Raw genomic sequence first — 127,471 nt, 5'->3', positions numbered from 1 at the left:
CCCAATGCACACTAGGGGGCTCTAGTAATGTCAATGCAAAGTTACCTGTAAAAGATTCTCTTTAGTTTGGAACAAAACTCTTTCTCCTGTGCTGGTTTGTTATGATGTTGGCTGTTCAGTTCTTTCTAGGTGTGTGTGGGATGCAAGGGTCTGAGTTAGAGCTGCTAGGCCTAAATCTGATCTCTTGTACAATGATCTAACTCCACTGACAGGATTTCAAGTCAAGCCCCGCTTGGAAACGTAGTGGGGAGGTTTATGAGTGAGAGCCAAACTCAGACTTTGAGAGACAGATGCAGTTACAGGAGAGACCGAAAACGGCAAAATTCAGAGAGCAAGTGATAATTGCAGAGCTCTCTGATGTCAAACATGGACAGGAGGGGTTCAGGGAGGGAGAAAGATCAGGGCACACAGGGGCGCTTTGTCATCTCCATCCATGGTCTCTGCAGTCCCAAGTCACCACAGCCCAGCTAGTGCCAGGCCCACATGTTTGTGGGCATCCTAGCAGAAGCACATTAACGGGAGGGCAGAGAACCAAAATCTGTGGAAAGTTTTTAAACTGTGGGGGGGGGGTCACTTTGAACTAGCTGCTGAAGGAAATGGAGTGGTGGGGGAGCTGTTTGGAGATGAGGCTTCTCTGCATGTGAGGAAGAGATGGGCAGCAGCATCCTGCCCACGGCAGGGGCTGGAGAGCCAGGTATGTGGGGTGCAGGCCCCACTGCTGCAGCCGCCAGCGTGGGGGTGGGGAATCGAGGCTGGATGAAGAGCTGAACATTTATTGCCAGGAAATTCAGTAACCCATCCACCCCAAAAACCTAGCAACTTGTTTTTGTAGGACCTGCATTATTTAGTGCTATGCTGCCAAGTCCAGCCCTGCTCCTAGCACAGTGCTGATGTGATGGACAGGCCTGGCCCACAGAGCAGCACAGCACAGAAACAGCACCAACTTTCATGAGACCTTAAAACAGAGCAATGCTCGTCAAGTTAGGAGAGACCAAATACTGCCAAAAGAGGTTTCATTTCCAGGTGTCTTGTGGGATGGGGGGAGGAGGACCCACAAAAGGAACACAGGCTACACCAAACACTTGTGGCCACAAATACACAGCAGTGCATGGACCATATTGCCCTTCCTGAGTGGCTCAGCCCCAGCGCCAGCCTGTAACTACACCAGAGAAATCCCCCATGGACCAGTCTGCCCAGCTCAGGTCCTGGCCCCTCAGTGTGGTTGAGACGTGCATCTCACAGAAGGCAGGGTGATTGGCCCAAAGGGCTGTCATTGCCACATGGGCCCCAACCCATGTCATGGCACCTGGCTGCCCAGCACAGCTCTCCCCTGCCCATATGGTGCTCACTTCACAGCTGTATCATTATATCACAGCTCCTGTGTCTGCTGGCAGCACCAGCAGCGAGCGAAGGGTGAACATGAATTACTGCAGGCCCCCCTGCCTGCGTTTATATAACTCAGCACGATTAATCCTCACGCTGCAGAGGTCACACAACCCACAAGGTGAAAGCACCAGAGTGCCAGCATGGCTTGTGCCCCCCTGTGCTCCAGAGAAAGCTGACTACCTGCAGGTCCCACAGTCCAGACTTCTTCCTCCCTATCAGCTAATGCCTTCTAATCCACTCTGCCTCTCTGGCTGCTGCAGTAATGGAGCTGTAGCCTGTTTCTCTCCTGAGACGAGCAGCTGGATGTGTCCACAGTGGAGTCTTAACTGATTGAGATGGGCCCCAGGAAGCCAAACTCCATTAGTGCCAGAGAGCGGCTCAAAGGGATGCTTGGGACTCTCTAATCTGATTGGCTCCGAGCCTGGAGTATCCAGTGGCAAGTTCGCTGAGTGCCATTTAATTAGGTAGGAGGCTAATGCAATGCTGTTCTGTAGGGGCAGGAATTCTTCTGTGGATGAGGTGTCCTGGGCTTGGTGGGCCTGTTTCCATGCTCAACTCAGTGTCCTGGTGTGGGACTGCAGAGCCACACCATGGGAGGTGCCATAAAACTGAGGTCCTAATCTTTGCGGTTGTGAAAGGCCCTATGGTACCATACATGAGACACATGGTATTAGCACCTAGCCAAATTCCCTGCGGTCTCCCTAACTGCCCACTGCAGTATCCACTGGGCATTGGCTTCCTCTTCACTTCCTGTCCTAAGCTGCTGCATGGCAGCTATGTTTCAACCCAGAAAAGGCCAGGTCTTAGCAGTAGGGAGCTTATCCCTGCATAGAGACTGAGTATCTTGTGATGAAGAGTGCCCTTTTATCAGGCCTGGAGCCTTTGTGTCAGCACACCAGAGCGGTGCTGGACTCAGGGCCATTTCACAGAACCTCATGCCTGTCAGCAGCAGCCTGAACTCCCCCCACACCCCCCCCGACCCCCACCAACATGCCACAGCCCTACCCTGGAGGGACCGGCCTAGGAGTGAGAGGAGAGGGAAATTCCTGTGGCCCATTCAGCCCTTGGCCTCTCATGGAGCTACCAACAGGAGGGCTAAGGAGGGCCCATCTTGGTGGTTTTTGTGATGTCAAAACTATGCTACAACCCACTGGACTCATTCCATGGAATTGGATAGTGGTAGGCAAGCAGGCTGAGACAGAGGGCTCACTAGCTGCCCAAGTCAGCCATTTGTGACCTGTGCACTATTACATGTCACAGACAGGCTAGGACCAAACCCCAGATCCCTTGAAGTCTGGGGATATTTAGCTCCAGAACTGGCCTTTGCAGCTGGCTAGGCTCCCACTCCCAGCACTCCTGAGCCCTGGCTGTGTTGAGGCCTGAGAACAGGATGAGGTGCAAAGGGTTCATTCTCACTGCATCAGGTACCACCCCCACCCGCCTTACCCCAGCCACAGCCCCATGGTGGCGGTTCAGCCATTGGGCACCAGGTGCTGAGGGAGCAGGCCGGCTTCAAGCTTCCCGTGAAAGCCATGAATGCCAGCAGCACATTCCCAGCGCTGCAGCCTTGAGCAATATTCATGACTTTGCTACTAACGAGGCCCTGTAACCGTAGAGGCCACATTTTCCAGCCATTTAGCTCTGGACAATGACACAGGATTTGTTTTGTCACCATCTGGCTGCTAGGAGGCAGCAGTGCCCACTTCGAGGGTGCACATCACCAGAGCAAACCCAGGCTGGAGCCCTCCTTATGGTGCCCTGTACTAGAAGGCAGGAGGCTCAACGCCTGGCTAGCGTGTGAAAGGAGGGGCCTAGGATTTCACTGCACTGGGCTCCAGCTCCTGCCCTAAACTTCAGTGTCCCAGCCCCATACCTGCCCCGTGCTGGAATGTAGGGCCCCTACACTTACCCCCACACAAAGTCAGGTCCCAGGATCCATCCTTGTCTGCTCCATGCTGAAATGTGTTTGAGGCCTTGTAACAGGATTCCTACTCACCACTAGCATGCCTGCTCATGGCTACATCTGGGAAAGTAGTTCTTGGGGCACTGGGTGCCCACTTCTGCTCTCTGCAATAGCCTATCCTACTAACATGTTCCTCTGGCCAAGCCCTTCCTGGGGTTCCGGCAGGACCAGTAGCTAGCAGTGGAACCCGGGCCTGCCTGCTACACCGGATTGTAGCCTAGGGGCCCGATAACCAGCAATCCAGGTCTGTTCAGTCCCTGTCCCTTGGCTCATTCCTACCCAGCCTCTCTCTCTCTCCCCCCTTGCCTGTTTATGGGTTTACGAGAAGAGTTATACTACTCCCTGACTATTTCACCCCCTTCTAGCCTCTTGCTAGACTCTTACTCCAGAGCAGGATCACAGGGCTTACTCGCTCCCTAGACTTCCTGCTTGTCCCTAACAAGCTCCCTCATTCCAGAGAGTGATGGCAGACTCCTTCCCCTAACAGCCCCTTCCAGCTTTATAGCACTGCCCTCACCTTTCCACAGCTGGGCTTCATTTGTAATTAACCCAGGTCCTCCTCCTTGCTGGAGATGCCAGGTAACCTGTCTGGCTTCTGGGGCCCTTGTTGCCCTATCAGGGCTGCTGTGGGGTGCACATCCCTTCATAGGCCTGAAGCCACATTCAGTGCCAGTGAATGCTGTCACACAGTATGCACTATGGCCCGTAGCAAACCACACTGACACTCATGGACAGCGCCAGTGTGCAGTGGCCACGCCAGTGCAGTCCCCATAGCTCTGCAGAAGTCTTAGAGCCCCAGCCAGACTTTGCTTAATGGCTGGTTAATTTAGGTTCATTAATTCCCCATGGGGCATGCGGCTTACACTAGTAACTATTCTGTTCCTATTCAAAGACATCCCTCCTCACCCCCACCCACTGGCAGTCCAGCGCCGCCTCTGGCCCCAAAAGAGCAGGCTGGGAGGGAGTCATGACTGCAGCTGACATGCACTGACATTCATTCTACCGACAGCCCCTGCTGTTCCTATGAAGCCCAATCTGAGCAAGGGGAGTGAGTCTGGCCTTTCTACACTGTCCCCAGCACATCACCGGCCGATGAATCCGATGCATCTGATGAAGTGAGCTGTAGCTCACGAAAGCTCATGCTCAGATAAATTGGTTAGTCTCTAAGGTGCCACAAGTCCTCCTTTTCTTTTTGCGAATACAGACTAACACGGCTGTTACTCTGAAACCTGTCACCAGCCATGTGTTGCTAAAGTCTCCCTCAGGGACTGGATCCTGCCCTGCATTATGGTGTTAGACAGCCAATTGTTCCTGATACAGCCAAATTAAACAGGTTCTCACCAGGCCCCTGAGAGGGATAAGTCTGGCCTTGTCTCTGCTGAATTTCAGGTTTCTGCCCTGAACCACTGAGGTGCTACAGCTGTGAAAGGTTAGAGGTCACACGTTTAACAAAGTAGGAGCAACAGTGTATTTTTCCCCAGACCCTTTGGAAAATGGCTCTTCTGCTTTTGCTCAAACTTTCCACATCAGTTCGCCCTCAGCATGCAGAGGTGAAATCCTGAGGAAGATGAAAAGAGCCCGTTGGAATGGGACTGCTCAGGTGACCTTCCTGCCTGGTGATGCTATGTGTCCAACACAGAACAATAGTAATCAATGGAGACTGGCCCCAGGACAGTGCAGGATCGGGCCTCCTTGTTCCTTTAATCTCACAACATTTAAAGAAAAGGAGGACTTGTGGCATCTTAGAGACTAACAAAGTACTCCTTTTCTTTTTGCGGATACAGACTAACACGGCTGCCACTCTGAAACAACATTTAAAGCCTCCCTTCTAGAGGCTTCAGCCCAGGAAAGCTCTTAAGCACATGTTTAACTTTAAGCATTGCAGTCAATGGGACTCTCTCACAACAGCTGAAGGTAAGTATGTACTTAAGTCATTCCAATTCAAGGCAAAGGCTTTGTTCTGCAGCAGGTCTCCTCTTTGGTCCTCAGTTTGAGATGCACAACATGAGCCATGTGGGGAGCAAGCAGCTGCCTGGGGTGCTTCTGATTTCCCACCCACAAGCATAGAGTCCTGCAGTCCAGCTGGGGAGAAACAGGCTCAGTCTCTATCCTTTATCTCATCCATTTATAGTATCCTTTATATCATTAAGAGTAGCAGGTATTGATATACAATGCATTTGTCACCTTATTGTGCTTCCTATGAAAATGTGTGTACATAGTACAGATACCAGAGATAATTCAACACTTTATACACTTGAAGGCATTCAGAGATCGGTAACAGAAAAATGGCACAATATCAAGGCCTAAATGCTACTGGATGGGTATCTACACTGATATGCCGCATACAGATATATATATATATATGTACACACACATATATATATAGTAATATATATTATATATTATATATAAGAAATATAAAATGAGGATGATATAGTAAAATCAGACAAATAAAAAGTGATAAGTTTCAAAGGGTGAGCATCAAGGTCAAATCCAAATCCAAGCCCCATCTTTAAAAGCTTTAGAGCGTGAGAGTGAAAATAAGAAAGAAAGAAAAGGAATGAAACTGCACAAAGGAGCCAAAAGACAATGTATGGACGTGGCTGACCCGTTTGTCTTTGGGCGAGTGCTAGATACAAAGGCCTGACCCTGGTTCCTAATTTTGGTCAGGAAGTAAAATAATAATAATCATAAAGTAAAAAAAGATTAGAAAAATAATAAAAATGACATTGCAAAAGCTCTTAAAGCTAAGTAGCACTTCATCCCTGCAGAGCTGTCATTTGGTGGAGGGCACAGGGTGGATGCAAGAATTCTGGGGCTGGCCCTGACAGTGGAACAAAAGGATGGAGGCAGCCCAGGCAAGGTCTGGCTCTTGAGTCCCTGGCCTGGCTGCGGAGGGGGTTGGGTTTGTTACACACAAGTCTGGATAAATTCAAGGAGGTTAAGTCCATTAATGGCTATTAGCCAGGATGGGTAAGGAATGGTGTCCCTAGCCTCTGTTTGTCAGAGGGTGGAGATGGATGGCAGGAGAGAGATCACTAGATCATTACCTGTTAGGTTCACTTCCTCTGGGGCACCTGGCATTGGCCACTGTCAGAAGACAGGATACTGGGCTGGATGGACCTTTGGTCTGACCCAGTATGGACATTCTTATGTTCTTAAGTCAAACTGACCTCACAGCTCCTCTCCTCTATGTACCAGATTCCCATGGAGGGGCCATGACTGGGCTGGCTCTGCCCACACAGTAGCAGAGACTCTGGGACACAAAGGGCCAAGGGTGGCTGTGAACGACAGGCATGGCTGAAAAACCGAGCTCAGGGCCTGCCATTTTCAGAAGCTGCCGGTGATTTGGGAATTTCATCTGGAGAGGTTGTGGGGAGGGGGAGTGTCTGTGGGTCATTTCTGAAGGGTGGGTGTCTGTGAGTCCCCAGAGGGTTCTGCTTGGTGGAGGGCTTGGCTCAGCTGACCATGGCAGAGCTGAGAGCACAAGCAGGGTCGTGTGGACAGGATCTGTCCTGCTGGAAGCCTCCTTCCGTGGGAAGTTAGCTCAGCCCATGGGCACCAGCTTCCCCAGCCAGCTCTGAGCCACAGGCTTCCCTGGTGTCAGGCTTTTTCTGAGGATGCCTGGCTTCTGGGTGACTCCATGGCAGATGGGAATGCAAAGCCCAATATTTCCTGGGACAGCACCTGCCTGGAGGACATGTGACCAGCCTGGGAAAGCTGGATAGGTGCCTTTTAGGGAGGCATGGCTCCCCCCCCGAAACCCTGTGTCGGACTATCCATAGTGCAGCTCTGGAGTGTAGGCTGTCCCGGGCAGGCTCCCCTTCCTGGCTGATCCCACCTGCATGGGAAATGGCAGCACGATGAGTGTGAGCTTTATCCATCAGTATTTTCTTCGCCTGTTATGCTGACCCTAGTGCTCCTCATAGCACATCCATCCCCAGCTGCCTGGCTTGGCAAGCTTATCTGGCAAGGACTGTGCAATAGCAGGGGCTTATGGGCCTGAGGGGGATTCTTCCCTTTATGTGCCCCATTAGCTATGAGGCTTCTGCCTTAGGGGAAAAGGAGGCTGAGGCCTCTTAGGGTTTTTGGAAAGTCCTCCTTGACCCTGCAGCATGGCTACTGTACGGGCCTCATTCCCCTCTCCCACCCCAAGTTACAGTCTTTGGCACTGTCCACACAGAGGGGCCTCTCTGGATGCCTCTGGATTGTGTAGGTTCCAGATATCAGAGTTTGGGCAGGAGACTTCTCTGGGGGTGCGGCATGTGGAGGAGGGTGGTGGTGAAGGGAGGAAGAACGCTGTGCTAGCTCACAGATGGGGCTATCATTACCCCAGCTCAGTCCACACAGCATCAACCGCTGTCATGTTGGAGGGGACAGGAGCAGGGGAGACCTGGGGGCATCTGCCCTCGAGCTGAACCAACAGCCAGGAAAGGCTCCCAGGCACCATCATGCTCAGAGACTCAGTGCTAGGGGCAGGGGACTAAGTTCAGAGCAAGACTGTGGCTGCTGAATTGGCTGCGGTGCACATGGGACACACAGCGGAAGCTTCTGGGATCCAGCTCTCACCATCAGCCTCTCCCATCCACACTGGAGGTGAAATGCTGAAAGAGGGGCCCAGCAAACATGCTGCCATAGCAGTGGGGGCCCTGGCTCAGAGGACAGGCATCGGGAGCTCCCACCTTTGTGGAGGTGATGCTTCAGTACTAACAGATTCCCCTGCTCTGTGGAGAGCTGGCTCGAGCTGAGTGCAGGGACCAGGCCTCCTCGTGCTCGCTCATAACCCTCCCCCCACCAAGGCTCTCTCCAGTGTGATGCGTGGATGTGGGATAGACATGGAAACCAGTTAAATGGACAGGAATGTGGAACATGGGAGAGGGGTTACTTCCCCCAACGTGACTGCAGCTGAAGGGCTGATTCTTCTGGGCTCCTTTCCCTTTTTGGTTAGAAACAAATTGAGGAGCCAAGGAGGAGCGGGCCAGGTCCTGTGGCCCGGCCCGGTCCATGTGTAGCTTCTACACAGGCTGCAGAGTCAGTACTCTGTGTGTGTGTGGGGGTACGAGGGGGGGGCTGGGACCGGAATGTCCAAGAGTCTCTAAACTATGGGGGGGTGAGGGAGCAGCTGGCGCTGAGTCTGTATCCAGGGTCAGAAACCAACCCAACCGCCTGCCACCTGGCCCTAAACCTGAGGCCATCACTCTTGTTAATGTCCCACTGTGGCGAGGAGCAAGGGCCCCTAGGTGTGTCCCCTCCACGGATGCCCCCCAGGGACAGGGGCCGCTCTCCGGAGGGCTTTGGTAGTGTACGTTGTACATCCAGACGTCAGTTAGCAGGTGAAGTCCTCAAATGTGCCCCGGGCCGGGTGGTGAGGTAGGATGTTGGCTGCATACGTCATCCCGGCTGGGTGGCCCCTTAGGCTCTCGCAGGGATTCTGGGGGCAAGGGAGATGAGGGAAGGAGAGTTAAGTGTGGATGGTCCCGAGCACAGGGAGAAGAGCAGATGTTACAGCGACAGCATCATGCAATGCCTTGATAGAGGCAAGAGTCCAGCCCTCTAGTAATCACAGAGACCAGAGGCTCTGGCAGCATTTGGGGAGCCCAGCAGCTCAGGGGATGCCCCAGAAACACTTAGTGCCCTTGCCCAGGGAGCTCTACAGCACAGGAGATCTCCATATACCTGGCTGAGTGATGCCACCTCCCATGAACAAAGACCCTGTTTAGAGATGGGCTGCAAGATTTGTGGCTCTTCTGTAATGAGTGAACCAGCTCCCTAGGCCCAATGCCCCTGAGTTTGGGGGATCTGTGCATCTGGGTCCGAACTTTCTGGCTTGGGGTCATGGCCCCAAGAGAACCACAGTTGTCAGCTATCTTCAGCAAGCCAGTCGGCACTGAACTCCGGTGCCTAAATACCATGGTGACTAGCACACTAGCAAGACCTGGGCGGTTTTCTATCCTCTTCCTCTCCAAAGGCTGCCAGCTACCACTCCAGGCAGTCCCAGAGGACAGGGGTACTGGGCACTGGAGCATGAGGCCCCAAGCTGGGCATGCTCAGTGCCCTGCTGTTGATCCCAGCCATGTCCTTTCACTGCAGGTTGCTCCCCAGCAATCCCCACAGCACAAAGGTCATTCCCACAAGCCACTTTCTGAGCAGCCTATAGGCTTTGGGGGTTCCTAACTTTGGCCTTCAAGGCAGGCGGTCCTCTCTTAGCCCTCCTTGCTAGTTCAGAGGTGAAGGAGCAGGAAGAGACCAGGACAACAAGGGTGCTAAAGGGAAGGACTGAGATGCATGCCCTATGTATGAGGACCTTGCACAGCGCTTGGCTACCCTACAGCAGGCGCTGGCCAGTGATATGGATCTGCCTGTCTCACAAGCACTCAGCAATCTCCTATAGAACCCCCAGCCCCAGCGGGCTCGCTGAGCAGCTTGGGGGGCACTGCAGGGCAGCGTGCTGCCGCTCCCCCAACATAGGGGTCAGTGGAGATGTCGGGGAGTCTAACTGAGCTGTGGCCCACGCCACGAAGAGAAGGGCAGGTTCAGGCACTTACATGGCGTTTCACATCATCCATGCTCAGGGTGACGCCCTTGTCTGTGTTGTTCCTTTTGTGATTCTTTTGGCACTTGGCGCGGCGACACAGCTTGTACTTTATGACCTGAAAGTGAAAGCAGCTCCTTGGTGGGATGGCCCCCTCATGGTGACCCAAAGCACCCTGCGCGCTGAGGAGCTGGGGGCACATCAGGGGCACCAGTTAAGAGGTAAGTCACATGATGAGGGACTAGTGGAAACAGCACAGGCCGGATCCTGCTCCCAGCCATAGCAAGGTAAATCCAGAGTGACTCCCCATTCTGGACTGGCTGCAGGGTAGCTGAGATCAGAAACTCACCCACAACATATGAAGAGGCTCACAGTTCCCATGGGCAGCAGGGATTTGGGTCCCAGGGGATTGGCAGGAGGTGTGCGAGGCTGGCACCATGCTGAGTGGGAAGGGACTGGGAGGGCAGAGGGGGGCTGGTGGGCGAGACCAGGCAGGGAACAGGCAGTGAAGTGACATGCAGAGGTGAATGTGAGGAAGGAGCTGTGGGGGAAGCAGTGTGACGAGGGTTGACCTTAGGGGAGCATCTTGGTGCATCATGGGGGATGGTTCTCAACCTTCACAGCAGAGTGGGGTTCCTGGTGATCCCTCCTTCACTCACCTCATAGGCATAATCGAACAGCTCCAGCACGGTCAGGATGCTGGCCCCAATGAACAGCCCCATCTGCCCACCAATGTCGCCTGGAGACAAGAGGGTTGAGAGCAGTCAGGGCGGGCTGGCTGAGAGTGGGTGGCCCCTCAGCCACTCAGGGGCTCAGTTATATAGTGTAGGACAGAACAGCTGAGGAATGGAGACAAGACAGAGGGAGGGAGGGAGGGAAAGGAGAAGGCAGCAGCTGCATCTGCCATAGCAGCTCATCCACTTGTAGTGACAGGTTTCAGAGTAGCAGCCGTGTTAGTCTGTATCCGCAAAAAGAAAAGGAGTACTTGTGGCACCTTAGTGGCTCAATAAATGCTCAAATAAATTTGTTAGTCTCTAAGGTGCCACAAGTACTCCTTTTCCTTTCACTTGTAGCGAGAGGCTGGATCTCTCCCCCCGGAGTTCACTCTAGTGGTCTCTGATGAGCCTGTGACACGGACACCCCCTGCCCCTCGGCAAACCAAAACCGGAGGCATCTGGGGATCCTTGGTCCTGACTCCAGGCTGCAGTTTGGTGAGCTCTGATCTGCTGGGCTGGTGAACCTACGAGCTCAGTGACCCTCCACATGGGCTAAGGGCATGGGTTCTGCACCCTCTGCTCACTGGAAGTAGGGGAGCAAGTCCTTCCGCTCTGCGATGAATGGACTCACCAGTGGCCAGGGCTCTGCGCTCCAATGTGAGATTCACTAGGAAGACCCAGGGATGAGGCCAAGGAGCCATGGAGCTCGCAGCCATGCCAGGATTTCCCCAAAGCACCAGGGTTCTGGGGTACAGGTTTTGGCTCTGTGTCCCCAATAAACACCCCTCTGTATGGAGCCAGCAAAGCCCCCGGCCCTTGCGGATGGCTACTCCGAGAGGCCAAATACTCACAGCTCCCATTGATTCTCAGCCCCTCTAGGAATTGAGCCCTGACTCTTCTTGGCCTCTCAAGAAGGTGCTGGGACTGGCTGTCAGGCTCTAGGGCTCTGCATAGGTATGCAGAGCTGCTCCACTGACTCATACCAGCAGCTAGACCAAGTGGGATCTGCTCCATCTTTGGAGTACCGAGGCCCAAGAGCTTCTCTAACGCAAGGAAGAGCTGGGGCAGGGAGGTTCTGGAGGAGAAAGCCTCGGAAGAGCCAAGTCAGGAGGGATAAGGTGTGTGTGTGTCTGTATGTGGGGGGTAGTTTTGGACAGTGATCTGCCTCATGGAATGGGGCCCCCACCTACTTCCAGGGGTATTTCCATTCCCCAGTCAGCCCTGAGGCAACGTAGACCTTTCTAAGCTACGCTCATTGGCTCACCTGCCTGCCATATAACCGTATAAACCAATCTCTCATTGGCTCACCTCTCTGCCCTGAGCTTGGTAAGCTTCTCTCATTGGTTCACCCACCTGCCCTACGAGGGCCTGTCAATTGGGACCTCACACCAGTGCACTTGCACCCAGGGATCCTATATAATTTCTCCACTTCATGAGCCCTACTCCCTCAGCCGGCTAGAGACCAAACCACAATGGCTCTGCACTGAGATGACATCTGCTCATTAAATGGATCCATTACTATTTTCCAGTTGGTTTATTCAAAAAGCCCTTAAACATCTGCACTTGGGTCTGCAGGAAGGAGTCTGCTGCAGAGAAAACAGATCAGGACGGGAACTTTGGGGAAGGACAGGTACAGATAATGCTACTTCCCGCTCACTGAAATCTGGTTCACCTGCCAGACACGGACCACACAGTTCCCCATCTGCCTGGGGTGGGATGGGAGGCAAATCGCTGAGCTGAGCCAGCAGCCATGGTCTAGGTTCAGAGGTGAGGTGTGCAAGGGGGCGAGTTCCGTGCTGAAGGTGGGCACACAGCCATCTGAGCTGGGGGCGATCACGCTCCCCGTCATCCCATACGATGTTCTGGGCCAGGTACATCAGATTTACCCCAGTGCCACTCACAGCAGGCTCTGTCCCCAAGGGGGCAGCAGGAGAAGCAGTAGCCTTGTGTAAGAACAGCTCCCACCAACCCCACACTGAGCCTCATCCTGGTCCCACAGAAGCCAGTGGGAGTTTTGCCATTCACAGCAGTGGGATCAGGACTCAGCTACTGCACTCAAATGTGCAGCGTCTCTCAGCCTCCCGCAGCACACATCACCATGTGCCTGGCCTTAGAGCCATGGAATTACCATCTGCCCCACCTCTCCCCTGCACTCAGCACCAAAGGCCCTGCTCTCCCAGGGGACTCCACAGCTCATGCCCACTGGGCTGCCGCAGAGCCAGGGTCTCTGACTGCCCTCCCTGCTTCAGCTTACCTCCAGCATCACCGGTAGGTGGAAGGGAGAGCCACAGCTCACTGGAGGCGACAGGAGGCATCTGGGGCTTAGTGTAGGGGGAGTCATTGGAGCTGAATGGACCCCTACCACAAGCACTCAGCTAGCGCTGCTCAGCAGTGACCACAAGGCCTGGCTCCCTACCTGCCCCTGAGTATGGAGGGGAAACATGGCTCACCCAGCAAGCCAGCCACCTCGTAGGCCTTCTTCTGCTCAATTGTCTCATAGTTCAGGGCTTCAAAGAAGATATCCAGCACTAGGAAGTTCTCCCTGCAAGAGAGGAAGGGAGTGTCACTGGATGGGGCTGGCTCTGTGTGACAGCCTGGAGTCTCTGAAGCACATCCAGCATGGACGAAACCAGCAGGAAGCCATGAGACCAGGGAAAGGAGGCTAGGCATTAAGAACCGGCACCTGGCGTCCCATAGATCTGGAGACTGGACAGGTGCCTCGGGGGCCAATGGGGAATGAAACTCGTGTGGCACTGGCAATATGTGCAGTGTCCTGGCTCCATCGGCTCTGCCCCCAGGGCTGTGGTGCAAGCCTCCTCCCCAGTTACCCAATGTACTGCTCCGACTTGTTGTGTTTCTTGGCCAGGTACTTGGCTGAGGCCTTGCTGGGGATTTTCACCATGGACAACTCCTTGCCAAAGCGGGTGACGTTGCAGGGCATCTCACAGACGCAGTAATCGTTGTCCTTCTCCAGCAGGAAATCTGGGGTGAGGAGGGAGGTGAGCGGAAAGGAGGGGAATGGAGAGAGAGAACAAAATAAAACAATAGCAACTCATACTCTAAAGGGGCCTCTCGACATTCCTCAAACTTCAAAACTGCCCTGGAAAGTGCCCCTCAAGCCACTGAACAGGAGAAGAAAGAGGGGGACAATTTCCGGAAGATTTCTAGGACCCTCTCCTCCCAGTTCCCACTTGTAAGCCATTCCCCTGCCCTAGCTAAGGCTCTCGGGAGGTCAATGGCAACAAAACAAACACAAGGCACTACCAGAGCCAAATCAAAGAAGGAGAAAGAAAATCACCATCTGAAAACGATGCAAATAGAAACAAATGAAGGGGGCAGGGCAATCAGTGCAGGGATCAGAGGGAGGGACAGGGGAAGAGAGAGGTGAGAAATATGGCACCCGCAGTCACGTTACAGAAGAGTCTTTGGAGTCTAAAGGATGAATGTAAAGGGGGGACACGATCTGCTGCAGCCAAGTCACCATCACTGCCAGCCATTGGCAAGGCCCCGTGGCCAAGTCTGATGTGGCAGTAGGGTCCTTAACAGGTGTGCAATAGGAGTGTAAACCACAGTATCAGAGTGTGGGTCTTTCTCCTTTAGTGGGTGGTCCACATATGAGAATAAGGGTCTACTGCAGCTGCCAGCTAATGGAGCTACTCCCTAAGTTCAAGCAGTAAAAGCTTGTGCTTTTAGCAGTGAATGGCCAGCGTTCAACCCTGAAGACAGCTGCTAGTGATGGTCACAGGAGCACAGGTACTATCAGGGTGAAGATCATGGAGGTGTCTCAAACATAGCCAGAGTCATCTTCATCCTTTAGGGCTTAAAAACCTGGTTGCACCCTGGAGAGATTGCTCCATCCATGCATAGAGAGCCTGACGGGACCATGACTCTAAGCTCCTGTAGTAACAGGTGTGGTGCTGGACCCCAGAGGCAGAAGAAAACGCACGCCTCGATGGACTGAAGGGCCTGATTCAGAGATGGATAGAGTCCCTTCATGCCACACCCCTTCCTGATGTCTAGGGGACCTGCATGGGGTTGCTGGCCTCCCCATTAGAAACTGGAATGAGGTATGAGTTACGGTAGGGATGGGGACCTTCCTTCACACACCCCACTGCTGCTGGGTGCTCTCCTTGCCCCTTGATATGCGTGGCACAGCAAGAACCCTGTCCTCCTGGAATGGAGCAGGCCCAAATGCTCCGCTTTGGGCCAGTGGCCAAACCTTCAAAAGGGAGAGGGGGCAAGGCAGTCTCACCTAAGGCTGGGTCCGCGCACTCCTTGTACTGCTCGGGGGTGCAATAGGGGGCATCACCTGCAGGGAGACAGAAGAGCAAAGTTTCAGTTGAACCTCTGTGCTGGGGCTGGATTTAAGGTGAAGAGGTTGATCCAGTGGGTGTGTGTGGGGGAGTGGGTGGATGACACCAGACTATACGGGCCATTGGTCTGATCCAGCCAAGGAGGGGGAGATACTGGACTACACGGGCCATTGATCTGATCCAGCCGAGGAGGGGGAGATACTGGACTACACAGGTCATTGGTCTGATTTGATATGGGGGTGGCTGTGGAGGGAGGATAGTGAGCTAGATGAGCCATTGGTCTGGTCCAGCATGGGTGTGGAGGAGAGGGATACAGGAACAGCGAGACAAGCAATCTTATCCTGTGTGGCAGCCTGCATAGTTATTTTGCTGCTCCTTGAATCTGTGTGTTGTTTCCTAGCCTGCGCTCATCCCCTGCCCCCGTGGACCAGAAGACCTCCCAGCAATCTCAAAACCCTCCCTGTACCATCAGGATCCTGAGCATACAGACAGTCTTGACTTTAACACCTCACCTCGACTGTGTACAGAATCCCCACCCCAGGTTAAGCAATCAGCCAGAATAATGTAGGGTCTGTGATTCCGTATGTTAATTTCCAAGGATCTGTGGAACACACCTTACTTGCTATGGCCTGTTTGCAAGTGACTAGTCCCACCAGTGCTAAAGCCCTTGGAATAAAGGGCTGTTTCCATGAGAGGGGAAGTGGTTCCCAGCTGTGGGGGAACAAAGTAGAAGGTTCAATCCGCAGCCCCCGGGGGGACTGCTGCCTGGTCTCCCCACCTGCCTGCAGCAGCACATGCCTGCCTCGGGGTTTATGCTGCCTTATTTATTTCCTTCAAGCCAGCCTTGGATCTTAGACAAATACTGGGCCTACCCCAATCTTGGTACTGCAGTAGCTGCCATTCAAATGCTGATCAGCACTGTCTGGTCTGATCTTCAGAGATGGGCTTAGTGAGGGGTCTGTGGGCAGCATGCTCCAGAGCCAGCACCCTCCATGGAGACCTCCAAACCCACTGGGGAGGTACCTTCAGGGGCACTCTGGGGACACAGCATTACCTGCTTGCACACCCCAGAGTAAGTTTAACCCCCAACTCCACTGCCAGAGCCCATGTGTCTGCCCGAGCAAGCGCATCTCCCATGGTATTCTGGCTCCCGCACTGCCTGGATGTTTCTTGATAGGCTGAGAATTGAGAGGAATTTGAGGGATTAAATTGAAATCCAGCCTGGAGCCACAGAGCTGTGCTGGAAGTGCCAGAATAGCTGGGATTTAGGGGAGGGGGCTGCAGCAGACTCAGGCCAGAGCTGCATTAACTGCAAAGGCTGTGCTCTTGAGAGCAGTGGGTCTCAGCTCATGCACTGTAAGGTGCTGTTCACCTTCAGGTATTGTTTGCCCCAAAGCAGGACATGGAACAAGACAGAGCAGTGTCCTGTTGAGGCAGGAATTCTGGAGCAAGGGGAGAGGGAGGGGGGCACTGGACTAGATGGGTCACCGGTCGGCTCTGGTACAAGAAGCAAGATAATGGACTAGATCTACTAGCAGTGTGGGCAGAGGGATACCTGTTGAAATGAACCATTGGGCTGATCCACGGCAACAATGAAGTGGAGGGTTACCGGGCTAAGTGGCCCATTGGTCAGATCTGGGGCAGGGAGGCAGTGTCGGGGATACTAGGCTAGGTGGGTCCATTGGTTTGATCTGGGGTGGCAGGGAGGCACTGGGGGGATACTGGGCTAGATGGGTTTCTGATCTAGGGTGGCAGGGAGATGCTCTGAGCTGCACAGGGAGCGTCCTACCCGGGGCTGGTTTGGGCCTGTCCCTGTCCCCATTTGGGCTCACCTCGCATGTGCACCATGCGGCAGTTGCAGTTCTCCACCAGGTAGCGGGTCTCACAGTCAATGCGACAGGCCGCGATGCTGTAGGTGTCGTAGAACTCAGAGTCTCTGGTTATGGATTGGCAGTTACCCCAGGGCGGGGGAAGGTAGATCAGCTGGGGCAGAGCAGGGAAGAATGAGAACAGGAGCCCCACCCCTTCTCTCCCCAGGGAATGCTCCCAGAAGGCTCTTGTTGAGCACCAAGGTGGACCAGGCACTGATCAGGCCACCATAGGAGCAAGCTGAGAATCTCAGAGTATCGATTAACTAGGCCCACAAGCCCCTGTGTCAGGCTCACTTTCCCCATTCTACTGATTTTAAAATGTCTAATTTTAGTAGCTGCTGTTTAACATCCTCCTGAGATATCAGTGGAATGGAAAGAATGTTATCATCTGATATGATTATTTCATGTTTTTTCCCCAAATACAGAAGAGAAACATTAATTGAACGCTTCTGTCTTTTCTGAATTATTATTGATAATTCTACCATTTTCCATCTAATAACGGACCAATACCATTGTTAGGATTCTTTTTGTTCCTAATATATTTAAAAAACTCCTTATTTTCCTTAACTCTGCTGGCCACCATTTTCTCCTTGTGTCCCTTTGCTTTCCTTATCAATTTTCTACAATTTCTAGCATCTGATTTATATTAATATCAACTGCCCCTTTGTTATATATTATTTTTAATTTTTTCATAGCTGGCTTTGCTTCCCCTCTAAACCAGGTCTTTTTTTAACAATACAGCCTTCTTCCTTGAGTGTGGGATGGTGGCTTTTGGGAGATCTAGTGGAAGTGCTGTTAAACAATTCCCAATTATCCTTCATGCTTTTCTGATTAAATTCTTCCTCCTACCTGATTTGGCTCATGATTGTTTGTTATAATTGTCAAGAAGTGCAGTGACATAAGAACGGCCATACTGGGTCAGACCTATGGTCCATCTGGCCCAGAATCGTGTCTTCTGACAGTGGCCAATGCCAGAAGCTTTAGAGGGAACAAGGCATTAATCCGGTGATGCATCCCCTGTCATTCAGTCCCAGCATCTGGCAGTCAGAGGCTTAGGGACACAAAGCATGGGGTTGCGTCCCTGACCGTCCTGGATAATTGTCATTGATGGACCTATCCTCCAGGAACTTATCTAATTCTTTTTTGAACCCAGTTATAGTTTTGATCTTCACAACATCCCATGGCAGCGAGTTCCACAGGCTGACTGTGTGTTGTGTGAAGAAATACTTCCGTTTGTTTGTTATAAACCTGCTGCCTATTAATTTCATTGGGTGACCCCTGGTTCACGTGTTATGTGAAAGGGTAAATAACACTTCCTTATTCACTTTCTCCACACCATTCAGGATTTTATAGACCTCTATCAGATCCCCACCTTAACCCTTCAGGCTCCTGGAATGCTGCATCCATCCCTTCCCCCCGCTTAGTATTTCTTCTCTGTCTGTGTCAGGCAGAGGCAGCTCAGGGGCTGCCAGCACAGAGTGCCCAGCCCAGTGCTCTCCCTGCCCCTCACCCGCTGCTCCTGGCAGGACACAAAGGTTTGGAATCCAGGTGCCACCCCAAAGCCCAGCTGGTCAATTAAGGGAGGTTCATCCTGGCTGTGAATCTGCACTTTGATCCCAGCTTCAAACGAGAGCTCATCTGCAACAAAGAGAAAAGTGGGAGCTGAGTATCTGAGAGGGTTGGAGAACCCAGGCATCCTGGGTGAGAACTCTCTGGAGCCCATTTCATATCCGCAGGATACACCTATTCTGCTCTCCTCCAGGGCATATGTTAACCTAGCTTCAGAGAGGTTGTCCTGTCTTTAATGGAGCTTGGTGTGGAATTAACCCTGTCCCTGCCAGTGTGAAGAGCCCTTTCAGGCCTGGACAAGTACAGAGCCATGGGACAGTCTCAGAGGGCACCAGAAGTTCCAAGGATGAGAGGCCAACTCCACACAGCTGGCATCTTGTTGCCATCTACATCTGTGCAATGCAGGCATGTGACACACACAGTGGTGTGAGTGAGGGAGAGATCTCATTTGGTCACATCTCACAGTCGCTTTGCACGGGTGAGATTGGTGCCACCAGGCCCAGGTCAGGGTGAGCCAGGCCCAGAGCCAGGCCCTCTCTTATACCCCTGCACATGTGAACAAAGTCAGGATTCCCCTTTTAATGCTGGATATACCCTGAGCTAGCTCCACTGGCTTCAGTGGGGCTATTCCTGATTTACACCAGTGTGAGAGTAGAACTGGGCCATTCTTGGTGCCTTTCACACAGGGACCTCAAACTGCCTTGGAAACATTAATGAACAGGTTTCAGAGTAGCAGCCATGTTAGTCTGTATCTGCAAAAACAAAAGGAGGACTTGTGGCACCTTAGAGACTAACAAATTTATTTGAGCATAAGCTTTCACGAGCTACAGCTCACTTCATCAGATGCATCCCATTTTATAGATGGGGAAACATCGCAGAGAGGGGGAGTGACTCAATCAAGATGATAGAGGTGAGAACAGAACCCAGGCGTCCTGACTCCCAGTCTCCTGCTATAGGCTCTAGAAACTCTGCCTCTCAGAGCTGGGAACACAACCCAGGAGTTCTGACATGGGTCTAACACAGATGGCAGAGGTGGGTTTCTGTCCGGGCAAGTCCCTCCTGCCCAGCTGCCTGTGTAACTGTTCTGGAAGAAAGAAAAGGAGTATTTGTGGCACCTTAGAGACTAACAAATTTATTTGTTCTGGAAGGATGCTGAGAAGGTGTGAAGGGGTGAATGGTCTGGGGCTGTTCTCAGACATACTCTCTTCTCCACCCAGCTTTGCAGTGTGTGTGTTTGTGTGTGTGTCTATCACCTACATGACAATCTCTCCAGTGTCTGTCCTGAGGAAGAATTCTGTGCCCCTTCCCTCTCCACTGTATAACCCCTCCCATAGTCCACAGCCCCATCCCTGCTCTACAGGCTCCTCCCTTCCCCCCCTGCTCACTGTACCATACAGTGCAATGTTGTTTCAGGCTCAGTGGGGGTAGGGACTGGGGCTCCTCGGGTTTATTGCATGTGCCACCCTCCCACCCACATGCCTTCCTTCCTTCTGTCTGCTTTCCCTCCCTCCCAGCCCCTCTGTTCCCACTCTCTTCTTCCCCACCACCCTCCCGCTCCATGGTTCTGGGAGAGCAGCAGGGAAGTGGGTGGAACTATTTATAGACAAGTGCTACTTAATTTAAACTGGCAGGCAGTTGCCATAGCTAATAATTGAGGTAAGAAAAAAGGAGGAGAAAAATAGATTGACAGCAAGAAAAATGGGAGGACCTGAGAAGATGGTAGTCTCGGGGTAGGGTCATGGGGGTTGGGGCTACTGGAGACAGGGCATGGCAAGGGCCCAGCTTCAGGGAGACAACGCATGGGCCTTTATGGGGCTATGGCTGCCTCCTGGGAACCGGCTGCAAGCAAGTGACTGCGCATGTCCCTTCTCCAGGCCTGTCTGACCCTCCTCCCCAGATGTTATTATTGCTGGTGGTGCTCAGAGGCTTCGGATGGACACTGCTGTGTCAAGCTGGGCGCCCCAAACCAGGCCAGGCCCCCCATGCACTGTGAACAACAAGCCATGAAGAGCTGCCATGGAAATACAGCTTGTGCAGGAGACAGAGACGGGGAGGCGTGAGCAGAGTGAGGTCTGGCCGAGAGGCACGAGGTTGAATGAGCAGGTATCAAGGGAGTGGAGATGGCCCACCATTGGACTGGGGCAAAGTGCTCTGGGTGTAGAAGCAGAGGTGCCCATCTGCGCATGGGGAAGGGAGGGATTTGCAGACACAGCTGCTCCAGCTAGTGCAGCTGCTGCTGGAGGACAAGGATACAGGTCCTGTTACCTGAATCCCCCCAGACAGGCAGGTACTCGTCTTGCTGAATGTCCAGCATGATCTCCAGACCATTGCCGGTTCCGCCCTTCATGGTGATGCGCCGGGGCTTCCCATCCTGTCCGGAATTGAATGTGTAGCACTTGCCGTAGCGTGTGAAGACCTGAGGGGGACAGAGATGGGAGGGCACAGTTAGACACAGAGCTGGCGGGCTGATGCTAGACCATACCATCAGGCTGGGTGCTAAGTCAGCTCTGCGGGGACCAAACACATTGACTTGTGCCCAGCCAGTCAGTGCATCAGGGAGTGACAAAGACAGGGTGTCACTGATTGGAGCTCAACACCCCCACCTCCGGCATGTTCACTTCCCATTGTAAGGTTACCAACTGGGGACACCCCCCACCATGCATCCTCACCTCCCATCACAAGGTCACCAACTGGGGACACTGCCCCACCCCCATGCATACTCAGAGCTCAAGTATGAAACTGCAGAAAAACCTGAGAGTCTCTGGATTAAGTTTAGAAGCGTGAGCAACAAGGGTGATGTCATGGTGGGAGTCTGCTATAGACCACTGGACCAGGGGGATGAGGTGGACGAGGCTTTCTTCCGGCAACTCGCAGAAGCTACTAGATCTCACGCCCTGGTTCTCCTGGGTGACTTCAATCATCCTGATATCTGCTGGGAGAGCAATACAGCGGTGCATAGACAATCCAGGAAGTTTTTGGAAAGCGTAGGGGACAATTTCCTGGTGCAAGTGCTGGAGGAACCAACTAGGGGTGGAGCTCTTCTTGAGCTGCTGCTCACAAACCGGGAAGAATTAGTAGGGGAAGCAAAAGTGGATGGGAACTGGGGAGGCAGTGACCATGAGATGGTCGAGTTCAGGATCCTGACACAAGGAAGAAAGGAAAGCAGCAGAATACGGACCCTGGACTTCAGAAAAGCAGACTTTGACTCCCTCAGGGAACTGATGGGCAAGATCCCCTAGGAGAATAACATGAGGGGGAAAGGAGTCCAGGAGAGCTGGCTGTATTTTAAAGAATTCTTATTGAGGTTACAGGGACAAACCATCCCGATGTGTAGAAAGAATAGTAAATATGGCAGGCGACCAGCTTGGCTTAACAGTGAAATCCTTGCTGACCTTGAACACAAAAAAGAGGCTTACAAGAAGTGGAAGATTGGACAAATGACCAGGGATGAGTATATAAATATTGCTCGGGCATGTAGGAATGAAATCAGGAAGGCTAAATCACACCTGGAGTTGCAGCTAGCAAGGGATGTTAAGAGTAACAAGAAGGGTTTCTTCAGGTATGGTGGCAATAAGAAGAAAGCCAAAGAAAGTGTGGGCCCCTTACTGAATGAGGGAGGCAACCTAGTGACAGAGGATGTGGAAAAAGCTAATGTACTTAATGCTTTTTTTGCCTCTGTCTTCATGAACAAGGTAAGCTCCCAGACAACTGCACTGGGCAGCACAGCATGGGGAGGAGGTGGCCAGCCCTCTGTGGAGAAAGAAGTGGTTCGGGACTATTTAGAAAAACTGGACGTGCACAAGTCCATGGGGCCGGATGCATTGCATCCGAAAGTGCTAAAGGAATTGGCGGATGTGATTGCAGAGCCATTGGCCATTATCTTTGAAAACTCATGGCGATCAGGGGAAGTCCCGGAAGACTGGAAAAAGGCTAATGTAGTGCCAATCTTTAAAAAAGAGAAGAAGGAGGATCCTGGGAACTACAGGCCGGTCAGCCTCACCTCAGTCCCTGGAAAAATCATGGAGCATGTCCTCAAGGAATCAATTCTGAAGCACTTAGACGAGAGTAAAGTGATCAGGAACAGTCATCATGGATTTACCAAGGGAAAGTCATGCCTGACTAATCTAATTGCCTTCTATGATGAGATTACTGGTTCTGTGGATGAAGGGAAAGCAGTGGACGTGTTATTCCTCGACTTTAGCAAAGCTTTTGACATGGTCTCCCACAGTATTCTTGTCAGCAAGTTAAAGAAGTATGGGCTGGATGGATGCACTACAAGGTGGGTAGAAAGTTGGCTAGATTGTCGGGCTCAACGGGTAGTGATCAATGGCTCCATGTCTAGTTGGCAGCCGGTATCTAGCGGAGTGCCCCAAGGGTCGGTCCTGGGGCTGGTTTTGTTCAATATCTTCATTAATGATCTGGAGGATGGTGTGGATTGCACTCTCAGCAAGTTTGCGGATGACACTAAACTGGGAGGAGTGGTAGATACGCTGGAGGGAAGGGATAGGATACAGAGGGACCTAGACAAATTGAAGGATTGGGCCAAAAGAAATCTGATGAGATTCAACAAGGACAAGTGCAGAGTCCTGCACTTAGGACGGAAGAATCCAACGCACCGCTACAGACTAGGGACCGAATGGCTAGGCAGCAGTTCTGCAGAGAAGGACCTAGGGGTGACAGTGGACGAGAAGCTGGATATGAGTCAACAGTGTGCCCTTGTTGCCAAGAAGGCCAATGGCATTTTGGGGTGTGTAAGTAGGGGCATTGCCAGCAGATCAAGGGACGTGATTGTTCCCCTCTATTCGACACTGGTGAGGCCTTATCTGGAGTACTGTGTCCAGTTTTGGGCCCCACGCTACAAGAAGGATGTGGAGAAATTGAAGAGAGTCCAGCGAAGGGCAACAAAAATGATTAGGGGTCTGGAACACATGACTTATGAGGAGAGGCTTAGGGAACTGGGATTGTTTAGTCTACGGAAGAGAAGAATGAGGGGGGGATTTGATAGCTGCTTTTAACAACCTGAAAGGTGGATCCAAAGAGGATGGATCTAGACTATTCTCAGTGATAGCAGATGACAGTACAAGGAGTAATGGTCTCAAGTTGCAGTGGGTGAGATTTAGGTTGGATATTAGGAAAAACTTTTTCACTAGGAGGGTGGTGAAACACTGGAATGTGTTACCTAAGGAGGTGGTGGAATCCCCTTCCTTAGAAGTTTTTAAGGTCAGGCTTGACAAAGCCCTGGCTGGAGTGATTTAGTTGGGATTGGTCCTGCTCTGGCCAGGGGGTTGGACTAGATGGCCTCCAGAGGTCCCTTCCAACTCTGTTGTTCTATGATTCTATGATTTATCCCTCATTGCAGGGTCACCAGTTGGGGATATTCCCCCCCGTCACAGAGTCACCAACCTACCCCTCACATACCCCGCCACTGCAGGGTCACCAATCAGGTATGCCTCCTGGATACTCATCCCATATCATGGGGTCACTGATTAGGGACTCCCCCACCCCCACTGCAGGGGCACCATTCAGGGTCTGTTGTAATAACTGGGGCCTGATAATCCTACCCCAATTGTGAGCTCAACTGTGGGAAAGTTATAAACTTGTCCCATCGCTGCTATCCAACATTAATGGGAAAAGGTGCAAAAGGAGACAACAAACTGGACTAGTGCAAACCAAAAGGTCAACTGAGATTGCCCCAGGATTGTGTTAAAAACACATGTGCTAAACAAGAGATGTGTGGGACTAGAAATCAATGGACAAAAATTGGTGTGTCAGAAATTAGGTTTAACTGGTGAACACAGTAATGAGGGGATGGGCTATTCCACTCATTATTCCCTTTTGGGGGTCCTTAAAAAACCTTTGTGGGGAATATCAAGCTGGCTGTCTGGCTGCAAGATGGGTGGACTGCAAGAGGGACCTTTACCATTATGGCTACCATCTTCACCCTCTCCTAGGACCTCAGCATTGACCGTGACACTCTTTGGCCTTTGCCATCCTGACCCGACGATGTCCTGACCAGAGAGGGGGACCCAGATGGCAGCGCCACCTCCACTCACTCTGGCTAACTCTCCACCACCACCTGGGCTGTGAGACTTTGGTTCCTGCTGGCACCCTTTCCCCATGTCTGCTTGTTTCGTCAAAGCAGGGAAAGTCCATAACTCAGAACTGGACAGCAGACCCAGCCCTTTCTTTCCCACCAAGGATTGTCCGACAAAATAGAGAGATTCTAACCAATCTCTCTCTCTGAGAAAGGGACTGGATAGGTTCTGATTATGTTTGTTCTGCATAACCACTCAGTTGTGATTCCAAAATACTTGTATCTTGTTCTGATACCTTTTCTCTTGTGAACCCTGATAAATAAATTTCCAAATTTTGGCATGAATTTTCCAGTGTGTTTGGCCATGGGACTAAGCAGGTCGAGGTCTCTACACTCAAAATCCTGGAAGCAGTGACGCGGGGTGGTCTCCAGGCTAAACTGTCTCGCTCGGCCCCTGAGCCCTATTAACTTCAGTGAGAATTCAGTGCCTCTCAGTATCAGGCCTTTGTGGGTCAGCTTTTGTCCCAGTCACTTCAGCATCACAGACAGCTCCCACCCCAAACAGCATCTGAGCTCACATCACTGTCCAGGGCATTCCCTGGGGACCCTGCCCCCAAGGGGGGCTCCTGTGCCCCTCTGCTCCCTCCTCAGTATGCATTTGGCATAACCCCTATTTATCTCCCCAGGGCTCCTCTCCTCCTCCCACCACGATTGCATTCATCTCTTCCTCAGCAACTGGGCACTCCCCATCTCCCTTCATGTCACGTCCCAGGTGGGACTCTTTCACTTCTGGGACTCAGGGCTTTCTTCCTCCACCAGCCCTGTCCCCAGGAAGCAGAGACAAAGCCAGTACCATTCTTCAGCTAATGTCACCAGGATCTTCCAGAAAGGGCAGCAGAGGTCCCATCAAAACAGAGATGGGGAGCAAGAGGAGTGGCAATGTGTTGAGATCAATTCAAAGCTAAGGGGCTTCCAAGGAAGGGAGTTAATCAGGCATGGACAAGACCTGTGAGACCCCACAGTGGTGCAGGACAGGCGCTGCTAGGGCTTTCTCCAGCCTTTGTTTCCAACGTGCCAAGTGATGGGGCTCCTCCATGGGAGACTGTAGCTGTGACCGGGGTGTCCCCTAGGGGCCAGCTATGATCACTCAATTAGGGCGAACTGCAAAGAATAGGGGCAGACAATCCCCATAAAGCTGGTCGATATTCCAATACTTAGATTTACCAAGCAAGCTTCTTTATTACCTTATTGGTTACTCAAAAGTCCAAACAACACAGTTCCCTTAAAGTGATCCAGACTCAGGCCTCCATCCAGGTACCTAAGTCAAATATGATGAAGATTCCTGGAAATCTTATTTCATCATATAAAAGAAAAGGTTCTACCAATCCCAAAGGATTGGACACATTACCTCCCAGGTTATTGAATAGTCCAGATCTTACCCAAATACATGCTACAGTCAATTATTATTAACTAAACTAAAATTTATTAAAAAACAACAGAGAGAGGGAGTATCGTTAAAAGATCAGTATACACACAGATATGCGTTCAGTTCTTAAGATTCAGATTCATAGCAGAGATGGTGAGCTTTGTAGTTGCAAAGAGTTCTTTCAGAAATAGTTCATAGGTTATAGTCCAATATCATTGCAGGGTGTTCCAGTTTAGGACTGGGATCTCAGTCCTTATGGCCTAAGCTTCCCCTGAATGACGCCTCAAGCAGATCTGAAATGACAGAATCAGGACCCAAGGATCTTTTATACAATTTCATGTCCTCTTTGACAAGTTGGGAGTTTCTCCAGGAACAAAAAGTAATTAGGATGACTTTGAAGGAGGTCCATCACCGGTACTTAGCTATAGAATTAACATAAGACAATTTGCTTGTTCTTCCACCATTCACAGATTATTTGCTATACAATTCAAAGAGAGATGAATACAGAGATATCTCTTGTTTACAATTCATTTAAGTGCTAGGATGTTCTTTGATCTCTGAATTATCAGAATACAGCATAGACAGGGACTGCTGATCACACTGTCCACCCTACTCATACCTATGTAAATACAAACAAACACAAACATTATCCCTCCACATGTCCTTTGAGGGTTTTTATTTTGCAGGATGTTTAACTCTTTCTAGCCATGTGTCACAGGAGCCCTCCCTGATATTGCCCTCCCCCACTAGCCCAACAACCCCTCTCTGCCAATCTCTATCTTGCTATGCAGCCCATGTCCATTTGCCCTCCCCCCAACCCCATAGGGAAGGTCCTCCATGTCTCAGGATGGGACGCGGGGTGGGGGCTCAGCTCTGCCAGTCATAGAATTCAAGGATGGGAAAAGCCCCAGGGATCCAGCCGCATTAGACTCTAAGGACAAATCCACTGAAACCTGCTCAAACCCAGGCACTGCAGGCAGGACCCCTGTCCAGAGGTGACATGCCCCAGCCAGCTCTCAGTTACATTTGGCTTGTTAATGTTTCCTTTGCAGACTCTTGGCTAATGGCCCCATTAGAGGCGTAGGCAGGTAATGAATATAAGGAGGAACAGAGGGAATGAGACTGAGGCTGTCTCTCCAGTGGCTTTTATGGAAGGAATGAAAAGTGGTTTGCAAACATTTAGGAGCCTCACCACCCTCCCTTCCTTCACAGAGCAGGGCACACCTCTCCCCATGGCTCAGAGGGGAAACAGGCCCAGGGAAGGCAGGGGACATGAATGCATCCGATGAAGTGAGCTGTAGTTCACGAAAGCTTATGCTCAAATAAATTTGTTAGTCTCTAAGGTGCCACAAGTACTCCTTTTCTTTTTACAGAAAAGGAAGCAGAGCAGGGAATAGAATCATGGCTCCTAACCCATAGCCCCATCCAGAACTGGACCCCAGACCCCTATGCTCTACCCATTAGACCCCAAACCCCTCCAAGCGGAGGGGATAGAACCAGGGGTCTGGGCTCCCAGTACCTCATGCTCTAACCACTATTCCCCACTCCCTGCCATCAATGCTGGACCGCTACACCAGCCTGCCCTTTCAGTGCTGGATCCCATGCTGCATGAGTTGTTCTGAAGCTGTGAGGCTTTCCTTTGTTCTTCGCTGATATTCCTGAACTTCCTGGTGTTCATGGGCAACGAGAGCAGTTAGCAGATGCAGTTAGATGACTAGGTAAGCAGCAGGGCCAGTGAGGCCAGGAAAGCCAGCCCCCAGCGCAGGCATGACAAGATGTACCACAGCCCATGATGGAACTTGGTCTGGTCCAAGAAGACATGGGAAAGTCCTGCAGGGAGCCTCAGTCCCTGACAGCTGGATGCATGCTATGTCCACCCCAGCCTGGTTCCCATACCCCCTGGGAGCCCCTCAGGGAAAGGAGGGAATGTGAAAGAGGCAGGAAGGCGGAGAGGAACAAGAGGCAATCTTTTGGGTTGGGAAAGTCCAAACCTGAAGCAGGATCTCCCCTCCTTTCCTCTCTTATGCCTGGCTTTGCCTTTCCAGCATCCTTTTTTCTGTGTTCCTTCCGCACTTGCTCTCTGCGGACGGCTCACTGCTTTCCTCCCAGGCAAAGTGCAGAAGGAGCCCCTGGAGCATGGGGTCTGGAGGCAGCTGTGTCTCCAGGTAACCCTGCTGTCATGCCACATCTGCTACTCCAGAGCAAGCCCCTGTCTCCCTTTCTCTGGGAGAGGCAGACACTTGGGATCCTGCCTGCAGCCTCCTTGGGCAGGAGCTTCCACCGTGCTGGCTCCCAGGTTCGGGGTGCCACAGGCAGCAGAGATGAATCATAGCAAGTGACTGCACCTCTCCTAGGTTCCCTACATCCACCTGGGAAGGCAGAGAGGGAAGGAGGGACTGGCGCGGTTTCTTGCCTCTGACCTGGGTGAATGTGTGCGCGGGGGAGGAAAGATGATGTATCAGAGAGAGAGAGAGAAGCACACATGCACACAGACTCTGTATGATAGTGATACAGAGATAGACGGGGGAGGAGGGGGTGGAGACAAGACCGAACAAAACCCTGCCCTGAGCAGAGCAGACTTGCTGCTTACTTACTCCAGGGCTGCATCTGTGCCCTAAACAAAGCCAAGCAGCGACAGGGATCAGTGCACAGTAAGTGCAAGAGGCCCGGAGACAGGGCTCCCTGCCCTCTGCCCCACATCAATCTTCAGGAGATGCCCAACTTTCCCGTAGCTTGAGTGCCCCTCACCTCCAGCCTCCTGGTGCCATGGTTGTCAGCGCTATGCCCCAGCATCAGGCCTATCCTGTTCATGAAGTGAGGTTTCAGCTGGCTCGCAGAGGCTCATAGGGAAGGGGGTTTGATGCACGGATGTCACAGACGGGGGTCCAGCTCGTAGTAGTCCAGACAATGAAGGACAAAGGCTGCGCTCGCCACGGTGACAATGCCCTTGGGAAGATAGAAATGGCTTAGTCAATCGCTGCCTTGCCAGAGCTCTGCTGAACCATCTCTGCTCTCAGATTTCTTCCCAGCCTCTGTGAACAGCCCCAAGAGCTCTTCATATCTCCTGGCTTGGTGGTGGTGGGGCTGGCTTTTGGGACAGTGCTACCACCTGGTGATCACAGAGGGTACATGCAGTTTCTGCAGTCCAAAGATCCAGAGAGATGCTGAGGGCCCAATTGGTAGGCGAAGGACGGTTCTGTGCATACAACAGAACCAACCCTATTCCCTGTGAAGCTCCATTTGACCAGGACTTGTTCCCACAGTCTGGGAGTTGTATGCAGGATTTCTACAGATGCAGTGGCCAGGCAAGGCTCTCTGGGAGCCCAGCATGCAGCCAGAAACTCCAGGGAGAAAGGAGGGATCCTGTCTGCAGCCTCCTTGGGCAGCAAATTCCTGCTTGCTGGCTCCAGGGTGCCTCATGAAGGAGGGATCATCATAGGAAGCTTAGCCTTCAGTCTCAGATGTGAGTCCCACAAATGCAAAGTAACACACACTGGCGGGGAGATTTGAACTCCTCAGGAAACCCAGGGCTCTAAAAAGGATCTGGGTATTGCTGAGGGCAACTCTGCTGAGACCTCTGCTCAGCGCATAGTTGGAGCCAGGAAAGCTCTAATCCCTGATTCCAAATCCCCACTTCAATCCAGCACCCCTGCTCTAACCCCTGCTCCTCCAACACCCTCACCTCAATCCAGGCCCCTACTCTAATCCCTGCTCCTCCAACACCCTCACCTCAATCCAGGCCCCTGCTCTAATCCCTGCTCCACCAACACCCTCACCTCAATCCAGCACCCCTGCTCTAATCCCTGCTCCCAGATGCTCCAACACCCCCACCTTAATCCAGCACCTCTGCTCTAATCCCTGCTCCTCCAACACCCTCACCTCAATCCAGGCCCCTGCTCTAATCCCTGCTCCTCCAACACCCTCACCTCAATCCAGGCCCCTGCTCTAACCCCTGCTCCTCCAACACCCTCACCTCAAACCAGGCCCCTGCTCTAATCCCTGCTCCTCCAACACCCTCACCTCAATCCAGGCCCCTGCTCTAATCCCTACTCCTCCAACACCCTCACCTCAATCCAGGCCCCTGCTCTAATCCCTGCTCCTCCAACACCCTCACCTCAATCCAGGCCCCTGCTCTAATCCCTGCTCCTCCAACACCCTCACCTCAATCCAGGCCCCTCCTCTAATCCCTGCTCCTCCAACACCCTCACCTCAATCCAGGCCCCTACTCTAATCCCTGCTCCTCCAACACCCTCACCTCAATCCAGGCCCCTGCTCTAATCCCTGCTCCTCCAACACCCTCACCTCAATCCAGCACCCCTGCTCTAATCCCTGCTCCCAGATGCTCCAACACCCCCACCTTAATCCAGCACCTCTGCTCTAATCCCTGCTCCTCCAACACCCTCACCTCAATCCAGGTCCCTGCTCTAATCCCTGCTCCTCCAACACCCTCACCTCAATCCAGGCCCCTGCTCTAACCCCTGCTCCTCCAACACCCTCACCTCAATCCAGGCCCCTGCTCTAATCCCTGCTCCTCCAACACCCTCACCTCAACCCAGGCCCCTGCTCTAATCCCTACTCCTCCAACACCCTCACCTCAATCCAGGTCCCTGCTCTAATCCCTGCTCCTCCAACACCCTCACCTCAATCCAGGTCCCTGCTCTAATCCCTGCTCCTCCAACACCCTCACCTCAATCCAGGCCCCTGCTCTAACCCCTGCTCCTCCAAGACCCTCACCTCAATCCAGGCCCCTGCTCTAATCCCTGCTCCTCCAACACCCTCATCTCAATGCAGGCCCCTGCTCTAATCCCTGCTCCTCCAACACCCTCACCTCAATCCAGCACCTCTGCTCTAACCCCTGCTCCTCCAACACCCTCACCTCAATCCAGGTCCCTGCTCTAATCCCTGCTCCTCCAACACCCTCACCTCAATCCAGGCCCCTGCTCTAACCCCTGCTCCTCCAACACCCTCACCTCAATTCAGGCCCCTGCTCTAATCCCTGCTCCTCCAACACCCTCACCTCAATCCAGGTCCCTGCTCTAATCCCTGCTCCTCCAACACCCTCACCTCAATCCAGGTCCCTGCTCTAATCCCTGCTCCTCCAACACCCTCACCTCAATCCAGGCCCCTGCTCTAACCCCTGCTCCCAGATGCTCCAACACCCTCACCTCAATCCAGGCCCCTGCTCTAATCCCTGCTCCCAGATGCCAGACTCTCCAGCACCCCCAGCACATGCCATATCCCCAACTGGCACTCGCAGCCAAACTCCCCCTGCATTCCCTGGGATAACACCAGTCCCAAGTCCCTGCTTTCCTGGTACCCAGCTCCAAAAGGGGCCACAAGGCCAATGCTTCATAGGATCACGCTAACAGAGACGGAACACACAGGATGTTCTAGCGCCATCTGGTGAATTCCCACCATAACTTGCATCAAGTCACAGATGCCCCTAAAACGTGTCAGTGCAGAGTGCCCCCTAGCTTCCAGGCTTCGTCGCCCACCAAGGATTGCGGGGCAAAGCTGTCCTCAAAACTACCCCTCCCTTGTCCTCTTTGTCTCTGCCTGAACTCCTGGTGAGCGTATCAGTGTCTGCCTCGCCCGGCCACGTCCGACCTTGCCCAGGAGGCTGAGCTATCGACCAGCCATCTCAAGTATCTGCTTGGCCCATGGAAGGGGAGCATTCGGGCACATGCAGCATGGCTAAATGGGAAGCAGTTTGTGAGCGGTGAACAGGGAGGCAAAGGCATTTAAAAAACTATTCCAGATGGCAAGGAGCAGGTTCATAGCCAGGACAGAGACATGTAGGGCCCTGGGAACAAAAAAGAAACCTCCACGCATGAGTAAATCCAAACCAAAGTCAAGCAGCTTGCCTCAGTGGCAATGGCTCTGGGTGCTGAGACCCCATGTCTCTGCTCACTGTCCCCACAACACCCGCCGCGCCCAGAATTTGCCTGGCTTTGAGAGGCAAAGATTTCACTGTTTAAAAACAAGAACAACAAAAATGTTTCTAGCCTTTCTGGTTGGAAAGGAATCAATGCAGCGACACCTGCCAGAGCCTGCAAAGAGAACAGCAGCACTGAGAGGCGTGAGCGATCCCATTCAGCGCAATAGGTGGTTAACTCTGAAACTTAATGATGTCTGCTGAAATGGCAGCATGGTTAACAATTTAATTGCTGGTAGATTTAGTAGCAGCATTTAGCGAATGTGGTAATCCCACAATTCCAAACTGCCCCACCCCAGTCTCCCTATGCCAAACTCCGCAGCTGCCCCCTCCTTGGATCCCAAGACCTCTGGCCTCCCTATCCCAACAACATCTGTGATGCAGTTACATACAGTCAGTTCATGGGGAGAAGGGTGAAATTAACAGACACATAAATCCCGAAGGGACTGTGCGGAGCCTGTTGTTCAGGGCAGGGGCGGGGCGTGTTGCCTGGGGTCTGGGAGGGTAGGGACTGCTGCACTGAGTGTGACATTTATGTCCCTACAATTCTGAATCTCCTGTCTTTCCCAGAGAAGCCAGGAATCTGTGGTAGGATTTCGGACCCAGGAACCGCCCAGTACATGGAGCCTTGGCTGCATCCCATAGCCTGACCAAGAAGTTGATTGTGGTTGTTTGCAGGGATAGAATCTCAGGACCTTCTTCTTTAAAAGCACACACCTGGGCACCCGAGCTAAAGGAAACTCTCCATTCACTGTTATTAATATAGGGACTATGACACACAGCTGAGCTGCTCTGATTCCAGCCAGCAGAGGGCAGTGGGGTGCAGAGACACACACACACTCTGATTTTCTCCAGGACTGAGTCCCAGTTTCCCAGTCCCCCTGTGGGTGGGGCCATCTTAGCGCACCCCAGAGCTGGATGCCCATGAGACCCAGAGGCTGCTGCAAAGACAGAGCTTCCATATGCTGAAATATCCAACTGTCCCCGACTGAGCAAATGAGAAAGTGCCTCTCATCCACCCCACTGACTGTGTTTGGACACAGCCTAGCCTGTTACTGCTGATTGTATCTGCTCTGGCATAAGAACACGCTGAAGGAGCCCAGCCCCTGCGCTGCAGCCATAGGAGGAAGCCTGACTCCAGTGGGAGCCTGAGGGGCTGAGACGCCGTATCCCCAATGGACGGCCTATAGAAAGGTGGGAGGAGGGAGATGTTTCCCCATGGCACTCCTATAGAGAGATGACAGGAGATAGCCCTGTAGGCACTACCTCCACAGAGAGACGGGCAGGGGATGGCTTCCAGTCCCCGCCAGCCTGGTGGGATGGGGCCCAGGAATCCCTGAGGAAAGGCTCTGGGTATCTTCTGATACCAGTTGGTCCCTCTGAACTTCTGCCTTTGGAAATCGTAAGTGTTGTGATTTTCAGGCCATAGGCTCCCCACTTCTACAGGGCCCCCTACAAGATGCTCCTTGCCAGCCACCCCTGGGACATCAACAGCCCTGCTCGTATAGGGCCCTGGACCCAACACCCAGCCACCACTGCGGCATTAACAGCCCTGCTCCTATAGAGCCCCGGACCCAGCGCTCCCTGCCTGCTACCTCTGGGGCATCAACACTGGGGCATTCCACAGGGATGCCTCCCTGCCAGCTGACACCAGGCAGCTGATAAAGAGAAATAACATTTCAGTCATCGAACTCGCTCCAGTCAGACAGCTGACAATCGCTCCCTGCCTTCACTTCTCCTGCATCCCTCCCCCACCTCTCCAACCCATTTACTGTTAGTTCAGGTCATGATTTCTGCCTGTTACACATGGAGCATTTTAATTGCAGCAAGCAGTTTGCCTGCCACGTGGGGAGCCTGCGGGCCCAGCTGGCACGAGTCACAGCACCAAGGGAGTGGCATGAGACATATGAAGGGCCAACCTGAGCCAGGGCCCCTGGCTGCCAGAATTTAGAACTAGATGCTCATCTTAGCAGCTAGTACATCTGTCTTAGCAGACCCCACACTCTGGGGCAGACAGTCCCTCCTCCGCACCAGACCTGATGGAATGAGGCCTCAGTCCCCAATGAGGGAGCTACAGCAAAGGCACATGGGCTCCGATAGAGGTAGGGGAAAGAGCAAAACTGCTGTAACAGTCCGCTCTGCTGCAGGGAGCCATTTATGGGGCCACAACTGCACTGAGGACCAGGTCTCCTCGTGGTGCATGAGCTCCTTAATGGTGGAAATTAAGCAAAGAGCAAGTCTTGGGGGGAGGGATAGCTCAGTGGTTTGAGCATTGGCCTGCTAAACCCAGGGTTGTGAGTTCAATCCTTGAGGGGGCCATTTAGGGATCTGGGGCAAAAATTGGGGATTGGCCCTGCTTTGAGCAGCAGGTTGGACTAGATGACCTCCTGAGGTCCCTTCCAACCCTGATATTCTATGATTCTATGATATTTGAGCCCCATAAACATAATTCTGCAAACACCACTCAGCCAGATCCTTGTGTCTGTTCAGGTTCCCCAGGTGGCAAGGTTCCTGCCAAAGCTCAATGCCACTGCCTTGCCCCAGAATGGCATGGTCTATGCCCATGATAACAGGTGCCCAGTGCTGTTTATCAACACATGGATCCTGTCATACTGGCACAGCTGAGAGACAAACAGGCTAGCCAGGACAGGCCCAAGGACAGAGACCTGCTGGCAGGGTAGCTGCCCCTTGGCTCCCTGCTGGGTTTGTCCTTCCCCACATTACTGAAGGGGCCAAAAGCTCCTGGCAGGAGTGGGGCTTACTCACCACAGAGAAGTCCTCTGGCCCACACTCAGCCCCTTGGTAGCTGCAGCTCAGCAGCATGTCCTCCAGCTGATGGCAGGTGCGGTTGTAGAAGTTGTACATGTTCAGGGGCTGCTCAAAGGCCTCAGGGCTGAGCTGGGCCAGGGGGAAGCCCAGCTCCACCATGCTCTCATACGCCACCAGGGGCTTCACCAGGGGCGCAATGTAGAGCCAGTCCTCCTGGCTGAGCTGCGAAATCCGCAGGAGGTTGATATTGCAGAAGGTGATGGCTGGAAAGGTCATCTTGGGGCTATTCTGCTCATCCAGCTGCGTGACATGGTGGTACTCCAGGTAGTAGATGATGCGGTCAGCCACTTGGTAGAGGAACATGGAGAGGGAGAGCAGGAAGGCCAGTGCCCAGAACATCTGCCGTGCCCTGAAGCCGTCCTCCATGAAGATGTGGCTGGCTCCATGCAGCGTGCAGCTGCTGGCAAAAGCCACAATGTCAGTGGCCGTCCTCTCCTCCTCCTCTTCATCCTCCTCCTGACCATAAAGGATCTCGTCCACGCTGTCATCTCCTCGCCCCATAGCCCCGCTGTCTCCATGCCTCTCTTCGCTGGAGGAGAAGGAGATGGTGCAGAATATCTGGATGGGCATCCTGCAGGAGGGGGGGTCCTGCCCCTCCCCACCCCTCCTTGTTCCGTTGCTGGCCAGGGGGTCCTCAAAGGCTTTGGTCTAACCCTCTTGAGGGACAAAGGAAGAAAGATATGAGAGCAGGAGAGAGAGATAGGGAGGACAGAGGGAAAGGAAAGTTGAATGAAAAAGCAGGGAGGAGAGGGGGAGAGAGAGAGGAAATTAGAGTGACCAGATGGAGACAGGGGGTGGCAAAGGGAGAAGTGGAGACACAGAGAGAAAAAGGGAAGAGAGAAGAGCCTGGAGGAGAGAAAGGGACAAATGAGATATTGTCGGAGAAGCGAGAGAGAAGGGGATGGGAGGAAGATGAGTGAGCGGGAGTTCTGCAGGGCTCCCACCCAGCCCCGAGAGGAAACTGGTCCGGATTGTGGCTGGCAGGGCAAAGAAGAAAAGTGTTGCTGGCTCCAAAAGCTTCGCTGCTCAATTTGCTAACAAGTTGGGAGCTCCCGATCCCCTGAGCTCTGAGCCGAGTTGCAGCACTCCTGTGTGGCTGCCAGCTCCGGACGATTGCATGCGGGTGTGTGAGCACGGAGTCCTACAGCCCAGTGCTGCAATCAGCCCGGCCAGCAGAGACTGGGCCTGCTGAATAATTGATCAGCGTTCCTTGTCCTCGAGCCGGTGGAAGAGGTGATGAGGGCCGGGGGGAGGGACACAGTCCAGCCTGGCAGCCCCTGAGAGTCCGATGCATCCAGGCCCCATCTTCCCAGTGGCAGGTTGTTTCCCGAACCCACCATGTCTCAGCCTGTTCTAACACCTCACAACTGTTTATCAAAAAGCGTCCAGAGCCAGAGAGAATACGGGACCCACCGAGCCCAGAACACAATGTCTGGAGTTCACACTACAGAGAATACGGGACCCAGAGAGCCCAAACCACAGTGTGTGGGATTCATACCACAGAGAATCCTCTGGCCATAAACCAATCAAGTTGGTGCCTTGTGCTGGGAAGCTGGATTTCTGCTGCCCTTGCAGGACACAAAGCATCTCAACCATGCCCTGGACCTTCCCTGTACACAGGGGCTTCCCAAATCTGCTACAGTCTCAGGGTATGGGGCACACCCCACCCAAAAGCAGGAAGAAAGTGATGCTAGGTGAGCAGAGGGGGCAGCTGCCATGAGTCTTGGAGGGCAATTTTAAGGTGGATCCTAAAATGAATGGGGAAGAAAGTGCAGGGACCGAGGTGCTTGTGCTGTAAGGGGGTGGCAGCAGGACCTGGAGAGCCGGCACCAGGGAAGCTGCAATAGCCCAGCTGAGAAAGAAGCTCCTTTTATTCTGATCTGCAGCCTACCTCATGGCAGTGCCTCCTCCCATGCAGAGCCTTGCCTGTGGTTTGCCTTCCCTGCACTCAGACCATTAGAAGAGGAGTCTGATGTGGCCACAGAGTAATTTCCAGCCTGTTTCTTGCACCGCAGTCGCGGCTGCCTAACCCAAGAGGGATGGGAAATGTCTAAACAGGCAGCAACTTGCAGGCCTGAGAGAGCAGGCCGGGAAACTGGCCGTTTGGGTGATGTTAACTCAGCATGAAGTGGACACAGCTCATCCCTCTGGCTTCACTGCTCATGGGCTGCCTCCCCTCCTTAGCATCTGGGTAAGAGGGTCAAGTCCTCAGCATACCCACTCAACACACCCACTGGGAGGCCTGCACCCAGAAACCCAGTCCTGCTTTCTACTCCAGCCCCATGGCAAGGGGGAGAATGGTGATGAAAGCCTTGGGTCTGGTATAACCTGAACACACATCTGGTCAGTGCTGCCATTCTCTGAGCTCGGCCAAAGAGAGGGCTCATCTACAAACAGGGATTCAGCCAAGGGGAGTGTGGGGGCTGCACCCTCAAGCACTGTCTATGAAAAGAGAGATCTCCTTCTGTGCCTCACTTTCCCCAACTGTGACACTTAGAACATTAAGGCAGGAGTCGGGGGAGCTGAGCTCTAGCTCAGCTCTTCCATGGACTAGCCTAGGGCCAGATTCTCAAGAGAGCGTGGCATTCAGCATCTCCCCTGTTCTCAGTGGTGGGTATGGGGATTCCCCATTATTCCCAGTGATGCATGTGGAGGGGATCCCCCCTTGTCCCCAGTTTACCCTGAGCAGCTTGCACCATTGCTGGAGCCAGTTCAGCAGCCACTGCTCATGGGGAGGCCCTACCTGGGGATGACCGAACCAGGCGCTGGCAGTGCTAGAGGTGGGTCAGCAGGGGGGAGATAGAGGGGATCCAGAATGGCTTGGCATGGTCCTCAGAGTGCAGCCTGGGGAGACCTCTGGCTCTGAAGTCCCACCCCTTCTCTTTTCTGCTACAGCAATCTCCTGAGACATCCACTATACACTTGACAACCTGCCTCATTGAGGGGGAAGAAAAGAAACAAATGGGAAACTCTTGCAATTAATTCCACCATGACTGCATTTTCTCTGAGTAGCTCTGAGCCAGGTTCCAGTTTGCCCCACTCATAAGGACAGGATTCCTGCCCTCAAAGCATAGCTGCCAAGGCCAAGGGGCAGAGATGGGAAAGGAGGTACTAGTAACCCATTTCCTTTCCTTACCAGCCTGGGATTGTGACCTGGGGGGTGAGGTGGGGTGGGGGGCACATGTTGGGGGGGAGAAAGAATGGCTCAGTGGTCACAGCCCTAGCCTAGAACTCAGAAAACCCAAGTTCAATTCCTAACTCTGCCACAGATTCTCTGTGCCCCACTCCCCGAGCTGTACCATAGCCATGCCCTGCCTCCCCAGGGAGCATGAGAATAGATCTGTTACAGGCGGTGCAGCACTTGGACACCACAGTAATTGGGGCTCAGTACCCACCAGAGATAAGGGCTTTACCATGCCAAAGGTAGGTGTCCTCTCAGGGTGGAACATGTTCTTTATCTAGCAGCCATGCCTTGCCCAAAGCACTGGGCTCATCACACTGAGACACTGATGCCATAGCAGGACAGAACCTTAAAGGCCTGTTGGAGGAGAGGTGCTGCAGAGGATGGAACAATCCAACACCTGCAAACAGGGCAGGGGTAAAGATTTAATGCCTTTTCTTGTAAATAATTGAAAGGAGGACTCCCTTAAGAGGGCTGGAAGAGCCAAAGCTGTAATGAAAGCACTCCATCATCAGTGGGAGCCATTAACCAGACTTTCTACTCAGCTTAAACAACTCACAGCGATTTACTGCTTGCTTGGGCAGCACTGGATTTACTGCCCACACACCCCTTGTGCGCACTGAGTGGAGGGGAGGGAGGGAGTGGGGGAGAGAGAACAGGTTCACCTGGTCCTGCAGGGAACCTGGCCCACGCAGTTCCCAGTCCTATGCCTTTCAAGCACTGGGCATGATCCCAGCCCAATGTGCCAAATTCTCCTCTGGCATATGCCACCCCCACCCCACTGATTCCACTGGGCACTGCACAGGGGTGAGTGACCTTCTTCTGCTAGCCCCAACAGGCCCAGCTCACCCCTAGGGTAACTTCACTGATGACTTTGCCCCAGTGAGCCATGTCCCCCAGACTCTGCATATAGCTTCCACTATCTACTAAAAGCGGCTTTCAGCCCAGGCCTTGCTGCAGCTGGGGCCAGAGGCAGGTTTCATGGCCCTCCCCCCACACTCCTTGCTTTATTCTTTGACCCTTCTCCATCCCCTTGCCCTCCCTTTGCTCACTTAGCACGTAGGCTCAGGTTACCCCAGACAAGAGGAGTGCTGACACCCAAGCCCAGCAGGAAGGCAAGTGCTTGCAGCACTAAGGTGACCCTTGAAACCTTAGCCAGGCTTTATGGCAGAAATATTCTGAAGGCAGGTTCCAGCAATTAAAAAGCTCTTAGCACTAACGAGCCAGGCAGGGCAGCAGGGCAGGACCTGTGCCCCCTTGCCTAATTAGTGTCCCCATCCCAGGTGGGGTGGGAGCAATGTCAGCTCCTGCATTAACCTTGGCACAATTTGTCAGCTGGGAGATGACACTTCAAGGCGTCTGTCTCTTGGATGAATCCTGACAAAGCTAGGTCCAGAGCATGTCCATTGCAGCTCCTCATTGGATGTATCTATACTGAGTTTAAATGCCCTTGGCTGGCCTGCGCCAGCTGACTCAGGCTCATGGGGCTACAAAGGTGTAATACAGGCATTCGGACTGGGCTGGAGCCCGGGCTCTGGGACCCAAGCCAGAACATCCACATGGCAATAGTAGAGTCCAGCAGCCCACATCAGCTGACATGGGCCAGCTGTGCATTTTACTGAAGTGTAAAAAGAGTACTTGTGGCACCTTAGAGACTAACAAATTTATTTGAGCATAAGCTTTCGTGAGCTACAGCTCACTTCATCGGATACATTCAGTGGACAATACAGTGGGGAGATTTATATACATAGAGAACATGAAACAATGGGTGTTGCCATACACACATGGGGAAATAGTTTTACTTTGAGTAATGACCCATCCACTCCCAGTCTCTATTCAAGCCTAAGTTAATTGTATCCAGTTTGCAAATTAATTCCAATTCAGCAGTCTCTTGCTGGAGTCTGTTTTTGAAGTTTTTTTGTTGAAGAATAGCAACTTTTAGGTCTGTAATCGAGTGACCAGAGAGATTCAAGTGTTCTCCCACTGGTTTTTGAACGTTATAATTCTTGACGTCTGATTTGTGTCCATTTATTCTTTTACGTAGAGACTGTCCAGTTTGACCAATGTACATGGCAGAGGGGCATTGCTGGCACATGATGGCATATATCACGTTGGTAGATGTGCAGGTGAACGAGCCTCTGATAGTGTGGCCGATGTGATTAGGCCCTATGATGGTGTCCCCTGAATAGATATGTGGGCACAGTTGGCAACGGGCTTTGTTGCAAGGATAGGTTCCTGGGTTAGTGGTTCTGTTGTGTGGTATGTGGTTGCTGGTGAGTATTTGCTTCAGGTTGGGGGGCTGTCTGTAGGCAAGAACTGGCCAGTCTCCCAAGATCTGTGAGAGTGATGGGTTGTCCTTCAGGATAGATTGTAGATCCTTGATGATGCGTTGGAGAGGTTTTAGTTGGGGGCTGAAGGTGATGGCTAGTGGCGTTCTGTTATTTTCTTTGTTGGGCCTGTCCTGTAGTAGGTGACTTCTGGGTACTCTTCTGGCTCTGTTAATCTGTTTCTTCACTTCAGCAGGTGGGTACTGTAGTTGTAAGAATGCTTGATAGAGTTCTTGTAGGTGTTGAGAGGTTGGAGCAAATGAGGTTGTATCGTACAGCTTGGCTGTAGACAATGGATCGTGTGGTGTGGTCTGGATGAAAGCTGGAGGCATGTAGGTAGGAATAGCGGTCAGCGGGTTTCCCGTATAGGGTGGTGTTTATGTGACCATTGCTTATTAGCACTGTAGTGTCCAGGAAGTGGATCTCTTGTGTGGACTGGTCCAGGCTGAGGTTGATGGTGGGATGGAAATTGTTGAAATCATGGTGGAATTCCTCAAGGGCTTCTTTTCCATGGGTCCAGATGATGAAGATGTCATCAATGTAGCACAAGTAGAGTAGGGGTGTTAGGGGACGAGAGCTGAGGAAGCGTTGTTCTAAGTCAGCCATAAAAATGTTGGCATACTGTGGGGCCATGCGGGTACCCATGACAGTGCTGCTGATTTGAAGGTATACATTGTCCCCAAACATGAAATAGTTATGGGTGAGGACAAAGTCAAAGTTCAGCCACCAGGTTTGCCGTGAGATTATCGGGGATACTGTTCCTGACAGCTTGTAGTCCATCTTTGTGTGGAATGTTGATGTAGAGGGCTTCTACATACTTTGTGAGGCCTGGCTCTGTGGGGTACTGAGCACCCTTGACTCCCATGCAGAAGGCAAAGGAAGGCTCTGGCTGCCACGCAGGATTGGGCCCTCAGTGAGGGGCTCTGTCTTGAACTAACCACTCTTTCAGCTATGTGTCTGCTAGGAACTAAATGATGCCAGGCTGCCACCCACATCCACACACTGGGCTGCAGCCCAGATCTAAGGACCCATGAATCCTTGTCTTGAATCACACGCCCCAGACCAGTTCTCTGAGAATACCATTATCTACTATGTGCTGCGCTGCACTATTTCTGTCTGCATGTTCTGGGCACGTGCACAACGTGGTGCAGCAGATATTTCCTGGGGCCTGGGTAGCAAGAGTCGCATGGCCTGCAGGGGAGGGTGTTGCTGCAAACCCTAGTCTGTGTTCCATGAGCCTTGGGCTGCATGTGCGACTGAGTTCCTAATTTAAGCTGCAGAAGGCTGGATCTCTGAACTCCTTCCAGCTCTTCCCTTATCAGGAGTTATTTTTACCCTTTTTCAGGTAAGGTATTTTTTGTAAGTGGGAGGGGAGGCATGTGGGAGGTGTTAAAAATAGACATGGAAGCAGAACCAGTGCAGACCTTGGGTGCCGCCCCAGCCAAGTGCCTGAGTCTGCGCTTCTGGAGCCACTTCCATTCCAGGCGCAGATCACTGAGCCAGTGCCCTGTGGGAGGGGGCGGAGGAGGCAAAGCATGGGAATCACTGAGCCAGCCCCCTGCCAGTCACTTGGGGTCAGGAAAGACGCAGGACAGCTCCGTACAAGGGCAGCTGCTGCCTTAGGAATGCACAGAGCGGATGCTGGTTCTGATTGGCTCCAGGAGCTGATGGGACAGGAGAGAAGCAGCAAAGTGTGGGAACCAGAGGAGGCTTTTGTACCTCAACTTCAGCTTGAAAAGGCTGAATCCCTGCCTTTATCAACAGACTTCTCAGAGCCTTGGGTGAGTCCTGGGGGGATGAGAAGCCTGGGGGCTTTCTTAGAGGCCCCAGGTGGATGGGAGAAGCCTGGGACCAAGAGTCCGCAGGGAGGGCGGCAGATGGAAGGGGCCTGGAGTCCCCTGGGTGGGTGGGAGGAACCTGGGGGCCTGGAGTCCCCAGGATGGAAGGAAGCCTGGATCCAGGGCTGAAGTAGCCTCAGGTGAAGAGCTCCAATGACCTGCACACACTTCCAGTTGCTTGTCACTGAGCAGCCAGCAAGGAACTGGATCGAGCTCATGATTCAGCCACCAGGGAATCTCCATGGCATCTCCTCAACCCAGCCACTATCTGACCCAAGGAGGGAGATAGTCCAGTGGTTGCAGCACAAGTCTGGGGCTCAGGAGATCTGGGTCTAATTACTTGCTTTGCTACCAGCTTCCTGGGCAAGTACCTTAGTCTCTCTGTGCCTCAGTTCCTCCTGCATATGTGACTGAGGTGAGTAAAGAATTGCAAAGACTTCTGTTATTAGGGGACATAGAGGCCCCAAACCTAGAAAGAGAATCTTGGTCCCTTCTCCTGTCCATGTCAGGCCTGAATCTCTGCTCCGCCCCTCCTCAAGCTAGCTGGGATTTCAGTCACAATGTCTCCCTCCAGGACTTGGAGTGGCTCTGGTCATGTGGCCTGCTTTGTCTTCTTTGCCAGCACAATGAAGATCAAGAGACACTGAGAACTGTTCCTGGCCCCAGCTCTGACATCATGACCCTGTTCCTATCATGACACCAGCTGCTGGGTTCCACCCCTCCTGCGGCTGAGAGCATCAGTAACATGAGCTAATAAGATGCTTCTCTTTCCCCTTCGGGTTGGAATATGGGGAGGTAACAGCCAGCAGCTGCTCAATTCATGCCCAGCCTTGCTGGGAGACTGAAGAGGAAACAAGCCCTCAAGGAGTGAGTGGTGGGAGAGACTGGGGGGAGAGCAGGGCTCTGGAGCCACCCAGACCCAATACACTCTGCTCTGTGCAGAACAGGCCGGGCACTGGGGCACCAAACCAGCTATGTTTGCTGAGGGAAACCTCCCCAGTGCTATGGTGCTTGACCTGTTCCTTATCTGCCACACTTGTCCAGGGGCGCCCCCAGACATTTTCTCCATGGTACGCAGCTTCAATCCCTGCTGGAGCTGCTGGCCCCACTGCCTCGTCTGCTGAGTCCATGGCACACTCAGCCCCCACCTTGAAGCCTGCCCCCTCCATGTGCAATGTTATCCCCCTTCCCGAGAGGAGACACAGGCTGCTGGGAAGGGGGAGAAGCCAGGCAGGTTCCCAGGTGGGGGGTCCTGGTGCAGGACCTGGCCCCATGCCAGTAGCAAGGAGGAGCTGTGCTGGCCACCCCACTGCCCAGTATGCCCACTTAGTTTTGGCCCTGTGGCCCCTCTGATGTGATGGAGGACCACAAGCCAAACCTGAGAAGCGCTTCAACCTTTCCCCACGTGCTCAGGGAGCACACCACCACTCACTCAAGTTTGGGAAACTGAGGCACAAGGGCAGTCAGTGATTTGCCCATGGTTACACAGAGAGTCAGCAGCTGATCTGGAACGAGGACCCAAGAGTGCTGGCTCCCAGGCCCCTGTTTTAATCATTAGACCCCACTGTCCTCCCAAGGTTGGGAAGAGAACAGAGGAGTCCTGGCTCCCAGACTTTTGCTTCCCCACTAGACCCATTGCCTTCCCCATTAGGCACCTCCATGATGTGCTCTGAGCTATCTCTGCGATTGTGATGAGCTGCTCCATGCTCAGGGGATGTGCTACCTGCCTTCCCCCACTCTGCCTCCTGAGGTTGGGCCTCTGGAGCTCTTACACCCACTGCTGTAAAAGGGCGTGGACATGCTCCGGGTCCGTGAGCTGTAGGGCAGATCCCCCTCACCCTGTTACTACAAAGGGTGACTAATAGAAGGCTCTTCCTCTTGCTCTGTCCTGCAGCTCAGGGCGAGACCGTGGTCTCATGCATCAAGATGTACAGGGTTCTGGCTAGAAGCCACAAAGGGCTAGTGGATGAGGCCTTCCTCCGCTGCCACTCCCCTAGAACTCTGATCCCAGCCACCTCCTTCCTGGAGTCTGAGAGACAGGGGTCCGCAGGGCTGGTGGGAAGTGCAGAGAAAGCAGGCAGAGCTGACAGCCGCAATGGCACATTTCACAGCCTCTCATGCTTTAATTGCCGGAGAGATCGAAGCCTGGATGGAGATATCACAGTGATAAACCAATCCTCAAGAAGGCGGGTAGAAAACAACACGGCGAGCGCCACCGTACCCCAATCCTTCAAGCAGCAATCACATACCAGAGAATCACCTTTCAGAGCCAGACCAATTCATTTAATAACCAGTATCAAATACTCCCCTCCTCCCTTTGGTAGCATCACCAAGATCCAGTGACTAGAGCAAGGGACTGGAAGCCAGCACTCCTGGGTTCTCTCTGAAGCTCAGGAAGGAAGAGATGTCTAGTGGTTGGAGATGGGGACTGGGAGCCATGTCCAGTGGTTAATGCACTTCCTGGCCTTTTGAGAGCTGCTGATTAATAATATTCACCTTCTTCCTGACATGGCAGCTTTAGCGAGGATGAGGGAAGGGGAAAACAGAGGCTCCCTGGATTCTCCTTCAGGTGGGGGCTGATGGGAGAAGCGTTGTTTCCTGCCCAGAATAAGCAGTAATGGGGTATGAGGGTCTGAGTTTGCTCCCAGTGTAATCGGTTGTGTGGAGCAGCTCGTCTCTCTCATCCCCCCCAGGAGCTGGAATCGATCAGGATTCAAGTGAACAGCTGTCCAGAGTAATCAGGAGTGGAATCCAGGGAATGAATATCTCATGGGGCAGCATGATGACACCAGGAGTCCATGGAGTCCTGCCTTCTCAGGGGGTCTCTGCCACACCACCCTGGGCTCTAGCAGAGAACAGCGTGGAGTGTGCATTAGAAGGACAGCCTTAGGGTGCAGGGAAGGGGAAGAGGCACAGTTCAGAACACACCAGGCTCCACTAATCCCTAGACTGAGACAGCTCCCCCATCCTGAGACCTCCTGATCTGACCCTAACCCCAGGTGCTGGGGAGACACTGGTTATATTCCAGCACTGGCAATTACGTTTGCCCTGCGTAGACTCCCCAACATCAGTGCTAGGCAGATCTGAGATTCTCTTTCATGTCTCATCCTAACACTGCTGTGAGGCTGCGAAACAGCCAATGTGCTCCAAACCAGAGTGCAACAGTTGCAACAGTATGCAACAGTTCCTGACTGTATGTACATACATGTACAGTCTGTATATATTACACACACACACACACACACACACACACAGACTGTTCAAGATGAGATAGATAGATACTCCTTTAGGGTGAAAGGTCCTACAATGTAATTTATTGTTGTTATGATTCATTATTTGCTTAAGACCTGCCAAACTCAGAGCCAGGTGCCCGATATGTCACACAGAGCCCAATACCCAACATGCCATGTCACACAGAGCCCAGTACCACACGTGACACATGGCATGGAGTCCAGTACCACACATGACACTTTTGCCCCCACTGCTTCCCTTGGAAGGTTGTTCCAGAACTTCACTCCTCTGATGGTTAGAAACCTTCGTCTAATTTCTAGTCTAAATTTCCTGGTGGCCAGTTTATATCCATTTGTTCTTGTGTCCACATTGGTACTGAGCTTAAATAATTCCTCTCCCTCTCCGGTATTTATCCCTCTGATATATTTATAGAGAGCAATCATATCTCCCCTCAACCTTCTTTTAGTTAGGCTAAACAAGCCCAGCTCCTTGAGTCTCCTTTCATAAGACAAGTTTTCCATTCCTTGGATCATCCTAGTAGCCCTTCTCTGTACCTGTTCCAGTTTGAATTCATCCTTCTTAAAAATGGGAGACCAGAACTGCACACAGTATTCCAGGTGAGCTCTCACCAGCGCCTTGTATAACGGTACTAAAACCTCCTTATCCCTACTGGATTAAATTTCATCCTATTACTATTACTCCAGTTTACAAGGTCATCCAGATCCTCCTGTAGGATATCCCTGTCCTTCTCTAAATTGGCAATACCTCCCAGCTTTGTATCATCCGCAAACTTTATTAGCACACTCCCACTTTTTGTGCCAAGGTCAGTAATAAAAAGATTAAATAAGATTGGTCCCAAAACCGATCCTTGAGGAACTCCACTGGTAATCGCCCTCCAGCCTGACAGTTCACCTTTCAGTAGGACCCGTTGTAGTCTCCCCTTTAACCAATTCCTTATCCACCTTTCAATTTTCCTATTGATCCCCATCTTATCCAATTTAACTAATAATTCCCCATGTGGCACGGTATCAAATGCCTTTCTAAAATCTAGGTAAATTAGATCCACTGCATTTCCTTTGTCTAAAAAATCTGTTACTTTCTCAGAGAAGGAGATCAGGTTGGTTTGGCACGATCTACCTTTTGTAAAACCATCTTGTATTTTGTCCCATTTACCATTGACTTCAATGTCCTTAACTACCTTCTCCTTCAAAATTTTTTCCAAGATCTTGCATACTACAGATGTCAAACTAACAGTCCTATAATTACCTGGATCACTTTTTTTCCCTTTCTTAAAAATAGGAACTATGTTAGCAATTCTCCAATCATACGGTACAATCCCTGAGTTTACAGTTTCATTAAAAATTCTTGCTAATGGGCTTGCAATTTCATGTGCCAATTCCTTTAATATTCTTGGATGAACATTATCTGGGCCCCCCGATTTAGTCCCATTAAGCTGTTTGAGTTTCACTTCTACCTCAAATATGGTAAAGTCTACCTCCATATCCTCATTCCCATTTGTCATGATACCATTATCCCTAAGATCCTCTTTAGTCTTATTAAAGACTGAGGCAAAGTATTTGTTTAGATATTGGGCCATGCCTAGATTATCCTTGACCTCCACTCCATCCTCAGTGTTTAGCGGTCCCACTTCTTCTTTCTTTGTTTTCTTCTTATTTATATGACTATAGAACCTTTTACTATTGGTTTTAATTCCCTTTGCAAGGTCCAACTCTACTTGACTTTTAGCCTGTCTCACTTTATCCCTACATGTTCTGACCTCAATAAGGTAGCTTTCCTTGCTGATCCCTCCCATCTTCCACTCCCTGTATGCTTTCTGCTTTTTCTTAATCACCTCTCTGAGATGCTTGCTCATCCAGTTTGGTCTACAACTCCTGCCTATGGATTTTTTCCCCTTTCTTGGGATGCAGGCTTCCGATAGCTTCTGCAGCTTTGATTTAAAATAATCCCAGGCCTCCTCTACCTTTAGATCTATAAATTCTTCAGTCCAATCCACTTTCCTAACTAATTTCCTTAATTTTTAAAAGTCATCCCTTTTGAAATCAAAAACCCTAGTTGCAGATTTATTTTTGTTAATCCTTCCGTTCAGTTTGAACTGAATTAGCTCATGATCACTTGAGCCAAGACTATCCCCTACAACCATTTCTTCCATGAGGTTCTCACTACTCACCAAAACCAAATCTAAAATGGCATCCCCTCTAGTTGGTTCAGCAACTACTTGCTGAAGGAATCCATCAGCTATTGCATCTAGGAAAATCTGAGCCCTATTATTATTACTAGCACTCGTCCTCCAGTCTATATCTGGGAAGTTAAAGTCTCCCATGATCACACAGTTTCCATTAGTATTTACTTTATTAAAAACATTAAAAAAGGCTCTATCCATATCCAAATTAGATCCCGGTGGTCTATAGCACACCCCAAGCACTATCCCAGGGGAGGCTCTAATAGTTTTCTTCCCCAATGTAATTTTTGCCCAGACGGACTCAGTCATATCCATTTCATTGCTTCTTATTTCTTTACATTCTACCTCATCATTGATATACAATGCTACTCCACCACCTTTACCTTTATTTCGGTCTTTCCTAGACAGCACATACCCCTCAATACCTGTAGTCCAGTCATGACTCCTATTCCACCATGTTTCTGTTATCCCTAGAATATCTGGTTTCACTTCCTGCACCAGTAGCTCTAGTTCCTCCATTTTGTTACCTAGGCTCCTCGCATTAGTGTACAAACATCTTCATTTTTGCTGTTTGGCCTCACTCACATTCTGTACCCTATTAGGCAGGTCATTCTACAGCCAGTATAACCTATTAGACTGGTATCTACACTGCCCTTCCTCCTACCCACGGCTGTATCCTTTCTTACTTCGTTTTCTTTCCTCTCAATGCTAAAATCCGGCGTGGAGATTACCTGGACATCTCCCAACCATCTCCCCCAAATTCCTAGTTTAAAGCTCTCTTAATCAGTTGTGCCAGCCTCCATCCTAGAAGTCTATTTCCTTCCCTACTCAGACGAAGTCCATCCCGAGAGAACTGTCCTCTGTCCATGAATGGCTCCCAGTGGCCACACATCCCAAAGCCCTCCTTATAGCACCACTGCCTAAGCCATCTGTTGATAGTCATAATCTTGTCACACCTTTGTTGCCCTTCTCTAGGAACAGGCAGAATCCCACTAAAGATCACCTGAGCCTCGATTTCCTTAAGCGTCTTCCCCAGCCTAGCATAGTCTCCCTTAATACTTTCCAGCGAGAATCTAGCTGTATCATTTGTTCCCACATGAAGGATAATTAGGGGATTCTTTCCTGCTCCCTTTAGAATCCTTTTCAACCTCAGGTCTACATCCCGTATCTTAGCACCTGGAAGACAGCACACCCTCCTATTCTCTGGATCAGCTCTGGTTACAGGCCTATCTATACTTCTCAGTAAAGAGTCCCCAGTCACATAGACCTGCCTTTTCCTAGTGACGGTGCTATTCTCCAGTCTATCCCCTGTTCCCTCTGGCTGCAAGTTCTTTCCATTCCTATTCTCCCTTGTAATCCTCTTTAACCCATCCTGTATCCTCCTGGGGCTCATATTTGGTGTAATCTCCATTAACTCTTCCCCTTTTCCTATAGGACTAGCCGCTCTTCTCTTCTTCCTTGCCCTTCCACCTTCAGTGACTATCTGCGGAGCCCCTTCTTCATTTTCCAACTCCGCAAACCTATTCTTGAGCTCTATTTCTCCTTCACTAGCCCGTTTTTTCCTCTGCCTGGTTCTTTTAGTCACATGCTTCCACTGACCACTTTCCTCACCCAGTCTCCCCTCAGAATTCCCCAGCCCTGATTCCACCTGCAAGTCTGAGCTTTTCCCTTCAGATACCTCATGTCTTTGCTCCATAATCTGCTCAAACCCCTTCCTAAACTCTACCAGACTTTCCACCTGCATCTCCAAACCTCGCATCTTTTCCTCCATCAGCTCTATCAGACGGCATTTCATACAGACAAAACTCTTACCAGGTGCCCCCTCCAGGATCATGTACATATCACAGCTTCCACATCCAGTCATCTCCATTGTGTCTTCTGCTACATGGGACACTCCCACTGCTGCCTCTCTATCTGTCATAGCCTTGCCACCTAAATCCTGTTAATCTGGGAAAAACAAACCACTCCCAAAACACCACCTCCCACAGCAAAAAACAAACAAAAAAACCCCCCCAAAAACAAACAAGCACCACAAGACAAACTCCCCTTTCGAACTCCCACTCAAACTCCCCTGTTTACAGGCACTAGGATCCTCCAAGCCCACTGTTATTTTCTGTCCCGACTAGGGAGGGGCCAGTGGAGTGCTGCCAGGAGCCCCTTCCATGCTGAGACCTCCTAGGCAGGCTGGGACCTCCTAGGCAGCATCAGCTGGGTGAGTCAGAGCCAGGGAGAACCACGGGGTCTGTCTGTGTCCAGTAGCCACAATTCAGAATCCTCTTCATAGCCATCTGAGACAAGTCTTGCCTGATCCCTACTGAGGGGGCAGCGTGCTCAGGTCCAACCTCCCGATCCTGCCCTGGCCTCTGGGTGAGTTCAGCTCCAGGTCCGACGGTCACAGCTCAGCAAAGATCAAGGGGCCTGTGGCTGCTCCACGGACCTCCTTCTTCTGGACTTCCTCCCATTGGGTACCTGTTCCTCCAGAGGCCACAAGATGGCAGCACCTCACTTCAGTCTGCCAGGAGAGGGGTCTGCTGGGCTGGGATTTGGTCGGGCTCCTTGGGCTGGCAGAACAGAGTGCTGGGCACACAAGATGCTCTGCCGTGCAGTTAGGAAACCAGTGAGAATGTGTGTCAGATCCCAGCCACGGAGTTAAAGGTGTAGGGAAGGGTGTACGGAATCTACTGTCCCTCTACTACTTCCAAGACCCCTTTTGTCGGTTAGCCCCATGTCAGGTTGGACCCCTCACACCTTGTGCTCCCCACGCTGGGATTAGGGGGGAAATGAGTGACTCTGAAGAGTAAATGTATCTGCCCACAGTGAGACAGAGGACACACTCCTCCACTGGACAGTGAAATTATACTAGAGCCCCTTCCCTGCCTTGGGAGAGGAGGGGAATTCAGTCTCCGTTCAGTCCTTGGCTAATGAGAAGCCAGTCAGTGGTTTCCTGACATGGAAACCCATGTCCTAGGAATTCGGCTGAGAACAGCTCACTCATTTCACACTACCAAATGGCTTTGGGCTCTAGTGACCTGAATTTAAACTTGCACCCTAAGGGGAAAAAGTTTGATGGCCAGTCTGTAAGCCAGTCAGGTGCCCCTTGCCTGGCCCAAGAAGTTGCATCCCAGTGCCCACCATCAGCACCTCTGAGAAAAAAACCAGCATGTGCCACTTGGCCCCAGCTGCACCCCTGGAAACTGCTTTGCTAATGCTGCAGCAGAGGGATGCTTGTGCCTGTGTGAGAGATAGGAACGCACAGTGGAGCAGCAGGGGCTGCTCAGCTAGAAAGTGAGTGGATGTCTCAGCCCAGTTCATCATTTCACTTGGGGCTGTCTGAGAAACTGAACAAAGAATCCAGCACTTGTTCTCTCTCTCTTTCTCACTCATTTCCCTCAGTTAGCCTGGTGAGAGGGGCTCTTGCTCATCCGTATGCCTAGCTCACGGTACTTGTGCTCCCCAGCAGCAGTTCCACACTCTTGAGTTGAACCGTCACATCCCCTGATAGCAGAGACCTCTCTGGTGTGCATGCTGCGGGGACATAGCATGGGGAAGCCAACTGACATGGTCCCCTTCCCAGATCTGACAGCTTGGGCAGATCCGCTCAATGGGACTGCAGGTGAGTTAGGTGATCTCCCGTTCAGACAAGGGGTCAAACCATGGTATGTTGGGAGCGTAGTCCATAACTCTTTACACAGATCAGGTTTAAATCTAGAGCATGGCGCCTCGAGGGTATAACTGAGGTTCAGAGCTGGAACAATAATACATGGCAGGGGGAGCCTCAGACCCATACAGGCAATGGAAGCCCTTCTGTCCCAGGATGGTGTGAGCCCAGAACTCAAGTCAAGGATTTGTCCTAGCACAAATGCAGAGCTGCTCTAAAACATTCCTGCCCCCACCTCCCATCAAAGCTGCATGGATGTTGCTCCCTGACTTGCTCTCTAACGCCAGCTTGGGGACGTGGGGGCAAGGGGGGATCACCCACGCAGCTCTGATCAATGCCTGGACTAATCTTCTCTTGCCACCTACACCTCACCTTCCCAGCTCCAGGTTCCCTCTTATCAGATCCTGCCACCTTGCATCTGTTCCCTTCACTGGCCGAGCTGAGCGTGGCTTGTGTTATCCGGCTCTTTATCCCCAAGATTAGATGCGTCACAGTGGATTAGCATGTCACATTCTAATGCAGAAAAATTAATGATTAAAGCAAAGTTTTGCCCATGTATAATTCACCCCCTCCCTACCCTTCCACACCTTGTCTCCATGGGCTCTGAGATCTAGGGGAATTCAACAGGGAGGATGCCTCCGTGTGTCCATGCACCACAGTTAGGGTAGAAGTAGCTTCCCTCACCCCTGACACCCTAAATTGGGGCTGGGGAGATTAATCCTAGGGTGCAGGAGAGCTATGTGGATGGATGGGAAATCCCCAAGGGAGAGGTCAGCAAGCCCTGAAAAGACAGTGGATGGGGTGGGGGTGGAAGAAACTGGTGGTGGGGGGGACAGGACACGAAATGAACTGTACAACAGGGATAATCCCAGCATCCATCCCATAATAACCTGGACAGTCTTTCCTGTCCTCCAGCCCATAACACCCTGGGGGCAGCTAGCCCCAGCCTCCATAGTAATCAAACCCTAGGGGCTGCCCTATCCCTCATCCCTTCACGGATGGATGTAGCTGGTAAGCTGGAGTTACCTGGACACAACCATGGTCCCAGGCACTTGCACCCTAGCTTTGCAGACACTCTAAGATGCTCACTACTCCACTGGGAAGTGTTAAGAATCAATTTTTTAGCACAATTTTGCAATTATTCACAGTGTCTGGTAAAGGGGGAAGCAAGAAAGCCAGCAAAACCTTCATGTTCATGGCTTGGGGAAGGTACCTGCAGGAGCCTTGAGACCCCGGAACCGTTCCGGACTATACGGACAGCTAAGAGAGCCTTATGGTGCTACCCTGCAGTTCTAGGACCCTTAGTGTCTGAGCACATAAAAAGATCCTGCAGCCTTAGGAAAAGTAGAAATCCATCCAATGCCCACAGCCTCTGCATTTCCATCCTCCGACCTGACTAATCAGATGAAATAAGGAAACACACCTGAGGGAGAGAGGAAGTGCAGGGGAAAAGATGCAAAGCATGGTGGGGACACAGACTGGGATTGCAGAGGCGGAGACATAAGGGATGTGGGGGGAGAGATGGGGAATGTAGAAGGGGAGAGATGAAGAGCATATGGTTGTAGCTAAGGCTCTCTTCTAATGCGAGTGAAGCAGGAATTGCTGGGCCAGGCAGTTCCACTGTCCTTGACTCATTCTGTGGCCACAGGTGCAGCAGGATGGCTCAGGTTAGCACCTGACATTACACGCCATTGGAGCTGCAGATGCACCAACACATTTATGTGCATGTTCTTCCCTTTCATTTCCCCAGAGCTTCAGCTGTCAAGGGAACCCTGCTCGTCCTCTGGACTCCAAGCCCACCTCCTGGGATATGTGCACCCAACACCCTGCTCTTGGCATTAGCCTGTGCCCTGTGGATAAGATGCTGAGTCGGGCCTCCTAGATTCTCTTCCTGGTGATGGTGTAGAGTGTGACCTGTGGATCAGGCCAGAGGGGAATTGGAAATCAGGGTTCCATCCCCATCTATGGGAGGGAGTGTGCTGCCAGCCGCAAGTCAGGCCCCTGGGGTTCTTGTCCTGCTGTGCTGCCTGGCAGATTAACCTGTGGCTCAGTGAGGTCAGTTGCTGGAATTTACCAGCTCCGCACTAGAGGAGTCACAGACCCAATGTGCTATCAAAGGAGCCATTTTCATCCTTCAGTCCCAGAGCTGGAAATGCCATACACTGCAGAAAGTTCACCATGCTGCCACCAGCACCACATGCCCTCTCTCCCCAGGGACATTCCCACTGCTTGGGGGGAGCTGGAGAGTCTCCAGACCATGCTGGGTGACCCTGGGAACAGGGATGGGTCCTGGCCCGATACCTCTCCCTGAACCAGGCAGGAAGGCAATTCCAGGATTATCAAGAGAGTCTAGACAGGATCAGAGACACTGGGAGCAGTGGGCATGAAGCAGGCATAGCCCCCCCGGGACAGATGTTCCCCTGATCAAACCCTGTGGAGCCTTTGGGAGGCACAGGGAGAGGAGGGGAGATGGGGCTGGGTAACAGTGGGGCCTAAAGGGAAGAGTGTTGAGAAGACCCAGGGCTGTGGGCTCAGCAGAAATCCCTGGAGGGGAGGGGCTATGGGAGCAATGAGGCCCCTGGGAAGGGGCAAGCAAGGCAACTCCAGGGGGAGGGGAATGACAGGACTCTAAAGTGCCAGGGACCTGTCCCATGACAGTAGGTGTGGAAGTGGTTTCCCTTCGTGGTCTCTGCCCCATGTGTCCCCAGTGGAGCCCCCTGCACTACTTTGCTCTCTGGCTGAGCCCCAAGGAGCATCTCTGATCCCAGCAGCTGGAACATCTGAATAAAGTCAAAGCGGAGGTGAGTGGCTGCACTGGAAAGTCGATCAGAAGGATGTGCCAGCCCACCCTGTCTCCCCATCTATCCTGTCTCCCACTCCACTTGACCCTGTCCTGTTCTGTCCCACCCCATTCTTCCCAGCCTGGATCTGTCCTGTCCCACCCCAATCTGCCCATCTGTTCTGCTCCACTCCCAACCTGTCATATTCCCCAACATCATCCCAATCCCTCCAGTTTGTCCTGCCCCTTACATCTCACCCCACAACACCCCAATCTCCCTGCCCTCATTCCCATCCTGTCCCCCTACATCTGATCCCACCTCATCCTTGGCTCTGTGGTTTCATTCCCCTATATCCCACCCCACATGGCCCCAAACTCCCTTGCCTCATCCTGTCAGCCCTGTCCCATCCCCCTACAACCCATCCCCTATCACCCTAATCCCCCTAGCTCTGTCCCTTTTAATCCATGTGACTCACAGGCTGGTCTCCTCTGGACAATAAACCACCTAACAGGGCAGGAAAACCAAACAATGATGGATATTTATGTTACTATCTGGCACTCCAGCCCACTGTGCCCCACTCCCACAGGCAGAGCTGTCTGGGGGCACCCAGGCACCTTTGTTTGAAAGCCCTGCAAGTCCTGGGGTTCCTGGAACCCGATGGGGACCTGGACCTGGGGGCACAGACAGGCTCACAACTCCGACTCACTTCCCTGACAAAGGAGCCCATGCAGGAAAGGAATTTGGAACAGCAGTGTGGATGCTTAAGAGAGATGGAGAGGGGAAGGAAGGGAGGGAGAGAGAAACGGGACAAAGGCGGCAGTGTAATGTAGAGGGAGAGGTTGCTCACCTTGTGCAGTAACCGGAGTTCTTCAAGATGTGTGTCCCTACAGTGCTCTACTTGAGGTGCACACGGTGCCTTTGATTGGGGATTTTCAGTAGCAGATCCTGTTCGGACTATGCATGTACTCTCCCTTCTAGAGAGATGTGTGGGCACACCGTCCTCAGTTCCTTCTCCACTATGAAGTCCCAAAGATGAGACTCCAAAGCAGAGGGGACGGAAGGTAGGGACTAGAGCACCCAAAGTGGGACACATCTCTAAGAATTCCAGTTACTGTGCAAGGTGAGTAACCTCTTCTTCTTTGAATAGCGTCCTTATGGGGGCTCCACTTCAGGTGACTTCTGAGCAGTATCTGCAACGGCAGGAGGATATGGGTAGATACACATAGAAAACGCTTTTTCTCCAAGGGATGAGAAATGCATTTCCAAAGATTGATGACCCAGACCTGCTCTCAAGCAGAATTTCTTGAACTTTCTGCTGGTGGCAGCTGCAAAGAGGTCCACTTTTGGAAACCCCCAAATTAGAAACATGTATTTGACAGTCTGAGAGTCAAGTTCCTGCTCATAATCTTGGGAGAAATGCCTACTAAGATTGACAGCCATAGTATTATGAATGACTTACACCAGTTCCAGAGATTCACTGCTTTGGCACAGAGGGGGATTTCCCTCCCTCCCCCGATGATGATGTATGTAAAATATCCAGGTTATGTTGTCTGACTTGATTTTCATGCATTGGCCCCTGATGTTGGGGAGGAAGTGTATACAGGCATTCCTGACAGCTCTTAATTCCAGGAAACTGATGTGAAGATGAGACTCTTGGGTAGACATTTGCTGAGAATGGTGAGTGTCCCTAGATGTGCTCCCCAGCCTATGAAGGATACAGCCAAAGTTATGGTGACTGTTGGAGGAGGTTGGCTGAAAGTAACTCCTGGACTCACGTTGGAAGGATCTTTCCACCAGCTGAGTAAATCCAGAACTCAACAAGGGACAGAAGCCATCCTGTCTAGACTGTGTTTGTTTGGAATCTAAACTGTTCTGAGCCATCCCTGAAAGCAGCAAAGGTGCAACCTGGCATATTGGGCATGCTGCCATGTGTCCCAGTAGTTGAAGGCAATTTCTTGTTGATGTCTGTGGGCTTATTTGAAACCTCTAACCTTGAAATTTGGAGAAGAGCTTAAGTCCATAAAAAGGAAGGTCTTCTCAGTATTCTGGCCCTCCCTAGGAAAGCTAGACAATGTAGCAAAGATATGCAATAAAGGTGGAGAAGGCTGCAATGTCGGCTGCATCTAGGGTGGCTTGCAAGAAGACTCTTACTACGAGCTGACCTAGAACTGTGATGGCCTTGAACTGCTCACAACTGTCACAGCAAGGTGGTCAATAAAACAGTTGAATTTGTCATAATTGGTATAGTTGTACTTCGCCATTAGAAAATTAGGTGCTCTGCTTCCATCTCTCTTTTGGCTCCAGCCCAGCTCCTGCTCCTGCTCCACTCCTGCAGCCTTGTTTCTGCACAGCAGGGATCCTGTGCCTTTCCTTTGCACTTTCGATCTCAGCAGACCTTCCCCATGCGGGCCTTGGTGGCACCAACCCTCTCCTGCGGGTGCAGCCCTTGAGTGTACAAGCTCTCACACAGATATGCGAAAGGGATGAAATGTTCTAAACTCCCTCTCGTGCCTCCAGCAACTAACAAAGAGCCTCAGCATTGCTCTGTTTAGCCCTTGCTTGGGTTATCAGCCATGGTGCCTGACATCTGCTGTAATAGACTTTAATAAAAGGCACATTATGGTGAGTAATGCGCTAAGTGGACTTCATTACGGACTCAGTGCCTCCTTGGCTCCCATTGTTTTATATTATTTTATATCAGAACAGCCTTATCTCCCCTCCAAACGCTTCCATTTAAACCCCATTAATCTTTCAAATCCTCCCTGCTTTTCCCAGACCTGCGCTGCTGAGCACTCTCCCAGACCTCCCCAGCCCATCCTGCCATGCCGCTGTCTGTGGCTACTTGCCCTGCCACTATGCTGTGCAAAGCTTCCAGCACACAAATGTTTATGCCTCACAACAAGCTAGGAGGAGGCTCCATGCTCCCATGTCATTGGCTTCCAATCAGAGTCTCAATTTCCCGTTCACCCCAAGGTGCAGGGACTGCTTCACCCACTGCTAAGGCACAGACAGCGCTGTCCAGCAGCACGTAGCGATGCTGCACAATGGCTCAGGGCAGGAGGTGAAGTGGAAGGGCACCTGCCCCCACGTATCCTTCCAGGGAGCTTCAATCTTCCTCCCAAGTGAGCCCTCCTACAGGGCACATTCACGGCTCATTCTGTCTTTGGCCTTTGTGTGGAGGTGGGTTACAAGGGGTAATTAGCATCACTGGAGAGGTTTGGAGTTGGGCTGAGACCTGTCACACTCATTTCAAAAAGGTCAAAGCCATCAGGTGGCAATGGCTGTCCATCTGGTTCTCACCCAGCAACTTAGAGGTGAACTTCACCGTATGACCCATATCACCCCACCTACTGAGGCCAGGAGCACTGGCAAAAACAGAGCCATGAAAGGTCTGTGTGATTGTCTGTTTACCATCCAAAGTGACAGAAGCCAAATGTGGCACCAGGAATCCTGGTTTGGGGCTCAGACACCCATTGCCAGCTCTAAGCCCCAAGCAAACAATTTTAGATGAGTGAGAACCCCCCAAAAGCAAGCGGTTATCTTGCACGCTGGGCCGCACCTGCCAAGCTATGCTAATCCTGTGTTATCGGCCAGCTGCAGCCTTCTGAGTGAAATCACTCTCTGCCCTGGGCCTTTGTTAAACACCCTGGATCAAATTCTCTGTGATGTTTAACGAGAATCAACTCACATCAGGAAATAATAAGGGGATGACAAAAGAAGAAAGAGGCAGCAGCAGCTCCAGCCACTGGCCTACTGTCCCGAGCACTTCAATCCCAGAACCGGCAGAGCCAGCACAATGCCATTATGGAGGGAAGCCAGAGCCAGTGTAATCCCAGAATAGAGAGAAATTAACCCCAATGTGATCCCAGTTGAGCAGCACCTACGCCCAGTATAAACCCAGTCTGAGCAGCAGCTAGGCCCAGTATGAACCAGTATAAGAAGTTAATTTGAATATATAAACCCTACGCAAACAGAAACTAGTCCTCATGTAAAACCAGTAGAGTCAGCACTGAATCCAGATTGGAACTAGCACAGCTAATGCTGTCCCAGTATGAAACCAGCTTCTTCAGTCTCATCCGGTGTTCAGAACAAAACCATTATGGACAGAATCAAACCAGTCAAAAGAAGCTGATCCTGGTATGAGCGATGCGCCACATCAGGACTGCAGCAAACTCCCGAGAAGGGTGGCAGCAGCAGGACAGCAGTGAGCATAGGAGGCATCAGGGTGAAGCCAGCTGTGATTGGACTAAGGCCTTGTCTACACTACCAAGTTTTGTCGCAAAAACTGCCATCTGTCCACCCAAACAGTGAGGGCGTACACACTGCGAGGCAACTTTTGTCAGGGAAAATGTCCAGTTTTGGTGACAAAATACACCCACCCTCATGACAGATTTACATCTTTTTCTTCTACATTTTTGTCGACAAAATGCAAGTTTAGACACCATGCTTCATTTCATCACTTTAATTGGCTTTCAGGAGGTGTCCCACAATGCCCATCCTGACTGCTCTGGTTAGCAGTTTGAACAGATTTCTTGAGGCTTGTGTGAAAACGTTTATGACCGGGACACGCTGCAGTGCAGAACGAAGATATAGGAGCTGAGGCAGGCGTACCATAAGATGAGGGAGGCAAATCATAGCTCAGGTGCTTCACCTGCCGATTCCATACAGAGCTGGATGCTATCCTCAGCAGTGACCCCACCTCCATCACCAAGAGCCTCGTGGATACTTCAGAGGGCACGGAGGAAGCGGAAAGAGGACCTAACCCAGAGGACGAAGTTACTGATGAAGAGGTGGTGTTAGATGAGGATGTGCAGCTCCCGGTGGGGTCGCCCAGTGGTGCAGGCAGCCAGGAACTGTTCTCCACTCCAGAGGTGTTTAGCCAGTCTCAGCAGTTGCTCTCTGGTGAGCAAGAAGCAGGAGATGAGACTCCTGTTAAGTGACTATGGCTTGTGTAGTGCGTAGGTGAGTTCAGGGCATAGTAATATGGGAGGCTGGCTGTGTTTCTGTGAGCTGGACATTTCCCTGTGTAGCTAATCAGTACAGCAGAACAGAGTGTTGATGAACGTTGAGAGCTCACAGGAATCCTCCAGAGAGATCTCCAGGAAAGTTTTCTGGAGGTACTTGGCAATCCTCTGCCATAGGTTCCGTGGCAGAGCAGCTTTGTTCCTTCCTCCATTGTAGGAAACTTTCCCGCACCGTTCGGCAATCAGTTGTACAGGGACCAAAGTGGCACATAGGTGAGCAGCACAGGGTGCAGGGCAGAAGCCACAAGCATGGAGGAGTTGTACCCTCATTTCTCTGCTCACCCTTAGCAGTGAGATGTCTGCTAGAATTACCCTAGCCTGTGGAAGAGTGTGGAAGGATTTTAGAATTTGTTCCCTAGAATGCTGCACCACCACCATCGTAAAGAATCTGTGCTCTTTTCCCCATGCGGAACCCCCCACCCCTGCCAACACTCACCATGCTTTGGGTGTTCACAGAGATGTGTGCCTGGCTAGGGTCAATGAGAAAGTGATGGCAATTTTGCAAAAGGTGTATTTACCAGAAATGTTTCAATGCTGTGTGTAAATTTAACAATCCCGCTTCTGTGCATTGTCTCCTGTGCTTCACCAGATGTAGCCTTCAGGAACGCACCCTGGCTGAGCATCTCCGCAGATAAGAAAGCATCCAAGACACAGCAAAGAAGACATGTTCCGGGAGGTCCTGAAGTGCTCCAATGTAGAAAAAAGGGAACGCAAGGAGTGCTGGGAAGCCGAATGGCAGGACAGAAAAGAGAATCACACGTTTGTTAAGGACGCTACTGAGCGGATGATTAAAGTAATGGAGGCGCAAACGCAGATGCTGAAGTCCTTAACAATGCTGCAGACCGAGCAGATCAGTGCTCTACCTCCACTGCAGCATATTCAGAACTCTTTTCCATCCCCGCCCAACTCTGCCCACACATTCATAGACTCATAGACATAAAGGTCAGAAGGGACCATTATGATCATCTAGTCTGACCTCCTGCACAATGCAGGCCACAGAATCTCATCCACCCACTCCTGCAATAAACCTCTCACCTATGTCTGAGCTATTGAAGTCCTCAAATCATGGTTTAAAGACTTCAAGGTGCAGAGAATGCTCCAGCAAGTGACCCGTGCCCCATACGGCAGAGGAAGGCGAAACCCCCCCAGGACCTCTTCCAATCTGCCATGGAGGAAAATTCCTTCCTGACCCCAAATATGGTGATCAGCTGAACCCTAAGCATGTGGGCAAGATTCACCAGCCAGATACCCAGGAAAGAATTCTCTGTAGTAACTCAGATCCCACCCCATCTAACATCCCATCACAAGCCATTGGGCCTATTTTTACCATGAATAGTTAAAGATCAATTAATTGCCAAAATCATGTTATCCCATCATACCATCTCCTCCATAAACTTATCGAGTTTAATCTTGAAGCCAGATAGGTCTTTTGCCCCCACTACTTCCCTTGGAAGGCTGTTCCAGAACTTCACTCCTTTGATGGTTAGAAATCTTCGTCTAATTTCAAGTCTAAACTTCCTGATGGCCAGTTTATATCCATTTGTTCTTGTGTCCACATTGGTACTGAGCTTAAATAATTCCTCTCCCTCCCTGGTATTTATCCCTCTGATATATTTATAGAGAGCAAACATATCTCCCCTCAGCCTTCTTTTGGTTAGGCTAAACAAGCCAAGCTCCTTGAGTCTCCTTTCATAAAACAGGTTTTCCATTCCTCGGATCATCCTAGTAGCCCTTCTCTGTATCTGTTCCAGTTTGAATTCATCCTTCTTAAACATGGGAGACCAGAACTGCACACAGTATTCCAGGTGAGGTCTCACCAGTGCCTTGCATAATGGTACTAACACCTCCTTATCTCTGCTGGAAATACCTAGCCTTATGCATCCCAAGACCGCATTAGCTTTTTTCATGGCCATATCACATTGGTAGCTCATAGTCATCTGTGGTCAACTAATACTCCAAGGTCCTTCTCCTCCTCCGTTACTTCTAATGGATGTGTTCCCAGCTTATAACTAAAATTCTTGTTATTAATCCCTAAATGCATGACCTTACGCTTCTCATTATTAAATTTAATCCTATTACTATTACTCCAGTTTACAAGGTTATCCATTCCTTTCCACCTCCAGGACTTCTGGGTTTTCCATTCACTCTCCCTTGGACAACTTTCACAATGATAGCTGGACCTATACACAGCTGTGAAAGTCTGCCCTTTCCTGATTCCTCCTTTCCCGCCAAGCGTCTGTGTGTTTGCATGTGCTGTTTCTTGTGCAATGAAAGCAAACTTTTATAATGGTAAATCGTCTTTATTTTTTTTCTACAGGGTGAGATTGCAGGCACTGCCAATACATGCACAGGCATTTTAATCATTTTATTACAAGAATATAAGGCCCCAAATGTCACCATTGCCCCCTAGGAAAACTATATGTCATGTACTATTGAAGCAGCTCAGACAGAGATATATGTTACTGGTGGTCATTGTCAAAGTGCTGCCTCAGAGACTCCCTGATTCAAATAGCTCCCCTCTAGGCTCCTCTGACAGCCCTGGTATCTGGCTGCTCAAAATCAGTGGGCAAGCGGTCTGCCTCAGCACTCCACCCCTGAGCAAACCTTTCACCTTAGCTTCACAGAGCTTATGCAACGTACAGCACGCAGCTATCGCCATAGGAATATTATCCTCAGTGAAGTCCAACATGCCATAAAGGCATCGGCAGCGCACCTCTAATTTGCCAAAGGCACATTCAACTGTCATCTGGCACCTACTGAGTCTGTTGTTGTACCGCTCCTTACTGCTGTCCAGGTGTCCTGTGTAAGGTTTCATGAGCCATGGCTGTAAGGGGTATGCAGGGTCCCCCAGGATCATGATGGGCATTTCAACACCCCCCACAGTAATCTTCTGGTTAGGAAAGAAAGTCCCTGCTTGTAGTTTTCTGTACAGGCCCATGTTCCTGAAGATGCATGCGTCATGTACCTTCCCAGACCACCCCACTTTGATGTCAGTGAAACACCCATAGTGATCCACAAGAGCCTGCAACACCATGGAGAAGTATCCCCTCCTATTGATGTACTCCATCGTAACGTGGTCTGGTGCCAAAATTGGAATATGTGTGCCAACTATCGCCCCTCCAAAGTCAGGGAAAACCATTTCTGCAAAGCTGTCCACTATTTCATGCACATTTCCCAGAGTCACAGTCCTTTGTAGCAGGATGCGATTTATTGCCCTCCACACTTGCATTAACACAGCCCAACAGTCGATTTCCCCAGTCCAAATTGATTAGCAACCAACCGGTAGCAGTCTGGAGTTGCCAGCTTCCACACAGCAATTGCCACACACTTCTCTACCGAGAGGGCAGCTCTCATTCTGGTGTTCTTGCGCTGCAGGCTGGGGTGAGCTCCGGGCACAGTTCCAGGAAGGTGGCTTTCCGCATCTGAAAATTCTGTAGCCACTGCTCATCATCCCACACCTGCATGACGATACAATCCCACCATTCACTGCTTGTTTCCCAAGCCCAAAAGCGATGGTCTACTCTGTGCACCTACACTGTGAATGCCAAAAGCAATCTAAAGTTGCTCCTATCCACACCACGGAGAATGTCAGGTGCCTGCGAGTCTTCCTCAGTTAGGAACTTCACGATTAACTGCACTGCCATCCGCCATGTCTTCATGACAATTAACAGAGCATAGGAGAGCAGCACGGGATCCATCCCTTCTCACAAAGATGCCGGGGTTTGGAAAAATGCATTGAAAGAAAGCCGGAAGCCCATGGAGTACTTGGACAGAAAGCAATGCACCACGGGACATTTAGCACTGTCCCAAGATGCTCCGCAATCCGCTCCATTGTCCCACAATACCTAGTAACAGAAGGACTGTGGAATAGGTACCCATAGTACATTGCTCACTCTGTCGATGATGGTGCTCCGACTCTGGATGTGATCTGCCGACAGACGGAGCAAGTGTGAACAGGAAATTGCGATTTTTATTATGTTGACATCACTTTTGTCGAAACAAATTGGTAGTGTAGACATGGCCTAAGTGTCAGTATCAAAGCAGGCCAGTCAGATAACCTATTACCCAGTAGATTGACAGATTCATAGAGTTAAGGCCAACAGGGACATTAGATTATCTAGTCTGACTTCCTGTATATCACAGGGCATTACATTTCACTGTTAGCCCTGTACAGAGTCGCATAAATTGTTTGGCATCTCTTCCAGAAAGGCATCCTGTATTGACATGAAGAAATCAAGAAATGGAGAATTTACTCACTCCCTTGGAAGTTTATTCCAATGGTTGATCACCGTTAAAAAATAAGGCACTGTTGGGCCTTATTTATAATTTGAATTTATCTGGTTTTAATGTCCAGCCACTGGTTCTTGTTCAGCCTTTCTCTGGTAGATTAAAGAGCACTTTAGTATACGGTATTTTCTCCTCGTGAAGGTACACTGTTATCAAGTCACCTCTCAATCTTCTTTTTAATAAGCTAAACAGATTGAGCGCTTTAAGTCGCTCACTGTAAGGCATTTTCTCCAGCATTTGAATAATTTTTTGTGGCTCTTTTTTGCATCCTCTCCAATTTTTCAATATCCTTCTTAAAACATGGACACCAGAACTAGATACAATATTCCAGTGTTGGTCCGATCAACGCAATATACGGGGTAAAATCAACTGCCTGCTTCTACTCACTATTCTCCTATTTATACATCCAAGGATGACACGAGCTCAGGAATAGTCAATGATTTTTTGTCAAGGTCCAAATTTCTTGTTCAAGGTATAGTCAAGGTCCAGACGCCAGAAAAAATAATAAAAAACCCAACAACAAACAGCAAGTAAATTAAAAGGTTTCGGGGTCCATTCAAAAGCGTCTGGCACTCCAGATTTGGCCCACGGGCTGCCTATTGACTACCCCTGCTATTAGCTGTTTTTGCCACAGCATCGCCCTAGGAGCTCATGCTGAGCTGCTTGTCCACTATGACCCCTAAATCATTTACAGAGTGTCTGCTTTCCAGGATACAGTCCCCCATTCGCCATTCTGCAGGTGTTCCATGTTCCTAGATGTATGCCTTTGCACTTTCCTGTATTAAAACTCATTTTGTTTGGATGGGCCCAGCTTACACAGTGACTGATCACTCTGTATAAGTGCTCTGTCCTCATCATTATTTATCACTCTGCAGTCTTTTTTAATTCTGCAAATTTTATCGGTAGTGATTTCATATTAACTTTCAGATAACTGGTGACAAAGTTGAACAATGTCAAGTCTAGTACTGATCACTGAGGAATCCCTCTACAAACATCCCCATTTGATAATGAGTCCCTATTGACACCACTTTCTGAAATCTGTCGGCTAGCCAGTTCTTAATACAGTTAATATGTGCTTTACTGGTTTTGTATACTGCTAATTTTTAAATCAGAATGTAGTGTGGTACTAACTCAAATGCCTTACCAAAGTCCATTACATCCACGCAGTTACCTTTATCAACCAAAGTTGTCATCTCATCAAAGAACGAAATCAGGTTTGTTTGATGAGACCTACGTTCCATCAAACCATGTTGACTGGCATTACTCATATTCCCATTCTTTATCAACTGAATCCCATATTAGCTATTCCATTATTGTGCCTGGGAATGATGTCAGGTTAACTGACCTATCGTTACCTGAGTCACCCCACTTGACCTTTTGAATACTGGCACATTAGCACTCTTCTGGAATTTCCCTGGTATTCCAAAATTTAGTAAAAATTAACATCAGTGGCCCAGAGTTCTCCTTAGCTAACTCTTTTGGGAATCTTGGCTGCAAGATATCTGGGCCTTCTGATTTAAAAATGTTTATCCCTTGTAGATGTGTTTTAACATAGAATCACAGAATTATAGGACTGGAAGGGACCTCAAGAGGTCTTCTAGACCAATCCCCTGCACTCAAGGCAGGATTAAGTATTATCTAGACCATCCTTGACAGGTGTTTGTCTCATCTGCTCTTAAAAATCTCCAGTGATGGAGATTCTATAACCTCCCTAGACAATTTATTCCAGTGCTTAACCCTGACAGTTAGGAAGTTTTTCCTAATGTCCAACAACCTAAACCACCCTTGCTGAAATTTAAGCCCATTGCTTCTTGTCCTATCCTCAGAGGTTAAAAAGAACATTTTTTCTCCCTCCTCCTTGTAACCTTTTATGTACTTGAAAACTGTTATCATATCCCCCACACACATCAGTCTTAGAATCATAGAATCATAGAATATCAGGGTTGGAAGGGACCTCAGGAGGTCATCTAGTCCAACTCCCTGCTCAAAGCAGGACCAATCCCCAATTAAATCATCCCAGCCAGGGCTTTGTCAAGACTGACCTTAAAAACTTCTAAGGAAAGAGATTCTACCACCTCCCTAGGTAACGCATTCCAGTGTTTCACCACCCTCCTAGTGAAAAAGTTTTTCTTAATATCCAACCTAAACCTCCCCCACTGCAACTTGAGACCATTACTCCTTGTCCTGTCCTCTTCTACCACTGAGAATAGTCTAGAACCATCCTCTCTGGAACCACCTCTCAGGTAGTTGAAAGCAGCTATCAAATCCCCCCTCATTCTTCTCTTCTGCAGACTAAACAATCCCAGTTCCCTCAGCCTCTCCTCATAAGTCATGTGTTCCAGACCCCTAATCATTTTTGTTGCCCTTCGCTGGACTCTCTCCAATTTATCCACATCCTTCTTGTAGTGTGGGGTCCAAAACTGGACACAGTACTCCAGATGAGGCCTCACCAATGTCGAATAGAATCATAGAATCATAGAATATCAGGGTTGGAAGGGACCCCTGAAGGTCATCTAGTCCAACCCCCTGCTCGAAGCAGGACCAATTCCCAGTTAAATCATCCCAGCCAGGGCTTTGTCAAGCCTGACCTTAAAAACCTCTAAGGAAGGAGATTCTACCACCTCCCTAGGTAACGCATTCCAGTGTTTCACCACCCTCTTAGTGAAAAAGTTTTTCCTAATATCCAATCTAAACCTCCCCCACTGCAACTTGAGACCATTACTCCTCGTTCTGTCATCTGCTACCATTGAGAACAGTCTAGAGCCATCCTCTTTGGAACCCCCTTTCAGGTAGTTGAAAGCAGCTATCAAATCCCCCCTCATTCTTCTCTTCTGCAGGCTAAACAATCCCAGCTCCCTCAGCCTCTCCTCATAAGTCATGTGTTCTAGACCCCTAATCATTTTTGTTGCCCTTCGCTGGACTCTCTCCAATTTATCCACATCCTTCTTGTAGTGTGGGGCCCAAAACTGGACACAGTACTCCAGATGAGGCCTCACCAATGTCGAATAGAGGGGAACGATCACGTCCCTCGATCTGCTCGCTATGCCCCTACTTATACATCCCAAAATGCCATTGGCCTTCTTGGCAACAAGGGCACACTGCTGACTCATATCCAGCTTCTCGTCCACTGTCACCCCTAGGTCCTTTTCCGCAGAACTGCTGCCTAGCCATTCGGTCCCTAGTCTGTAGCTGTGCATTGGATTCTTCCATCCTAAGTGCAGGACCCTGCACTTATCCTTATTGAACCTCATCAGATTTCTTTTGGCCCAATCCTCCAATTTGTCTAGGTCCTTCTGTATCCTATCCCTGCCCTCCGGTGTATCTACCACTCCTCCCAGTTTAGTATCATCCGCAAATTTGCTGAGAGTGCAATCCACTCCATCCTCCAGATCATTTATGAAGATATTGAACAAAACTAGCCCCAGGACCGACCCTTGGGGCACTCCACTTGATACCGGCTGCCAACTAGACATGGAGCCATTGATCACTACCCGTTGAGCCCGACAATCTAGCCAGCTTTCTACCCACCTTATAGTGCATTCATCCAGCCCATACTTCCTTAACTTGCTGACAAGAATACTGTGGGAGACCGTGTCAAAAGCTTTGCTAAAGTCAAGAAACAATACATCCACTGCTTTCCCTTCATCCACAGAACCAGTAATCTCATCATAAAAGGCGATTAGATTAGTCAGGCATGACCTTCCCTTGGTGAATCCATGCTGGCTGTTCCTGATCACTTTCCTCTCATGCAAGTACTTCAGGATTGATTCTTTGAGGACCTGCTCCATGATTTTTCCAGGGACTGAGGTGAGGCTGACTGGCCTGTAGTTCCCAGGATCCTCCTTCTTCCCTTTTTTAAAGATTGGCACTACATTAGCCTTTTTCCAGTCATCCGGGACTTTCCCGGTTCGCCACGAGTTTTCAAAGATAATGGCCAATGGCTCTGCAATCACATCCGCCAATTCCTTCAGCACTCTCGGATGCAACTCGTCCGGCCCCATGGACTTGTGCACGTCCAGCTTTTCTAAATAGTCCCTAACCACCTCTATCTCCACAGAGGGCTGGCCATCTCTTCCCCATGTTGTGATGCCCAGCGCAGCAGTCTGGGAGCTGACCTTGTTAGTGAAAACAGAGGCAAAAAAAGCATTGAGTACATTAGCTTTTTCCACATCCTCTGTCACTAGGTTGCCTCCCTCATTCAGTAAGGGGCCCACACTTTCCTTGGCTTTCTTCTTGTTGCCAACATACCTGAAGAAACCCTTCGTTACTCTTGACATCTCTCGCTAGCTGCAGCTCCAGGTGCGATTTGGCCCTCCTGATTTCATTCCTACATGCCCGAGCAATATTTTTATACTCTTCCCTGGTCATATGTCCAACCTTCCACTTCTTGTAAGCTTCTTTTTTATGTTTAAGATCCGCTAGGATTTCACCATTAAGCCAAGCTGGTCGCCTGCCATATTTACTATTCTTTCGACACATCGGGATGTTTTGTCCCTGTAACCTCAACAGGGATTTCTTGAAATACAGCTAGCTCTCCTGGACTCCTTTCCCCTTCATGTTAGTCCCCCAGGGGATCCGACCCATCCGTTCCCTGAGGGAGTCAAAGTCTGCTTTCCTGAAGTCCAGGGTCCGTATCCTGCTGCTTACCTTTCTTCCCTTTGTCAGGATCCTGAACTCAACCAAATCATGGTCACTGCCTCTCAGATTCCCATCCACTTTTGCTTCCCCCACTAATTCTTCCCGGTTTGTGAGCAGCAGGTCAAGAAAAGCTCCCCTCCTAGTTGGCTCCTCTAGCACTTGCACCAGGAAATTGTCCCCTACACTTTCCAAAAACTTCCTGGATTGTCTATGCACCGCTGTATTGCTCTCCCAGCAGATATCAGGAAAATTAAAGTCACCCATGAGAACCAGGGTGTGCGATCTAGTAGCTTCTGCGAGCTGTCGGAAGAAAGCCTCATCTACCTCATCCCTCTGGTCCGGTGGTCTATAGCAGACTCCCACCATCACATCACTCTTGTTGCTCACACTTCTAAACTTAATCCAGAGACACTCAGGTTTTTCTGCAGTTTCGTACCGGAGCTCTGAGTAGTCATACTGCTCCCTTACCATACAGTGCTATTCCCCCACCTTTTCTGCCCTGCCTGTCTTCTCTTCTCTAGACTAAACAAACCCAATTTTTTCAATCTTCCCTCATAGGTTATGATTTCTAGACCTTTAATAATTTTTTGATGCTCTTCTCCAGACTCTCTCCAATTTGTCCACATCTTTCCCAAAATGTGGTACCCAGAACTGGACGCAATACTCCAGTTGAGGCCTAATCAAAGCAGAGTAGAGCAGAAGAATTACTTTTTGTGTCTTGCTTACAACACTCCTGCTAATACATCCCAGAACGATGTTTGCTTTTTTTGCAACAGTGATACACTGTTGACTCATATTTACCTGTGATCCACTATGATCCCCAGATCCCTTTTTGCAGTACTTCTTCCTAGGCAATCATTTTCCATTTTGTATGTTCCTTCCCACGTGGAGCACTTTGCATTGGTTACTTTGCATTGGGCCTTATTGAATTTCATCCTATTTACTTCAGGCCATTTCTCCAAATCATTTTGAATTTTAATCCTATCCTCCAAAGCATTTGCAACTCCTCCCAGCGTGGTATTGTCCACAAACTTTATACGTGTACTCTGTATTATCTAAATAATTGATGAAAATATTGAATAGAACCGGACCTAGAACTGATCCCTGTGGGACCCCACTTGTTATGCCCTTCCAGCTTGACTGTAAACCACTGATAACTACTCTCTGGGAACAGTTTTCAAACCAGTTATGCACCCACTTTATAGTAGCTCCATTTAGGTCAGGGGTTCTCAAACTGGGGGTCGGGACCCCTCAGGGGGTCATGAGGCTATTACATGGGGGGTTGCGAACTGTTAGCCTCCACCCCAAACACTGCTTTGCCTCCAGCATTTATAATGGTGTTAAATATATAAAAACATGTTTTTAATTTATAAGGGGGGGGGTCACACTCAGAGGCTTGCTATGTGAAAGGGGTCACCAGTACAAAAGTTTGAGAACCACTGATCTAGGTTGTATTTCCCTAATTTGTTCATGAGAAGGACATGCCTGGCAGTCTCAAAAGCCTTACTAAAGTCAAGATATACCACATCTACCATTTCCCCCCATCCACAAGGCTTGTTACCCTGTCAAAGAAAGCTATTAGGCTGGTTTGATATGATTTGTTTTTGACAAATCCATGCTGACTGTTATTTATCACCGTATAATCTTCTAATCACCGTTCTCCTGAGTTGCTAACAGTAGAGTCGCTGTTACCTGCTTCCAGGTAACTACTTTTCTCTAACTCTCAGTGCATGCAGTGTTGTTGTAGCCATGTTGGTCCGAGGATATTAGACAGACAAGGTGGGTGAGGCAAAATCTTTTATTGGACCAACTTCTCTTCGTGAGAAAGACAAGCTTTTGAGCTCTGTGTAGCTCGAAAGCTTGGCTCTATCACCAAACGAGGTTGATCCAATAAGAGATACTGACTCATCCACTTTGTAATTCGTAGTGTGTCAGTCTGCACCTAGTATCGCAGCCTGCGTCCCAGTGTCACCCTCTCCTGCACCCAGTATCGCAGCCTGCATTCCCGTGTCGCTCCCTGCTCACGTGGGGCTTCCCACGGCTGCATGCGCTGCATGTCCCTGATGCTCCATCTCAGCTATGGCTGAGCATTAGCTCCCTGCAATGTGATCTGTTAGCGTCTATACCAGAGGTGGGCAAACTACGGCTCGCGGGACTGTTCTGCCCAGCCCCTGAGCTCCTGCCCCAAGAGGCTCTCTCCCGGCCCCTTCCTTGCTGTTCCCCCTCCCCCGCAGCCTCAGCTCACTGTGCCATTGGTGCAATGCTCTGGACAGCGGAGCTGCAAGCTCCTGGGGCAGCCCAGCTGCAGAGCCTGGCCTGACCCGGTGCTCTGTGCTGCGCGGTGCATGGCTGGCTCCAGCCGGGCAGCGCAGCTGCCTGTCCTGGTGCAGCCGCGCCACCAGCCACCGGTGCTTCAGGGAGTGTGGTAAGTGGGCAGAGAGCGGGGAAGGGGAGTTGGATAGAGGGCAGGGGAGTTCGGGGGGTGGTCAGGGGCCGGGGGTGTGGATAGGGGTTGGGGCGGTCAGAGGGTGGGGAACAGGGGGGTTGAATGGGGGCAGGGGTTCCGGGGGCGGTCAGGGAGAAGACGTGGTTGGATGGGGCAGTGGTCGGGGGGGGGCAGTCAGGAAGGAGTGGAGGGGTTGGATGGGGCGGCGGGGAGCAGTCAAGAACAAGAGGAGAGATTGGATGGGGCAGCAGGGGGCAGTCAGGGGTGGGGGTTCCAGGGGAAGTCAGGGGACAGGGAGAAGGGGTGGTGGATGGGGCAGGAGTACCAGGGGGTGAGAAGCAGGGGGAATCAGATAGGGGGCAGGGGCTGGGCCACGCCTGGCTGTTTGGGGAGGCACAGCCTCCCTTAACTGGCCCTCCATACAATTTCTGAAACCCGATGCGGCCCTCAGGCCAAAAAGTTTACCCGCCCCTGTTCTATATCATTCCCACCCTGCCTGCCAGAGAGCTGACAGCAAACAAAACAGTGGGTCAGACATGTGGCTCTGACACCAGGAAAACTTCACAGCTGAAAAGAAAACAATTCCAAGGCAATTCTGCAGAGCAGCCAGAATCTATTTCATGGCCCAGCTCCAGGCTTCAAGCAGGTGGCATCTGCCATGGAAAGCATGCGTGGTATGCGTGCATGGAAAACCAGTCTGATTTCTATTTATAATGCCATTGGGGCTTCTCTCTCCCTCCCCTTCCACCTCCCCACTGGATTCTCTCTTTCTTCAGCCACAGTCTCCTGCTATCAGCTCTCACAAGCTATTTCTAAGCTGGGTTGGGACCTGCTCAGTCTCTGGATGGGAGGCAGCCCAAGAAAACCCAGGATGCTGGGGAGACATACAAACCCAACCCAGGTCCCTGGGACTGTTAAGAGTGATTCCCAAACAAAAACGGGAGCTTCACAACCCCAGAGAGTCCCCATCAGCCTCCAGCTGCTACTGAACCCTGTCCCACTTGCAGTGGCTCCCCTCCCTGTTGCCTGGGCTCCAGCGTGCCGCAGCCCACGCTTCCTTCCTCTGAGCTCAGCAGGGAAGATCCTTCCACAGGTCCACTCACAAGACACCAGAGTGAGCAGTAGCTGAACACTTCCTGGAGCATGGGGGCACCCCTAGCTGACAGGCCTCCCCTAGTAGGCAAGGGGTGTGCCCCCCCATCCTGGATGGCAGCGAGGGGGGTGAGGGCTTGGCTTAATGGAATTAGAATCCAAGGTGCTGCAGTCTGGGCAGCATGAGCCCTGCGAGCCTTAGGGACTGAGAGTAGAGAACAGGATGATGTAGGGAGACCCTGAATGAGTCAGAGAGGAGGTGGGCAGAGTAGGAGAGCTCTTACCTCATGGCAGCTGGAGCCTCATATTGATTAACCCTCTCACAGGTGTCACCTGCATCATAAAAGACTCCTCCCCCAACTTCCAAAACATGTGAGTGGAGCCAGCTAGGCTCTAGGGAAAGCAGGAGTGAGGTCCTGTTGCTGATAGGGCAGGGCTCATGGAGAACAGAAGCTCCTGATCTTCCTCATAACACAAAAACAAGGGGGCATTCCATGAAACTGAAAGGCAGACGATTCAGAATGGATCAAACAAAAGAAATTCTTTTAATATAACCTGCAATTAGCCAATGGAACTCACTGTCACAAGATGCCACTGAGGGCAATAATTTAGCAAGAATCAAAAAGGCACTTGATGTTTATACTGATAACATAAACACTCAGAGTTAGAGCAGTTAATGCTAAAAACAATTTTGGAAAGAATATTAACCCTTCAGGCTTCTGGGCTAAAGCCAATCCCTAGCTGTTAGAGATCAGGCTGAGACCCTCCTGGGGGATAGAATAACCCACACCAGCCTATTGCAGGGCTCTTGCTCCTCCTTTTGATGTATCTGGGGCTGGCCACTGTCAGAGCCAGGGTACTGGATTAGATGGACCATGGATCTGATCCAGTCTGGCAATCCTTACTTTGCTATTGGGCCCTAACAACAGCATGGTGAGGCCCTGGCGACGTTCCCACTATGCCATGTTGTCACCAGAGATGGGGCTAAGCTATGAAGCCCAAGCTACAGCAGATTTGGATTTGGGGTTTCCATTGAGCCCATTTCTGTGACCCCTGGGGAGGGAGTTGGCATCATGGCAGAAACCGCTGGGTGGAGAAAGGGGCTTAGTCCAGAGAATCTCACGGGCCTTGGGGAGACCCACCCTAGGCCCCACAGCCCTTGGGGAGCCCGGTCTGGTGCTGAAGTGCCATTCCTGACGGCTTCTCCCAGTGGTCATCCTGTGTCTCCAGAAACAGCCGGAGAGCGTTTAACAGCTGATTGGGTTGGAAGGTGGCAAGAACCCAGTCCTATACCAATCACACAATGTGTTTGATGTGATAGTTTCTATAACTACAAAAAGAAAAGGAGTACTTGTGGCACCTTAGGGACTAACAAATTTGTTTGAGCATAAGCTTTTGTGAGCTCATGAAAGCTTATGCTCAAATAAATTTGTTAGTCTCTAAGGTGCCACAAGTACTCCTTTTCTTTTTGCGAATACAGACTAACACGGCTGCTACTCTGAAACCTTTCTACAACTACATTATCCTTCTTGCCATGAACCTATTTATGCTGCTATAATTGAAACACTTTGTAATGCTGAGAGGTTTCTGCAATGATTTACCCTGCCGTGGTTTCTACTGAGAGGGGAGTGTGTGGACACGGATGGGAGGGAATTATTGGAGTTTTAATATTGTCTGGGGCACAACATCCCAACTGCAACATCCAGCATTCGGATCTGATCAGGAGCTGTCAGGTATCTGGAGAAAGCAGCTGGGCTGCAGCTAATTCCAGCACTAGTGGGATTATTCCTTGCAAATACCTTTATCCAAATGCCTTTTCTTGTTTTCTGCCAATTGCAAATTATCCCTGAATGGGTCATGATTTTTACCAACATTACTCACGCTCACTCAGATGTTTGTGAAAACAAATGCAAGCTGACTGTTTTATTGGAAAAAATATTCAGATCTAGTTTTCTTGCTGCATTCACCCAGTTCTGTTCTACATGCCTCATGGTTTTCAAATCAAATCTAATCCAATGTAGGTAGCTATAATACACACAGCAGCATAGTATCTGAGTGCTAACGTGTAATCTATTTTGTCACATACTGATCTTGAGTAGCGGGACAGGATATTGTGTGTCTATATGATCTGTGAAGAATTCGGTATGATTCTGTGATGGTGAATGATTCCGTGACAGTGTGTGTGTGTGTGTGTGTGTGTGTGTGTGTGTGTGATACTGTGTGTACAGTCTGACTGATTCTGTGTAGTGTGTGTGTGATACTGAGCAATATGGTATTTCAATGTGTGTGTGTGGGGGGGGTGAGAGAGTGAACAAGGGAGAGCAATTGTTTGACTGGGTATGAAAGATGATGCTGGCTTGAGGGGTAACAGAGTTCAGAGAAGATAGACAATCCCATTTGGGTTTTACAGCCCATCCCTCTGTCTTAATCAGGCCAGGCAGGCCCAGGCCGCAATAGAGAGAGGTTGAATAGGATATTAAACTGATAACAGAGAGTGTGAAATGGGTCTGGGCCTCCTCACTGATGCTGCTGCAGTCCAATGGAATCCTCTGTTCCCGTAGCTGGGCCACAGGTCTGACCTGGCCTGCCAATTCCTCAGTTCCTGAGTATGGAATCCCTTCTCCCTCTGGCACACGTTGAGCCTCGGGTCCCACTGTACAAGTGCAGCATGCTGGTTGCCCTCTGGGGGTGCCACAACAATAGCATTTCTTCATACAGGAGACAGCCAGTTGGACCATGCTACCCAGAACCTTGAGCAGGACCCATTGCAGGTGACGAGAAGGTGGATCATGAAAGTAAACTGGTATGTCTCAGGCATTCCATCAATAGAGCACAGAGACCACCACACCCACGAGCAGCACCCCTGACCACACATCGCTTCTCTGCTTCTTCCTTCAATGCAGCACTAGCGGCTCAATCCTGCCAGCTGCTGAGCTTGGAGTTGTGGGTGATCAGCGCCTCACAGGATCAAGCCCTAGGTGAGGCTATGCATCCTCAGATCTCTGCCTCTTCCTTACATCAGCCTGTCTCTGCCCATCAAGTGCTTGATGGGACATGGCAAAGCTGAGATGGACAGTACCAAAGGTTGAAAGGAACCAAGGTGGAGGGAGATCAACTTTCGGCCTCAGACTAGAACAGGAACTCCTAAAGCAAAAGTGGATAGTTCAGGGGCCCTGCTGGAATGCAGACGAAGGTCTAAGCTGGAGCAGAGATGGCTGGAGTGCTCTAGAACAGGAGCAACTTTGGAGCTTGGTGGAGATTTGTCCCACGTGGAGTCTTCTAGACACTGCTCAGCCAAGGGAGAGGGCACTGGTGCCTCAAAGAGGAAGCACAGATGGAGTCCAGGAATATGGGTACACACAACAATTCCAGGCCTCCCCATTTTGTTCCCCAGCCGTTAAAGCACCTCTCCCCCAGCTCCCAGGGCTTCACGTGAGGGCAGCCCTGCTACGATCAGACCCAGCAGGATTTTGCAGAAACCTACTGAGTTTCCAGTAAAAACAACAAGGAGTCCGGTGCTACCTTAAAGACTAACAGATTTATTTGGGCATAAGCTTTCGTGGGTAAAAAAACACTTCTTCAGATCTGAAGAAGTGGGTTTTTTACCCACGAAAGCTTATGCCCAAATAAATCTGTTAGTCTTTAAATTGCCACTGGACTCCTTGTTGTTTTTGGGGATACAGACTAACACAGCTACCCCCTGATACTTGAGTTTCCAGTGACTTCCCTGTCAGGAGTGTTTCTCTCAGGGATGTTTTGGGATTTTAACAAAGACTTTCCCAATTTCAGCCCCCAGGGGCCTGTGAATTCTGTGTCCCTGGCAGTTTCTTAAAATATAACCCACAGCAAATTGACCTAATGCCTTTTTCCTGCCCTGTTCTGAATCCCCTGTTCTAGTGTAACCTGCAGGAAACTCTTTTCCACCCCATCAATGCCTTGTTTCAAATCAGCTCCTCTCCTGTATTATTGCACAACCCACAGCAAACCAATCCGCCTCCCCTGTTCCAGATCAGCTGCTCCCTACTATATTATAGCCAGGGGTCAAGCTGTGGGTGGAGCCTACAAGCTCCTCCCACAAAACATGCCCCACCCATGTGAGTCACCAAGATGAGCCAGCACTCACACTATATTGTGCAAACATTCAGAATACCATTAGCCCAAGTGGTTAGCCAATATTTGGGGACTTAGAGTTTTTTTTTCAATGAGGAGGAGGAACTGATGATAGTCAGGTATCTTGATCAATTCTGTTTATTTACAAAGAATGTACAAAGTTCTGTTTCCCTGAACACAAGAGGAATCAAACAACATAGGGCAGTTTTTTGCTCACAAATTCAACCCTCTGTGTTTGGAGTCAACCTCAGTCAAATCCCTCTGGTCACAAAGCTCAGCCTCTGCCCCGCCCCACCTCGCCCTGCCCCGCCCCACATGTAGCCTGTGTTTTGGGTGGAGGTTCCTATTGTTTTAGCTATTCCATTCCAAAGGGAGTTTAGCTGCTTCTTATGTTTATCTTGAAAGAAAGGCGGTGATTATGCCCACCAGCTTCAATGAGGTTTCACATAACCCCAAGCATGACAACAGGATTGTGCAGTTCCCTGGACTTGTCTCATTCTTGGTGAGGGAGAGCAAGCCCATGGGCTCTGACTCCTTTCTTGGTGATACCAGCAACGGTAAGAGTTAACAACATTTACATTAGCACTTGCCATTGGAGTTAACCCCTCACTGAGATGAACAGGGAATTTCACACCAGCAAGTGCTATAGTTCCAGGCACTCTGAAGTCTCAGGCAGACACCTGCATGAATTACACTCAGTTCACATTTTTGAGGCTTTTTTCTGGCTTGTCTACACTTGAAAAGTTACCAAATAATTCTTCCAGAAGAGCAAGTTCAGTAAAAGCCGCTGTGTGAACACTCTTCCTAAGGAATAAGGCTATAAGAGTGTCCAGACGGGGAGTGACTCCAGTACATCTTCAAGTGTAGGTAAGCCCTTCATAACCTGCAAGCCATAACTTATTTTTTTAAAGGAAAGCTGGCAATTCCGGAGAACAAGACAGCAGCTTGAGAAAGGTGCCCATACTGCACTGCCACACACTGGCTCAATCTATCTTCTAATTATAGCATAATCCACAGCAAACCGCCCAGTCATAGAATCATAGAATCTCAGGGTTGGAAGGGACCTCAGGAGGTCATCTAGTCCAACCCCCTGCTCAAAGCAAGACCAATCCCCAACTAAATCATCCCAGCCAGAGCTTTGATGGTCTCCCACCGCCCCCACCTTCGAACTGCACTTTTAATTTTACAGGAGAGTCAAACTGACCTTTGCCAGTGTTCGATATGTTTGAATTTCCCAGGGCCAGGAAGCAGCGCTTGTGAATTAAAAATCCATTATAAACATAAAGTCCTCTCACAGCTGGGACTGCAGCAGCACATGCTTCCTCACACCAGCCCCAGCTGGGATCCAGTGATGTGGGCTTCCCTCTAGCAGTGCCTGGTCAGTACCAGCTGGGATACAAGCATTGCAACCTTCTTCACAGCAATGCCCTGTCAATGCCAGCCAGGACTCCTGTAGTCATCACTGTATTGTCCCCACTGTCCCCAGCCAAGATGACAGGGATGTGGCTTTATTCCCCAACCCTGCAGAGTTAGAGCAAGGGGTTTGGGGAAGGGACGTGCTCCTGGAGTGAGAAATTCTCTGCCCCAGAGTGGTCTTGGAGCAGGTCCCTGGTAAGTGGCCACCCTGCACTTCTGCCTTGAGGAAGTGGCATGCCCCCTCCTTGCTGCAGACGACTGCTTTTGCACACATCATTGCCTTCCCCACTCAGCAATCTGTGCCATGCAGGCTGGATCCCCCCACCTCTGCTGCCTCTTGGTGTCGCTCACAAATGGACATAATCAGTGGGAGCCAGCAGGCCTTTATCTCCCCATGCTAATGCCACTGCTGCACTGCCTGCCTACGTGGAGAGGGCTGTTGCTTTCATTTCAAACCCTCACTGCTCCCTCCCTGTGACCTGCCATTCTCCACTGCCCCAAATGGTCTGGTCCTGCAAATCTCCAGGCTCAGAAGTCAGGACTCTTGGGTTCCATTCCCAGCTCAAAGCCAGGATGCCTTTGAAATGACAGCCCATTGACCCACAAAGGATGAAGAAGCTTCCTTTTTGGGGAGTGACTTTCACTGGTCCCCCGTCCCAAGCCAGCATCCCACTCTGCTCCACTACCCCGGCTGGCAGGAAGGCAGGAGGCTGTGCAGATGGAGAATGTCATTCACTGTGGATGGCAGACGTAGCTGTTGTTTTCTTGCTCCCACTTTAGGGTTCCCTGGAACTTGGGCGCTCTGGCAAGAGGCTGAAATTACAGGCCATCTATCATGGGGACGGGGCTGGCAGGTGGTGAGGCCCAGCTGCGGCTCAGCAAGGACTGCTTCCCATTCACATTCGTTCCTTAATCATCAGTCAGCTCTGAGCAAGGCAGCTGCCTGGACAGCCACCACTGCTGCTCCCCATCAGAGCTGGGGTATGGTAGAAGGAGCCACGCACCGGGGCTGACAATACCTCTGTGCCCCTGCCAGAGCTGGGAGATGGGACAGTGACCAACCTGGCACCACCCCTGCACTTCTACGAGAGCCGGGGTTGGGACAGCAAGTCACCTGCCCAGCCAGGCACCACTCCCCCCTCCAACCACAACCGGGGAAGGGACGGTGAGTTTTCTGCCTGGCCAGGCACTGCCTCTGCCCCTCCCCACTCCACTGACAAACACACACACCCCCACACATCACAGTCCCCCAGCCCACATCCATGCACATCACACCCATACAGCATGGAGAGGGTGCTGCGACGTGGTGCGCCAGCATGGGGGGACAGTGAGGATAGGCAACAGGGGAAGAGGCAGCTGCACAGTTACTTGTTGCGCAGTCCAGGCTGAGCTCAACCCCTGCAGAAACTTCTGAGATCCTCCTGCACTGTCTCCAGCTTCACGCACTGCAGCCTCCTCCTCCCTGGGATGCCTTGGTGTGGCTGTGCAACCTGCATGCTCCCACCTGGGGGAGCAGACAAGAGGCTCCAGGACTGGGCTGGAGAAGAAGCAGGGAAAGCAGCATCAAAGGCAGCTGAGGAGCACTCCTGCAGGGGGCAGGAATCTGGCAGCTCTCTCCCAGTCTCCACTGCCCCTCCTGGGTGCAGAGTTAACTAGCATCAGATGCTGGAGCTTCAAAGGGAGAGAAAGTGAGGGATGAGTGGGGGGACAAACACACTGCTGGGAGGGAGAAATGGGAGAGGAGGTAAAGGGGATTATGGGATGAAGGTAAAGGAAAAGGAGGGGAAGAGGGGAGAGCAAAGGGAAGGGGGATTAAGAGGAGGGAGAAGAAGGAAGTGAGGGGTGGGAGCAGGAGAGAAAAAATATGAAGCAGATCAGATTGCAATGACTCAAAAGAGAGGGCCTGTTTGATTGAACAGATGAGGCTGGGAACAGGGTATAGCTCTCAGTACATGGAGTGAGCAGAGAGATAAGGGCACCTCTCTAACACACACTCTCCCCTCAGTATCTTGCAGCTCACAGCTTGTAGCTCAATCAAAGACTCCAGTTACGATTTCCCTGATAGGTGGATTGCAGGGAATGGGCTGCATTTGGTATGCGTGAAACTTTAAACATTAAACAGGTGACTGGCAGCAAAATTCCCAGATAAGGCACAGCGGGACTGTCTGAAACAAACACAACTCCCCAGCTGCCAAGCTACAGCTCTGAATGGAGCCCAGACTGGACTAGGATAGGAAACACCTGTACCAGTGAGCGCCGTTGCCCTGCTGGAGGGGCAGAACAGGACGTCCCACGCCAGTAAGCGCCTCTGCTCTGCTGGAGGGGCAGAGCAGGGCATCCCACACCAGGTGACATCAGGCAACAACGGCCTCCCTTTCATTTTAAATTCCATTTTTAAATCTGAGAAACGCTGGAGCAGGGAAGCAAAGACCGAAACCGACCATGCAAAGGCTGGATGGAAAGAGCTCTGGAGCCCTGCTACTGCTGTACACAAAATATGGCTGTAATATCCGATTGCAAGGACCTCATATAAATAAATAAATTCCCAAGATGGCGAGAAGCATCTTGAGTCATGGGTGTTTTGGGAACTGAGAGGATGTTTAGCATTTAAAGGGCTCTGACTCTAGCCAAATGCTCCATGGGCAATAAAACGAAGAAGGCGTCTATAAAAAGCACTATAAATTAAACTCAAAGCAAAAGGTTGTGTAACTATTAATTTACTCGTTTCCATCTAAACAACAAGTACCTGCCTCCCTCATCTCTCCAAATCCGTCTAATGACCTGTCCACACCCATCCCAGAGCTGGGCTTCCTGCATAGCTTTAAAGCAGCGGAGAGATGGGGAAAACAACACAAATGTGTTTCCTGGATGGGTTCTAAAAAGAAAAGTAGCCTTGGAATATTTCTTCTGCCTTGGCTGGAATCGCTGGGCCTCAATTTAGATAAAGAATAAAGAGGGATTAAGGAGGAACAATTTGAAAAATCCTATATTGTGTCTTATCAGCATGACAGAGGGAACTCCCCCCCCCGCTGTGCCCAGTGTGGGGGTAAATCACAGCTGCCCAGTGGCACCACCTGCTATCGTGACTGTCAGGAGGGGCAGCCCGCCTCAAGGAACGGGTGACAAGCAAGTAGAATGGAGGGGGAGTGTGGGAGGGCTTGCCTGGGTGTGAGACTGAAGGTGTGAGTGTGTGAATGGGGGGTTGTGTGCGTGGGCTGTTGCATGCCTAGGTTTGGGCGAATGTGTGTGGGGAGAGCGTGGAGGTTTGTGTTGGAGACAGAGGTTGAGCCCATGTGTAAGAGGGTCTATGGAAGTTTGTGGGAAAGCATTTCTGTGAGACAACATTTCTCCTCTGCCTTGGGTCACCATCCACAGTGTAAAACACTCCCATTGGGGGAGGCCAGAATGGGGAGCATTTTGCACTCACTTTGCACAGGATGATGCAAGGTGCTGGCCAGGGAGGGAACGAGACCCATTCTGTGGATGTGTGCACGCACCAGGCCTGCGTTTGTGTATGTGCTACCTAGTCCATATGGCTCTGTGCTGCTGTTCCATGGGGGATGCATGCTCCTTGCTGGCAAAGGGCTCCGTGTCCTTCCTCTACGCGGAGTGCTCAATGCCCACTGGTACAGGGTTCACTGCTGATTGCTTTTGCTTAGTCTCTCAGTGCGTGGTTACAGCAAGGAAAGTGACACTAGATTAATTAGTCCCTGCTGCTGCCTCACCTCTGCTCTCAGTAATATAAAGTGAGCTGTAGCTCATGAAAGCTTATGCTCCAATAAATTTGTTAGTCTCTAAGGTGCCACAAGTCCTTTTCTTTTTAGTAATATCTATGATCTTAAAAAATACCTACAAGTGTTTGCTCCTCTTATCCCTGCAGGGGGCGACATGTGTGGGATTGGGAGCTGAAGGCTATTCACACTCATGCATGCTTCCTGGATAGAACTGCCAGCTAAGTTCCTCCCGTGGCATCTATAATGGCTAAAGGAGGAGACTGGAAGTCAGGACCCTGGGTTGTATTCCCAGTTCTGGGAGGGTAGTGGGGTCTACTGGGTTAGAGAAGGGATGTAGTTTGGGAGTCAGTATTCTTGGATTCTATTTCCATCTCTGGAACGGTAGTAGGGTCTACTGGTTAGCGCAGGGAGGTTGCAGTTGGGAGTCTGGAATCTGGGCTCTATTCTCATCTATGAAAGTGGAGTGGGATTAATGATTAGAGCAAAAAACTGGGGGTCAGGACTTCTGGGTTCTATTCCTGGTTCCACTGTGCTGTGTGGCACTGGGACAGCCACTTCTCTCTCTGCTATCCTTAAACGGGGATAGCAATTCTCACAAGCAGGTGATGGGTTTTGCAAAGAGCTTTTAGATCCTCCGGCAGAAGGTGCTAGTGAAGTGCTGTGTCTTATTATTGTATCTTCTATAATTAATTATTCATTACAAGTAACAATGCATAATAAGGAGCAGGAAGAACCCAGAGGGGCTTTGAGACCATGTCTGATCTACAGTGTGCTCATCACCATGGGATCGGGTGATTTCAGGAGAGTTTTGCCGGTGGTTTGTCATGTGGAAGGAAGGGGAGCACACTGGATCCTCAATCCCAGAAGGCCAATAGGTAAGAGACACCCCAACCTCTATGTTTGAACTCTTGCCCATTGTGGTCTGGAATTGGCAGAAGGAAAGCACTTCCCCCTTTGGCTTCTCAGATGCTCTTGTATGCTTGATTCTGCACCTGGAGGCTTCAGCTGGGTGACGTCAATGAAATCAGGGAAACAGAAATAGATGTGGCTTGTTTGTAAGCAGCAAAACTGAAATTCGTGCCATATTCTGGGTATGGGTCTGTGCCCCAGCAACCTGTTTGCTCCCAGGTCCCCAGGATCAGCAGGGTTAGTGATGGGAAGAGATGGGCTTCAAGATTTGGACTGCCGCCACACATGGGACCTCTCTGACGACCAGAGGCACTTACTAGCAATAACACCTTGCACTGCTATAACCTCCCCCTCTGAGGAGTCCATGGGATTCTGGGAGCTAGTAGAGATGAGGGACATACAAGTACATGGATGGATGGATGGAAAGGTTGGTCAGTATCATCTGCCCCATTTTACACATGGGGATATTTGGCACAGAGAGATGAAAGAAATTGTTCAAGGTCAGTGGTGGAGTCAGGAATAGAACCGAGGAGTCCTAGACGCCATATAGCCCCTGCCCCAACTAATACACAACACTCTGGGAATAGAGCCCAGAGCCCCAACTCCCAGTCCTGGACTTAAACTCTGCCTTTTCCTCCTCCCAACAGAGTCAAGAAAATGAGCAGCTTGTGGGGAAGGGTGGGATTTCCTGATAAAGATGCTGCTGTCCCTACACCTGTGTGGTGCCTCAGCTGCCCGTGCCCCCGGAGCGAACCAGAATCCGTAGGGGATCATGGGAAATTCTTGTTCTACTGGGGACAGAGCAAGGCTATAAATGGACGCATGGAAAACACTCTCCGTGGGGATCCCTTCTGGGACAGAGGGCCAAGCGAGCAGCTTTGCCTTTATCTCTGCCCCTGTCTGCCCCACATTCCCCTTTCCCTCACTGGTATCTGCTTCACTCCTATTTCCCCAGAGGCCTAAGGCTAATGAGCCATCTTGCTGGTGGCAGCCTGTCAGCTCAGCAGTTCTCTCCTGGCTTCTGATGCTCCTGACAGAGCCCCACCCACCCCAGGAACAAAGTACCTGAATCAGTCAAAAGGCTGGGGTGGGGGCATTCATCTGAAAGGAAAATAAAAACACTGTGAATTCAGAGAAAGAGAGAGACCGGCACAGCAGAATGAACAAGAGAGAGACTGTGATGGGGCCAAAGGGAAGCTGAAGGGATCAGCCGATTACTCTGGCCGTGTGCATTCTCAGGGCTGGGGACTCCCCTGCTCATAGATCCAGAAAGCAGGAGCAGGGGAGGGGTGAGACCCAAGGGGCAGGAGGAGGCAGTCTGAAGCAGGGGAGCGGGGTATTTGGAAGTGTGAATGAATGGACACCAGGATTTCATCTCTCATTGGAGGGCAGGAGCCTGGGACAGCACTGGTAACACAGAGGTGAAGGAAGAGAAAGACAAAGTAGGTGCGGTAATATCTTTGATTGGACCAACGTTTGTTGGCTGAAGGTACAAAGTTTCAAGCTACACAGAGCTCTTCTTCAAGTCTGGGGAAGGAAATCAGAGTGTCTGTGTAGAGCTCTGTATAGCTCGAAACCTTGTCCCTTCCATGACAGAAGTTGGTCGAATAAAACATATGACTTCACTCACTTTGTCTTTCTCATATCCTGGAACCAACACGGCTACAAAAACATTGCTAACCACGGGAGATGAAGAAAGTAAGCCAAAGTGCTCTGAGGGCCAAACATGGCTGGTTCTTCTTGGCCAGTATCTTTGCTTATGGTGTTACTCCCAAGGAAGAGAGAGGCAGGAGGAACAGCTCCCCTTTTCATGTTAGTGAGCCCCCACACCTCATAGATATCAGTGCAGGCACCATGGTATTAAACTAGTGATACAATAAAATTAGGGCTAGGAGATACTGCAGGATAGGGCCTGGGGATGGAGTGAGTTAGAAGTAAGGTACAGAGGAAGGTTAAGAGAGAAGAATTAGGGACAGAGTAAGGTTAAGGGCCAGAGACAGGGCCAGAAGGCACGACCATGCAGGAAGTGCAGGAGCATCAGAGGCTGGAGCAGCGGCAGGAGGTACAGTTGGGTCAGGAGAGAGGGTTAGCTGAGTCTATATTGCAGGAGGAGGTTAGCAGACAGGATACGGCAAGGTGCAGAACATGCAGACTTCAAAGTGCTTTAAAAATGGGGAAACTGAGTCACAGAGCGCTGGAGTGACTTACCCAAGGTCACCCAGCAAGCCAGTGTCTGGCTTCCCTAGGTCACCTGTTACAGCAGTACTTCGGATAGCAGAGTGAACGCAGGGATCAGGGTTACACCTCCTAGCAGGTGGCAGTGGTATGCAGCACGTTCAGGCTAACAGATGGCACAAACCTCCTAGCAGAGCAAAGGAGGGCCTTGCACGCTCTCAACCCTACAACCCATCCAACCAGCCCTATCCTGAGTGATGAATCTGTCTGTTTGAGGGAAACCTCCATTCAGGCAGCCAGAGTCACTTTGGAGCTCACCCCCACATGGTACCAACACAAGCGGCACAGACCCTGGGCATGGCAAAGACAGCCTCATCCTCCCCCCCCCCCCCCCCGGGAGGAAGAAATCTGCTCTAACAACAGGATGCAAGCCCTGCTCTTGGCTAGGCCTCTTGCATACCAGTGGCCTTTCATTAGGGGATACTCTTGCTTGAGTACTGTGTGGAAGATTTCAGGGATGTGGGTGGGCGTATAAAATGCCCCCGCCACACACTGAGTGAATGACAAAATGCCAAAGACACTTAGGCTTTGTCTACACTAGCACTTTTGTTGGTAAAACTTTTGTCGGTCAGAGGTGTAAAAAAACCACACCTCAGACAACATAAGTTTCACCGACAAAAGCTCCAGGGTGGACAGTACTATGTCAGTGAGAGACGCTCTCTCACCAACATAGCTACCACCGCTCGTTGGGGGTGCTTTAATTATGTCCATGGGAGAGCTCTCTCCCAGCGGCACAGAGTGGCTACATGGGAGACATTACAGCGGTACAGCTGTGCCACTGTAAGATCTGTATTGTGGACATAGCTTTAAACACTGTACATGATTATGTGAGGACAAGGAGAGGTTAGTGCTCCAAAAGTGACTCGAGAGCATCATGGGAAAAGGACCTGATTAATCAGGGCTCTGTGAGTGGAGACCATATTTAATTAGAGTCTTGGCTTTCCAGTCTGTGGCACGTCAAGGGGCTTAGTTTTGGGATGAGGAGGAGTGTTGTCTAACGATTAGAGCGGGTTTATGGGTTCAAAGGGGGCTGAGGGCTTAACAGGGGTCATCGGATGTGACTGGACACGGACATAAACAGGAGGGCACGTGCGGAGCTGCGGGTAGGCAGGACATGTGCTATGAGAGACTGAGGGCTGGGCAGTTCTCACTGTCTGGGTCCAGACAGAGAGGGAGAGAGAGAGAGAGAGAGAGAGAGAAAGAAAGAAAGAAAGAAAGAAAGAAAGGGAATGGACCCGAGGTTATCCTGTGCACAGGTTGTCCAGAGGCACACTGCAAAAAAAAAAATCTCCAGCCAAGTACTCCACAGGCCTTTCCAGAAGCAGAGTCTGCATGGAGGGGGAGCAGGAAAGGGAGATGGGAATCTCTTACAAAGCCGCTCAGGAACCTGCACGACAAACACCCAGGCAGGGGAGAGATGGCAGGCAAAGAAACTGCCCGCAAATGCTTCCAAACTGCCCCTCTCTCTGCCCGCGTGTGTGTCTGGGCCTCATTCTGCCTCCTCCCATCCCATGGAAGTCCAGGCCAATTCCCCTCCCTGCACCTCACATGTCTCCCACTCTCCCTTTCAAATCACCTTGCTGGAGAGCTGGAGCACAGGGCGGTCACAACAATCACCCTAACCAACTTGCTACCGGTGCTGCTCACAGAACTGGCTCCTTGCCAGCAGTAGAGAAGTAGGACGGACCCCTTCCATTAGGAATAAGAGTTCATGAACAGTCTGTGTTCCAGCCCTCCCTACTCCCCTATGCTCCCCCATCTCCACTGCTGTTGCTCAATACCCTGTCCAAATGGATGAGAGGAGGGCATCCCATGAGAATAGGGCTGAGCATGGCTTTGCCACCATGAACCTTGGGTCAGCAGTTCATGGGACAACTAGGAAGAACCAACTACCGAGCTGGGGGGCGGGGACGAGCCTGGGAGAGGATCCACAGCTTACAGGCCCCACAGTGCCTGAAGCGCAGAGGGAACCAAGCTGCCCAAGGGAAAATCTTCCACTTTCCAGCTGGGATGGGATGATGCCCTAGGATGTTTTGTGTGCATTAGTGTCACAGGCAGGGTGCAAATGACTACAACTGCCTCCCTCCAACTCAACACGTGGTGAGACAGACAAGTCAGATCCAGCTGTCTCCGTCCAGGTAATTACTCAGAAACTCTACCATCTCCCAAGGACACAGGCAGAGAGAGGCACCAAGGGATGCTGCCTCCAATCCAGCTCCAGATCAAGAGCAACAGGACAGAAAAGAAAGACAAACTCCTTTTAAAAGTACCCTTCAAGATGAGTTGCTGGTCTGGTTCTTAGCCTGTTCTCAACCAGGTGACATCCAGGCTCATTTACTTACCTCCACCTTCTCCCCTGCTCTGGGGAGGTGGTGATGGGGCTTGTGGGCCTGGGTCTCCAACCCCTGCACGTTTGACAGTCTTTTACACCAATGTAAAAGACTGCACTGGTGTCACTGCACTGGTGTCACTCTGCACTGGTGTCAATGGCTGTACAAGGTGCTGGGAAATGGAGACTCAAGCTGTGAGCATGACTGGCCTTTCCATAGAGGACTAAGCCAGTGTAATCTGGTGAGCATTGGGGTGGAGTCTGCTAGTAGATCTGCTACATAAATCAGGGCTGAACAGATCAAAATTAGTTTCTAGAAAGTTTCAGAGTAGCAGCCATGTTAGTCTGTATTCGCAAAAAGAAAAGGAGTACTTGTGGCACCTTAGAGTCTAACAAATTTATTTGAGCATAAGCTTTCGTGAGCTACAGCTCAATTCATCGGATGAATTCAGTTTCTAAAAGGTTAGCTTTGAGCAAACAATCGTAACATGTAAGCCTCTAATGAGTTGCTGGAGCCAGTGAATTCCTGACCACCATCCGCAGATACACCCGAGACTAATTAATAATAAATAACATTATCTTATATTTCTAGAGTGCCTTTCATACACAAGGATACCGAAGTGCTTTGAATTGTACAGACCACATGCTATACATAGGGATCACTTCCTTCACCACTGAAATACAGCTGCCTCTGGGCTGGAATGCAGCAGCTGCTCAATAGCAAAGCTAAGCCAAGGTTCAGGACAGGAAGCACAGAAGATTATTATACCCCAATCAGAGAGAATACAATTATCTAAAGAGGAACTTTAAGAGGACACCAGAGGTAAAAGTCCTCTATTGCCAAAAAGGACATAGAGGGTACCATTTTCCAAAGCATGTAAGGAGCCTATGTGCCATTTTCAAAAATGATTTTCCGTAACTCCTCACTTAAATGGTGACAGGTTTCAGTGTGGTAGCCGTGTTAGTCCCTATCAGCAAAAAAAGAGTACTTGTGGCACCTTAGAGACTAACAAAATTATTTGGGCATAAATTTATTAGTCTCTAAGGTGCCACAAGTACTCCTCTTTTTTTCTCCCTCACTTAAAGTCGTCCTGGTTAACGTTACGTTGCTGATCAATTAGGGAACATGCTCGTTTAAAGTTGTGCAATGCTCCTTTATAATGTTGTTTGGCAGCCGCCTGCTCTGTCCACTGCTTGCAGGAAGAGCAGCCCATTGCAGCAAGCTGGTGGGGGCTTGGAACCAGGGTGGATCAGCAGGCTCCCCATCAGCTCCCTGCTCCCCTAAGTTCCTTGTGCGGTAGCCACCCAGCAGGCTGTCCCTCCCCCCACTGCCCTGTGCTGCTCCTACCCTCTGCCCTGGAGCTGCTCCTGGGAGCCTCCTGCTTGCTGTGCTGGGGCGGGGAAAGAGAGGGGCTACTGTCAGGGTGTCCCCCTCCCCCGGCTCCTGCCCCCCGCTTACCCCATCTCCTTGGGGGTGGGGGGTGGACACGACAGGGCTCAGGACAGAGGGAGCTTGCTGGCAGCAGCAGCTCTCTCAACTTGCTGATCTAGTTAAAAAGACAATGTACTTAGAGTGGCATCAGTGTACTTAAAGGGGCAATGCGCATCTCTCTCTCTCACATAGGATGTGTCTCTGTCTCTGTCTGCCATGCTGTTTCCTCTCCCTCCATTTGTGCTGCCTTGTAGAGTGTGAGGCTACATTAACAACAACGTGTTAACTCTTGAGGGCTCAGCCAAGTGCTAGTTCATCATTTAGCAGTAAGGCATTCCCTGGGAAATATCCCACCCTCTGACTTCACCAACTCAACCAAGCTTCACAATCATCATTGCTGTGTACAGCATTAAATTGTTTGTTTAAAACTTATACTGTGTGCGTGTGTGTGTGTGTATATATATATATATATATAGTCTTTTGTCTGGTGAAAAAAATTTCCCTGGAACCTAACCCCCCCATTTACATTAATTCTTATGGGGAAATTGGATTCGCTTAACATCGTTTCGCTTAAAGTCAGATTTTTCAGGAACATAACTACAAAGTTAAGTGAGGAGTTACTGTACGTACTTGGCTCCTAAGTGTTTAGGTTGCTTTTGAAAATGGGACTTATGCTCCTGAGTCACATACATGGTTCTGAAAATTTTACCCAGAATCTTTAATGATCCCAAATGGTCAAGAGGTCAGTTTTACACCTCATCTGAAAGACAACCCCATCTGGCAGCACAGCACTACCCTACCTTGCACTGGGACATGGGACTCAGAACTAACTCAGATGGGAACGTGCGCCCTCCCAATACCAACACCACTCCCTAAAGTACAGCACCCCTGGCACCACACTGGGCTATTGCCTCAATGCTAACTTATCACTGCCTCCTACTGAATAAATACCAGATCGCAGCCCATGGCCTACACACACAGGATCATTAGCGTTTCTCCTGAAGCCTCTTGCCAGCCCGGTGACCATCATTCTCCCCAGCACCCAACAGGCTGGAGGATCAGCTCACATCAACCGAGCCTCACTCGTTCTTTGGGGCTGGCCCTGAACAAGGTCTTTATCATAAATCAGTTGTATGAAGAGTTGTGGGAATCCTGGCTCCAGCAGCTTCTTGTGTAACCCATCTGTATGTAAATGCACATGTGAGAATCTGTACATATACATACTGTGACAAGTGTCTGGGCACCTAGGTACTTTACGGTCATCACCATGGCCACAGCAACATCAAGGACAGAGTTCAGATCCTCCTGCTCTGAAAGCCCACACCCCTATCACTTCAGCTAAAGGAGACTTCTCTGTTCGCAGTCAGGGCTATGACACAAATGGAGAAGTTCTGATTCCAGCTAGCAAAGGGCACTGATGCACACACATGCTATATTGCAGCAGACATGTAACACACATGCACTGGCAAGGGCTGCTTTTCTGCACTGAACAAGTCAGACAGGTCCATGCGATTTATTGTCTCTCCAGATTCAGGAAATATCTGGGCACCGGTAAGTCCGAAGCCTGTTCTCTCCAGCTGCTTCTCACTCTGGCTCTACGATTATCCACTAACGCATCACTGCAGGGGCTCTCCATTCACTGCTGGGCTCCTAATGTGTAACTGCAAGTATTGACTCTCCAGGCCAAGAGGCACGGTTACCAGGATGGCTAGAGCAAGAAGCAGCCCAGGCTATGCGGTTAGCCTTGCATGGTGGAGGCACCAGTAGGAATTGGGTTCCTCTGGCATTTCCTGAAGATGGAGATTCACCCCCCCTGCTTCTAAAATTAGTCTTTGAGAAGAGGGTGAAAGCTGGGGACAGAGGGGGAGAGGGACAAGCAGTCCCTGTGTACAAAGTAGCGTGCTGCCACCCGTATCTGCTCACAAACAAAAGGGACACGTATTCCTGAGTCTACTTAGCAAAGCTCTGCCTGAAGACAGGCGGGTGCAACGAAAGGAAGTGTGCGTATTGGAAGGGGTGGGTATAAGAGGTGTGTGTGCGGAGGGGAAAATACAGGAAGGTGTGTGTGTTACTAGACTCCTCTCACCAGGGGTGTGGCTCGCCTGGTGTTGGTGCAGCACTAGTGTAGAGAGGGGATAGGTGGTTTAATAGCTGTGTTGTATAGATCCGCTCCCTGCAGGATTGGATGACACAGCAACGCCACAGCCTGGGCTACCTTGTCCTGCCTGCACCAGCACGCCCACTGGGGCTAGTCATGGAGAAGCAGTACCAGCGGTTGGGAAAGCGCTGAAACGTCCCAGTGAATGTGCTCCCTGAAAATGCCTGGGGGATGCATGACGCTTAGCTGCACAGCAAACACGAGGCAGAAAGTGCCTTTTAGGCAAAGCCATCCCCTGACTGTCATTCTGGTGGGAGCAGGGCTGATCTGTGTGACTGCATCAGCACAAGGTAACACAGAAACGGGTGCTATAGAAAGAAGACAGGTTCACTGGAAGCAACCACACAGCAGGAGACATCTGCACATCAGGCTCCGGAAAGCTAAACATGTGCTAAGCCCAGAGAAGGCTCATGATCCAAGGAGATGCCCGCCATTCTAATGACACTATTGAGACAGACTCATTCAGTCAGAGTCTTTCCCTTACTCACACCCCTTCCTGCCAAGTAATTATGCAACTGAGCAGCTGGGTCAAACTACTTGGGTTCTAGGGCTGTCGTTTCCATTCCCCAAAGGGGTCCTTCTGCACTTACACCACCAACCTTCCCAAGGGTATCAGTACCTTTCCTGTAATGCCACTATGGGGCCCATTCTGCCCTTGAATGTGAGTATCAGAGCAGGATTTGTCCATGAACTTGAGGAACCTGTTACGCGGCTGAGAAGAAGCTGGAGCCCAGCTACTGAAATAGTGTCAGCCCCATTACTCTGGGTGCACATGCTAATATTGGAAATACGTCCTTGGCCCCAAGACATCACCACGCACCAGTTCTTTCATGATGTTTCAGTTAAGACCCTGCCATGCTGCACTAAGTGCAGGAGAGGGGCTACATAGCACCTGGACATGACTCTGTAGCAAGAGCTGACTTTAAACACACACTTCAGAGTAGCAGCCGTGTTAGTCTGTATTCCCAGAAAGAAAAGGAGTACTTGTGGCACCTTAGAGACTAACCAATTTATTTGAGCATAAGCTTTCGTGAGCTACAGCTCACTTCATCGGATGCATACTGTGGAAACTGCAGAAGACATTATATACACAGAGACCATGAAACAATACCTCCTCCCACCCTACTCTCCTGCTGGTAATAGCTTATCCAAAGTGATCACTCTCCTTACAATGTGTATGATAATCAATTTGGTCCAATTCCAGCACAAATCCAGGTTTTCTCACCCTCCGCCTCCACCCCCAAAAACTCACTCTCCTGCTGGTAATAGCCCATCCAAAATGACTACTCTCTTCACAATGTGCATGACAATCAAGGTGGGCCATTTCCAGCACAAATCCAGGTTTTCTCACCCCCCCCTTCCAAAAACCACACACACAAACTCACTCTCCTGCTGGTAGTAGCTCATCCAAACTGACCACTCTCCCCACAATGTGCATGATAATCAAGGTGGGCCACTTCCAGCACAAATCCAAGTCCAACCAGAACGTCTGGGGGGGGGGGGTAGGAAAAAACAAGGGGAAATAGGCTACCTTGCATAATGACTTAGCCACTCCCAGTCTCTATTTAAAGCCTAAATTAATAGTATCCAATTTGCAAATGAATTCCAATTCAGCAGTTTCTCGCTGGAGTCTGGATTTGAAGTTTTTTTGTTGTAAGATAGCGACCTTCATGTCTGTAATCGCGTGACCAGAGAGATTCAAGTGTTCTCCGACTGGTTTATGAATGCTATAATTCTTGACATCTGATTTGTGTCCATTTATTCTTTTACGTAGAGACTGTGCAGTTTGACCAATGTACATGGCAGAGGGGCATTGCTGGCACATGATGGCATATATCACATTGGTGGATGTGCAGGTGAACGAGCCTCTGATAGCGTGGCTGATGTTATTAGGCCCTGTGATGGTGTCCCCTGAATAGATATGTGGGCACAGTTGGCAACGGGCTTTGTTGCAAGGATAGGTTCCTGGGTTAGTGGTTCTGTTGTGTGGTATGTGGTTGTTGGTGAGTATTTGCTTCAGGTTGGGGGGCTGTCTGTAGGCAAGGACTGGCCTGTCTCCCAAGATTTGTGAGAGTGTTGGGTCATCCTTCAGGATAGGTTGTAGATCCTTAATAATGCGTTGGAGGGGTTTTAGTTGGGGGCTGAAGGTGACGGCTAGTGGCGTTCTGTTATTTTCTTTGTTAGGCCTGTCCTGTAGTAGGTGACTTCTGGGAACTCTTCTGGCTCTATCAATCGGTTTCTTCACTTCTGCAGGTGGGTAGTGTAGTTGTAAGAATGCTTGATAGAGATCTTGTAGGTGTTTGTCTCTGTCTGAGGGGTTGCAGCAAATGCGGTTGTATCGCAGAGCTTGGCTGTAGACGATGGATCGTGTGGTGTGGTCAGGGTGAAAGCTGGAGGCATGTAGGTAGGAATAGTGGTCAGTAGGTTTCCGGTATAGGGTGGTGTTTATGTGACCATTGCTTATTAGCACTGTAGTGTCCAGGAAGTGGATCTCTTGTGTGGACTGGACCAGGCTGAGGTTGATGGTGGGATGGAAATTGTTGAAATCATGGTGGAATTCCTCAAGGGCTTCTTTTCCATGGGTCCAGATGATGAAGATGTCATCAATATAGCACAAGTAGAGTAGGGGCGTTAGGGGACGAGAGCTGAGGAAGCGTTGTTCTAAATCAGCCATAAAAATGTTGGCATACTGTGGGGCCATGCGGGTACCCATAGCAGTGCCGCTGATCTGAAGGTATACATTGTCCCCAAATGTAAAATAGTTATGGGTAAGGACAAAGTCACAAAGTTCAGCCACCAGGTTAGCCGTGACATTATCGGGGATAGTGTTCTTGACGGCTTGTAGTCCATCTTTGTGTGGGATGTTGGTGTAGGGGGCTTCTACATCCATAGTGGCCAGGATGGTGTTATCAGGAAGATCACCGATGGATTGTAGTTTCCTCAGGAAGTCAGTGGTGTCTCGAAGGTAGCTGGGAGTGCTGGTAGCGTAGGGCCTGAGGAGGGAGTCTACATAGCCAGACAATCCTGCTGTCAGGGTGCCAATGCCTGAGACGATGGGGCACCCAGGATTTCCAGGTTTATGGATCTTAGGGAGTAGATAGAATATCCCAGGTTGGGGTTCCAGGGATATGTCTGTGCGGATTTGATCTTGTGCTTTTTCAGGGAGTTTCTTGAGCAAATGCTGTAGTGTCTTTTGGTAACTCTCAGTGGGATCAGAGGGTAATGGCTTGTAGAAAGTGGTGTTGGAGAGCTGCCGAACAGCCTCTTGTTCATATTCCGACCTATTCATGATGACAACAGCACCTCCTTTGTCAGCCTTTTTGATTATGATGTCAGAGTTGTTTCTGAGGCTGTGGATGGCATTGTGTTCTGCATGGCTGAGGTTATGGGGCAAGTGATGCTGCTTTTCCACAATTTCAGCCGTGCACGTCGGCGGAAGCAGTCTATGTAGAAGTCCAGTCTGCTGTTTCGACCTTCAGGAGGAGTCCACCTAGAATTCTTCTTTTTGTAATGTTGGTAGGGAGGCCTCTGTGGATTAGTATGTTGTTCAGAGGTATTTTGGAAATATTCCTTGAGTCGGAGACGTCGAAAATAGGATTCTAGGTCACCACAGAACTGTATCATGTTCGTGGGGGTGGAGGGGCAGAAGGAGAGGCCCCGAGATAGGACAGCTGCTTCTGCAGGGCTGAGAGTATAGTTGGATAGGTTAACAATATTGCTGGGTGGGTTGAGGGAACCATTGCTGTGGCCCCTTGTGGCATGTAGCAGTTTAGAAAGTTTAGTGTCCTTTTTCTTTTGTAGAGAAGCAAAGTGTGCGTTGTAAATGTCTTGTCTAGTTTTAGTAAATTCCAGCCATGAGGAAGTTTGTGTGGAAGGTTGGTTTTTTATGAGAGTATCCATTTTTGAGAGCTCATTCTTAATCTTTCCCTGTTTGCTGTAGAGGATGTTGATTGGTGACTCCGCAGTTTCTTTGAGAGCGTGTGGCACAAGCTGTCAGCATAGTCTGTGTGGTATGTAGATTGTAATGGATTTTTTACCTTCAGTCCTTTTGGTATGATGTCCATCCGTTTCCATTTGGAAAGGAAGATGATGTCTGTCTGTATCTGTACAAGTTTTTTCATGCAGTTGATAGATTTCCACTCCATTGGGCTAAATGCAGTGCCTTGCATAATGACAGGTTTCAGAGTAACAGCTGTGTTAGTCTGTATTCGCAAAAAGAAAAGGAGTACTTGTGGCACCTTAGAGACTAACCAATTTATTTGAGTATAAGCTTTCGTGAGCTACAGCTCACTTCATCGGATGCATACTGTGGAAAATACAGAAGATAACATCTTTTCCTACCCACCCGACGTTCTTGTTAAACCCTGGATTCGCGCTGGAAATGGCCCACCCCGACCACCACACACACTGCAAGGAGAGTGATCACCCTAGATAAGCCACCACCAACAGGAGAGCGGGCCCGCACGTGTGGCGGGGGGGGAGAAAACCCGCATCCGAGCTGGAAATGGCCCAACCTGACCACCACACACACTGCAAGGAGAGTGATTACCCTAGATAAGCCACCACCAACAGGAGAGCGGGCCCGCGCATGTGGCGGGGGGGAGAAAACCCGCATCCGCGTTGGAAATGGCCCAACCCGACCACCACACACACTGCAAGGAGAGTGATCACCCTAGATAAGCCACCACCAACAGGAGAGCGGGCCCGCGCGTGTGGCGGGGGGGAGAAAACCCGCATCCGCGCTGGAAATGGCCCAACCCGACCACCACACACACTGCAAGGAGAGTGATTACCCTAGATAAGCCACCACCAACAGGAGAGCGGGCCCGCGCGTGTGGCGGGGGGGGAGAAAACCCGCATCCGAGCTGGAAATGGCCCAACCTGACCACCACACACACTGCAAGGAGAGTGATTACCCTAGATAAGCCACCACCAACAGGAGAGCGGGCCCGCGCATGTGGCGGGGGGGAGAAAACCCGCATCCGCGTTGGAAATGGCCCAACCCGACCACCACACACACTGCAAGGAGAGTGATCACCCTAGATAAGCCACCACCAACAGGAGAGCGGGCCCGCGCGTGTGGCGGGGGGGAGAAAACCCGCATCCGCGCTGGAAATGGCCCAACCCGACCACCACACACACTGCAAGGAGAGTGATTACCCTAGATAAGCCACCACCAACAGGAGAGCGGGCCCGCGCGTGTGGCGGGGGGGAGAAAACCCGCATCCGCGCTGGAAATGGCCCAACCCGACCACCACACACACTGCAAGGAGAAGTTTCAGAGTAATACACACTGGTGCTGAAGTACTGCTGGCATGCAGACATGCTCATAATGTGTCCAAGGAGCCATTTCTGCCATGGGCAGTAGGAACCAGGAGTCAGGAGAGACTTCCACTACCACCCAATGCAAAGCACACCTGTCTGAGGGGGAAGAGTGACTCTCTGGCACGACTCTTTCTGTCCCTAGCGCAAAGCACATCTGCCTGGGAAGAGGCAGATCATACTCCAGCCCTTTCTCCTGTGAAGGCAGTGGATGACTCCACATTCACAGTGCTGTACATGGGAGCAGTATCTGGCTCCAACCCACGCAGGCATTTCTGTTAACCTTAGATTTTGCCAAATCCTTTGTTAATAACAAGCCCCAGGTCAATGGGTGGCTGGCCCCACTCAATGAAGTGGGTCCGGTTCCTGGGTGCCAGAGCAGGTGCTCCCGGTTTGGCCAATTAAGGGAGCAGGGCTGACCTGGGGCTACAAAAGGTTTGCGGGAGCCCCAAGGAGAGGCTGGCAGTGGGAGCAGAGCTGCAGGAAGCATGCCCAGCAGGACTGGGAGAGGAGGCAGTGAAAGCCAGAGATGCAGAGGGGGAGCGGAGGAACTGAATTTGGCTATTTGGTTGGTGGAGTCTGAACAATGAAAAACCCTGCCTTTTGACAAATGGTGGAGAACGCAGGCACCTTGATCAGCCCCTGACATAATGAGAGGGTACGGAGAATCACTGGCAGAAAAGAACTCCCCAGCACACATTGTGCAGCACACACCCTCCCCCCCTCAAACACACACAGTGTAACACGGGCCTATTGAGCTGGGTGGTAACCTGGGGACTGTCTCACTGGTTCCCTCAGAGGAGCTGGCCACCATAGGGGCGACAGGACTCTGAGAAACTTGCCAATGCTCAGTCCCACCAAAACTCTCCCCATTGTCTTTCTTCCGGGACCTAAAGGGGTCCAGAGGACCAAATGCAGAAGATGGCAGTGTGATCCCCATAATATACCTGATTCTCTCCAGTACAAACACAGCTCCTGAGACACATTTAAATGGCCCAGAGTTTTTAATCCTTTCAAGTTTATCTCGGTGTCTGTGATGCCCCTCACCCCCAGTCCCAAAGGATGACACCGAAATCCATTCCCGCTGGCAACAGGATTAGCCTCCATCTCCTCAAGTATAGCTAACAGAACTGATGATGAAAGAGGGTCAGATAACATGGCTTTAACTCACAGGCTGGGGATACATTTAAAGAGACACAGATAATGGCCAATATTTAGGTTTTGAAACAATGGATTTAAAGTGGCCACAAAGAAAGGGCGCTTTCTGTCTTTGACTGACACTAGTTTGTAACAAATTAGGATCAAGAAACCTTGTTTGTATTTATTTATGAGGTCCCCTCAACAGCAACTGGCCCCCTCATTCTTATCAGAGATCTTCACATATTTTTGGTTACATCTACAACTCAATCTGCTTGGAACAGTTAAAAGGTGAATGGCCCAAATTGGCAGATGTGCATGCTCATATTTCACACTTGAAAACACATGTGCATTTGGTGGTCAAATGCAAGAATGAAGTTATCATGAATAGGCATGCAATCACAGTAAATATGTGGAATTGACCAGACATCTAGTGAGTCATTTATAAGTGCAGTTATCACAGCTGTTGTGCACTCTCACTAACCACACACATCAAGTGTGCAAACACACATTCTTGGCCTTGCCCAATGCTGAACATCTGGACCAACATAAATCACAAATGTGCTTGTGATTGTTCCTAAATGTAAACAACTTCTATTTAAAAATGGAAACCTTCCTCTCTGCAGCTTTGGCAACACAAGCTCAACACTGGCTTGGGCCACAGTCTGCGCAAACAAGGCAGGGGAAGTGACTAGAAGCCAGTTGTGAAATAGGCCAGTCTACTTTCATAGACCCAAGCTTTCAAAGAGGGCAAAAAAGTAGACATCACTCTTTAAAGAATAAATGAAGAAAGGAAGGGGCCTGACTGTCCCTACCTGTGCCATGTGTCATTGCTCACCCCTGCATAAAGAGTGTGTAAAACTCTACTTCGCCAGATTTGGCATTTAATGACCGCTGATGACACTGGTGCATGGCACTGGACTACTCCTGTGCTCAGTAATGGTCCAAAGCCTAGCAGCTTACCAGCGGGGTATTATTATTCATATTACAACCTAGGACATGGGCCGCACTGGTCTGGGCATTGTACATATATCCAGGAAGAGATAGTTCCTACCAAATGGGAGAAAGGGAGTGTTGCTATTCTCAGGTTTCAGAGTAACAGCCGTGTTAGTCTGTATTCGCAAAAAGAAAAGGAGTACTTGTGGCACCTTAGAGACTAACCAATTTATTTGAGCATAAGCTTTCGTGAGCTACAGCTCACTTCATCGGATGCATACTGTGGAACTCTCCTGCTGGTAATAGCTCATCCAAATCATTCTCAGTTTACAAATGTCACACAGAAGCTCAGTTGCAGAGCTGGGAACTGAACCCAAGTTTCCTGACCCCCTGTCCAGTGCCTCCACACTGTGGCATTATTAGAGGGGTTGGGGAAGGATCACAGCACAATGCTGTTGTGTATATTTTTAAATAAATGAGGACAAACAACATCACTGGCATCGGCTGAATTAGATTTTTTAAAATTCCTTCAATTTTAATCAAAGGTAATAGCTGATTTTAAAAACCCCCATGGACACCTGATGCATTGTTTGTGAAGTGCCCAGCACAACAGGGACCCAGCATCAATTGAGCCAACTGGTCACTACCACACTACAAATAACAAACAGAATAATTATGGCTACATCAGCCTGACTCTGTCCCTTTAATTCATACAATTTGGCTACTGCAAATCTAGGCCCCTTCATGGTCATCAATTGTAATGAATGTGCCGGTTTCAGATGGGAGTGGGGAGATTAACTGCCGGTGGGATTAAAAGAAAACACACACACACTTTAATGAACTGCAGCCAGGTTGCAGGCTGTGTCACCTAATTAAAATGCAACATCAAAACAGAAGACCTGAAAGCACAACTTTTCCTTCTGCCTCTGATTGTCTCAAATGTGAGTATCAGCACTTTCTGGCCTCATGAAATATTGAGCCTCCGAACTTTCAGCACATTCTGTCAAGCCATTTCTGAGGGAGTGATAGGGGTAATAAATGTCCTGCTGCCACATCTCCAGAGAGTGCATTGTAAAACTCTGTTCCTTGCCTGTGATGTGGGAGGGGCTCATGAACAGGCCTGGTGATTGACATCGCAAGAACTGACAACAGCCCTCTTGGCTTTCATTCTCCGTGGCCTTGGGACCCAGTAGGAACAGGGCATTGGCCTTGAGGAGACCTGGCAACCTGTAGCCGGAGGCTCCAACTCTACTCTTACAGAAAGCGAGGATGCATGTGGCATAACAGCCATGCACAGCATTCGTGAGCAAGAGGCCTGCCCCACTCCCCATGCACCAGCTGCCCCTCCAGCACTGTATTCATGACCTGGGCCCTGGGACACTCTTGTGTATGCCCTGGTGGGGGCAGGCCCACATGACACTGATAGACTGACAACCCTGAAGAATCAAGTACAGCCTTCACGTTTCAGCCTGGCCTGGCTTGCAGGGATGCCTGGGGAGAGCAATTAATTAAATTCTAATATTAATTATTATCCTGCCATGATGGGGCAGAGGGAGAGGGCCCCTCTGCTGACACTGCCAACAGTGCCCAGAAGCAGCTGTGTAGGTGGTTTTCGATGATAAGGCACAACTGGAAATCGGACTGGGCCCACCAAATACGGCTCATGTGGGACAGCAGTTGGGGACACCCTTGGTGGCCAATGACGTGGACCAGATTCAAACCAGCAAATCAGAAGCCAAAGGAGCCAGAGAAGAGGAACCCGCCAGCCCTGCAAGTGAATCCTCAGAGGCTTTTGCTCTCAGGGCAGCGTTATTGAATCTTTGGCCTGTGCTTCCCATCAGCTAAGGCAATATATTCAGCCCCCTGATTGGAGAGGGGCCTGGGGGGAGGGTGTCTGACAGACAGGGTTGTTTAATGTCAGAATCAGTCCTCACATATGATGCCCCATTAGAATCATAGAATATTAGGGTTGGAAGAGACCTCAGGAGGACATCTAGTCCAATCCTCTGCTCAAAGCAGGACCAATCCCCAATTAAATCATCCCAGCCACGGCTTTGTCAAGCCAGGCCTTAAAAACCTCTAATCCGACCCCTTCATCATCCACAACCACTTGCCTGCTACATGGGTCACTAATGTCACTAATAAAAGGCATACAAGCAAAATTAATACAATGGGTCCGGGCTGATTAGGGGCTTTAACGAGCTTCAGCCTTTCACCAGCTTGTTCCTTTCCCTGCTTCTTGGGTACAGCATTTACACTGCTGTTAGAGCACCTCTTGCTGGGAGCAGCAGAGAGCTCCTCACAGAGCTATCACTTCCCCCATTTCCTACACTGCCTCAGATGAGAGCTACCCCCAACCCTGTACTTTCCCCGCTCCCCTAAAGCATCTCCTGCTGGGAGAGGGAGTGACTGGGGCAGATGAGAGCTTCCCCAAAAGCCAGTGCTACAGACAGAAAATCTCTGGTTCTCCTTGTGGCTGCCACTAACTCACTCCCAGAGGTGGCAAATTAAAGGCTCTAGCAGCTAGGGATGGTACCCAGTAATCTGGAGTTTGTTTCTCACCTGGGGGAGGGGGGTGGGGAACCCATTAGCCAGATGGTCTGAGCATGGGTGGAACCCCATAGACAGGGGCTGCACTGGGGGGGAATCCCCGCTGGGGACAGGGCTCAAACCCCTGGTTACTGTCCCCACTTCTAGGCTGGCACAGACCCTAGGCCCCCCGTACTTCCATCAGCCCCTGGAGTCCCATCCCACTACTGACCCTCGCTCTAGGACACAGACCAATAGTTTCTAGCATGAGCCTTTTGGCTCCATCAGAGCTTCCAGCTGATGTGGTGACCTCGATCTCCAGCCTGGCCTTGGCTGCTGGCCAGCAGCACATGCCACAGGGACGCCATTAGGGCCTGTCATACAGGCAGCTGGCCGGCTGCTGCTTAGTACAGACCAAGCCACAGCAAGGCCCATTGGAACAGGAACATTCCCCCGCAGATTGCCTGGGATTCTGAGAGGAGGAGGGCAGCTCCACTGGAGCCAGAAGAAGCAGCAATGAGGACTAACTCATCCCCATGTTTTCATTCCTGTTGGGTGTGCCCCACTGGAGAAACAGTAAGGACCAGGCCTCTGGCTGGGCCAGGCCTTGAGGCTCCAACCTGTCCAAGATCTAGTGATGGTCCAGTCCCAGAGTCCAAACCTCCTGCTTTGGGATCTGGATCAAGAATGAAGACACAAGACCATCTCCCCCTCATCCCTCAGCATGCGGGGGAACTGTGGTTGGGGGTACAGGGACTAGAGGCAGGATGGGGAGCTGGGGTACAGGTCAGGGATGCAGATGAGGGGCAGTGGGCTTGGATCTTGGTTGTGAACAGTAAGCTGAAAATTCTTGCCATATTCTGGATTTATCATCATTTCCTGAATTGGAAAGAAGGGCACCAGAGACTAGAGAGTTAGAGCAGGGGGAGCTGGGAGTCAAGCATCCTGGGTTTCATTCCCAGCTTTGGGAAGGGAGTAGGGTCTAGTGGGTTACAGCAGGGGAAGCTGAGAGTCAGGACTCCTGGGTCCTGTACATGGCTCTGTGCCGATTCACGTGAGGTTAGTTGCAGGTATCACTACATCTGCAAATGCTGGCCCAGCTCCCTCTCCCCTATGTAGTATGGTCCGTGTTGCCTCTCTGCCCTCCCCCTGCACATGAGCACCAGGCGGGCACCAAGCCAGCACACTGTGCTCTGGTTACAGCCCCTGCCAATGCTAAAAGGGAAACATAAAGCAGACAAAACTGTCTCTCCTTCCCTCCCTCCCTCTCCCTCTTGTGCTTGCAGCGATAACAATGATCTAGGTATGGAGGCTACATGAAGAAGCTGGATTCAACTACATGAGAAGGGCAAAGATCCCAGCCAGACCTACTGCTGTTAACCCTTTCAGGAGCACTTTCTTTCTCCCCACCAGGACACCTGCACTGTCTGTCCTTTAATGCAGGGTGCTCCGCGTACCCCTCCCTCTTGCTCAGCTCCCTCCCTTCAGCAGGCATCCCTTCTCTCCAGAGCAGGGGTCTTGGGTTACTGCACAGAGGGAGCCGGGCTGTAGCTCATGAATAATGAAGCAGCAAGTGAGCAGAATTGATCTGAGCTGCTAATGCGTGTCTGAGTGCAGGAGGGGCTCACTGCTCTCTTTAGCTCCAAATCAGGGGGAACCTGGAGAATCCACTCCACTCCATCCCCCACTTCCTATTACTGCATGTGGAGTGCCCCCTGTGCACAGAGTCCCTGCCCCTCACCCTCACTCACAGCAGAGCCAAGCGAGGGCCAAGTGTTTTACATCCCCAGTGTGGTGGTGTGAATGGCAACAGGTTGGGTAGGGCCAACCTGGCCCCTACGGGTATGTCTACACTGAAATAAAATGCCCAGGGCTGGCTAGTGTCGGCTGAATGGAGTGTCAGCGCCCCATTCTGCTCCCAAGGCCTCCGAATGTGAGGGAGAACCCCATTGAGCAGCGAAAGGCAAGGCTTGCCAAGTCCTGCTTGGGAGAAGTGAATGAGTCACCAGCTCTGTAGCCTTCTCTTGGTAATTAAGAGCGGAGCAGTGAGGAGAGGAGCCAAGCAGCTGCCTCCCAGACAGGTGTCACACTTTGGTATCATGTGCCCACAGCCAGATGAGTGGCTGCAGTGGCAGCTCCTGGCAAATGGGGCAGAGGGCCCTAGCCAACAAGACCCCAGCCCCTTAGAACCCCTGCCCTTACCAGTGTTGCCAACTCTTGTGATTTAATGGCAAGTTTCATGATATTTGCGGTTTTTCTTAAGGCCCCAGCTTCTGGAGTCATGGGATTACTAGAGAATCTTGGGTTTCATCTGAAAAAACTTCAAGTTTCTAGCCCTCAGGGTTGCACAGAAAAGACCGAAAATGTGACCAAGTGCGACCAGGTTCAGATACTAGAAGGCAAATCTAAAGAACCAACAGCATGTTTTATGTTTAAAATCTCATTATCTTGACATCCATCTCTGGATCTTTTGGGAACTGACTCATGATTTTTAAACACTTGGGTCTCTCTCAATCTTCCCCTGTGCCTCCCTAAAGCCCCCACCCCTCACATCCTCCGCTGCCCTTACCTAAAACCCGTACAGGCACTGCCTCCAAACCCCACATTATCAGCCTAGTATTCAGTTCTTGCACTACAATACCACGTGCCCATCCTCAGTATCCATCCCCTAGAGAGATCAAAGGATTCAGGGCCTCCTCCTCTGCCCTCCAGGCAAGGGGCAGTACCCAGGCCCAGGAGGAAGTACAGCTGCAACAACAGGACTTTGGGCTTCAGATGCAGAACCAGCACTTTTGGGAGCCGGGTCCCTGTTTCATCTGAGCTTTTCTGGTAAAGCCCAGAAGATCAAGGATCCCCTAGAGAAGCCTGGGTCTCATGTGAGCAGGAGATTTATTATCACCACCCACTGTAGGAGGACAAGCCTTTCTGCTGGAGCATCAGGCAGGCTGCAAGCTGGGGGAAAAACTGGGCCCAGACTCACACCACAACAGGACTCCAAAGCAGGAGGGACGTGGTCAGCCTGGCAACCATGGACAGCCCCACCCCATCAGGGCAGGAGACCAGCCAGAGGGAGCGCCCACGAGGGGTGGTGGTCTTCTTGGTTGCTAGGCTGCCGACATCACTCCTGCTTTGCCTGTTGTGGTGAGAGTCTTCCCCAGCACAGCCTGCCTGATGCTCCAGCAGAAAGGCTTGTTCTCATTCTGTAGATAATAAGAATAATGCTAATAAAAGCCAGTGCAAACCCTGCAGCCCTGCCCTAGGCACAGGGCCCCACAGATCTCATCTGGCCTTTTCATTTAAGCACGACATTCTCCCTCCTAGCACTATAAACAGCAAAAGCAGCATGATCTGCAGCCCCAGAGCCCTTCATGCAGGCTCCGTATGAATGGCCCTCAGCAGAGACAATGAGACCAGTGAGGTGTCAGCAACAGATGCAAACAGCAGCCCTGGGAACTTGTGGGGCAGAGGCTGGAACTGCACTGGTTAGTTCTCACCTTGCCACTGTACAACAGAGGTCTTCAATGGGAGTTTGATTCCTCCCTCCTACACATGGCTGGGGCACAGCTAGAGACTCTGCTCTGTGCCACAGGAGATCCCTCCGTATCCTAGAGCCCCAAATCTCCTGAAAATCAGTACGGGCCTGTGTGCACAGTTACAGACCAGCCTTGTTACCATCACAGATCACACACACACAGCCAGCCACAGACACATGCCTGCCGCTGATTAGGACAATGAGGGGTTCCAAGGGCGACCCCCAGTGCTGCAGCCCTAGCCAGGCAGCCTCTGTGCTGCATGGAGCTGGCAGCAGCTCCTCCATCCATTCCCCTGAGGCTCCTTCCGCTCTCCAGCTCTGTTTGGAGAGTCATCAATTTCCCACTTTGAATGTCTGAGAAGTCCAATAAGATCAGGGAAGAGCTTCATCTCCTCAAGCCAAGGGAGAGCGGGAGGCCGCATCCCCAGAGAACCCCAATTACCCTTATGTGATGATAAACACATTCCCCTTTGCAGCAGCCACAGCTAGCTCTGCCTGGCACCCTGCTGCCCAGGGCACAGCTCTCCTTCTCCACCAGTGGCAAAGGAGGAAAGTGCTGGAACCCGGGGAGGAGGGTGTGTCCACAGGCACGGTTAGAAAATTATTTTCTCTGAAAACTATCTGTGAAAAAGAAGCAGTAAGGCAAGAAGCCTCCACTTCTCACAGGGAGGCTGTTCCTGTGGCCAGCCCTCTGCATCTGGGCCTGGAAACCTTCCTCTTCTGGTCACTGCTGGAGGCAGTATGATGGACTGGATGGATCAGTAATGGAGGAGGAATGCCAGGCTGACAGGCCACTGGTCTCCCATTTCCCTTCAAGTTCTAAAGCATTCCCAACTCAGCGAGAGCAACGAAAAGGCACCCAAAGCCAAGGCCAGGGTGAGGGTGGGAAATTCCTTGCAGCCTTCTGAAACCCCTATGCCTCTCAGAAATGTAATCATAAACAAGTAGAGCCCAGAATTTTCATGCTCTCACTACCCTGCCCCTCTTCACAGAATGGGCAGGTCTAGCAACACAGGGCTCGCAGCACTTCATCAGATTAACAGTCCATTTAGTCCATATCCCACCTCCTGCCATCCCAGATGAGATCCTGCCTCCTAACGTGCTGGATGTGCCCATCTTCTCCAGCAGTGTCCAATACAGGAAACTCCAGCAGAAGATGCTTTCTCTGACCCACAATACTTTTGGCCTATGGAGCAATACTAGGCAGGGGCTCCTTTTTGACAAATGACTTCCACTGAAGTTGAGGATGAACCTGAGCCTTGCAAAGGCCAGAGGTTCCTTTTCTCCCACTAAATTAAATGTCCAGAGCAGAATCATGAGTTCCTGGGAACAAGGAACATCTCCACAAGCAGCTCTGCACGCTCTTCACCAGTGAAGCCAGCAGGATCCCTTTAAGGCTGAGTGAGCCAAGGCCTAGGTTACTTACATCAATTCCGTTACATTAATGGAGAGATAAAAATCAATTAGAGCAGCACATGGCATCAAGCCACTGACAAAGGCAGTCCTGGCACCTGCAGGGCCCTGGAGGCAGTTTGGCCCCCACTGGGAAGAGCAGAGAGTGGGGAGAGCTGGGTGCAGAAGTCAGAACTGAGGGTAGACAACTGGGCAAGGAGGTGGGTGCTGAGGGAAGAACCAAGGCTGGGACTTGGACATACAGAGCTAGCTTGGAGGAATGCAAATGATGGAAGGGACTGAGAACTCCAAATTGGCACTAATGCATGATGCAGCTCCAGGGCAGTGCCATGGAAGGGCGTGGGGGAAGGAAAAGCCCAGGCATCCCCAGGACAGACCCACGTGAGAACTCAGTGGGGACAGACATACCCTGAGTGCCCAGGGTGCAGCCATGCAAGGGTGCCTGGCAAGCCTGGCATTTCCAGACTGTAGCTTTGCTGTGGTTTAGGGAATCCTCATCTCCCACAGAGGAAGGGTGTGCTGAGTGGTAACTGTGCTGCTTGTAGCAGATGGCAGCCATATGAACAGATGGCACCAGCTTCTGAAAGAGATTCCACACACATGCAGCATGGGGCCCCACACAGCTCCCTGAAGAGACTCCAGATCAGATCAGGAGTGGGATTCAGAAATATTAACTCTGCTCAGTGCAGAGTGCATGTGTGTGCGGGCAGACCGGAAACACCATGGGGTCCATATCCCCCGACGGGTCTCCCTGGCTTTGAGTGCAGGGGTGTCCCCAGTGCCACCCTCCTAAGCGATGCTAATGGATTCCTCAGCAGGGAGGTGGGGATGGAATGTGCCACAGAGACTGAGTGCCCCTCCACATTACATGCCCCCAGACCATTCTCATATTATGGGATGTTTGAGCTGGGAGGTGTCTTCTTCTGAAGGTTTCCCCCTCCCCATCCACTGCAGCAAACACATGCCAAGGGTCCATGACAATATAATAATACGACTGCAACTGCTGCCTTCAGGGCTAGTACTCTACAATATTGCAGCCCAGGCACCGAAAGGCAGATGCAGAGCACTGCAGTACGGGCGACAGAGCATGGACACAGAGCTCCGCACAGAGGGCACTACAAGGCAGGCTCAAGCATGGGTATCACCGTATGGCCACAGAGCACCGCAGCCACTGGTACCATAGGGCACAGAGTATTGCATAAGAACGGCCATACTAGGCCAAAGGTCCATCTAGCCCATTGTCTTCCTACAACGGCCAATGCCAAGTGCCCCAGAGGGAACAAACACAACAGGTAACCACCAAGCGATCCATCCTCTGTCGCCCATTCCCAGCTTCTGGCAAACCGAGGCTAGGGACATGGTCCCTGAGGTGCCAGGAGGTGCTGAGCCCCGTAGGGCAGAAGCAGAGCACCACAGGAAAGACATTGCAGTGGAGGCACAGTGCATTGCTGGAACCACAGGGCAGGTGCTGCAGAGAGGGCAAAGAGCATCACAGGGCGGGCATCATAGCATGGATGCAGAGTAGGGTGCTGCAGTATTTTATCCCCCAAAAGAATGCTGTTCCATCTGCCAGGATCCCTGAAGCAGTCCCCTGGGGGCAACAGGTAGGAGGCAGCCGCTGCTGCCTTATCAGCTTCCATGGTTATTACAGTAACGACAGGGCCTCATTTGCATTCTTTGTGTCTCACCCAAGCTCTCTCTTCTGCCGGGGACAGATAACACGGCAGCTGTGATGCATGGCATGAGAGCTGTTGAGCTTGGTGTCGAAGTCACAGCTCTTCCTGTCTCCCCTCACATGCTGCTCCTTGACAGCAGATAGGCAGCATTTCCCCATTCGTCCTCAGCTGTCTCTCTTCCCCCGTCCTTCCTCCCACCAAATCTCCAACTCTCCCTGCTTGGGAACAAAGGCACCAAAGTTGAATAGCTGCAAAAGGGACCAATGTGAAAAAGCAACAGGCCCCGTTGCCACAGCAACTAAGCGCAGCATCCCTGGCTGGATGCATTCAGGCTTTCAGGCTCTCTGCAGAGGTCTGTGCAACTGAGGAATTACCTGGGGTGCCCACCTGCACAGAGCCACAGGGAATCAATCTGGCTCTGTCAACAGTATGCAGCTGGATGAAATATCTCTTGCTCCTCAAATGGGTGACCCTGGGAGCAGGTCTCCCACCCAACCAGCCGAGGAAATGAGGATGCTTAGCATCACAGGCGGTATGAGCTGAGAACTCCAGGGTGGCAACCCTACTCTGGGAGCTAGGGTATGCTATTGTTTTGACCACAGGGCTGGTAGCTAGAAGCTCCTGGGTCCTAATCCTAGCTCTATGGGGCAGCGTGGTACAGCAGATGAGCATGTGAATAGGAGCCACCTCTGACATTAACACCTCCTCTGTCGTGCAAGGCAAGGCCTTTATTCTCTCTGCACATCAACCTGCATGCCTGTAAAATGGGGACAAAAATATCCACCGACAGCTTCTCAGAGAGAATGAATCAATGAATGCTCACAAAGCAGGAGGGTGGCACAATGTGCAATGCAAGCATTATGCTTCATCACTAGAGTTTGATCTAGACAAGGCTCTGCTTCTCAGTGTCAGATATGTTACTTGTCAGTAGAACCACTCCAGGATTGAAGAAACCAATGGGCCATCTTGTCTGGAATCCTGTCTCAAGTAGCTGCCAATGCTAGGGGAAGAGAACAACCCGCTATGGAGGGTGGGACTCACCACAAGAGTGCCTCCTCATGGCCAAGCCGCTCTCATCTCATTGGGGGCCCCCCCCGACAACAGCTGCTCTGGCTCTTCAGCGGGTCTGCCTCTTCACATGACTTGGCCCTCCACCCAGGTCACAATTTAAGTCTGCCCCTTTTCTTTGGTAATAACGTCTAAACTCAAAGAAACAGAAACACTTCTGTTCTTCCCTGAATCAACCCTCTGCACACTCTTCACCAGGCTCTGCCGAGCTCCTCCTTATTCTGCCCCAAGGTGCTGCCTCCCAGGACTCTCTCCCTGAATGCTCTGCTCCTCCTGTGTTCCTGATCCTCAGGGCTTCTTCCCTGGCATGTCTCTTCCCTCAAGTCTGCTTTAGGACTCTCCTTCTCCCCAGCTGCCCTCTCCCTTCAGAGACTCAGTACCAGAGGTCTCCTGCAGGCCCCTCTATTGGTCCTTTTCCATTTAGTCCAGGCCTTCTTCCAAAGTCCAGCTTTCCTAGTTTTGCGCCTCTTTCAGGACTTAAATCCATTTTCAAAGCCCTCACCCAGTCCTGCCCTTCTCTCAGGACCTGCTCCCCAAGGGTACTCCCTTCCCCTGAGGGTCAGCTTTTCTTCCAAGCCTTCTCTCAGGTTCCCCATCCAGGCATGTTCCCTTCACCTACAGCCCAGCTTTCTGATGCTGTTCCAGAGCTTCCTCTCGGGAGAGGATCCCAAGGCCCACTTTCTGCCTGCCCCTGTGCCACCTCTCTGGCCTAAAGCCCTTCACCTACAGTAGCCACCAAGCTCTCTCCATTGGTCCTGGCACCTCCTCCAGGTGTGTGCTCCGCCACCTCTTACCCCTTAAGTGCTCGTGTGTGTGTGTGTGTGGGGGGGGGGGTTATTTCCCATCACATCACCCTTCTAATGAACCTCACTGTGCAATACTATCCCATGCTTTCTGATCTCAAGCTGCTGATCCATTTATGTACTGAAGTGTGAGGAACGAGGCCCCTTCCCCTTCATTAATCCCAGCTGGTTCAACTTCAGAGGCAACCCTGCTTCACAGACATTTCATACCCTTGACCGTAATTTGCTAAGCTATGTGCCTCCACGTTATCCTGCTGCAATGAGTGCTGCAGATACATTGTGGAAAGAAGCATTTCCTTTAACGTTCCTTTGTCTGATGTCTTTTAGGGCCCCTCTGCTCCCTCTTGTGATCCTATCATGGGAAAGAGAAAGCAGAGCACGTACGTGGTCCTGGCCAGTGCAGTTGGGGATCACAGACCTTCCCCACAGCAATGCAGAGCCTACGGTTCCCTTAGAAGGATGAGAGGAGAAGCAGCCTGGAGAAGATCTTCTCTGGTTTAGGCAGGGGCCTGATGGATCTTAAGGACAATGGATGCATCAGCAGAAGCTGGAGGCCGATTCTGAAGTGGGTGGTGAAGAGACCCACAAACTTAAAGAAGCATTGGTTTCCAGCAGACACCAGAGTACCTCAAACATGTAGAACATTAAAGGAGATGACAGAGGTCCCAAGAGCTCGTCCTCAGGAGTAACAGCACCTTAAAATGGCTGGGAGCAGAGGTGGGTCTGGCACCTGGCATGCAAGCGAGTGGGAGCTGGCCACTTCTGGTGCTGGGGAAACAGGCACAGGTAGTGCTGAATGTGACGGGAAGAAGAGCTTGGCCTCCTCTTTCCCAGACAAAGCGAACCCCAGGGGGAGAGGGTATACAGCCTGCAGAAGAGGAGGATGCTGTGGTCTCCGGCCAAAGCAGGGTCCAGACAAAGGGAGCATCCCCTTCCTTTCCCACTGGAGCAGAGATAGCTCCCTTCTTCCCCCAGGCTCAGGCCTTTCTGCTGCTGCTGAAGTTGCTCACCTGTTAATTCTGATGGGCTGAGTCAGCAGAACAAGCTTGGAGAAAGACATATCAACGTATTTAGACAGAAAAGCAGTGAGAGAAAAAAAAGAGTAGAGAGAGTAAGCATGCAAAGAGCACGAGAGTTCAGAGCAGGAGAATGATCGGCGAGAGCTCAGAGCAAGCAAGCATGTGCAGAGACAGCAAGAGCATGAGAAAGAGTGGGCAGAGTGGGTTCAAGGCAGGGGGCATTGGGAGCCATGACTCCTGGGTATGCTACTGTCCTGCTATATGACCTTGGTCAAGTCGCTTCCCCTCTCTGTGATGCAATTTCCCCATCCCTTGTATGGGGGTGGTTGATATCTCCCAGACGGATGAAGCGTTTATAATGCTCCATGTAAGTGCTAAGCATTGTTATTACATTAGCTCTGTCCTCTTGCTTCAGCTGCTTCTATCTGGCACTGTCTGACACCTGAGATAAGTGCACAGCATGGCGAGAAAGGGACCAGGAGTCTTACTGCATGTGTTTGCAATGCTGTTAGATTCACATGCTGGCATCTGCAGCTGGTCCATGCTGTGGTAAGAGCAGGAGCTTGGACATGTCATGGAGCAATCTTATTTCCCTGGATTGTTTGCTCATGAAGTGTATTCCCAGGCAGGGCTGTGTGTGTCTAAAGACCATCTGTCTTGAGATTCAGCCATCAGGAAAATCAGAGGATGGCAGGATGTTTGCATGAACAGCCAGTGAAGATCAGGTTGACAAAGAAGAGGCTTGTGGAGCTTTTGCTCCATCTCTCATATGGTTAGTAAGACATTACAATCAAGTCCTCTGTCCTGGATGAAACCACAGGGTGACCTGAGCCTGGGGCCACATCTCCTGCAGTCCTGGATAGGATCACCCAAGCTTGGTGCACCATTCCCTGTGGTCCTGGATGGGGCCACTGGTTCATCTGCTGCAACTGTTATTTATCAGGGATTTGAAGTTTACAAAATGGCTCAAGTTTAAAGGGGGGGAGAGCCTGTCATGTTTGGGGGCCTCAGGGGGGAAAAGGGACATTTTTGGGGTGATAATAGGACTCCTGCATGTCTCAGATGCATTGAAATATAATTTCTCTTTGAAAACGTGTGCCATTCCACAATTTCATGGAAACTAATTTTCTGGGTGCCAGGAACAGGCCTGAACAAAGGCATAAAAGTAGTTGCAAAGAGTGTTGCCAAGAATTTCTTGCCAACTTTGAGCCAGGCTATTAAATGCCATTATTTGCCACAGTACATTGTAATGTCTCAGGGACATTAATTCACACCTGGTCCAATCCCATCCCATTCCTGACCTAGGATTTGGAATAACCAAAGACCCATTTCCTGCAGACACTAATGCATCTGTGTAACTTTGTTCACATGAGTAGCCCTATTGGAGACAACAGACCTACTCATGTGAGTTAAGTACCGGCAGAATTGGGGCCAAAGAGATTAACTGCAGAGAATCCAGGCGGTTTCTAGACTGAGTCCACTGCAGGCTGGCGCAGGTGTTTGGAAATTTAGCCAGTGCTGTGTGGATACTCAGGCAGTGAGATGTGATCGATACAGCTCACAAATACAGGCCTCACTATCAAATCTCTGTGCTTTGATCATAGTCATCTCCAATATAAGCAGAGCTGGGGAGATAGTACAAACTTGAATTTTTAAATGAATTTGCTGTGACTATGTTCATGTGCCTTTTGCATTCATTTTTCCAGGAAGATCTCCATGAACAATCTCAGCCAGATCTAGTTTTAAAGGAATGCTGGGCCAATATTCTCAGAAAGGGAATCCTGAATCTCAAACATTCAGATGGGGAGCCTGACAGTAAGAGTCACACCACCCGCCCCATACTATATCATGTGATCTGTGAGGCCAATTAACAATAGCTTGGATATCAAATGCTTGTAACCAAGCCGTTACTAGCAAAGAATTCTATGGCAAACAATTTGGAACGACAAAATAAAGACCAGAAAATTGAGACAAATTCATCTACAGGAAGAGGCAAAATGCATCTGTTACAGGAGTTACAGATGATTCTCCAAACTCTAGGTGTGACAGAGAAGCTCTGAGCAAGCAGAGCTAGGGAGGTATGACCCCTGCCCCAACTCAGACATGTAAAGTTCAAAGGTGAGGGGAAGCAGAGCTCTGCAGAAGGAGCCTGTATCCAGGCTGGCTGTCTGAACGCTGTAAAGAAGGGAGCCAAGCACACAAGAGAAGAGGAAGAAAAAGGAGCAGAAAGGGGAAGGGTTATGCAGGGCCATGACAAGCAGGAGGAGCAGTGGTGAAGGGATTCGGAGCCCAGAGTGCTGTCTCTGGCGTAAGAGGAAGGTACTAGCATCCATCCCATGATAAGAAAACTGTACAGGGATGTATATGGGATGGGAGAGAGGCGTTGTTTGCCACAGTAGACTGGCTCTAATTAATTAATTATTCATATCCAGATCTTAGCACTCATGGTGTTACATAGCCAAACTTCTCAGCCATGGCAATAAATAACTCAACCCCATTCCCACATCATGCCTGCAGAACACTCACAACCAGATCCTTGGCTCTCTGCTACCAGCATCCCTCTGTCCTTTCACTCCTCTTTCAACCAGCCCTCTCCTCCCATTCCTCTTAAAGGGGCAGGACCCCCAATATCAAAGCAGACAGAACTGTTTCAACCAAAGCACAATGCACAGCCCAATGGCACTGAATAAGAGCACCATACCGCAGGCTCGAATCTGCAAGTTGCTGAATGCCTGAGAGATGCTAACAGTAACAGATCAGAGGTCTGCATGTGGGCTTGGGCCCAGGGCTGCAAATGGGCCTGCTCTCCTCATTGCTTCAGGCAAGGGAAGAAGGCTGCCACTCAGCTCCCAGAGACTTGGGGGAAGGTGGGTGCAGACTGTGGTGTGCATGAGAGGGAATCCCCAGAATCTGCAGTGTTTGTGGCCATGGTACGCCACAGTATTAGATCTCACAGGAAAGGCTCCTTCAAATGGCCCCCAGCACAGACCAGCCAGTTCTTTTAATGCAGCTAAGGCTGCAACTGCCCATGCAGAAAGAAGCCTGTGGCACCAAACCCAGTTCAGTACGGCGCTGGTGGAAGTGATCCAAGCTGGGAGGAGGGAGGCAGAGGCAACAGAAATTAACCTTTAAGAAAACCTCTTAAAAAGCCTCTGGCAGGTTTTTCCATCTTTCATATTAAAAAACAAAACCCTCTGAATGTTCCTGCTTCTCACATTGTCTTGAAAAAAAAAATCTCACTCCTTTCTTGGATTACTGCTTTTTAAGGCTTAATACAAAGACAGATCCTGATGTGATGCTCTGGGAAAAGCCTGCCCCAGGGCTCATTCCAAGATAATAGGATATGAATTACAAACTGGATAAGCAGCACTAAGTAACACAGTGACACCACAATCCTCTCAAAGTGTCTCCAGTGATCTACGGCAGCTTTTAAGGGTTTTTTCCCTTCTGTGAAGATGGGTATTTCCCAGCACAGCTCTGCCATTACTTGAGAAAACTCCCTGGAGAATCAGCTTGGGGGCCGAGTGGAGAGAGAAAGACAGGGAGAGGAGGAAGTAGATGAAAAGTGGGGGGAAGATAGAAAGGGGGGGAAGAAAAAGAAGAGATAGGAACAAGTTGATGCATGAGAGGTTGGGAAAGAAGGGAAGAGAGAATAGAAAAGACTAAGTGAGTGAAAGGGGGCTGATTGGATGGAGAGAGCGAGAGAGCGCACATAACAGACATGGGAAGGGAGAAATGTATTGCTACATCGTTTTCCAAAAGTGAAATGATATTCTGCATTAACACAAACACCCCTGACAAAGCCTCTGGAGCCCATGTGCAGGGAAACATGGCAAATATTTCATAACTATTTCAATGAGAGGGGCTTCAGGAACTCTAGTGATGCAAAGGCAGTGACAGAGCACAGGCTTCGTCTAACATATTATGCACAAAACCTGCATGTTCAGGGCTGCAAGGGGAATCCAAAGAGCAGCATAAATATAGCATGGAGCCAGCTTTTTGTAACCAAATCCATTAAATCATATCAACCTGCTCTCAAGAAATAATCCAGGTGGTAATAATGAAACAGCCACTGATATATTGTGTGGTTTCAGAGTAGCAGCCGTGTTAGTCTGTATTCACAAAAAGAAAAGGAGTACTTGTGGCACCTTAGAGACTAACAAATTTATTTGTTCCTCCCAAGTGTGAGATGCAAAACAGACTATATTCTAGAGCAGAACCCTCAAAAACAGAATGGACTAATTCAGTGTCACATTGAGCAGTTTAGAACCCCATAAATAGAACAAACCAATCCAATGTCTCTTTGGGCAGCTTAGACCTTTCACAGATAGACTCAGATCCCCCTGTTCCAAAAGGTACCAGCCTCTGTTGTATACGCTAACAGGGAATCTCCATTAGCTCTTAGCAATACAGGGCCTAGGACACACAGTGCAGCAGCTCTGATTCCATCCACAGGAGGGCAGTGCTGCCCACACAAACTAGCTAATTCATCACACTGTTCAAAATTACTGATTAAAAAAAATAGCTGCAGTTATCCTCTCTTTTGATATACACTGTCCCATCAGCAAGCACTGACATTGAGATACCTTTGCATTCAGCCCTGAACACACAAATCCTGTCATGGTTTATTATCACCTGCTGCAACCCCCATGACAGGGACCATTGACTTATCATCAGATACAAAAACCTCCTTGCATATTTGTGAAATCCGCTGTCAGCTAAAAACAAATGTGCAGGATGGCTCAAAGGCCAGCACCTCAATGCTACCATCAGTCCAATTCATCCTGCTGAAAAACTGTCAGTCAGACGCCGCTTGTACTGCCTGCTTCTGGGAAACCCAATCAATAAGCCCAAACTGATGGAGAGGTGGAGCTGAGGTTCCTTAAGTCGTTTGGAAATGCTCAACCTGGAGGTACTTATTGCTGTTATCAACTGCAAAAATAGAATCGTTTGTACTTAAATAAGCACCTTTCGTTGAGGGTCTCAAAATCCTTAACATACATATAAGAGTTAGGTATTATCACCAACATACTTGAATGCATTATGTTTCACAACCATCCTCCTCATATGACATTAGTAAATGTGAATTATCCCCATTTCATAGATGGAGAAACTGAGGCAAGGGAAGAAAGCTGCCCAGTGTCAAAATAAGGTTAGTTGTCAGAGCCTGGAGTTCTCTGCTCCACCTACAGATGACACTACCTTGGGTGTACCAAAAACACATGAAGAACAACACTCAGCTGAGTTTCAGAGTAACAGCCGTGTTAGTCTGTCTTTGCAAAAAGAAAAGGAGTACTTGTGGCACCTTAGAGACTAACCAATTTATTTGAGCATGAGCTTTCGTGAGCTACAGCTCACTTCATCGGATGCATACCATGGAAACTGCAGAAGACTTTATATACACACAGAGACCATGAAACAATACCCCTCCCACCCCACTGTCCTGCTGGTAATAGCTTATCTAAAGTGATCATCAAGTTGGGCCACAAAAGCTCATGCTCAAATAAATTGGTTAGTCTCTAAGGTGCCACAAGTCCTCCTGTTCTTTTTACTCAGCTGAGTGAATGTCTGAGCTACTCACTGATGTAAGCACTGCTCAGGTCACGCTGTAGAGATTGCACCCCATGGCCTGTGTTTGAGGACCCAACAGTGCAAGACTGATGTTACAGCTACCACCAGTCACCACTTTCCACTTCTGTTGTTCCTGTCATCTGAGAATGTGAGGCTCTTTATAAACACGAATTAATACTCACAATATCCCCACAAGGAAGGAAAGGGGCATATAGGGATGGTGTCACTCCTCACTGAAATGCAGCCACCTCTGGGGTGGAACATAGCTACTGTTTAATAAACTAAACAACATGGCAGTTAATGAAGTTAATGGCAGTTAATGAAGAGGAATCTTGTATCCAACCGAAACTCTAGAGGGAATTTAATGAGGCACAATGGGATAACTTGGGCTGGAATGTGACCTGGACACCAGCACTTGAGCAAAGTGTCATGCGACCTCTAATGACAATAACCATCAGTACCTCAGCTTTCTGTGACAGCAGCACCTCATCTCATTACTCTCGATGTAGTCCTCCCAAAGATCCCCTCTCTCCACTTGGTACAGACTCAAGAAGCAAGATTGCCACCTATAATGTCACAAAGAGCACCTTCTGCAACATCAGAGGTTTCCCAACCAAATACCAACCCAGGCCCAACCCTGCTCAGCTGGGGAGAATCCTAGCATGAGGGATGGCCGACATCTTTGGAGGTGGGTCGGGGAACCTAGCCTGGATTTGTGTTTCTTTCAAGAACCACAAAGCCAGAGAAGTAGTACCATGTTCCATTATCAGCACCACAATTGAGCCTGTTCTCAAAGAAAGAGCTGGCTTAAAAAGCCAGCTCTTGCCAATGAATTGATTAGTCAACTTTCAAAGTTCTAGTATTGTGTAATTTACAGATGAACCTAAGAGAGAGGGAGAGACACCTATCATAGAGGCTCTATCGTATATCGGATCTATGTGTCAGCATGAAACAAACACTGTACAGTACAGAGGGAGATGACAAAGCTCAAATGAGTGACTGGAAATTATATTTCACTAATACACAGAGCGTCTGTGTGTCTATTTATGTTTCTCAGTCTTGTCATTTGTCTCGCTCACTCTCCCCAGATTTTCTGCTGGTGACATCTCATTACAGTGCCACTCCATGGGAAAGAAGCTCCAAAATAGAGGGCAGGGGGCTGAGATCTGGGGAGAGGGATTTCCTCTTACTCCACGAGAGGCCGTACTCCTCAGGCAGACACTTTATGAGACTGCCCCAAAGGCTGCTCTTGCAAAGGGGAAATGGTGCAGAGGACCCACTTGATAGTTCACTTGCCGTGGATGTACTGGCAATTAGAATTCTAAAATTTGGTGCTAGAGAGAAAGAATCTAGACTAAGAAAACCTGATAAATGGAGAGAGAGAGAGAGAACAAAAAAGAAAAGGAGTACTTGTGGCACCTTAGAGACTAACCAATTTATTTGAGCATGAGCTTTCGTGAGCTACAGCTCACTTAAAGCTCATGCTCAAATAAATTGGTTAGTCTCTAAGGTGCCACAAGTACTCCTTTTCTTTTTGCGAATACAGACTAACACGGCTGTTACTCTGAAACCAGAAAAAAAAAGATAGAGCAGGAGAGACACACACAGGTTGACAGAGAGATTAAATATAAAGAGTACAGAGAACCAGGCATGATCTGAAATTTGTTATTCAGAGCAAGGAGCACCATCAGGGCCCATAGAGCTGCACTAGCCCCCGGCCTTTAAATTCTACTGCCTGTTGACTCTAAGATCTTCCCCAGACCAGGAGCTGTGTTAAGTTCTCAGTTCCTCGCCATCTGCTGCTAAGTTCCTCAGCCAGGCAGTGGTTAAGCAGCAAGTAAACCCTAGGAGCCTCCATTCAGTTTGGATGGACACCCAAAAAGGTGTGACATTTACCCTGGGAAGTCTTCGACAGCCTCTCCTGGCATTTGGGAGGGAAGCCAGAAACAGGAATGGACAGTTAGCTGGTGTTTGGAAACTCAGGAAAGGTGCCAAAACTTGGCCTCAGTCTAAGTTTATGGCAAATATTTCACCCAAACTCTCTTATCACACGTGTCCTAGGCAAAGGCTACACTGAGCTGGGGACAGCTTTGGATCCACCTCCCCACACACACTGTTGCTCTTTCACTGGTAAGGATGGCCTTGCCAGTACTAAGATTTCTTTACTTCATCAAAAATAGAGTCAACTCCTCCTGGGTTCCCATGCCAGACCACATCCCTGTGTCACTGCATGTTTTATAGCAGGGGTGTCAAGCTCTGGGCCCCTCCTGCCCCACTGGCCTTGTTGGTGCTTCATGTGGCCTACATAACAGTCAGATTCTGAAGAATCCCAGCTTTTGTCTTAAAAACCAAAAATAAATTTTAACCCTCATATTGCATAGAAAATATCCCAAATGTGACCCAAGTGTAACCGATGCAGCGAGATCAGCACAGAGCTTGAAACAGTGGGCTGGTCCCCCATTAATCTCACTAGTTGTTAGCTCTAAAACCTAATGATGGGTCTTTAATAATGTCAATATTAAGTATTTCACTACCGAACATTTTAGAAGATGGAGTGGTAAAGAGAGTGGGAGGGTAAGCAAGCAAATATCATATGTATAGCTGGCAGCTCCCTCCTTTCTTGGGCATGTCAATTCAAACACACAGAAACCTGGGAGATCCAAGTTGGCTTCACATAAATTTCCCTCCTCATACTACCAATGGTTCCTGCCACATCTGTAGTTGACATGATCCCTATCATTGGAGGTTTTAAGGACAGGTTAGACAGACACTTGACAGGGATGGTCTCGGTATGCGTGGTCCGGTCTCAGCGCAGGGGGATGAACCAGATGACCTCTTGCAGTCCCTTCCAACCATACATTTCTCTGATTCTTTGATATGTAATTCTGCTGAGCGAGAGCCCCCCACCACATGCGCACCTCATCACTCCAGAATCATTGCAGTCTCTGTACCAACCACTCTGGCTCCTGCAGCACAGCACACCCACTTTGCTCAGTATCACTTAAGCCATCAGTTACCACCAGGGTTTGCCCACCTCCAGGACCTGCCAACTAAGGGCTGGGAAATTTGCCATGATATATATGTACATGATTATGGTGTGCCCACCTCAACCCCCTCTGAATCACACACACTGTTCAACTACAGAAATATCTACACAAGAGCCACAGAAATACCTGCCAGAGGCTACACAATGTCCACAAAGAGCATGGATGGATGCATATCCAAGTGTATCCTCTCTTGAAAAGTCCCCCCTCCTTTTGTAATACCTGCTACTCGGTGCAAGCCAGTTCTTGTCAAAGGCAAAGGACATGCTATTCAGACACATAAGAGAGAGTCTGCATAGCCACTGACAGAAAAATTCTCTTGGTCCCTTTTTCAGATCCTCCCTTCAGCATGTCACCATCGCAGACATATCCACCCTGGACACAAGACTATACCATGTCCACAGTAATTCCCATCCTAGAAGGTGGCCACAGAAATGTTCACCACAGAGAGTCAACGTAATGTTTGCAGAGGGTGCCCACGAGCAACACCCACCATGGGCCACCCCCATAATGTCCCACATTAATTCTGGTTGTGCTCACAGCAATGCCAGCCACAGATCCTACACACAGTTTAAATTCACAAGACACCCTCATCTCAGAATACAAATCTAGATCAGAAAAGCAGTGGCATGATCCAGATTGCTCTAGGCACAGCATCATTCCAAAGGATCAGGAGTAGAGGAAGCCCACAGCACTTACCACTTTGAAGTCCTCTGGGTTGCATTTCTCTCCACAGAAGGAGCAGGACAGCAGCATCTCCCGGATATCATGGCCAGCCCGATCGTAAAACTCCAGCATGTTGAAGGGCTTTGGCTTGAAGTTTCGGAAGTTGGCCTTATCTTGTAGGATCTCCAGCTGCTTCTCATCAGCCATCTGGGTGTCTGGGATCTCATACCTGGGGAAACAGGGCATAGAGACTTCTTAATCCTGGTTGGAGCGAGTCCTGTCCTCGCATATACAGGTGCAACTCCCACCAAACTAATCTCTGCTCTCAGTGTCACCGATTATGTCAAAGGAGTTATTTCCACATTGACACCAATGTCATTTATAGCAGAGCTGGCCCATTAACTTAAGTCGGATGTCTATAATTGAAGGACAGAATGTAACCTTGTAGTACAGCACTAATGCCCAGCATCCAGCACCTCCAGTATTTGACATGAGACTGTGTCTCCTCTGCTAGACAGGAGACTGTGTCTCCTCTGTAGAATAACACAGCACCCGGGAACCTTCAACACTGAGATATGACTGTGTCCCCTGTGCTACAATATAGCACAGGGCCTAGGCACAAATGCCAAGTTTTGTGCTGCTCCATGCCTGACATTTTAAGAACATTATTTAATCACATGAATTGCATATTTGCAAATAACTTCCATAGAACCATAAATTTCAGCATACGACAACACACCTTGCCCCAAGTAGGGTGATTAGCCATGGAAAGGGCTTACCCAGGGTCATAGTGGATTGTCCATCACTGGCAGTGTTTAAATCAAGAATGGATGTTTTCTAAAAGAGGAGAGGTGAGACCAGATGATCACAGTGGTCTCTTTTGGCAGGCCATGGAGCTGCACAATACATGCCAGCTGTGGTGGGTGCCTGTGAGGAGGGGATGGTGGGTGCTGGCGATAGCTGAAGGTGCTGGGGGCGCTGGCAGTATGGGTGCTGGGGTAGCTGGAGGTAGAGTTGAGCGCACTTGCCCACCCACAGCACTTTTTTAAGGTCAGGCTTGACAAAGCCCTGGCTGGGATGATTTAACTGGGAATTGGTCCTGCTTCGAGCAGGGGGTTGGACTAGATGACCTTCTGGGGTCCCTTTCAACCCTGATATTCTATGATTTTCCACTAAGCATCTCAAAGTGATGTATAGCAGTAACTAACAAGGATAAAAAATAAAAAAATCCTCTGTATCTTTTGGCCCAGAACAATCTCAAACCAACATCTATTGACACAGTGCAGCCAAGAGGATCTGAGCACCATCATTGCCAGGAGGTGTTGGAGATGGATCTGTCATGTGCTTCAGATAGAAACTGATTCCATCACCAGAGTAGCAATAAGATGGACACCTGAAGGCAAGCAAAAACAATGCTGCCCAAAAACAACATGGCGAAGAGCTGTGGAAGCCGAACTGTAAAAATCTGGGGCATAGCTGGGGAACCACTGAAAGACTTGCCAGAAACAGACAGAAGTGGAGGAGCTTCGTCACTGCCCTAAATGCCATAGGCAGAGTAGGAACATGATGATGATGATGAACAAGGATAAGCAGCAGTCAATCATTCACCAATGATATGTAGCCTACCTGCATTTCATCATAGGAAACCAGGACACTGAGCTAAATGGAACACTGGTCTGACCCAGCATGGCCATTCCTATGATCTCATGTTGCACCTCTGGGGCAGTGTGACAGCTGCCTAACAACAGCCTTGCTAAACAAAAGGCTAGGAAAGGAAATGAGGAAGAAAACTACATCTAACTGAGAAAGGGGGTTTGTGGAGAAAGAGTTAGGGATGCTGAAAGTAACTATCAGAAACATAAATGGCCAGGGCACAGGCTTAACCACAGCTCTTACAATCACCAGCTTGGGATCTTTACATTTAATCTGAGCAAGACAGCACAACATCCTTCTAAGACTATAGTGGGGCACTGGCTCAATACTAACTCAGAGGAAAGGTTGCCCTCTACTGAATCACCAGCACCTCTCCCTGCAGCTCTGGAGTGAGCCAGTCCAACCTGGCTTAGCTTGTGCTATCTGACAGGCTGGCAGGAGGTGCTGATACAGCTGCAGGCAAAACAGGTTTTGCCAACCTACTTTAAGGTGCAGCCTGTGTGTGTCTCCATGCCCCTTTCCCTCCCCTCTTATAACTCATTCACTTACTCATCCTAATCTCACAGTCTTTCTTTTATTCAGTAGATGAAGAGGTCTTTCCTCTGTTGCCTTGGGACCAGATTCTGCTCCCATTTTTATGTCAGTGTGAGTTTCCCTGTTGACTTTAGTGGGAGCAGGACAGGACATTTATTTGCATGTACTAGGATCTGCTTGAACACTGACTGAGGACTCACACACAGATCGGATCAAATCTGCACCCACTTTGGGCTTGTCTACACAGTATAACAAATTGCTTTACAGAGTTATTGTTTGGAGAGAGCTCTAACATGTTGTGCTCTAACTGCCCCATGTAGATCCTGCTGGCACACTAACATGAACCTTTTAGAGTGTGCCAGCAGGGTCTACACAGAGCAGTTGGAACACAACACATTAGAGTGCCCTACAAACCACACCCCTGTAGAGCACTTTGTCATGCTGTGTAGACAAGCCCTTAGGGTTTCATGTTTGTGCCTATGCTGCACACAGTGGCCACAAGGATCTTCACAGCAACAGCGAGGGTATTACTCCAAAAGCGAAGGCCCATGCTATCAGCTCTTAGCAGTACAGAGCCTAGGACACACTGCCGAGCAGTTCTGATTCTATCCAGCAGAAGGCAATCCTGCACGCATATGCACGCACACGCCCCAGTGGCTGTCACAGTCTGCAGTGACGTGTACACAGGGATCATTAGTTTTCATGCTCTCAGGCATATTACAGAGAGCAGTTACAACAGCAGCCGGATCAATCAAAGAGCAGGAGCTGCTGCCAGTTTAGAATGGCCAAGAATTGTCACTGACAATGGCTGGGGAATGGGCAGGGAGCTGCCACCAACACAGCACAGATGCTGGATAACACTGACAAGCCTGGAAGTGGAAAGCAAATGTTTTACAGGAAGAACGGATAGTGACCCATGGGCTCTGTACCAACCTGGGGAAAATCCACTGGTGTATGGACTGAATGCTAAAAGTGCATAAGAGCCCTTGGGTACCATACTAATGTTTGGCAGAAGCATCTATGGGAGTCCTTTCCTACACAGTGAGGGCATATGGGCATTATATCATGGGCACTTCCTCTTTGTCCCATCCCCAGCTGGCCAAGGAAGTTTACATCTCCCTAAAATATAGATAAAAATGCTATTGCCATTTGTCCTGCCATTTCCTTGTGGTACCTTGGATCTGCCTGCACGTGCCACTCATCCTGTGGACAAAGAGACTTGCCAATATGTGCAGGGATGTTTTGCTTTCCTGCAACCAACCATCCATGTGGGTGGTAGGGTGCAGGAAAGCAATCCATGCCACACCCTCCCCTAACATATCCACCAGGTCTACCAGCCAAGCACCCAGGGTAGCTCTAGCATCTGAGCCTCGCCCTGAGAAGCAGTGTGTTAATGGGATCACTTTGGACCCCTGCTCTCTGTCTTTTCCATTGTTGGCAGACGCCAGCAGGACCCCAGGCCAAATTCAGCTGTGGCTGTTGACTTCGTTGGGGTTGTGCCTATCCGTTCCATCATCTCATCTTTCACTTGCACACAGACAAACAAGGTCCCTATTATAGCAGTCATAGCAAAGGGCTGCTGAGGCTGCCCACAGTTGGTGTTCCACCACGTCCCCTCCCCAGCCACTCACACACGTGACAGTTCTTTTTTCCCCATGGGAAAGTGCCATTTTTCCCCAAGTGCCAGTGGTGGGGTGGGAATGAATATGATCATGGATATGAATGTTATCTTAGTCATTCAGGAGCAGACAGGCATGCATTGCAGAGGAAACTGCTCAAGATGCAGAGTATGGGACTAAATTAGGCCTGAATATTTAAATTAGGCCTTAATATTGGAGCATCATATCTCCAGGAATGTATACAGGGAGGTGCACATATACTGTGTGTAGGTCCACATGGTGCATAGAGACATGTGCAGCTTATGCAGGTGCACGGATGTATCTCTAGTGCCAGAGTATCGTGTCTGTCGAACACCTAAGTGCAGATGTGCACACAGTGCCCTGTTGGTTGTGTTCACATAGATGGCAGCACATTCAGATGCATGGTGGTGTACTGTCCCATCTAGATCAGCAGTGCTGAGCTCATGCAGCATCCTCAGGGCTTGGCTTCCCTGGACCCACCTGTTATTGAGCAGAGCGAGGAGTTCCCCAGCATGGTACAGGTCATTCTTTGTTACCCGGCTGAAGCGGAATTCGTTGAGGTTGCAGAAAGTGACAGCAGGGAATGTCAACCTGGTTGTGGCCACTTCATCCAGCCTGGTGACATGAGGGTAGAGGAAGTAGTATTGGATCCTCTCCGTGCAGACATAGGCCAACAGGGCCATAGAGCCCAGGAAGCAGAGAGTCCAGATGATGCGCTTGAAGGAGAGCCTCTCATAGGAGATAATGTGGGACAGGCCATGCAGAGTGGAGCTACTGGCAAAGGCCTGGATACTGACTGGATGGCCATTCTCCACCTCCTCCTCGTCCACTTTCAGGTCCAACATAGTCAGGGCTGAGATACAGAGCGAGCCACTCTATGAAGAACAGAGGAGCCCATTACTCCCAGCACGGACACATGGACAGGCCAGTTGGGATGCTGCTGCTCCTCCCAGGCTAAGGACCTCAGCAGGGACAGCAAAGATGCCATAGGGGGAGAGGCAATAATGAAAGGTGCATTCCCAGTGGACTCAACATCCCAGGAAATGGAGCAAATGACGGGAATCCTGGGAGGATGCTCCCAGCTGCCTCTGAGGGATTCCATCCTATGCACTGGGTTTTTTAACACAGTCCCTTGTATTTCTACATCCCTCCCACCCTGTCTCTGTCACTGTGATGTCCATACACCAAAGCTAGTTACCATTCTCCCCCAAACAACTCTTTCATGGGTTTATCAGATCCTCCCGCTTTCCTCCACCTCCCCCCACCACACACACACACACACACACACACACAGCACTAGCGTGTCAAGAAACAGACCAAAGAAACAAGAATCCAAACCTGAAGGCAGGGTCAGCATCCAGGGCTGGGTCCACACTGCTCCTGTAGGGCTGGTCCCAGCAGCAAAGAAGATAGGTCCTTGCACTAGGGTGGATCTCCCTCCACCTCTCGCTGTTCGGATGAGAAGAAGGGAGTGAGGGAGACGCATGCACAGAAGGATGTGAGAGTCACAGAGACTGGCAGGTGGAGGAAAACCGGAAAAAGAGGGAGAGAAATAAAAATAATCCTAACCCCTCAAGTATCTTAGGAGGGAGGGTGCAATCCTCTGGGATCTGGGCTGCACCAAGGAGCCTGTTCACTGCAGCTGCTCAGGGAAATCAAAGGAGATCACAGCTGGAAAGGAGGCAGCTGAAGGGAGAGAAGAGCGATTGAGAAAGAGAGCGAGCAAGCGAGCAGGCGTCTGTATCCCTGCCAAACACATGGATACCTCCCCTTGTGGCTATTCAGAAGCTTGTTATTCCTTCAGATGCATAATCCGCATGAATTCATTGTCTCCGTGCTGGTGGGGCCCAAATGGCGAGCGGACGGGTCCTGCAGGGGCTGATGGGGAGCTCAGTGAGAGTGAGCAAGGGAGAGAAAGACAGACCAGGAGAGAGGAGGAGGAAAGCAGATCTGGAGGTACCGAGGCAGTGATTGCAGTCTGGCTGTGCTGTACTGGCTGGCAGAAGCTGTTGATGCTGATGCTGTGTGCATGTGGATAATGTGTGTGTAAGAGACTCTCCCACCCCCCCTTGCTGTCTTAATCAATGCTCTGCTCCTCTCTTGGCTGATGCCACTATCTGCCACTAACACACCATGTCCTGGGCAGGGAACAATCCTGCATCGGCTGAGGCATGAACCCGCTGACCTAATAGGTCTTTGCCATACCGTCCCTCCTAGGATTTTCAATCACAATGTTACCAATTCATCCAAACTCAGTGGCAGAGCCTGGTCTGTAACAGCAGCATTGCTGTGCCCAGAGCAGTCTCTAGGCTTTCGCCTGTGTTCAGTCTTTGAATCAGTGAGTCAGTGAGTCTAGAATAAGGAGGAGCTGAATAGCCACTTGTCTAAGTCCCTCTCTCTCCCCAAGGCTGGCAGGACAATGATGAATCTCAGTGATTTATTTCTATCCTCTGAAACTCTCTGGGCCTGATTCTCTATCCCCTGTACTTTGTGTCATCATTTACTTCAGTGCAAAGTGGGTGTAAAACACTACCAAATCAGAATAAATATGCACATTGCACTTACAGCTTTACAAGGAAAAGTGCATGGAGTCTCAAACACTCTTTTTCCCTAGCTTTACAAGTTCAATCATTTCCCAGTCAAACAATTCCTCTTCTTCCCCGCCCTCCAGCCCGGCTCCATTTGTCTATAGTTTGCAGAGCCTTGCAAAACAGTCAGGAAAATTCCCTCCACAGCTCAAAAACCTGCTCATCTGCCTTGACCATGAGGATGACAACAGAGAAATAAAATCCCAAAGACAGCTTTACTTGATCATAAAAAATTAGACTTTCCCCAGATGAGCAGCCAAGTGGAATTCTGCAAGGAAGGCAGGGTGGAGGTAAAGGAGGGGACTGGTGGCCCATGATTCCTGGGTTCTGTTTGTACTAATGAAAGTCTTTGGGGCTCTCACAGCTCAACATCTCCATTTACATAACCATGAAATTGTGATGCCTTTTGCTTTCCATCCACTGCACCTTCAGATTTTTAAGTTCTCTCTTCTTGCACAGAGCTCAACAGATATTTTGTTCTCCAAACAAAGACTGTTCTCAGACTGTTACTGAGAACACACACACACACACACACACACACACAGTGTTCTCTCTCTCAGGGAGACTTGATTTTTGTCCTTTCTGAGGATGCTCTTTTGAGGCATATCCACACCAGGAAAAAAAGGTGTATTTTTAACCATATTACCTAACGTGGTAAAATCTGAGTGCAGACAAGGCCCTTGTAGTTTTAACACCTGTGCGTAGGTCATGGTAAATGCTATGCTCCCCCATAGTCTTTACCTCAACCTGCTCACACCCGAAAATCACAAATGACCTTATCTTCATGAGGCGTTTACCCCATGTTAATTACTACATGTTAGCTACTGTGAGGTGTGATAACACCATTTCCTAAAGAAGATTCACCCTGAATCTTGGACAGACCAGCCTGCTTGGTTGAAGGGTTACTGGCTAGCAGGTAGTAATGAGACCGGCATGGCAGAGAAGCAGATTCCTTTTCGCCCTGAGAACCTTGGATTAACTCCAGATGGTTCTCTCTCTCCCACTCCCGCCAGAATCAGGGTTGTCATAACAGGATGACACGAATAGGGAACAGTCAGATGCAAGGGGGTAATGAATGGGAAAGAGGGTTTAACAGGGCTTTCCCAGTTCTAGCGCTGATCTCAATTCCCACATCCTTCAAAGAGAACCAACAAGAAGCAGTGATACTGGTTTAATGGCAACGCTTGACCGGGGTGGATAGTCAACGCAGGAGAGGACGAAGGAAGAAACAGAAGGAGACAACCACACCACCAACGTTATGGACATTGTTTTCATAGCCGCCTGTGTAATACACGAGATAGATGTGTGTGATCATGGTTTCACATGCGCATGTAATTGCATATGCAAAAGTATACACGAAACTGTGTGCACAGTTTGCAAACCCTGATACCACTCTAGTGTATGCACGTGAATGTGCTCATCCCCGATTTGTGCATGTAGTGGCACACAAGTTAAGCACACAATGGCACACACGTTTACACTTGTAGTTGTGAAAATCTGCCCCATAAAGTTCCCATTTTTCATTTCCAGTGTGTCAGTCTCCCTCCCTCAGAAACGATGGAGGCTTCCAACATACAGACACGAAAGATGTTAAAATCCTGAACATGCAGGTGAAAAGCTGTACACGCAGTCTTATGCAGTCTTCACCCTGGAGCTTTGAAAGCTTAGCATCAGTGGCACCTGTCCTCTTCCTCGAGTCCCAGAGGTTCAGAGCCCAGCTCCCTTAGCGATCTGGCAGCACAAAAGGACTCTCAGACCAAGTTAGCTGTTGTTCCATCCCATCTACTGCCTCATCCCAGGAGCTGTGGCTGTGTAAGACCATTGAACTGTAAGCAACTGATGTGGAGACAAGGCGCTTGGGCTATTTCCCTGGAGTGTCAGTCACAGAAAGGGGACTGAGCAACAGACTGCTGCACACTGCCAGGAGTGAAAGTGGATTAAGGCCCCAGTGATGGATTCTTGTAGGCAGAGGATAGGATACAGGCCCTCTGTAGACACCCCACTGAAGAGGGTGTGCAGGAGTGGTACCCCAAATGTCCATATGAGCCCAAATGTGAAGGGAAGTGCTACATTCGCAGGAGCACTGCCTATGGTGGGACAGTCCCGATTTTCACACATCTGTCCACATTGATTAAGTCCATTCAGAAATCTGGGACATACATTGGCAATGCAACATCACAGAATGATGGGGATAAGTGAGCACATAAGGCCCCAACACCATTATTCACGGGGGGGGGGGGGGGGGGAAGGGGGGGGGCTCATCTTCTGGCTACGTTCCTGAATGGGAGTCAGGCCTCCACAGCTCTACTCTCAGCTCTGCCACAGCCTTGAGCAAGTCACTCCATCTGTGTGCCTCAGCTTGCCTGTCTGTACAGTGGGGATGCTCTGTTTCTCAGGGAAGTGCAGAAAGGTTAAATTCATTAATGCTTGGAAAGCACACTGAGGACCTTGGACAGAAAGTGCTACAGATGGAGAAAATATCATAACAAATCTGAAACCAGCGCAGTTGTCTGTCACTATGTCACCCCCTGTGGCCTGTCAGAACTCCATAGTGACTGCAGGGATAGAATTCAGACCTCCTCCTCCAAAAGCACGGACCCCTACCACTTAAGTCAAAGGAGAATCTCTATTAGCTGCTAGCCATACAGCGCTATGAAACACAGATGAGCAGTTCTGATTCCAGCCAGCAGAGGGCAGTGGTCTGTACCTAGAGACACACTCTATCTCTCTCTCTCAGTACT

At 50.3% G+C, this 127,471-nt stretch overlaps 1 protein-coding gene across 3 annotated transcripts; it reads right to left on the bottom strand.

The window, feature by feature from the left end:
- Nucleotides 1-8,675: 8,675 nt before the first annotated feature.
- ASIC1 (acid sensing ion channel subunit 1) lies at nucleotides 8,676-122,987 on the bottom strand. Of its 3 annotated transcripts, XM_077838507.1 has the most exons (11): nucleotides 122,623-122,987; nucleotides 118,349-118,544; nucleotides 20,616-20,766; nucleotides 18,292-18,419; nucleotides 16,743-16,893; nucleotides 14,850-14,906; nucleotides 13,426-13,579; nucleotides 13,048-13,139; nucleotides 10,541-10,620; nucleotides 9,895-9,999; nucleotides 8,676-8,780 (listed from the first exon to the last, which is right to left on the bottom strand). In XM_077838507.1, the coding sequence occupies exons 1-11, from the start codon at nucleotides 122,985-122,987 to the stop codon at nucleotides 8,676-8,678; spliced, it is 1,584 nt and encodes a 527-aa protein (XP_077694633.1). The 3 variants fall into 3 exon arrangements, with proteins under 3 accessions (XP_077694633.1, XP_077694635.1, XP_077694634.1); XM_077838509.1 differs by lacking the exons at nucleotides 118,349-118,544; nucleotides 122,623-122,987 and adding an exon at nucleotides 34,863-34,988; XM_077838508.1 differs by lacking the exons at nucleotides 118,349-118,544; nucleotides 122,623-122,987 and adding an exon at nucleotides 18,030-18,032 and having other exon boundaries at nucleotides 20,616-20,697.
- Between the last annotated feature and the right edge of the window lie 4,484 nt (nucleotides 122,988-127,471).

Source organism: Eretmochelys imbricata, chromosome 20, assembly GCF_965152235.1.
Source record: "Eretmochelys imbricata isolate rEreImb1 chromosome 20, rEreImb1.hap1, whole genome shotgun sequence".
Taxonomy (NCBI): domain Eukaryota; kingdom Metazoa; phylum Chordata; order Testudines; family Cheloniidae; genus Eretmochelys; species Eretmochelys imbricata.
Note: the sequence above shows the minus strand (reverse complement) of the source record. Positions and strands in the feature narration are given on the sequence as shown.

Coding starts and splice junctions, on each gene's coding strand:
- ASIC1 (XM_077838507.1), bottom strand. CDS start 122,987: ATGTTGGACCTGAAAGTGGACGAGGAGGAGGTGGAGAATGGCCATCCA. Junction 118,545..122,622: donor CTCGCTCTGCTCAATAACAG/GTGGGTCCAGGG, acceptor CTGTTTCCCCAG/GTATGAGATCCCAGACACCC. Junction 16,894..18,291: donor TGTCCTGCCAGGAGCAGCGG/GTGAGGGGCAGG, acceptor GCTCTGCCCCAG/CTGATCTACCTTCCCCCGCC.